The sequence below is a fragment of the Equus quagga genome, chromosome 5, assembly GCF_021613505.1.
Source record: "Equus quagga isolate Etosha38 chromosome 5, UCLA_HA_Equagga_1.0, whole genome shotgun sequence".
In the NCBI taxonomy this organism is placed as follows: domain Eukaryota; kingdom Metazoa; phylum Chordata; class Mammalia; order Perissodactyla; family Equidae; genus Equus; species Equus quagga.
Genome location: NC_060271.1, coordinates 56249017 through 56393195, shown reverse-complemented (window position 1 = coordinate 56393195; position 144179 = coordinate 56249017). Strand labels below are relative to the sequence as shown.

The window sequence follows — 144179 nt, the reverse complement described above, 5'->3', positions numbered from 1 at the left end:
CCCCCAAGAGAACTCTTCAAAAAGACCCCTCGACAGATTGCCTTAATGGACGTCGGAAACATGGGCCAGTCTGTGGACATCAGTGGGCTTCAGCTAGCCTTGGCTGGTAAGGAGGAGTCAGTGGTTTGGGCATGCTTGTGTGGTACTTAGGCCTTTTTTTCTTGAAGTACTTCACTTAAAAGGAAGGTCTTTGTCACTGCTAAAAGGTTAGTATCTTCCATGAAAAACGTAGCTTCAGTACTGGATCCTTGCCAGTATGGCATATAAATTCATTTTGAGTTTTCTCTTGAATTGATTGCTTTTCCAATATAAAAAGAATGCTGGACAAAATTTAGTTTAAGAAAATTTTCCTGGGACTGCCCTGGTAGTGTACTGGTTAAGTTCATGCACTCCACTGAGGCAGCCCGGGGTTCACAGGTTTGGATCCTGGGCGGGGACCTACATACTGCTCATCAGGCCATGCTGTGGTGGCATCCCACATACAAAATAGAAGAAGATTGGCATAGGTGTTAAGTCAGGGACAATCTTCCTCAAGCAAAAAGAGGAAGATTGGCAACAGAAGTTAGCTAAGGGCCAATTTTCCTCACCAAGAAAAACCACTTTCCTGATGTCAGTTCTATTCAAAGTGATTTACAGATTGAGTGCAATTCCTATCAAAATCCCAACAATGTGTTTTGCAGAAATAGAAAAACCCATCATAAAATTCATATGGAATCTCAAGGACCCTGAATAGCCAAAACAATGTTCTCTTGGTACCCTGGTTGAAAATCATTTGACCGTATGTGAGAGGGTGTCTTTTCTAGGCTCTATCCTATATCACTGGTCTATATGTCTGTCTTTTAGGCCAGTACCACACTTTTGATTATGGTAGCTTTGTACTAAGTTTTGAAATCAGGAAGGGTGAGACCTCCACTTTGCTCTTCTGTTTCAAGATTGTTTGGCACCTTCTGTGTTACACATATAAGCAAGTGAATAGGTGTTCTAGAAGCAAAAGCTTGTCGTGACAGAAAATACTAGAGGGACCTTGAGCTGGGTGGTCAGAGGAAGCAGTTCTGAGTCCTGAAGGATAGGATGAGGCAGCTTTTGCTCACCTGCTCTAATAAAATACAGATGCCTGGGTCTTAGCACTTGAGAGTGATTCATTAGGGAAATTCAAATAGAGAGCCAGACTTGTGAACCCTTGACCTTGTGAGTAAGGGAGCTGCAGTGTTAATTTTGACAGTGCCGCATCCTTAGACTTGTGCGCCTGTGACATTTGGCTTCTTAGAGAAGGTGACATCTTCCAGTAAACTACTGTTTTCTTTGGAGCATTCTGAACCTCACTTTTTAGCTACTGGGTATTAACCATACAACAATAGTTATTTTCTGAAACCAAGAGAAATCTTTTTAAGACTTTGAAGATTGCAGGTACACAAAAGTACTCATTAACTACTAGTGCCAGATACAATCTATTAACAGAAATGAAATGATTATTTCCTTAACCAGAGATATGAAAACTGGGTTACAGAGGTGATAGGCAATTTCAGTCACCTTACTCAGAAGCCATGTATGTTCTGAGGGTTCCAGCTTTGTATTCAATAAATTTGTATTCAATATCTGACCTCTTTTTTCAACTTGTGCTGACTTGAGTCAGCCTGTGAGGAAGTTTTAAAGTATAAGAAGCTCAGAAAGGAATATGTGACTAGAGTTAGATTGAGAAGCTTGGCAGAGTGGCTAAGCTTGCTGCTTGCTGTCCCCTAGCCAGATCGAAGGTGTCCCAATCTATTGATTTTCACAAGTGCAAAAAAAAAACCCACCAAAACTAATATTCTCTGGAGCTGGCTGCATAGATCATCTCTGCAGAGGCCTGAAATTCCGATGTTTTAACAGTGGGCTCCAGGGACTAAACATGTACTTAGGGATGATGCAGTTGCGTTTTCTTAACTTTAAAAAAACAAGCAGACAAGTTAAACATAAGTAACTATAAGGGGCAGAATTTTACACTGTTAACAAAATGACAATGTTTATTTGAGAGGTTTCGCTAAAAAGTCCTGCCAAACCCCTACACTAGCTAATTTACCACACAAGGTACCAATTTTAAAATTTTTCCTACATCTTGGTCAATAGTATGTTTTCCGACTTTTTGTATTTCAGCAACCTGAGATGAAAAAATGGCATCTTGGGATTATTTTATTTTATTTATTTTTTTGAGGAAGATTAGCCCTGAGCTAACTACTACCAGTCCTCCTCTTCTTTGCTGAGGAAGCCTGGCCCTGAGCTAACATCCGTGCCCATCTTCCTCTACTTTATATGTGTGATGCCTACCACAGCATGGCGTGCCAAGCGGTGCCATGTCTGCACCCGGGATCCGAACCGGCGAACCCCAGGCCGCCGAGAAGTGGAACGTGCGAACTTAACTGCTGCGCCACCGGGCCGGCCCCTGGGATAATTTTAATTAACATTTTTTCATGTTAAGTCAGTGAGGCTGAACATCTTGTCACATGTCTAAGGCATCTTTCATATGTTTGGCCATTTTTCCATTGGATTCATAGTCTTTTATTGACTTTGGTAGCTCTTTAATCAGGAATTTAGCCATCTAGTGTTTTTAAAATTACAAAATCTGAAATATGGTACTTTATAAAACATGCATGTGCATTTTAAGGAGTTATAATAAAGTGAATAAAGAGCAGCCACCACCCTTGTTAAGAAATGGAGTATCCAGGACTTAGAGGCTCCTTGTGTGTTTCTCCCCATTGCTGCCCCCATCACTAACCTGACTTTTGTGGTAGTCATGCATGATTTATCTTATAGCCCTCCCTCTTGTGCATGCCTAGAGTTTCACTTTGCATGTTCTTGAACTTTATATATATAGAATCATACTGTGTTTATTTTTTTGTACTTTTTCCTGTTGTTATTTGTGAACTGAATCCATGTTGATGACATGTAACTGTAGTGGTTGCTTTTCATTGCTGTGGTGGTATACTCACACAGTGGAGTACCAAGTTCTTTATCCAGGCTATTGTTGATGGACATAATGTCGCTGTGAACATTCTTCTATGTTCTCCTGACATAACACATGAAAGTGTTTCTTCTAGATGGAAACATAAGCACATGTAAAAGTTTACTAGGTCATGGCAAATTGTTTTCCAAAGTTGCTGTGGTATTTTTCATTCCCATTAGCGTGTGCAAGTTACCTGCCAACCCCCTCTGCATTTAATAATGTCAAGCTTGTTAATTTTTGCCACTCTGCAGAGTATGTAATAGAATCTTGTGTTTTAATTGATTTTTCCCTGGTTCCTAATGGGATTGAACAACTTTTCAGATGTTTATTGGCAACTTAAGCTTTTTTTAAAAATAAAATGCTTGTTGAAGTCATTAGCCTACTTTTTCCCTATTTTTTAAAATTGATTTGTAGGAGTTTTGAAAAAATATATATATTCTGAATCTGGCCCTTTTTGTATGTGGTGCAGATAGCTTCCCCCAGTTAGTAGCTTGTCTTTTCACTGTCCTTGTGGTGCCCTCCATTTTACAATGTCTCCTATTTTAACCTTTTTCAGAACGCCAGTCTGAATTGCCAACCCAAAGTAAGGCTAGCTTCCCTAGTATTCTCAGTGACCCAGACCCGGATTCTTCTAACTCTGGATTTGACAGCTCAGTTGCCTCTCAGATCACAGAAGCTTTAGTCAGTGGACCAAAGCCACCTATTGAAAGTAGGTATATATAATTTTATACTCTTGGTTTTATTTTATCAGCATCCTCTGAGACTTTTCGGTTTTCTGAAACATCTTGTTATTTTTGTTGCTGCTTAAACTTGAATTTAATGAGAAACTTGCTAGTATAGGGTCTAGAACATAGTAGAGATGCTCAGTAAGTTTCTTCTCTAATAAAATTACATACCAAGTTTTTTATTATATACCTATCATCAGCTACCTGAAGAGATATATTCTCTGATTTTACTGAAATGAGTCTATTTTTATACCTTATCAACTTTTTGTTTTATACCTCTTTATTAATCCATTCTCCATTGTAAAGTTTTACTTCTAGCTCTTAATTTACTTTAATTCAGAGAAAACACCTATGAACTTGAAATACCATGGCTGCATCTTTTGGTTTTATAGGTTTCTGTGTGGTTTTAATGGTGAAGGCATGCTCTCTGCGTGGGGATAGGCACATATCTTCCAGATATGGTGTCACCATGAGTTTAAAACTTGCACTGTGACTTTTTCTGCCATTTACAGTAGATCTTTGACATAAATGGGTGTAATATTTGAAGTCTCAGCCAGTCACAAGTTTGCCTGAAGGTCCACGGCACATATGGTTTTTATTTAATACTTGCTCAGGCACATCTGTGACTTGCATGGGCTACCAGAAAGGTCTGTAAAAAGCAGCTCAATCAGGTAGTGAGTCCAGCGCACCACCAGGCATCCCCACCTCACGGGAACTTGATCACATAAGTAGTAGTTCTTGTGAAATGTTAAACGCTTCCTTGTGTAAATGGTCTGAAGAGAGATTCAGATGCTAGTTCTGGTGATGATAAGTGATGAGAGTGTAGTTTAAGAGAAAGGGATGGTTCTTAGCCAAGAGACAGACATGCTCAATAAACTAGAGACTAATCTCAGATTTCGTGGGGGCAAGTCTCCCTGCTAGGAATAACCCTTTTAGGCCCTTTGTGGAAACCAAAGTGAGGCATGAAACTTGTTCAGCAGAAGTCCCAGCCAGCATTTATTTTAGTGGGTTTATAACTTAAAGATCAATCTTGTTTTATAAAACAGTTGAGGTATTGAGTCACTTCATTTTCCTGTTGTATGAAAATGAACATGGCGTTTGTGAATTTAGGGATTTATGAAAGTCTCCAGATTCATTTGAGAATGTCAAAAGTCAATTATACTTTTTTCCCCCTGCCATTTCAAGATTATAAGATGTAAAGGTAAAACTAGTACAAATCATAGTGGTCTCTGAATAACATAGTGGTAACTAAGAAGAGGATGAGTGAGATCAAAAAGTATTTCATTTTTCCCATCAAAAGACTGTTACCAGTATAGTAAGTTGTGTCCTTTTGCTGTAAGTGGTGATGATGCTTGAATTAAAAGTTGTCAGGTTGTGGTAATGCTTTTCTTTCCTCTCTCCAAAAATAGCTTTGGTTTCTTGTTTGTATTCTGAATAAAACCCTGACTTTGTATATCATTTCTGCTTCTCATTTTCAAGTCTGAGAGTTTTATCACATTATTCTTGTTAAAAGAGGTGTGGGTGTACTTCATTAACTGAAATAACGTGTGAGGTGGGCACAGTCAAATATTACTGCTCTCATTACAGGCCATTTTCGGCCAGAGTTTATTCGTCCGCCACCTCCACTGCACATCTGTGAGGACGAGCTGGCTTGGCTAAACCCGACAGAGCCTGACCACGCGATTCAGTGGGATAAATCAATGTGCGTTAAGAATAGCACTGGTGTAGAGATCAAGCGAATAATGGCCAAAGCCTTCAAAAGCCCCTTATCTTCTCCTCAACAAACACAGGTAGATATTTATTGTAAAGATTTTCTTATCTTCAATCCATCAAGTGTTTATTTTTGGTTTTCATAGTGATAAGTGACCAATAAAATGATCCTGTCAACATGAGCCAGCAGTAGGAAGTTTTGGGATCCAGAGCCTTTTGGATCTCCGAGGCTTCGTTCTGCTGCTCCCGCTGTGGTGGGGCATGAAGTATGATGACTACAGACGCACCACCTTTCACTGGGATCCGTTTGACTCAGGGAGAGAAGAGTAGGATGGGTCTCGCTTTGCACTCTGCTCCAGCTGTGTGCTAGCCGGGCATGTCACATATGTTGTTACACGTAAGTTGGACAGTCACTCTCCTGAGGGTTGGCAGAATCACAAACATTTTATGGCGGAGAATGAGGCCCAGGGAAGGTAAACTAGCACCCATCACCCAGCTGGTTAGTGGTCGATTTGAGATTCAAAATAGTCCCTGTTGTGCAACGATAAGACTCCCCACAGGGGAAAGGCAAGGACACCGCTCGGGGGTTTCTGGTTGGTAAATTGTGTTCAGTTTCCATACTTTCACATCAGATCTTGTCAGGAGATAGTGACAAAAATATTATTTTCAAGGTCAAGTAATAGCCGTGTTCGTAGTTCACCTTACTAGACCATCCTGAAATATAGTCCAGTGTGGTACGTACAAGTAGGTAGGGGAAAGAGCATAGAAAATTTAAAAGAAAAAGCACTTATTTGGCAGAAAAAAACTTTTTGAGGATACCCATTTGGATCACGCAGTGTGAGTGCGACTTGCCCAGTAAAATACTGCCGACTGGTGGGTGCGGCAGGTGAGAGCTTCTGTTCTCCACTGGGGCTAGGCGGGGCTCTTCCTGATGTTCCTCACTTCTCTGTGCTCTTCGGGAGAACCAGTTGGTAATTAAGATTATTTTTGGTTATAATGGATGACAGAAAAAAACCACCTACAAAGGACTTGACGGTATTGTTACAACCCAGACAATATGTATCCAACCAGACAATACTGAGCCTGGTTTAATGCCCAGGGGGAATCAAGCATATTTCTAAACTGTCTTAAAGGTGTTTGTATTTTACTATCTTGGCAATTCAAATATAAATTAAAAAATACCAAGACATGATGATTATGGGTTTGAGGGAAAAACGTATGAAGTTGGCTCAATGCAGATCATTTTATGGTTTTTAGTATAAAATACTTGTTTTTGTATGTAGGAAAGAAAAAGAATTTCTAATTTGACTCAAGAACCTCTCTTTCTTTAAAAATTTGATTGTATTTAGCTCCTTGGCGAGTTGGAAAAAGACCCCAAACTTGTTTATCATATTGGCCTCACTCCAGCCAAGCTTCCTGACCTGGTGGAAAACAACCCTCTAGTGGCTATAGAAATGTTACTGAAGTTAATGCAGTCAAGCCAGATCACTGAGTACTTTTCGGTCCTGGTCAATATGGACATGTCTTTACATTCAATGGAAGTTGTAAATCGGTAAGTTTCTATACTTGATCAAATCTGTGTGTGTTTCTTGGGGGGGGGGTAATAGATCCTGATTAAATGGCACGAGGGAAAAACTAGCAACAATTTTTATTTTCCTGATACTGTTAGCCTGAGAAAACCCTTTCAATAAATATTCTGAGCTATAGTGTTCACTGCATGTGAGTTTAGCATCCATTAGTAGGAACTTGAAGGATAGGATTTCAAATATTTAGCATTAATAGAAGCATAAATGAAACTTAATTGCTGAAATTTATTTCTCTATATATAGTTACATCTTCTTTACCTCTGCACAAATACAAACATTACATTATTGTTTTGTTAATGAGTAACGGCCATATCGTGGGAAAGTATGGGTCTTAAGAGCTGAGAGAATTCTGGGAACGTCATCCTAGAAGTCCCTGACTCTTCTCCCAACCTTTTTCTTTTTGTTTTTTTGAGTAAGATTAGCCCTGAGCTAACATCTGCTGCCAGTCCTCCTCTTTTTGCTGAGGAAGACTGGTTCTGAGCTAACATCCGTGCCCATCTTCCTCTACTTTATGTGTGGGACGTCTGCCACAGCATGGCTTTTGCCAAGTGGTGCCATGTCCACACCCGGGATCCGACCAGCGAACCCCAGGCTGCTGAAGCAGAACGTGTGCACTTAACCGCTGCGCCACCCTCCCAAACCCTTCCTGACTCTGTCTCTTGACTCTTGTCACTGTCCAGGAAACAATGCATTCCCTTTTTTTGTTTTTAAAGATTTTATTTTTCCTTCTTCCCAAAGCCCTCCGGTACATAGTTGTATATTTTAGTTGTGGGTCCTTCTGGTTGTGGCATGTGAGACCGCCTCAGCATGGCTTGACAAGCAGTGCTGTGTCCTCACCCAGGATCCGAACTGGTGAAACCCTGGGCTGCCAAAGCAGAGAGCATGAACTTAACCACTCGGCCGCGGGGCCGGCCCCCCTGCATTCCCTTCTTGATGTGCTCTGTACGGTGTTTTCCCATTTCATATTATTTTCCTTACTGACACGTTTTAGGTAAGTTATGAATTTAATAGGCTTGGGAGCCTTCTATTGTATTACACTGTTTATTATAGGGTGGCCGTATGTCCAGGTTTGCCTGAGGTAGTCCCAGTTTTAGGCTTCTTATTGTGGGCTTCCTTTCCTGTGTTCTGTTTTGGGTGCTAAATTATATGTCCTTTTGCTAACTGAGGAAATCCATTCTGAGGGCCAGGCAACTCCATTTCAGTTAGAGCACATTTTTTGAATGTTCATTTGTAAGTTGGAGATTATATTTTTTTAAGTTACTTGGAGTTGCACTAAAGAATATGTCTTTTGGGGCCGGCCCTGTGGCTGAGTGGTTAAGTTTGTGCACTCTGCTTTGGCGGCCTGTGTTGCACCGGTTTGGATCCTGGGCGTGGACCTAGTACCGCTCATCACACTGAGGTGGCGTCCCACATATAGCACAACTAGAAGGACCTGCAACTAGAATATACAACTATGTACTGGGGGGCTTTCGGGAGAAAAAAAAGAGGAAGATTGGCAATAGATATTAGCTCAGTGCCAATCTTCAAAAAGAGAAAAAAGAACATGCTTAAAAAAAAAAGGAGATGGTTCAATTATATTTAAGGGAAAAAACGTATGTCTTTTAAGTTAATCAACTGGTGAAAGCAAGCCTAGCAAGCATGTGCATAAGAGAGTGCTGTTTTGGGGTGGGAGAGGGAGGAAGCATGCCGTTTTTAAGTTTATTTCTGTCACTGGCAAAACTAGTTAGCTGCTTGTTGAAAACGTGCCACTTCACTTCTGCCCTCTGCTTTTTCAAGCCGTTCCCCTTCCGCTGGGCTCGCTCTTCTTTCAGGGCTGCGTTCTGTTCAAGTCCCTGGGCTGCCCGGGCGCTCAGTGCTCGCTTCTTCCTCTTAACGACATTCTGGTAGCGGTTATTGTCTTACCAGACATTTGGCACTCAGTCCAAGAACAACTGCATGTTTTTATCAATATTACTCTTTCTAGAGAATAATTTCAAGGACAAGTTCTGCCCCCCTCCCCTCGGCCCCCCAGCACCTGTCACAGTGCGTTACCTTTAAGTGTGAAACAGACTTGTGGATGACACACGCACATCTGCCCATGCCAGTCTTTCCTTGGAGCAGCAGCTCCTCAGTGCCTTATCGAAAAAAAGTCCTAGTCAAGTAAGTTTAGAATTACCTTTTGGAAGTTCATACCGTATAGCTAGTGTAGCATACCTTTATCTGAGCAGGGACTTCCCACTCCACCTTTTTTTTCCCTTAAAACCTTCCACAGAAGCCTTTGGAAAACCCCAGCCTCCCCCGTCAGGACTCTGCACTGACTCAGATACGCCGCCATGGCTTTTGTTACACTCCAGCCAGGTCTTCCCCACCGCGCTCCTGAACGTGCCGATTCCAAACTTTACTCAGACTGTTACTACTTACTCAGTTATGAGGGACACTTCTCTCCTTAGCTTTCAGTTTAAGTAACTTGCCTTTGTAAGACTTTTTCCCAAGTCTTTTCACTTATTACTCTTTTTGCAAACATCTCATATTAGTATTTAGTTATATATTGTAGTGTTTAGTTACTAAACTCACATCTTCCTTCAGACAAGTGTGTGGCTCCTAGGTTTGTTTATGTAAGTATATTTCAAACTAGGTAAATATTGGATCATGTATCAGAAATTTACACTAAATTGACTGAAGGAAATTTTATATTTTATGGTTATGTGTTTTTTAATGTTAGCAAATAAATTAACAGCCCTCACCTTCTGACTTTATGAAACAGACTGACTACAGCTGTTGATCTGCCTCCTGAATTCATTCACCTTTATATATCAAATTGCATCTCTACTTGTGAACAAATTAAGGATAAATATATGCAGGTAAGTAATAGAAATTTCTGTAAATTTTATAAATACCTGCCAAGAAAATGAGCACACTAAAATTTGTTTCTTGTTTTTCAGAATCGTTTGGTGCGTCTTGTGTGTGTCTTTCTCCAATCCTTGATCCGTAATAAAATTATCAATGTGCAGGACTTGTTTATAGAAGTACAGGCATTCTGTATTGAATTCAGTAGGATACGAGAAGCGGCTGGCCTTTTCCGGTTGTTGAAGACATTGGATACTGGGGAAACGCCTTCTGAGACCAAAATGTCAAAATAATACCTCAGCAGAACCATCCATTCATTGTTCAGTTGTACTGTGATCGCATTTGTAAAACTGTTAAAACCCTGAGTGGATTGCTTAGTCTAACGCATTTAAACAAAGTGACTTTATCTACTTAAAGCAAAGTTTTGCTTTCCTGGATGACTTTTTCCTTTAGATGAATTTTTGGTAAGAACTTGGAAAAATAGGTCTTCTAGGTGTCTTGCTGATGATTATCCATAGGAAGAATGGTTATCCCCAAAAAAGTTGTTGCAAAAAAAGTAGATGAGGTCTTTAGCACTTAAGAGCAAAGTGCTTGTTTTTGTTTAAAACACAAGTTAGGGGCTTCTGGTAAGTCAAGAATCCAGTTTTCCTAAGCTTCCCATGTTAAAAGTAGTATTTAACGAGTAAATGAAGACCTTCTTAAGAGTTTCTTGTATTGCCCTTGAGATGAAGTCACTTGAGTGTTTTGAATCATCAGGTGGCGAACAGAAGTTTGATCCTTGAACCCATTTATGTGCATAGCTCTTAACTTCTCATTAAGCACAGTTTGAACCAAGGACATACTTGGAACTTTATCCTGTCTTCTTATGAGGACTTAGTTGACAACAGAATAAATGCATTTCTTGGGCCTCTTAGAAACCTTTTTTGAGGCTATAATAGCTGGTATAGTTTTCTGGTTTTCCTCTCTTGAGATGTTCATTAGTTCTATTATTAAAGACAGTCATTTTTTTGTTTTAAGGAAAAACAGTGCTTTGGGAGGTCATATCACTGAGGAACTGTCATGTAAAACTGCTTGCTGAGTGTGTCTGTGCCTCCTGCTGTGGTGGGGCAAGCGACCTGCCTGAGGAGGAGAGTACGGGGCATCGTGTGGCTGTCAGCCCTCATTTCACTTTGGACAACAGTGCCTTAAATTAAAGTTCTTTTTTATGAACTCATTATCTGATGTACTTTTTTATTTGATGATGTGATGAAAACTTCCTCATTTACTGAGTATTTTTCAAAGCATATTCTTTATGGGGAAATCTTTCAACAGGAATTACCTTCCAATCCAACTCAGAGCAAAAGTTAAAGGACACCAAGCCTAGTGGTGGTGTTTTTTTTTTTTTTTTAAAGATTTTATTTTTCCTTTTTCTCCCAAAGCCCCCCAGTACATAGTTGTATATTTTTAGTTGTGGGTCCTTCTACTTGTGGCATGTGGGACGCCACCTCAGCATGGCTTGATGAGCGGCGCCATGTCCGTGCCCAGGATCCGAACAGACGAAACCCTGGGCCACTGAAGCAGAGTGCGCGACCTTAACCACTCGGCCACGGGGCCGGCCCCAAGCCTAGTGGTTTTAAGATGAGTACAAGTTCCAATCTTGCAATACTGTAATATTACAGTCTTGCAATATTTGTGAAAAAGAAGTATTCCTAGTTTTATAAGACATTTTATATCTTAGGTATTATGAAAGTAAGAGATTTATAAATATGTCTGCTTAAAGGAAATAAGGACCCAAGCCGATGTAATAGGGGAGTGCCTTGAGACATGTAAAATGGCAACAACCTTGATTTCTCCCAGTACCTGAAAGTGGGCGTCACTGTTGTGCATATTAGCACTGGGAAAAGAAACATGAACTTAGTCACATACTTTGCGGAATGGCAAAGTTTCAGCCACTGCCACTGCTGGAAGCAACGCAACCTCGGGCTCCAGGACCTACCAATTTGCTGATGCCATTAAACTGGCCAACAGCAGTGGAACTCATGGCTGAACGAAGCTGATCTAACACATATCTTCTCTGTTAGGCACAGCACAGCCGCCTTGTGCTTAGACCACACTTAAGCTCTATGCTTAAGGGCCATTTTAAACTGAAATCACCAACAAAAAGTACAAAGTTTCAGAAAATGTGACTAAGTAAACGGTGAAAAGGACAGGTGTTGACAGTTTGAGAACTGAAACCAAGGCAGAGCATCCTCTTGTTTAACCTCAACTGGGAACACGTTTCAGGCAACTCACAACCTGTACCACTTGGTGGTGTCCAGACAACCGCAGAAGTGCACATACACTGATGCTGGGGTTACAGAAACATCTGAGTAAGCAAATTAGCAAACGTGGACTCTGCTAGTAAAGAGGCTGACTGCTGCTAATTATTTCAAGATCACGGTATTGGTATTCACTTGGAAGAGGAAATACGTTCAAATTTATTTTTGTTTTTTTGGTGAGGAAGAGTGGCCCTGAGCTAACATCTGTTGCCAATCTTCCTCTTTTTGCTTGAGGAAGATTGTCACTGAGCTAACATATGTGCCAATCTTCTTCTATTTTGTATGTGGGACACTGCCACAGCATGGCTTGATGGGCAGTCGGTATGCAGGTCCACACCTGGGATCCGAACCTGTAAACCCCCAGCTGCTGAAGTGGAGTGTGTGAATGCAGCCAGTATACCACCAGGCCAGCCCCAAAATTTATTTTAAATAAATAGCTTAGAAAGAATAGTTAGAGAACATTTCATTTAAAAAAAAAGTCAAGATTTACATTTACACCAGCAAAAGGTTCTTCAGTAAACATAAAATAGAAGAAAGTTTACCTGAAATAAAAGAAACTATAATCCTGGGATTCAGTATCTGCAATCAACTTTTAAGTGTAATCACATGAGTTCAAGGTAACTGTCATGTTTTAAAAAATACATCTTGAATTCTGTGGATTTTCTAGTTGCAATTTCTAGCTTTAATATCTTCATATCACCTGTTAAAAATAAGACAGCACTGAGTAACATCTTAGGGTAGAATTCAGAGAAGTTACTTCAATATACATTTTGTAATGATTCACATTCCCATGGAGAATGACAGATCACATACCTATTTTAAATATTTTGAGTGTTATCCCTTTAAGATAACATTTCAAGGGTATGGAAAATTAAGGCATGGGAAGAACTTTTTACATACTGGATAAAACTCTTCCCAGCCTCTACCTAAAGACATTTTGCTGATTTCATTTTATATCTGATCTGCCTTTCCTCTTATGCAATCACTACTGTTCTTATGGGGAAAATCCCTAAGGTGCTTCCAAGAGCACCTGTGTCACCCTGGGATTCAATAAGTGTCCAGTCAGCCCTCAGAAGTCCTGGCGTCCCAGGTTTCTCATCAGCCCATAGTACAAAAGCCTACAACTCAGCAAAAAGAATGGACTGACTGACCTTTTACTTTTTTGAGGAAGATCAGCCCTGAGCTAACATCTGCTGCCAATCCTCCTCCTTTTGCTGAGGAAGACTGGCCCTGAGCTAACATCCGTGCCCATCTTCCTCTACTTTATACATGGGACGCCTGCCACAGCATGGCTTGCCAAGCAGTGCCATGTCTGCACCCGGGATCCAAACCAGTGAAACCCGGGCCGCCGAAGCGGAACATGCGCACTTAACCGCTGTGCCACAAGACCAGCCCCTGACCTTTTATTTTTAACATAATGCAAATACTTTTTAAAATTTACAACTTATTTTATACTTTGCTGTTAGAATGAGGGCAAATCTCTACCTGCATGGCTGATTGTGACATTGTAGAAATTTGACTTGTAACTAGCAATACATGTATTAGTATTTTTGAAAATGAATCGCTTTAAAGTGTTTTTAAAACTTCAAAACCTACATTAACTGGGAAAGGTGTAGGTGGCTTTCCTCATTGGTTGTTGCATCACAGAAGCACAACGTGGGTTAAGCCACAAAACTAGCTTTCATTCAGGTCAGCATCCTGTGCTTCATAAAAATCACAAAGCAGTTTTACACTGAGCCCGAAGAAACTGCTTTTGAGTAAAACGTATAATTACCTCAGATTCTAGTTACTAATATATACATACCAATTTAACCTCAGCCTTCATTGAGCAAATGAACGTTTTTTGTGGGGAAGATTGGCCCTGAGCTAACATCTGTTGCCAATGCTCCTTTTTTTCGCTTGAGGAAGATAGTCGCTGAGCTAAATCTGTGCCAATCTTCCTCTATTTTATGTGAGATGACAAGCAGTGTTGGGTCTGCACCCGGGATCTGGACCTGTAACCCCCGGGCTGCAGAAGTGGAGCGTGCGAACTTAACCACTCCGTCACCAGACCAGCCCCCAGATAAACTCTAATGTGAAGACACTGTTGCCAAACTAAGCTATCTCACTAAGGAATTTGGTTACACTGGGTATTTCATCTAAATGGGAACAAATGGGATCCAAATGGAAGTCTATGACTGTTTTTATGATCTAGCATCCTTGACTCAGCAAGGAGATCACAAAGTGTGCAGACAGGTTATTTACTACTCGTTTAAGCCCCAAAACTGTCCGAAGGCTCACTGACTGCTTTTCCTTAAAACATCTGAGCGCTCTTTGGGAATGCCTTTCTTGGAAAGCTGCTCAAGGTACGGGGCTTCCAAGTTGCGGTTACTGAGGTCAGACCAGTGGTTCGCTTCAGGAGATTTTGTCATCGTGTACCCCACAAGAGAGCAAACTGCTGGAGGACACTGCAATTCGGCCTTTTACTGTCATCATTCCCCAGTAACCACAGGGAGCAATCTTTCAGGAAAGGCTGCGCACACTCAAGGTCCCCGGAAGCCGGCGCGCAGGAACGGTTACCTGCCAGGGTGCTGCGCGTCTGCCCCGCTCCAGACCGTCCGCTCTTCTGGCCACAGCGCGCAGGCGGCCACGGGCCGAGGAGAGCTCCACACCCACGGACGCGCGGCCTTGCGCACGCTGCTGCGGCTGTGAGCTAAAAAATACTGTTTCTCTATTGTTTGTGAGTAAATGGCCTTTATGACAATTGTTGAAGGAAAATGATTACTGCCATAAATAATATAACTAACCCTTCCCTAAACCTCTCAGATTTAGTATCCTTTCTTCATTTACATTCCCTATAATCCCCACATTTTATCAACTTTATGTTTCAGCAAAAATTCTGGTTAACATTTGATCCTTCTTTATGCTTACTTCCATCTACAAAAAACCTAACAAAGGGAACTTTTTCCTTTTGAAGTACTGAAGAGTTGTCTCTTCTCTTGCTAACTTCTCTATCTGCTATTAAAGATGTGTGTTTCTAGAGATGAGGCTACTACAATTCTTCCAATCTCTTCTATTCATAATTTAGTGTTCAAACTTCTGAATTAAGGAAAGCTGTATTTGTTAGCTGCTGATCAAGATTAAGAAATCACACTTCCTTCATCTGTCACAGTATTCTTTTTAAAAGTCAGTTTCATTGGCTACTGGGAAGAATTGATTAAAGCATTTCTTGCTGGTATGTTTCTTCAAATACAAAGTGCAAACAATCTACTTAGTATAGAATCAAGGACATATTTTCCTGTTCACAATAAACCACAGAAGGCTGATTCCAAGCATAACGGCTATTATGGAAACCTACTTTGAAGCTGTCTGTTAAAATAAGAGCTCACAGTAAGACAAATTTTCTATTTCAGTAGCTCCTCAAATTGAGTCTGGCCACAGAGTTGACTTCAGTAAAACTATTTGCTTACCAAGTAATTTCACTACGAGTGGCTGGAATCAAAGTGAGGCAAACTGAAGAAAATAAGCTATAGATAGATAAGCTTTCTATCTTCGATACAGCTATAAGAATACATTTTTAAAAATTTTAAAACTCTATTTTTCTCAATAATCATTTTGACCCACAATATAAAGACATACACAGTAACTAGTTTAGAAGTTACAAAGACTACAGTTTCAAGTTCTAAAAAAATACCTCCTTCATCATCCTTGACTCCCACCTCCTAGAAGTGAGAGAACAGAGTGAGAGTGTTTATTTAATCACTTTATATAAAACTCAGTCTGCACGAGATCTCCATTAGCCTGCTCCTTTCACCTACAACTAAGAACACCAAGCGAGTTTTTAAAGAAGACAGATGATTAAACAAGGTCACGGTCAGTAAGTTTCCTTTAAAGTTACTCAAGAAAACTGGTTACTTATTTATTTTGTTACAATAATCAAAATTCTCCATCTATCACCGTTTTAATTGTAAAGTTGCAGTTGGAACCAATATATTCATCATTTACCAAAAAATCAGTCTGCCTACTCGATTTCCTTAACAAGGCAATGAAGAAATTCATACTCATTGCAATACAGAATCTTAGCTTTTTTATTTCTAGAAAAAATGGACAAATTTGCCTCCTCTTCAAGATGTCACAAGAAATTAGGTAATAAAAGGGAAATATGGGAATCCTAAAGTCATCTAATGCTTTTCTCATAATTCCCAATAGAAAACAATAATTAAAAAGTGTTCTCAGGTTGTGAAATCTCTCTATGCAATACAGAGGTGCAGGAAAGCTGCAGACTTCGCTCACCTCATTTATAAGTTTAATGTACTCACAAAGTCCTTCCTCTAGGGAAATTCACGTGATCAATTATTGCATTTAATTACACAACTCCACTTCAACTAGTCTAAAAGCACCCTGGAGAAGCAGAGTTCGCTTCAATCCTACAGCGCCGTGGTAGCTGTCTAGTACTCAGAGCCACCACTGCCCTTTACAGGGGAGGCCTTCCTGGTCGTCCCCTCCCCAATGGTCTGAAACAACATATTCATCCTAACGATATATTTCAGTTGATATATAAAGACTAATCAAAAAGTCTCTTTAAGAATAAAATATCTTAGCCCTTTGCATATCAAATCAGAAGCTGAAAGGTAAAAGAATGTACATTATTTTCAAATATACAAACTATGTGCTAAAGTAAAAATAAAGTGTCCTCTGAGTCAAGCCGAAGCTCTGTCCACGACTCCAGCAGTGGACATGTGCTAGCAGACAGGTCCTCCCCGCTGAGGGTCGCTCCTGCCCGTCTCTACAACAAAGCACAAAAGCCAGAGTTAGGTTAGTGGGTTGGCATATTCTAAACTTCAGTTACATAAATGTTGTTACTTGTTTGGAGATTGTAATTCAAGAAACAGACTACAGAAAATTTTAAATGAAATTTACAAGTAAAGATGGCAACCCATTCCAGAGAAACAGTCAAGAAAAATATATAACCATCTTCCTCACATACAGTATGAGAGGTTTTCTACTATTAGCCTACTCAATAGTAATCTGATCAGCATAGTGCTACAAAGAAAGATGCAGTCTGAGCTGGTGGCATTAGAGTATGTTTCCAAAAGTCAAACAAGTAGCTCTGGTGATGACGACGATGGTGTCACGGCCCATGAAAACAAGAGCTAGCACTTATTGGGCAATATATATACTGACACAATGAGAGAGACCAGTAGGATATTATTCCCATTTTACAGATGAGGAAACTGAGGCACAGAGAGGGTTAAGTATCTTGGAAGAGGGACAGGTATTTGAATCCAGACAGGCTTGTTGACTAAAATAAAGAGTCTAGGTTTTATTAGTGAAGGAGGTTACTCAATAATCAGCATGAAGAGTTTGAACCCCAGGAAAACAGTTCACAGAGCGCTCTGATGGAATGGCTCCGAGGGCTGTGGGTTTAAGTGCAGCTTGTATCTCTTTCACAAACGGTGTACGTGCAGGGAAGAGGAAAAGAAAAAAACCTTCAACTAGACTTCAAAAAGGGATAGAGCACATCGGGGCTTTTCTCTAGATTATACATTGAAGGTAACATAAACAAGAATTTCTCAGTTGTACATGAAACAAGTTCAGAGATGCTGACGGTATTTGTGTGTGGAGGGAGGCAAGGACCAGGGTTGTTAATTACTCCCTCAATCTCTAAGAAATGCAGCTGGAAATGAGAGCGAGGTCCCCCTTGATCTCTTCCTGCTGTGGATCTGTCCAGCTGCTGTCTTCAGTCATGAGACGTGCGGCTGCAAGGTCACTCTGACACAGGCTGAAGACCGCCTGCACCGCTGCCTCACAGCACGGCACGGATTTTACTGTACTGGCTTAGAGCCCGTGCAGCTTGCTCGCTGGATTTGCCTGTTAGACCAAGGAGAGGGGGCCCCAAAATCTGCCCAGTCTGATATTACCAGGAGGAGGAGTACAAAATCTCCCAATTGCCTGAGAATCTAGTCAATGTTTTCTCAACTGTAAGAGAAGCTACATTATATTCTGAAGTACTGTCTGCTAAGAATTGACTTTTCCAATTTAATATTTCTCAAATTATATTGTAACAATTTTAAGGTAGAAAGAACATGAACATATAAATTAGCCGTCAATTTACTAGTGAAAAAATACTCGGAAATGGAAATACAGGGCAAAGAGAGAAACTAGAAAGCAAGCAAAAGGCGGGTGGGGGAGGGGCCCAGCTTCTTTAGAATGTGTCTGACATTCTGGTGTTTTGTAACCTAGACTCTTCTTCCACCTTTACTTCTATCCACTACTTCAAATTCTATTATCTTAGTTCCAAGAGGGCATTTGAGGAGAGAGACGGACAAACTAATGTGGTACAGGTTAACAAGAATGCAGAAAAATCTGGAGACCGCTTTTGAAGGACGTGCAGTCAGGATAAGAGGTTTATCTGTCTTTAAACATCTCAAGGGTGGTCAAGTACCAGAGAAAGACACTTCGTTTCCTTTCTGGAGACTGAAGGCAATGGCAGCAATAACGGTGGTAGCACTTTGGGCTTAACACAATGTTATTCCTAAAAAGAAGAGCCATTTAACAGAAGGCGTTGCCTTGTGAGGTGGTTCAGTCCTAGCAGGAGCTCACCACAGATCAACCTTTCTAATTCTCTGAAATCTTCCACAACGCGATCTTTCTTCTTCTGGTCCAATTTAAAACTTAACTTGTAATATTTCAAACTATCTTTGCCTCACAGATCCTAAATATGTACACACACACACACACAAAGACAAATTGATGCAGTTTGACTATTACTGACTTGGAAAAATATACTTTCTCTTCCAGGATGGCAAAATTCAGAATTAGAAGCATCAATTCTTCCAAGTTAAAATAATCTGTAAGTTAACTATAATAAAAATTATTTACTATATATACAGATGTTACATATATATAATCAACTACAACAAAAATCCTCATGGGATCTTTTATTTGGCAAAATGATTTTAAGATTAATCTTAAAAAAATGCAGAATAATCCAGAAATTTTTTTAAAAGAATAAAGATGAAGGAATTTGCCTTGATTTGCAAATATCAAAACATACCATTCACTAAGCAATTAAAAACTGGTTAAACATTTGGGAAAGAAATAGGTTAGTTAAATCTCCCCTTAAACAATGTGGATTAAAAATTTAAATGTAAAATACAAAACCACAAATAGCAAAATATAGGTCAATGTTTTTATAATCCTGAGACGAGAAAGACTTTCCTAAATTAGCATGCTACCAAAGGCAGGATCATGAAAGAATGTGCAGTTGGACTAGATAGAAATCAAAATTTTTGATTTGCAAAATTTTTGATTTCTATCTAGTAATACATCAAAAAGTCAAAGAATGCTGAAATTGGGGAGAAAATATACAATATATACGACAAAGACCAAAGACCTCCTACAATCAATATGAAAAAATTAGTTTCTCCATAGAAAAATAAGCTAAGGATGAAATGGGCAACTAGTAAGACAAAAAATACAAATGACCAACAAATATGAAAAGAAGGTAATCTCATCAATAATGAAAAAAAATTTGATTCACTGTTTTACCTATCAATCAGAATGACAGAAAACAGGTGATAAATATATATACATAATGATGTCAGAGTGTTACTGATGATAAAAGCCCATCAACGGGGTGTGGTTTAACGAAATTATAGTAAATCCAAAATGTAATAATGGAGCTACAAAATCGTTTTTATCTACTGATACAAAAAGAGCTTCATACATTAAGAGAACAAAACAGGGTACCTAATAGCAGCACATAAATCATCTTCTCCCCATGCTTAAACACAGAAAAAAATCTGAAAAGATATTTATCAAAAAGTTAAAATGGTATTTCTAGGTGTGGGATTATGGTTTTCATACTTCCTTTATGTTTTTCTGCATTTTAAGTATTTATTCATTTTCTTTCAACTACTGATAACATCATTTTGTCTGACAAACTGCAGGCTAGTTACCTAGTAAGGCTGTGTTTTCACCCGCATCTTCTTTAAAGGTAGCATCGCACTGCGGCACGGACTCATTAGTGGAAGACGATGGCAAGTTGCTCCCATCACTTCTGTCATCATCTTCTAAAGTAATACTCAAATTTGCAGCCAAAACACTTCCAGGGGTCGATTCTGGAGTGGGCAGCTCCTGCTCATCCTCAAGCTCTCCCTTGAGAGTTAGAACAAAAGAAAACATCTTTTCTAAGTAACATGATCAAAGCTCACCTATCATCTTTTGCTCATAATTCATACAAAATATTTACTTTTATACATGGAATATGGCAAAAAGCACATCCATGTGTTCTTTATTTAGCATCATCAGAAAATGAATTACTTCTCAATGAGCAGCTTTTCAAGACCTAAATGCTTTTTTCTCTAAAATCCATTTTTCCCCTTGATACAAGCATGGCCACCTTTTAAACTATTTACTGCCGGAACGTGCTGTGTCACAAACGCACGTTCCTGCCATCTTGAGCAGAGGGTGGGCATCATCTGTCTGCCGACCACTTACAGCTGGAGCCGCGAGCTGGAAGTGCTGCCTCTAACTGCTGTGCTGTTTTCAGCGGGGCATAGGGAGCAAGGTTTCTGAACAACAAAGGGCTTCAGATTATATTTTGGTTCACTTAAAAATAATCACTTCTGGCTCCTTCCTTATAGACAGGGTGTCTGTCAGCTGTCAGTTTGCCACCAACTTCCCCCATCTGCTGCTTAAAGAAGAAAATAAGACAATGAAAGTGAGGGCTGGGACTCTACCTGCATTACTACATTAACTCTCCAAATCTGGAGCTATCCCGAAACCCTTTTTGATTAATATCAGAGTCAAAGCTGCGTTGTGATGAGAGGAGACTGCTGGTAACATGACCCACTCAGTGACGCTACTGTGGGTTTCCTGTGGCCTGTGGCTGAGACGCCACCTCGGCTTCAAGAGAAAGCACCCACAGTCACGCCCCCTCCCCTCCTCTGGGCTCCTGGGACCAAGGGCACTGCTGGCCTGCTGCTCCCACTGCCAGCTCCACCAGTGTTCGAGAACCCTCCTCCACAGTCCGCATACCATGTGGTACACTGCCGCCTTCTCATGGGTAACTGAACACCCACAGGACACCACTCCTGACACATCAAGCAACAAAGCCTGTTGAGCTGCCATAATGTCTGAACTCCTGCTCAGCCCACCCTAATCTATTTTTCCAGGTATTTATTGAACTATCTGCCAAACTTAAATAACTACTGCCAGCCTCAAACCCCACAGGTCCACAGTCATCAATCTGCAGTGCGCTAATCTGTCGGACAAATCCTTTAACACCCAGCTCAGATCCCCTTTAAAAAGCCACTCCCTTTACCTTCCCCCTTCCCCCTGGGAGTCGATTCCTCCTTCCTCTGTGCTCCCATAGCAGTTCAAACACACCTCCGTGCCATGCTGTGTGGCTATGCCCTGAGCGCTCACTAGTCCAGAGTGGAATCCACAAGAGCCCATGAGCAGAAGGCTGTGTCTTATTCATCTTTGTCTCCCTAGAGCCATGTTCAGACCTAGCACCTAGGAGAGCACTCCTTTGATAAATGCTTGCCAGATGAATGAAAATATTCAAGTTATGTGAGGCTGGCACATCAAAGTGGTTACAACCACAAACCAAGGACCACCCCTGAAGTCTGTGTGGAGGATGCTACCAGGTCTCTCACTGCGTCATTTTCTTGCAAGTGAGAGTGTGTCATAACTATGCATAAAATCCAATGCAGGAGGGGCCAATGGGTCTAAAGAAAATGGCATAGTTGTCAAAAGAGGAAAAAAAGAATTAAAGGCAAGACAAGTTCATTTCTTAGTTTGATTTAAAGTTACTGTAGGCTTCTGTTCTTCAAAAAAGAAAGCAAGCTTTCTGGGAACACATAATCTAGCTTTCTGAAATTAACATTCTAAGAAAACAATTCAACTTTATGTAAAATGAAGAATCTTGCTTTTTAATATATGAAATGTTTATGTAGATATATTTCCAAAAACAAAACTCATAAGGATTAAAGTCTCAATGCTAAGGTCAGTGAAGTTCCTTAGATATGAATTTCTAGAAATGAAAAGCAAGTTTAAAATTACTGACTAATGAAGAAAATAACTTAAAATGAGCTTCAGAGTGTATCCAAGGAAAGAAAACTCTGCCAAGAAGACACCTGTCAAGCTCCTGTACCTATTGTTCAAAATGCTGTTCCAGGAAGGGAATCAGCTGAGCTCACGAGAAGGCATGTTACGCCATGCTAAAGTGAGCCATCATCATTAAAAACTATGAATAAACAAACGTTAGAAATTCTAGAGGGAAGACAAACTTTCTAGATATCAAAGCGGAAGTTTTCAGGCAGTCAGTCCTTGAACACTGACCTTCCCCCTTTCTGTGTACCTATGGTGAGGGCATTCTGGAACTCACACTGGGAAAACCTAAGTCATAGGAAAATCCAGTGGCTATGAAGGCAGCGGTCTCTCAACCATCCTCGTGAGCTTGAAGCTGAGGGGCACCCGAAGCAGACCCGCCGCTCCGAGGGCTGTGACAGCTTTAAGTCACAGGAAATGATTTATTATCACAAAAAACCTCTTTGTAGTTTCCAACTCTATAATAAATGCTACAGAAAATTCTAAAAATATGTTTAGCAACAAGAAAAATATATTTGATATTTAAATTACTTCTTTCAAAGATCTTTACTTCAAAACTAATATTTAATCAAGAATATTTTGACATATTAATAGATTATACGAAGACTCTAAAAACAACGTAAACTTAATCTAGAAAAATCTGTTTTTGCCTCCCTACGCCCTCCACTTTTGGGTAAGATAGTATTTAAGAGCTTGGACCCTGGAATTTAGCAAAGTTCTATCTGAAAGCTGATTCCCCATTAACTAGCTGTGTGACCTCAGATGAGCTACTCAGCTTCTCCAAGCTCGAGTCTCTAATTAGCGAAATAGGAGGAGTACCAGCACTGACCTCGGGGGGCGGCTGGATGAAACGCAGTAACGCACACATGGCATTTGGCACACGGCTACCTACAATTACGCCTTCTCCTTCTGCCCCACTACCTCTGCGTTCTGAGGAAGGTCCTACGACCATCTGAGTATCCCAAACTGATGGAGCAAACTCCGCGCAGGACAGGTTTCCCAGCAGTATCTGACTTTGAAACCCAGGGATGGGGAGAACGGGTGTCAAGAAGTGTTGGCTTCAGTTTCCTCACGTGTAAAACGTGCACCTTGAGCCAGAGAAAAGTTTGAGGCTCGTTCCATTTCAAACATTTTATAATGCCTGTTTATGCAAAACTGACTAGCATCTATACACTCTGCAGCATAGTATACAAAATATACTGCTCTAAGGTGTTACAGACTCTCTGGGGAAGCAGGGAGCATATGATTCTATAGTCACAGACTCAGTTCATCAGTTTTTTGGAATGTCTTAAGAATTCATTTTTAATAAAGAGGAAACTTTCTTCAGAGAACCACAAGGATATCAGAAGGAGCATTTACTCCATTCCTCTTGCCTCTGGTCAGTAATGAAATCCAGTCACTCAGGAAGAACCGGGGCAGAGATTGAATATAAACAAAAATGCAACAAACCCAATATCCCAGGGCTTTGATGACATCAAGTTTACACATTGGACACGTGCGGTGATCCAAAAGCCATGGGTCAATGCATATTCTATGAAAAATATGCCTAAAAAAATTAAGTATGTGTTAATGTTTTAAAACAAATGTTTATATCTTATAAAGGAAACAACACATTCCACCATCTCATCTTCTCATTACAAGTTAAATGTCAAATCAACATTCTAGTCTACTGACTTAACCCTAGGTAATTATCTATTCTATTTCCCATGTTAAACAGAACCTGACACTTATAAGGAAATTCTCCCTTCACTCCATAAAAACAGCATGGTTTATTTCCGCCTCATGCTAGCTTGTGTTTTTATGTACCTCTGTAAGGTACTTGAAAGCTTTCTGGCATACATGGCATATACGGCACATGTAAATGTAGTGTGAATAAACTAACAGTAATAAACTAACACTAAACTGATACTCCAATGGAAATACAGTAAAATATCAACAAATCATCTCTGGGTTGCAGGCTTAAACAACACATTTTCTGTCTTACGTATTTTTGTTTACTCTACACTTTTCTATAACGAACACCTATCACTTTGAGAATCAAAAAAGGAAAACGGAAAAACCACATATGTATTTTCTTCTTCCACTGATGGGTCTAGCTGGCTAGCTTCTCCTCCTCTGTGGTGAACCTGTTTTCTATACGTGATGAAGATAAGGAGTTACGAACATGGGTACTGGAGCCTGACAGACTGGGCTCCAACACCAGCCGTGCAACTGCACACCGTGACTTTGACCCGGCTCTCTAACCTTGTTGCACCGACACCACAGGCTGTTCTGAGGAGGACACGTGTAAGGTCCCACACAGTGCTGGGGACAGTAAATACTTAGTCATTGTTCGTTATTACTGATGTTGTCTGAAGACCATCTCTTCAAACAGAAATCTGCTTAGTGCAGTTAAAAATAACATAATTACATAACGTAGTCTAGTCCAGCTTGTCTTTTGACCTTTCCACCCTCAAACTGAAACTGACTGATCCACAGGAATAACTGTCACAAAAACACAAAAGAAACATGTTGACTTTATTGGGAAATCTGTTAAATTAAGCACGGAGAAAATGGGGGCAAAAAATAAAATCTCAAGGGGACCAGGAAATGTGCAGAGGTAACACGTCTGCTTATGAAGGTCAAGTACAAAACCCGGCTCGGCCGTCAGGATACACCTGGTGCCAGGAAAGGAAACAGCGTCAGGCTGCTCATCTGTGCAGCATCCTAAATCAGAAAGACTTGCCCTGAACTGGCCTACAGTAAAAATTCTTTTCTATTTTAACAGTTTTCTACAGGACATGATCAGCTCATACTGCCCCCAATTCACTGAGTACCCACCACACCAACCCACATAAATGCCTGCAGATCTAAGTTAGCTATCTTTATTCAGAAAAATTTATTTTATTTGATACTCATTCCTCCACAGAATTACTGAGAACTTAATCTACTATAAACTACTGGTATATGTACAAAAGTACTTTGCAAACATAAAGCAAAACATAATTATATATTAACTTGTGACCTGCTTCTAATAGGTGGGAAGTATAATTAAAACCAATCAGACTTCAAACATAATTTCTATATACCTTTCTGCTAACAAAGCAATTCTTTTAAAAAGTTATTAAAGTATCCCATTAAAAAGGAAACATAATTTCCTCTTGCTTAAAAAAAAGAAAAAAGCCCCTGGCATACCCAGAGTAAAGGGAGGAATATTTATTTTACCCAACTCTAAAAATAACCCAAACCCAGGGTACAAATAATACTAACCACTGCCCTCCCCAATCCACTTTCTGCTGGTTGTTTCTGGCCTCTCCCAGGGTCTTTCACCAGTCATACTTCTGTTTCCTTTTTCCCAACACAGCACACTTTCTTTTTTTGGTGAGGAAGATTGGCCCTGAGCTAACATTTGTGGCAATCTTCCTCTATTTTATATGTGGGATGCTGCCACAGCAAGGCTGACAAGTGGTATGTGGGTCTGCGCCTGGGATCCAAACATGCAAACTTAACCACGACACCACTGGGCCGGCCCCCATAGCACACTGTTTGCATCACTAAATGTATAATGGAATTCCCAATGAAGCCTTGCTTAGACTAAAAGCCAATCTATAAGAAAGGTATATAATGGGTCTTAATGGTCACCTAAAGTCTCCTAAGCAAAGCAATTTTAAAGTAAACCAATACAGGAGGAGCCTTGAAGACTGGAAGCTTCTTTTCTAAAAGATGAGATGATCGCAAGATCATCACATGACAGCAAGACCTTCAAATCATGAAAGACACGTAACTCTGTTGTCAGAAACCTGAAACCTGTCCAGTAATTTTCACCATCTCAGGAGGTAAAAAGAACATACTTGCATGGCAGGATTCTGATAACATCCTTTACTTTAAAATTTTCAATACACACTGCACAATTTTCAGCATCAACATCGATTCCCTGCAAAGAGAAGAGGAAACAGTTTACTACATCCTTGGTAAATAGTATATCCTTGCTAAAACTCACAACAACCTGGTAAAACAATGATGACTACTATTGGCATAACTTGTATTAAACACAGATTATCTCTACTCAGTATTTACTTTTAACCACTATCAAAAGATTCCTTAGAGAATTTGGCTGAAAAGGAAAAAAATTCATTGTCTACCAAATCAGACATGAAGAGTGTTTAAAGACTAGGCTACTGTTCATTTTGTTTGTTTGTTTGTTTTTTTTTTGGAGGAAGATTAGCCCTCAGCTAACTACTGCCAGTCCTCCTCTTTTTGCTGAGGAAGCCTGGCTCTGAGCTAACATCCGTGCCCATCTTCCTCTAGTTTATACGTGGGACGGCTACCACAGCATGGCTGCCAAGCAGTGCCATGTCCGCACCCGGGATCCGAACCGGCGAACCCCGGGCCACCGAGAAGCGGAACGTGCGAACTTAACCGCTGCGCCACCGGGCCGGCCCCTACTGTTCATTTTTTTTAAGTGTTCATATTTAAGGCCTGTAGAAATGCAAATAAATGCTTTACTAAAATAATTACTTTTCAAATATAAAACTTATAAAAAGCATGAATATCCAATTAGCTACTTGTTTTCTGGAATCATTAAAAACAAAAGTACTTTCATTAGAATCTGCTAAAGAACAGAGTTACCACTCACAAATGAAAAAATGCAAATAGTTAAATATCTCAAAATATTCACCTCTCTAGTGATAAAAGAACTAAAAATAAAAATACTGGTTTTTATCTATCAAATTAACAAAGGTAAAAAGAAACAAAAATTGCTGAGGAGGAAGCAGGCTTGTGACAAAATTTCCACTTCTAAGAATCTATGGGTCACAGACCTTTTTGGTAGTCAGTCACCCCGCCTTCCCTGGGTCCCCCCGGATCTCTCCACCTGGCCTCATTCCATCACCCAGAGCAGGTGGGCCAGAGCAGTTTTGTGATCCAAGACAGGACAACGAGACTCCCAGGATTTGGGGATGGGGATTTGGGAACTACCAATCAGTGTGTGCGTGTGGCTGCAACTCGAGCAAGTTAATTTTATGGAACATGGCTATACTGTCCTTATGCACTTATTTTAAAACATATTTAGCCATGCGCATCACTTGCTAAGAAGAAATAAAAATTGATTTTATATGTAGATACTGTTATCAGATTGTATTAAAATTAATTTTGCAACACTTAAAATTATATGTTGCAACTAAAGTGAACATTATGACTTATTTATCAAGAGCCATACAAGAATGATGAAATAATTTTTAAAGTTCGTAATGGTTTGAAGTTTATGCATTACTGTGAATGAGTCCACAAGAGAAAAAAAAATTAGAAAACAAACACCAGTCTCTAGAACTGGACAAAACGTAGATTTAAGAAAACACAACATTTTTCTGCAGGAGTTTAAAATGTAAAATTTTCAGAAAATCCATGTATCTACCTCATGGACCATTTATGGCCGTTTTTTCTAACCATTATTGTGACAACTTTCAAAAAACAGTCTGTGGAAGCATATTTTCAAGAATGTTCCATCCAGGAAGAGAATAATATCAACTTGCTTATGTTCTCAAAGACCCAATTCAGTAAATTAAACATATGAATCTATGTCTTCTCATAGTTACGGACTGAGATTTCCTGCTACTGGAGAGAAGGCATGTCCCAGAGGAGCATGAGAGCACACGCCTGTCCAGTCATGGTCTGCCGAGCGCATGTGGAGTTTATCATGGGTGTCCCTGGAGGCCCCCAGGACCCTCAGTGGGTGGTAAACCAGATGTCTGTCTTACTTAACACTTGAGATGGCAATTTTTTTTCACTTTTTCTGTTCCACATGAAAAGAAGCCAGTACCTTGCACAAACTATTAAAATTCAACTGGTACTACAAGGTAAAAGGCATTAGGGAAGTAATGGCAGCCAACAGCACAATTCCAAGAGTATCTTAATATTAAAGATATCACATAAACCATCAATATCAGATTCCAAAGTTTTAAAGTCAAAGGTCTGTAATCTAAATAGTGTTTTGTTTTAATCGTTTAAGTGGGTCAGAGGAAGGGATATATACCATAAGTGCAGCTATTCCTTTTTTTTTTGGAAAGTGGAGTGGTGACTAGAGGGTGTAAGAGATTAAGTTTCAACAACTTAGTGAGATAAAAGGAAAATGGAAACAACTGAACCCACCCATGACTCTGTCAACACAGTTATCAACATTTCACAGCACAGAAAATGGACTATTAAGAGAATCAACACTACTGCCTTAGCAACTGTTTTCCTTCTAAGGAATCTATCCTCTAAGAATCTGAGGTTCTAGATTTAGGGTTTATCCTATTCCAAAAATGCTTTAAAACTCTGGTATGATTTTGGCTTTTTAAGTCTCAAGCTGACCATGCCAAAATGTTTCTTTTTTTAAAAAGTATTTATTTTTTGCTGAGGAAGATTCACCCTGAGCTAACATCTGTTGCCAATCTTCCTCTTTTTGCTTGAGAAAGACTGTTGCTGAGCTAACGTCTGTGCCAGTCTTCCTCTATTGTGTATGTGGGTCGCTGCCGCAGCATGGCCACCGATGAGTGGGGCAGGTCCTCACCCAGGAACCAAACCTGGGCTGCCGAAGCAGAGTGCACCAAACTTAACCAATAGTCCATGGGGCCAGCCCCAAAAAAGTAGTTTTAAAAACACCTTTTTTCAGGGTCAGCCTGGTGGCGCAGTGGTTCAGTTCATGTGCTCTGCTCTGGCGGCCCAGGGTTCGCAGGTTTGGATCCTGGTGAGGGCCTAGCACTGCGTGTCAAGTCACGCAGTAGTGGTGTCCCACATAAAACAGAGCAAGATGGGCACAGATGTTAGCTCAGGGCCAGTCTTCCTCAAGCAAAAAGAGGAGGACTGGCAACAGATGTTGGCTCAGGGCTAATCTTCCACACACACACACACTCACAACATTTTTTCTCCACAAATCCCAATATTTTCTCCCTGTAATTAAGGAAATCAGAGAGAATGGACACATAGTCTCAGATTTAACAGAGATGAATTTAAAGTATCAAGGGTCTACGGTATAGACTTTAACTTTAAAATCACCTGTACCTGACCAACAGGTAGAACTTCCTTCGATGATGGACATGACAGAGCCATCCAGTATGGGAGCAACTGGCCAATGTGGCCATCTGAGCATTTGAAATACAGCTAGGGTGACTGAGGAACTGAATTTTAAGTTTAATTCATTTAAATTCAAATAGCCATATGTGGTTAGTGGCTACCTATCCGATAGCATAGGTCTAGAAGGCTCTTTGAATATACTGTCATGTGCTGTATAATGACCTTTCGGTCAACTATGGACCACACGTGTGATGGTGGTCCCATAAGATTAATACTATATAGCCTAGGTGTGTAGTAGGCTATATACCACCTAGGTTTGTATAAGGACAGTCTATCATGTTCACACGACAAAACTGCTTAATGACACATTTCTCAGAACGTACCTCCGTCATTAAGCAGTGACCGTATAACAGAATATTTCTGCCAACTCTTCTTTAAAATGAACACATATATGAAAGTTAGAACTAGCCCAAACACCATATGTTTGATACTGTGAATTCAGCAGACTGGAAAGTATTACTTAGACATATAAACAGATAGGTATTTTAGTTTAAACAAAAAAAGAAAAGGAAAAAACACCCCACAAAAATATTACCTTTTCTCCATGTTTCACAGTATGAAGAGGAAGCTGGCCGATAACTTTCTTAGTTTCTTTTCTATGGTTCTTAGGTAGGAAAAATATTACTATTATTATTGAAAATTTTAAGTGACTATTTTTAAAAATTCACATATTATAACAAGCTTACAGAAATTTTTAAAATTTCATTTAAAAAGCAAAGTTAAATGGCTATTATGAAAAGAACTTTAAAAACATGACCATTTAAGTCTTAATGTATAGGATAGTCACATGTAACTTAAGAGCTTAAGAGTACCTATTTTCAATTCTTGATTCAACATCTGAAGAAGAAACCAATTCTTAAGTCCAAATATTGGCAGGAAAGTAGTAAGCTGAGGACGAGGGTACCACACACTCGTCTACTAACATCCCTGAAAGGAAAGAGGCTTCCTGGTTGTCGGGTGGAAGACAATCCAGACAGGATTGTGCACTGCCCACAGAGGCAGGAAGGGCTACTTTTCAAGACCATGGAGCCAAGTGTGAAATTCAAGAAGCCTGCCCTTGGAAGCCTCTGGCCCCTCACCTGCCCTTCTCTTGGCCGTCACTGAGACAGTGCCTGTCTGCACATGGACGGCCGTCAAAGTTGCTCCACAGCGGAGCCTTCAGGCCCGGGGCTCTTTGTAAACACAGAATCAGTTCCCTCTACCTCATGCCTTTTTGTCATTCCTTTATGTCTGGAAAAGGACAAAAGGGTATCTGCAGGAGCAAAACGTGCAAAATGCGATTTAAGGGTATCTAATTTCCCACAGAACAGAAAACTTAATATATTCTAATTTAAAAGTTATTTTCAAAAAAATCATAATACTATTTAAATATTATGAGTAAAAATGAAATTAAGCGTATGGTCCAAGAAAAAACTACGGTCTAATATAACTTCAAGCGATACATATATGGGAAATATTTATAAACTATCCTTTAAAAAGCAAAGTTAAAAAGAGTTATCTACAATTACCTGACTTCCAAACTGTGAGCCCGTATAGAGGAAACGCTGTATGTAGTAAAATATTAGCCAGGCTAATGAGATAATCATCATGGTGATGAAGGCAATGGCCACAAACACCACGGACTGGCCACCGATGAACTCCTGCACGTGACGGGTGCCAACCCCTATGGTCATCTTGACTGGAATTCCTTTTTGCACCAGATCCAATATTTCTCTTCCTTTTGGGTAGCTAACCATAATGACCACTATATTTCCTGTTCCTGTAGGAAAGAACAAAGAAATCAATATAAAGAACACAAAATACAATACAGAGAAATAAGATACTCATTTCATAGCAGAAATGAGTACTATGTCCTGTCTATGCACACATCTGAAAACTTTGATAAAATGGGTAATTTTCAAAGAAAATGTAAATTACCAAAACTGGTCCCCAAAGAGAAAACAGACTGATTACATTAGAAGTAGAATAAATCAGCCCAGCACTGATGGCCTAGTGGTTAAAGTTCAGCACACTCTGCTGTGGCGGCCCAAGTTCATTCAGTTCCCAGGTGCAGAACCACACCACTCATCTGTCAGTGGCCATGCTGTGGTGGAGGCTCACACAGACGAACTAGAAGGACTTACAACAGAACATACAACTATGTACTGGGGCTTTGGGGAGGAAAGAAAAAAAAGAGGAAGATTGGCAATAGATGTTAGCTCAGGGCGAATCTTTCCCAGAAGGAAAAAAACAAAGTAGTAGAATAAATCACTGAGAACTTATTCCCCCACCAAAGCAAGAGTCCCATTCAGTTTCATAGGTGAATTCTACCAACAAACCTTTAAGGAACAAGTAATACCAATGACACTTAAATTGTTCCATAGATTAAAAAAATAAGTTTTAAAATTATTTGTAAGATAATAAAACCAAACATGGTAATTAAAAACAAACCAAAGAACCATACAGACCAATTTCACTTATGAACATTAATACATAATGCCTAAAGCATGCCCATTAAACTCAGAGAGGCCATCTGAGAATTTCTACTATGATCGCTATTATTTAATGTTGGTCTGAATGCACGAGCAGACAAAAGACAAAAAAATAAGAGAAATAGAAAAGAAGGGGTAATCAATTTTACACAAATCTACCTATAAATTAATGCATAAAGTATCAATAAGATTTTAAAAACCTTAAAAATGCCACTTCTAAAGTTCAGTTAAGGGAAAAATAATCGAAAATGATCAGGAAAACTTTTTAAACAGTAAAACCTGGACTATAAAGTAATTACAACAGTGTGATAATAACATACGAAGATGACCAGAATAATGGGACAGGATAAAAAGTCCAGAAACTAGACCCCAAGACATAAGAGAACTTAGTACAGTCATGTGCCACATAACAACGTGTTGGTCAATGGCAGTCTGCATAGACAACAGCGGTCCCAAGAGATTGGTACCCTACAGCCAAGGTGTGCAGTGGGCTGTACCATCTACGTTTGTGTAAGGACACTCTATGATGTTCACAAGACCAAATCACCTAATGACTCATTTCTCAGCACATATCCCTGCTGTTAAACGACGCATGACTATAAATCATACAAATGGACTTTCAAATCAGTGGGGTAAAATGGATTACTAAAAAAATAGTGTGGGGGCAACTAGCCAGCATCTGAGGAAAAAGAAGCTGCATCCCTTTCTCACAACTTATGCCAAATTAATTCCAACCAAATAAAAAATTTAAATATTTAAAAAAGAGTAAACATAAAAGAGCCAGAAGAAACACAAAAATTAAAATTAGAGAAAAACTTTTCCAAGTATGAAAAACCATCTCAGAGGTTCTAAAAAAAAAGAGGATTGGACCAACTATATAGAAACAAAATTTTCTGCACTGACTAAAGGAGAGGAAAATCAAGGAATCCAGATCTACAGAGCAAGTGGCCAACTGGGGAAAATTACATGTAACATAACAAAGACAAAAAAAAATTTCCTATAAGAAAAAGAGCAACAGAAAAACAAAGGAAATGAAATCAGTCTGCAGAAAAGAAAATAAGTTTTTAAAAAATAGCATCTTTAGCGAGATATAATTCACATGCCATAAAATCTACCTTTTGTAAAATGAATAATTCAGTGGATTTTAGTATATTCACTAACACTGTGCACCCATCATCACTATCTAATTCTGTGCCATTTTCATCATCCCCAAAAGAAATCCTGTACGCATTAGTACTTTCCAATAGATGTACTTTCCAACAGATGGATTTTAAACATACGAAAAATCATGGTACAAATGAAAACATCATACCTATAAGATCAGCAAAAATCAAAAAGCTGGATACACTACATCGCAAGAGTGTGCACAAATCTGCACACCGCTGGGGGAGTGAATTATTACAATCTGGTATGGAGGGCAATGGTTATCAAAAAATCTTTAGGGGCTGGCCTGGTGGCGTAGTGGTTAAGTTTGTGGGCTCTGCTTCGGCGCCCTGGAGTTTGCCGGTTTGGATCCTGGGCTTGGACCAAGCACCACTCATCAAGCTGTGCTGTGGTGGGATCCCACAGAGAAGAACCAGAAGGACTTACAACTATGTACTGGGGCTTTGGGGAGGGAAAAAAATATTTTTTAAATGCACATGTCTCTTTGACCCAGCAATTCTGTGTCCAAGAACTTAATTGCACAGATATACTTACATATGTACGTGTTGGGTATCTACAAAGATACTTATTGCCAGTATTTTTTCCATTTTTGCCATCACAATCTAAATGTCCATCAATAAGAAAACAGTTATATAAATTACAGTATGTGTACAAGATTGAGGCAGCAGCTGTTAATACTGATTGTACTAAAGATAGGAGAGAAAAAAGCAACATGTAAAGCTGTGGACAAAAGATCTATATGGTCATATCAATAGAGACAACTCTGGAAGGCTACCCTGGGGACTGAGGACCCTGAACATCTCTGGGAGAGGACTTGGGCACAGTAAAAATTCTGTACCGTGTGCATGTATTACTTACTCAAAAACCAACTTTAAAACACATATAAAGAATGTTCCCTAGCTCACACTGAAACCACATTATAACATTATTTTATTGTGTAGAGGATGTTAACCTGTAGCAAATCCACTGTGGCCCTCAGTCATCAGTATTTAGTTACTGAAACACCAGAAGGGCACCCTTCTAAGGTGGCTCCTGTCTGGAAGCTGATCCTATGACCCTGGCCTAAAACTGTCACTTTAGCAAGAGCCGTAGCTGTCTCAAAACTCACATAATCACCATGTAATCCCTGGGGAAATACAATAAGGAGTAAGGCGTTTCCTGCCTTCAGGAAAAGAAACGTCTAGTAGCTCAGAAAGACAGGTACAGAAACAATTATGGTGGTGACACCACCTATAATTTTACGGCACTTTACAAAGTCTTTTTCATAAACCTCCTTTTGTGGAAATTTTCATTATCGTTTTACACGAGGGCTCAGAAATCTTAAGAGAGCTACTTGATGTCATACACCACCCGGAAAAGCCAGTGCTAGAGTCTGAAGACCCAGCTCCTTCATAGGAGCCCTGCGCTGCGCCCTTGCTGTGGGGGACACAGGCGTCAAAAGCCACACAGGCTAGGTTCAAAAGGCACTCTTCTCCGCCGTCTGGGTCTTCTCCGAGATTATTTCTTCAGCTATAAGATGGCGGTGAGAATTTTTCTATTTTAGACTGTTGCTTATTTAATAAGAAAGTGGAGTAACAAAGAGCAGCAGAAATGAAGTGATAATTTTGTCTGGGGTGGGAGGGACCTCTTTCCTTGGGAGTTCATTTGAGCTACATCTTGAACGACAGGAAGCGTTTACCAAAGGAAGGAAGTTTTCTAGGCTATGAAACCATCATAAAAACAAATTTGGGATGGTGACTGGTCCAGTTGGGTTAGTGACTAAAATATATGTAAAGGTATCTTGTCTATTTTACCCCCAATGCCTCACATAGGAGCTGGCACATAGTAAGTATTTAATGAATCCTTGTTGAATAAATGAACGAATGAGTGAGAAGTGGAAGATGAACTGAGATCAGAGAGGTTCTTGAACACCTAAAAATATCTGAAGGGGCTGGCTACTGACACATGATGATTATCAGAAGGATACCCTGAACTGAACACACTTGTAATGTCAATCTGAAATTTTCAACCTAGGAAATTAATCTTAGTTCACTGAGTTAAAAGAAATCATTTAAAAAAAATACCGTGCCTGGCATGAGGGTTAAACTGTTTACTATAGTACTATAATTATAGCAGCAAGATTGCTTCTGGAAACTACTTTAAATTAATAAAACTCAGAATGAAGACTCATTCTATTCTTGTGATTTGCTTTTCTGGGACATTTTTTGGGATGCACTGCAGGCAGGGCAGTTGAATAAAAATGCACGAGCTTGGGGTCACCACGTGTACAACCCCAAACAGTGCCAGGCACCGGTGCTGGGTCTTGCCCTGCCCTTACCTCCTGATGCCCCATCTCCCTGGGCCAGCCCCAGAGAGCCTTATAGGCACATGAGAGCAAATCACAGTTTATTTCCAAACTAAACAGCTGAATTTCTTCACGGAAGGCACAGACACTCGAAGGGTCAGCAGGGGGTAGAAGAAGCCCTTAGAATTTTTTTCTTCCTTAGGCCTTAACTTTGCTACCAGTCACGTTTGACTAAAGGTCATCTTGGCACCCCTGTCCCTCCCCGAAAGAACCTGCACGCTCACCATTAGAAAGGAAGACCCTTGAAGGTAGTTTATTTTTGTCTTACACTTAGCACAAGATCTTCCCACATAGTACGTGACGATCATAAACCTACTTGTCAAATAATAATAAATATGAAATACGGTATTTTCCAGCAAGCCCAATTATCCACAATATAAAATTATTCTGTGCCAAAAATAAAATTATGTGTACTTCTGTTTCCTTTCAAATTTGTGTTCTCTTACCACCTTGTCGAAAACAAAAACACGTAAAAACACATATTGGTCAACAGCTTCAAAACTCTGACGGGTTCCATTTGAGTCTAGAGTACCAGTACTCCTCCCAGGGAAACTAAAGTACTATTTCAACATTCTCTTGAAGTAGATCAGAACTACTGAAATACTTAAAGTACTGGATTAGATTTCTGTTCTGGAAACTAATTCAGGCAGCAAGAAACACACTTTAAAGTTCCAGTTAAAATAATCCCACGAACTGTAAGGCTTTCTTTTTTCTAATAACTTACTTTCCATACTCTCTCCACCTTTTTTCTCCCAACCTGGAGAATTCCTGGTCAAATCTTGAAGATTCAGCACAAACTCAACCGAAGGCTTTTCAGCACCACCCATCCCCTCCCTTTGCACGCACAATGCCTCTTAGATGTACACCGATCGCAATTCCCTTATAGGTCTCTCTTTCCCTCACTAAACGAGCACTTCCTGCTCTTATTTATTAGTTTTTGTAGCCCAGCATCACGCAGTGATGGCTCATGGAAGAGATTCTGTACGAAAGAAATCAATACGAAAAACTGGCTAATCTTCTGGCATTATTGTTGAAATGACCCAATAAGGAGAATATTATAGACTCATTTGCAGGGGAAATAGTACACCAAATACGAATGTCAATATCTCCAAAATTTGAAGCTATTACACAAAACAGAAACATTTTTATAGGGGGCCGGCCCCGTGGCTGAGTGGTTAAGTTTGTGTGCTCCGCTGCGGTGGCCCAGGGTTTTGCTCGTTCAGATCCTGGGGGTGGACATGGCCCCGCTCATTAGTCCATGCTGAGGCGGTGTCCCACATGCCACAACTAGAAGGACCCACAACTAAAATATACAACTATGTGCCGGGGGGATTTGGGGAGAAAAAGCAGAAAAAAGTTTTTAAAAAAAGAAATGCTTTTATAGTTTGCTAGGGCGCGTGAGGAAATAAGTGCGATTCTCTTCTTGGAATTTTAAACTATGTTTCGGATAATTTGGCTTGCTCAAAAATATTTTGTATTTGTTGAATATACTACTCAACAATTTTATTGAGAACTCTTTGCACTTTTCCTAAAAGCATTACTTTATCTCAGGCCTTCAGCCTTTTGCAATGTTATTCCTGCCACCCAGAATGTCCGATAGCCCACCCACCCCTACGGCACTCCACACGCACCCAAAGACACCCTGTCCACCAACTTAACTTGTCCTTCAAAACTCAATCTTTCTGGGAACAGTCCTAGTTAATCCCACCCTCTATGAGGCTGTGAGATGCCCTTTCTTCCTAGAGCACCAAAATACATTCTAAGTTCAAATCTAAATTTTTAGATCACTTATGAGAGAGTAGCATTAAAGACCATCAAGTATTATTCAATCATAAAAGTCTATTTACCATGCTTTGCAAATATGAGACACACCTCTCTCTCAAGGTCAGAGGCTTCTTAGGCACCTCCATAATCTCCCTCCACAACTCTGGCCGCTTCCCCAGACACAGCCCTAAGCCCTGCCAGCACTTGGTAAACAACTGTTCACAGAATGAAAGCGCCATTTTAAACGGTCACGCCAAGACTTCAGCTCAAGGATCACCCTATTCATTAATCAAGAATAACCACACCAAGGCTAATACTCCATAAAAGCTTTCGTTTCAATGGTTGGCTTGTATCAATTTTACCTCTCTTGGTAAAACTAATTTCTACATAGTCATCTTTGCAGATAATTCCGTCAAGGTCCAAACCGTATCATCTGGAAAGTTCTGTTTATCACCCTCACTAGGCCACAAACTCCTCAAAGGCAGGCAGGCGTGTCTCAGGCATTTCTACCCCTGAGGAGGCACAATATGTGGCCTAGACTGGCTGCTCCATACGTCTGCTAAAGTCAAGGGAACTGACTTTAGGCATCAGGGCAACAGTCCTTACAGCTGTTCTGATAGAATATTATCGTAAAGTCACAATTTATTTTAGAACCACAATAAAATAGTGATTTAAATCCAAAATACTTTGTATTGGATTCCAGTAGAAACAAGCAACAGGTTTAAGAAAATCTGGAGAAATTCTCCTGGAGACTTGGGAAGAAACTACATTGATTTGATTTTACAACCAGCCACCTCTGCCTACTTGGAGAAGACCAGTGTTAGAGAGGAACAGAGACCTACTGAATCCGTGGTTTTTACTGGTTCTAGTCACATTCTGACAAAATGCAAGAAACCTAAGTCTGAGCTGCCTTCAAAGGTTCTGTGTAACATTTCAAATTCAGTTATGTCAAAGGTGCTTCCTCTTCCAACTAAATTCCCTTCATTCCATTCTTAATTCTATTCCATTTTCAAAAAGTCATGATACATTTGAACCCTCGGCCCCAATGAGGCCAGGTTCTGAGAGGGTCATTCTTTTCCATTTCCACAGTCACCACTATAGTATTGGCCCTTGTATTTCTAATTGGACTAGTCCAACACTCTAGGTGGATTCTGTTTACAGCTCTTCCTCTTTTTAATCCATTAGTCACACTGCTACCTAATTAATTTCCCTTTAGTCATGGTTCAAAACATTGGACAGTTTTGTCATCCCCTCTCCCCCCGGACATTTGGCAACATCTGAAGACATTTTGTGTTGTCACAACTGGATGAGTGCTATAGGAATCTAATGGGTAGAGGCCAGGGATGCTGCTAAACGTCTTGTAATGCACAGAACAGCCCCTCCCCCAACAAAGAAAGATCTGGCCACAGATTACCTTGTTTCCTTGGGCGAGTCATTTAAATTCTTTAAGCATCAGTTTCCTTATTTGTAAAATTGGGTTAGAGTGTGTACCTTAGAGGCCTGTCAGGAGAATTACGTGAGCTGCTCGCTGTATGGAGAATACTAAGCACAGTGCCTACGCGCTGGGTACTTTCACACATTTTTAAAAAACTGCTAACTCTGTTACTTTTGTCTTTTTTCTCAAACAGAATTATTCTCACCGTAAAAAGGCTAGAATGGACACTGATAAGGGGAACAGAAACTCATGAGAAGAGGATTTAAAACAAACATCAACCAGGTGTTTTTCTGGGTCTGGATAGATGCTATGTCAATAATATAAGCAAGCAAAGTTGCTGAAGCATGAACAAGCGCTACTAGCCTGGAAGGATGTTCATGTCATCATCAAAAAACGCAGTAAACAGACTGAGAAAATTGTAGGCTGACGAGCCCTCCACTGAAAACAAAAGGTCTACCTTAAGATGTTGTAGACTCAGAAGTGATTGCAAGGACCCAGGATCAGAGAATTCTGACACACTAACCTCTTTTCTTTGACAGAACTACTAAAGTTGGGGAGCGCTGTGGACAGAATGTATCTGGAACGTGCCATGTGAAATCTGACAGGACTTTTCATGACAGCCTTGTGGAAACATGGCTTGGGTACAGAGATAATTAGGCAGACCTGTCATCACTGGAATAATTGCACCAAAGGTGGTGCCTTGCCCAATGCCACCACATGGACACCTGCTTCCATTTCCTCTCCAAACCACTTCTTTTCTGTTGCAACTGAGGGATTTCCCCCCTACTGAGGCCAACCCCTCCACAAGTATCCTGGACAGAGTCTTCTTCCCTTCTCACAGGCCTGACTCTTTCAGTTACCTCTTCTCTACCGTGGATCTCTACTAGATGCCTCCTACCCAATTTCCAATATGCCTCCCACTGTCCATCCCACCCTCCCCCACCCTACAGTTTCTGCCCATTTCTCAGCACCTCCCAAACCCTCACAGCCAACCTCAAAAGAGCTGTTTTAACAATCTTCACTTCCTCACCTCTCAACTGACTTCCGTTCCTATCACTCTGCTAAACTTGGCCAAATCCAAAGTCACTTTTCTGTCCTCATTTTACTGACAAGGTTCTGAATTTGCACTCAAGAAGCCAAAATAGAATGCAAAACAAAAGTACAAGAAAAAGGATGTCTGACCGGCAGCAGCAGAAACTTTAAAAAGAGATTTTAATCACAGTAACTTGAGAATGAGTCATGATCTTAGAAGGCATAACAGAAGTACGTTCACTTTGCCGTGTACTGGTCGTCCAGCATTTGAAATTCACTTCGGAGGATAATATCTTGCAAAGCAAGACTTTTAAACTATCATTAATGCTTGAAGAAGCAACCTGTTGCCCTGGGGAATACCTGTGCATAGGAAGGGTCGCCTGGCAAAAAGCAAGACCTTTTCTTGAATGAACACAACTTTAAAAATTTCATCTAAAGCCTCAAGGGATCTGATTGGCAACAGAGCCAGTATTATAACCTAATATTTAGCAAGAGAGAAAACATACTCGAACCTAAATCCAGATTTTCTGACTCAAAGTTTAGAATATTTAGATATGTTTTATGAAAGTGAAGAAACCAGAGTGCCACCCAGCCACCACTTTACGCTGATGAAGGGACAGCCAGACCACGCAGTAGTGTAGGCAAAGAGGTTCAATTCCTACCCGACCTGACTTTGGGAAACGCTGAATTTTGGAAAGGGACCCATGATTAGGAATCATGAGACAACTCACCGGTGAGAACCACAAGCCTCCTGTGGGTTTCATTTCTTTCGTTCTCCTCATTGCCCTCCTGCAGAGGGCACCTCCCTTCACCTGGACGACCCAAGGCGAAGACCTCATCTCATCTGCTGGCTTGCCTCCCTCCTAATAGCAGCCCGGGGGCACACCGAGCACCTCTAGTCTGCCCTGAGACTTCCTGACGGCTACAGGCCGTCAAAGTAGCGCCCCCGGCCCATCTCGCCGCCCGCCCGCCTCTGGGGATCAAGGCGGAGGAAGAGAAGGCCACGGGCCACGACCGCGGCGCAGACCCCTGCCACCTGCCCGCGCCCCCCGGCTCGGCTCACCCGCGTGGGACATGGGCGCGGTGAGGTTCCCATGGCGCTCCTCGTTGTAGAGGACCACGGCCGAGGCGTTCCTCTGCGCCGCCAACAAAACCTTGTCCTTGAAGGTGCAGCCCCCGCGCGCCACCAGGGCGACCCAGGGCGCAGTCCCCCGGCCGCCGGGCGCGGGCACGAGGAAGCTCGTGTCGGGCGCGCAGCCCTCGGGGTCGCGGTCCGCCGCGCGCGGGACGCCCACCAGGCCCTGCGCGCCCTCCTTGGGCGAGCTGTCGCCGAAGCGGCCGCTCTCCGAGACGCTCCACACGGTGCGGTTCGTTTGTGGGTCCACGTACTCGGTGCTCACCACGGCCGAGTACCACTCGAGCGCCCGGCCCCGGGCCCCGCGCGCGCACAGGGTCAGGGCCAGCAGAGCCAGCGCGCCGCGGGCCCCAACGCCGGCCCCGGGCGGCCGCCGCCACGCCATGGCTCCACGGCCGGGCAGACGAGGAGGTGGCCGGGCCGGGAGCCGGGGGACTCCTTGGCCGGAGGGCACGCGCCTGCGAGGCCGCCGAGGGACGCGGAGGAGCGGGCGCCCGCCGCCGAGCCCGGGAAGAGCCAGGCGGGGCGGCGGCGCACGCGCACCTGGCGGCGCAGGGGGGTGGGCGGAGCGCAGAGAGGGGCGGGGCGACGGAGGGAGGGACGCCCCGACCCCGCCCCTCCGCCTGCCCGGCGCGGTGGGTGCGGGCGGAGGCCGCAGCGTGCGTCAGCGAGCTTCCCGGCGGCCTCGCCTCGCCGAGCCCGGGGCGACGTGCGGGCACCGCACGCGGGGTCTTGCGCCACGCCGGGCGCCCTTGGGAAGGGGCGAGCTTGTGCAACAGGATCTCTCGCATGCCCGAGGCCAGGGGAAGTGATCCAGAGAAACGGGAAGCTCTCCGCAAGCAGGCCGAGAGGCGTGGGAACGCGGTTGTCTCAAATCACCCAGCGGATGTTTATGAAGAATTCGCTGTGCAAGGCACATGGCAGGGGCCTTGCTTTTCTGCAACGTTTAAACATACGGCTTAAAAAAACTCAAGGCTACACGCATATTTTCCGGATACGGTTTGTTATCAATTTTGTAATGGAAATTGATTTCTCATTCCTTCCCTCAAGTGTTACACCCACAAGAACCGTTTTTATTAGGCTAGTTTATGTATTATCTGTAGTTTCAAAATAAGTGCATTAAAGTACGTATTTAGATGAGCACTTGTACAGCAATAAGTAAATAGAAAGGGATTTGTTGTTTGGAAATGAATACTGGGCGATAGAGAGTCAATATAAAACTGCTGTGGATTCAAAACCTTAACACTACAGAAAAGAAGTCTAGAGCATTACCTCCTGACGGCCTCGTCTTCCTGCTTTGTACAAGAATCTATAATTGTAGGAAGTAGGTTATTGCCGCTCACACCAGGCGTTTTTGTTGAGCCTTAAATCCTCACACGTTTTTTCTTTGTTATCAGTCTTTCTTGGTCTGCGTTTTACATCTGCACCCCAAAAGGCAGCCTGGCCCACAACCGGTAAGTTTTCTTTGAAGTTGGATCTCGTCTGCCTTTTCCATCGGGAAACTAGTTTTAAAAGGCTGAAAGGGGGGCCGCTCCGTGGCCGAGTGGTTAAGTTCCCGCGCTCTGCTGCGGCGGCCCAGGGTTCGGATTCTGGGCGCCGACATGGCACCACTCGTCAGGCCACGTTGAGGTGGCGTCCCACATCCCACAACTAGAAGGACATGCAACTCAGATATACAGCCGTGTACCGGGGGGTTTGGGGAGATAAAGCAGAAAAAGAAAAAAACAAAAAAAAGATTGGCAACAGTTGTTAGCCCAGGTGCCAATCTTTAAAAAAAAAAAAGACTGAAAGGATCCCAGGCTTAAGGCCTTCCCCTTGTCCCAGGCCTAGAATAAGGGACAGAAAAGTATGGTCATAACAGGTTGGGGCACAGGTCCGAGGACCCCCACATTATGTTCCAGCAAAAGACACACTTGTAGTTGCCGGAACACGCTTTTAGGGTTTCATGGTGTGTGTTGCAAGTTCATTTCCTTCTTGCCGAAGTGACTGACCTCCTGCTCCGGGCTCTTGTCCTGGCAAACACCAACTTAAATCTTCAAGTTTTAACTCAAAAGCTGTTTCTTCTGTGAAACCTTCCCTGGTTCCTATAGGCAAACTTGGGTGCTCCTGTTTTTTGCGCTGCTTGTGTCTACTATGCTCACACAATGATGTTGTACTGGCAATACTGCCTTCCAAATAGAGTTTTTAGACTTCTTATGATGGAGTGAGTTTTGTGAGAGCAAGGATTGGGTCTTGGCTGTTTTCATGAGCCTATCTCAACCAGTACAGCGTCATGCGAGTAATTAATGTTTGTTAAATGAGCAAAATAGCTCTTTTTTACCATTCCAGAGTTAAGGACTCTTATGATTGTTTATAAGCTTGTTGCTCACATTAGTCCAAGAGGCTGATAGGAACAACCTTGCAGCTGTTGAGACCTTAGGCCCAGCCCAGTTTCTTGGTTTTTCTTTTTTCCTTACCAGCTCAGGCCTCAGCTGGTTCCCCCCGATCTAAAAGCTTCCCCCACCACACTTTGTGTGTCTGTGTTGGAGGGGGTCACTATCTTTTCTTGTAATAGTTTATTATGGAAAATTTCAAATGTTTCCAAAAGTAGAGAGACTAGTGTAATGAAGCTGTATGCACTTGTAACTCAGATTCAGCAATGATCAGCTCACGGCTCGTTTCATTTCGAGTATGCCCCCGGCCACTTCCACTTACCCCATTGGATTATTTTGAAGGAAATTTCAGACCACATCATATTTTATTTGTAAACAATAAAATATGTATGTAGCTTTAAAAGTAAAAACATAATCAGAATATTATCACAATTTTTTTTAAAGATTTTATTTTTCCTTTTTCTCCCCAAAGCCCCATGGTACATAGCTGTATATTTTTAGTTGTGGGTCCTTCTAGTTGTGGCATGTGGGACACTGCCTCAGCATGGCCCGATGAGTGGTGCCATGTTGGTGCCCAGGATCTGAACTGGCGAAACCCTGGGCCGCCAAAGTGGAGCGTGCGAACTTAACCACTTGGCCACAGGGCCAGCCCTTATCACAATTTTTAAAAAAATTGTCCACAGTTCTTTAATATCATCCAATGTCTAATCAGTGCACAAATTTTCCAATTGTCTCCTGAATATTACTTTACATTTAGTTTGTTTGGATCAAAGGACAAATGTTCACACACTGAATAAAAGAAAATAAAAGTTTCCTTTATTCATAAGTTTTTTCTCTTTTCTACTTCTTTTGAAGAAATTGAATGATTTGTCCTGTATGATTAGCATGTACCTCTGTCCCCTGTACTTCCTGTGAACTGATAGTTAGGACAAGAGGTCTCATCTGACCCAGGTTGGAATTTTGGGCAAGAATCCTTCATAGGTGGTGCGTATACCTTCGTCTGGAGGCAGATGATGCTGAGGGGTCTTTCTTTTTTGTCATGTTAGTGGCCATTGATGATCATTACCTAAATCTATTATTTCACTAAGGGTTTGCAAAATGGTGATATTCTATCATTCCTTCTTCATTTATTAGCTAGAATACTTCTATAAGAGAGAAACTGGGGGCCAGCCCGGTGGCGCAGCAGTTACGTGCACATGTTCCACTTCAGCGGACCGGGGTTCGCTGGTTCGGATCCCGGGTGCGGACGTGGCTCTGCTTGGCAAAAGCCATGCTATGGCAGGGGTCCCACATGTAAAGTATTGGAAGATGGGCACCGATGTTAGCTCAGGGCCAGTCTTCCTCAGTAAAAAGAGGACGATTGGCAGCAGATGTTAGCTCAGGGCTGATCTTCCTCAAAAAAAAAAAAAAAAAGAGAGAGAGAGAAACTACCCCTCACCAAATAGGGGTTACCCCTAGGTACAGTTTGTAAAAAAAGAGCCAGGTTAAATGTTTCATTCTTTTATTTATCAGTTTTTAGAATAATGAATCCCTAACTCCCCCCAAAATAATTCTTTTAAAATTACCATTAGCAATGCATCAGTTTAGCATACTTGTTGAGTTTCAATCCATTGCTATTATTCTTACTGAAGCTTAAATTCTCCTATCCCTGGCCGGTGGGAGCCTCTCTAGATTGGCTCCTCAATCCATTTGACAGGACCCCTTTGGTAGCTTTCTTGCTTTGAACTCAGCCGAGCATCAGCCAACTCTCTAAAGAGCCTTGTTTCCTTTTAGTAGGAAATGCTCTTTAGAGACCACAATTTGTTGCCTGGCTTTTTTTTTCCCCCTCAATAATTATATAAATAATGCAAGTCTATTGTAAAAAAAAATCAGAAGATATAAATTGAAAAGAAGATGTAAAATATTGTAATCATGCCAGAGAAATATTGTCAAACTTTCATAAAGCACATTCCAGACTTTTTTCTCTGTCCCTATAAACATTGGGGTTTGTTTTGTTTTGTTTTATTCGGTGAGGAAGATTGTCCCTGAGCTAACATCTGTGCCAGTCTTCCTTTATTTTTTGTATGTGGGATGCTGCCACAGCATGGCTTGGTACTGGGTGTGTATGTTGGTGCCCAGGATCTGAACCCACAAACCCCGGGCTGCTGAAGCAGAGCATGTCAACTTAACTACTCCGCCACCTGGCTGGCCCCTATAAATATTTTTTTAAATGGCAAAATACAATGCATATTGTTTGTTTATTTGTCTTTTAAAAATTCAGCAAACTCTTATGAACATTTTTCTATACCATGAATATACTTCTCCAAGATCATTTAAATGGCCTCATAGTATTTCATCATTTGAAAGCAGCACTATTTTTATGATTTATTCCGTTGGGCGTATAAGTTGTTTCTATTTTTCCATATTGTAAGTAAAAACATAATATGAAACATTTTACAAAATTTTCCATATTTATAACTTATAGTAATATTTCATTTTATAATAGTTAGCAATGAAAATTTGTAAAATCATTTAATTTTTCCCCCATAGGATTAATTCCTAGAAGTGAAATTGCTGGACCTAATGATAGGCACATTGAAAAATTATTTTTAATATAATATGTTCTCATAATTCAAAATTCAAAAGGTGTAATAGAGCATACTCTTTGCAACCCTTGTCCCAGCTACCCCCCACTAAGACATCCAATGTTACTAGTTAACTAGAAACATTCAACCAATGTTACTAGTTAACTAGAAACATTCAACCAATGTTTCTAGTTTCAATATAATTTTATTCTGATGCAACAAATTAATTTATATTTACTTTTCATTCCTCCTTTTTTCCATAAATGGTGGACTGTTATACACTGTTTTGCACCTTGCATTTTTCACTTAAAATTTATTTGTTGAAGATCTTTGTGTAATAGTTCATAACAAGCATCCTTGTCCTGTCTTAGGCAATATAGAATGTTCCATAATCTATTTAACCAGTCCCCAACTAATGGACATTTCGGTTATTATCAGCCTTTGCCACTGCAAACAATTTTTCAATAAATGCCTTCTGCATATGCCCCTTTACACATTTATCTATAGGATAGATTTCTTGAAGTAGAATTGTTGGGTGCAAAGGGTAGTGCATTTGTAATTTTGGAGCCAAAATGCTCCCCCACAGAGGTGTTACCAAATTCCCTTCCATCAGCAGTGTGTGAGAGTACCCTCCAATGCAGTGTGTTAGCAAAATTTTTCATCTTTGCCAATCTGACTGGCAAGTAATATCAGAATGGTTTTATTTGGGTATGCATTTTTTAAGTTTTTTGCCTTTTTTCAAATTGATCCCCTGGTACGCTTTTATTTTGCCATTGATCATTATGGGAACCAGATGAGGATTTTAAAAAATAACCAACACGGGGCCAGCCTGGTGGCATAGCAGTTAAGTTGGCACACTCCACTTCTGAAGCCTGGGATTCGCCGGTTCAGATCCTGAGCGTGGACATGTGTACTGCTTATCAAGCCATGCAGTGGCAGGCGTCCCACATATGAAATAAAGTAGAGGAAGATGGGCACAGATGTTAGCTCAGGGCTAATCTTCCTAAAAACAAACAAACAAACAAACGGGAAAACTCTGTTATTTTGTCCTTGTTGTTAGTGCAATGGAGTCCTGGTGCCCCTGTGGACAGCAGAGCAGAACCCTGCCCAGTCTTTTTACGTCATCCGCTCACCTTCCAGCCCCACATCAGACAGTGCTCTGCTGCTCTTCACAGGGTTTTCATGGCAAATTGTTTTCAGAAGTGGGTGGTCAGGTCCTTCTTCCTAGTCTGTCAGTCTGGAAGCTCCACTGAAACTTGTCCACCATAGGTAACCCTCCTGGTATTTTAAATACCACTGGCATAGCTTTCAGCATCACAGCAGGACAGTGTGACAAGAAATAAGTAGTGTGGTTCCTTAGTTGGAACAAACCCTTGCTGCGCTGGCGAGAGCACCAAATCTCAACCACTAGACCACTAGGGCTGGCCCCTTGGTAGCTGTTAAATCAGTGGTTCTCAACTTGGCTGCACCTATGACAATCCTGTGGTGTTTTTTAAAAATACCAAGGCTGAAACTATTGTGTGTGATACTGCAGTGGTGGATATGTGACATTATGCATCTGGAAAACCAGAGAATGGTACAACACAAAGAGTGAACCCTAATGTAAACTGTGGACTTCAGTTCATAATATTGTACCAATATTCATCAATTCATCAATGTTCATCAATTGTAAAAAATATAGCATACCAATGCAAGATATTAATAGTAGGGGATACCGAGGAGCGGAGGGGAGGGGAGGGAGAATATGGGGACTCTTTGTACGTTCTGTTCAATTTTTCTGTAAACATAAACCTGCTCTAAGAAATAAAGTCCATTAGTTAAAAACAAAAAACAAAACAACCCAAGGCCCACTTCCCTTAGAGATTCTGATAATTGGTCTGGAGTGGAGACAGGCCTCAATATTCTTTGAAAGGATCTTGGGTGTTGCAAATGTGCACCCAGGGTTGAGCCACTGCCTTAAAATGGTAACTGAAGCCCCAGCAGGCTTTTACTCAGGTCCTACCCCAGACCAGTTAGATCAGATTCTCTGGAGGTGGGACTGGGGCATCCTCAGTTTACAAAAAGTTCCTAGATGATTGTCATGTGCAGTCAGTCCAAGTTTAAATGCAGATGGATAAAGGTTCAACCCTGGTCTGAGCCCAGAAGATCTTTGACGTGGGCACCCAGGAATCTTCATTCTTGCAAGCACATCCAGTCAAGGCAAGCAAAGGAGGGTAGCTGGAGTTGGTTCCAGTGGTTCTCAAAGGGTGGTCCTTGGACCAGCATTGTTGGCATCACCTGGGACTTTGTTAGAAATGCAAATTCTTAGGCCCCACCCTAGACCTAGACTGGGGAGGGTGGCAAGGGAGGAGGGCCCAGCTGTCTATATCTGACAAGCCTTCCTAGTGATTATCATGCACACCCACATTTGACAACCACTGATTACTCATAAAGCAATTCCTCCTGGTACCTGGACTTTGACCTTGCCCCTTGAGAAATGATAAATTAGCATTATGCTTATATATTACTAACTTGGCAAGAGCCCCCATATTACTGGTAATATATTATTATTCTTAATGGAGCTCCAACTTTCAAAGTTGTAATTAAGAAACACTTACTTAAATGTGTAATACACCAAATTCTATTTCATTCACACCAGAGACTTTCCTTGTGCCACCAAGATAGCCTTTTTTCCCCCTCTTTTGCCTGTGTCTGGATAAAGCTTTTTCATCTCTACAGATATTTTAACTTTTAAAAAAAATGGTATTAATTAGAAAAGTTATAATTCTGTGTAGGCCTGCTCAAATAACATTGTACAAATGAACCCAATACTACCTTTCAGTGTAATTGAAGATTTCCTTCATGGTGTGCAAAAAAGCCCTAATAAAGAAAGACCTAAGAGGGTGATGTAAGACTGAAAGTGTCACTCATAATCCCCAATTAAAGAATTTGTATTCATTGAAATGGTTCTTGGTCTCATTGAATGACTTTATAATACGTGTAGAGGGAACATTCTCAGTTTATAATTTTACAATCTCAGGTATGCAAGAATTCTCCAGTTCTTTGTTTGTTCTTTTTTTTTTTTGGGTGGTGGTGGGTCTTTTTTTTTTTTAAATAAAAATAAATTATGTCATCTGCAAATAGTGACAGTTTTACTTCCTCCTTTCCAATTTGGATGCCTTTCATGTCTTTTTCTTGCCTAATTCCTCTGGCTAGGACTTCCAATACTATGTTGAATAAAAGTGGCAAGAGTTGGGGCTGGCCCGGTGGCTCAGCGGTTAAGTGTGCACGTTCTGCTTCTGGTGGCCCCGGGGGTTTGCCGGTTTGGATCCCAGGTATGGACATGGCACTGCTTGGCAAGCCATGCTGTGGTAGGCGTTCCACATGTAAAGTAGAGGAAGATGGGCATGGATGTTAGCTCAGGGCCAGCCTTCCTCAGCAAAAAAGAGGAGGATTGGCAGCAGTTAGCTCAGGGCTAATCTTCCTCAAAAAAAAAAAAGTGGTGAGAGTGGGCATCCTTGTCTTGTTTCTGATCTTAGAGGAAAAGTTTTCAGCGTTTCAGTGTAGACTATGATGTTATCTGTGGGCTTCTCATATACAGTCTTTAATATATTGAGTTATGTTCCCTCCATACCTACTTAGTTGAAAGGGTTTTTTGTTGTTGTTGTTTTTTGGGGTTTATTTTGAGGGAGATTCTCCCTGAGCTAACATCCATTGCCGATCTTCCTCTTTTTTTGCTTCCTCTTTTTTTGTTAGCCCTGAGCTAACATCTGTGCCCATCTTCCTCTACTTTCTGTGTAGAGGGATGCCTCCACAGCATGGCTGACGAGCAGAGCAGGTCCATGCCTGGGATCCACACCTACAAACCTGGGCTACCGAAGTGGAGCATGTGGAATTTTAACCACTCGGCCACAGGGTTGGCCCCTGTTGAGAGTTTTTATCCTAATTGGATGTCGAATTTTGTCAAATGCTTTTTCTACGTCTATTAAGATGATCATATGATTTTTATCCTTCATTTTGTTAATGTGGTGTATCACATTAATACACATAATGTGGTGTATTGATTGATTTGAAGATGTTGAACCTGGCTTGTATGCCTGGAATAAATCCCACCTGAGCATGGTGTAGGATCCTCCTAATGTATTGTTGAATTCAGTTTGCTAATATTTTGTTGAGGATTTTTGCATTTATGTTCATCAGAGATATTGGCCTGTAATTTTCTTTTTTTGTGGTGTCCTTGTCTGGTTTTGGTATCAGGGTAATGCTGGCCTCATAAACAGAATTTGAAAGAGTTTCCGTCTCTTCTATTTTTTTGGAAGCACTTGAGAAGGATTGGTATTAATTCTCCTTTGAATGTTTGGTAAAATTCGCCAGTGAGCCCTTTGTCCTGGACTTTGGTTTGCTGGGAGGTTTTTGCTTACTGACTCAATCTCCTTACTAGTAATTGGTCTGTTCAGATTTTTTATTTCTTCATGATTCAGTCTTGGTAGGTTGTATGTTTCTAGGAATTTATCCATTTCTTCTAAGTTATCCAATTTGTTGGCATATAATTGTTCATAATAGCCTCTTATGATCTTAAGTATTTCTGTGGTATCAGTTGTAATGTTTCCTCTTTCGTAGAAAACCCTAATGAGTCCATCAAAAAACTGTTAGAACTAATAAATGAGTTCAGTAATGTTGCAGGATACAAAATCATTAGACAAAAATCTGTTGTGTTTCTATATACTAGTAATCAACTAGCAGAAAGAGAAATTAAGAAGCTCCATATGGGTGAAGTAACAAAAAAACGCTCATCTCAAGCCCACTTCTGGGTGAGCAACCTAAGACATGCATTTCCCCGTACTCCCAAGTTGTGATATGACTTAACATTTTCACCCTTACCACGTCTCTTACTTGGCTGACCCTGAAAGTATCTGAGTTCGTGGCCCATCTTCCGGGCGTTCTGCTTGGCTTCTGGGAAGCACTGAGCCAGCTCTGTGGTAGGAGCACCTCAGGGAGAAAGATTTTGAGCAAGGTCAGAAGGATGGGTTAACGAGCAAGATCACAGAGGTGGGCCCCTACCTCCTCCTTCCTCGTTTTAGCCACACTCTCCCCAGACCCCAATTCTGCTTCTATATGTTGGACTCCAGGCAGGTGAAGCGGCTCAAGGAGCCCAAGTCCAGTTTTCCAAAGTGATTCACAATAGGGCCTGACCCTAAAAAAAAAAAATTAAATAAGTAATCAATCAGGCTGTGGGTTCAGTCCCATGATGGGTTCTCAGTCAACATAGGGGCCCCTCTAAATGCAGTAGGCTCCAATGGGATCCAGAATCCAGGCCTGGGGGCTGAGGAGGAGCTCGATTAGCTCCCCCCGTGGACACACTGACCCTCACTGTCAAGGTCTATGGTGGTGCCTGGAAGTCCATTTACACAGTACTGCCCTGTCCATCATGGGGGCAGGAGGAGGCTTCGCTGGCCTGGGAACCCCAGTGCCACCTCGCTAAGATCTCAACGGCTTCTTGGATACAGTCCTGGAGCCTTGTTTGTCCCTGGGACTGGCTCCTTCTCTTCCTCCTGGCTCCCCAAGTCATGCCGCTCACCCTTCTGCCTCTGGAATCTTCCCTTGAACCCAGAGGTTGTCTTACTTTAATGTGGATACTCATCTCCTGAAGAATTTGTCATAAGAGTTTCCCGGGACTTACCCTCAGAGATCTGGGCTCCAGAGGCCGGGCAGGGCCCGTGAATTCACATTTCTAACAAGCTCCCAGGCTCCTCGGAGGATCACCCTCTGTAACACCGGCCAGGGCCCCTTAAAGGGTGGAAGAGCCTTAGAACAGCTTCTGTTATCCACTTCCTGAGGCAAAGAAACACCCCTGCACCTGCTTCTTTTGGGGAGGCGTGTGGGCTGACGAGGGCGTAGAGATGAGCACAGACAAACCAGAGTTTCAGAATAAATATTACCGACTTGAAGTTATGAAATTAGGTTCTGCTACTAAAACATCACTTGTCTGATTTATATGTGGACTATATGCGTACTGGAATTCTGTTGAGATTGAAAAAAAATAAAGAAACTTCTAAAGAAGCTTAAAACTACTTTTCCTACACAGAGGTCCTTCATGATGGCAGGGACCACATCTTTTAGATTTGTATACCCAGATAAGCATAATAATGAATGAATGAACAATAACTTATTAAAATTTAAAAACACACATAGTCACCTTCACATATGTCAAGTATGTCTAAAAAAAGGACTTGAAAAGATATCATGTAATTGTTAATAGTGGTAGTTTTTGGTGTTGGTACGACTCTGCGTGAACAAGAATTTTCTTAGTTTTATTTCACTATGAATATAAAATATTCTTTTCTCTATTTTAGACATTTTCTTTAATGCACTTGTATGATTTTAATGGTAGTAAAATAAATACTACAAGCTTAAATAAAACCTAGGTTGCTAGGTCTACAAAATCTTCCTAGTTCTGTTTGGGGTGTGCAGGTGCATGCAGGGGGTGAGGGGTAGGGGAGAGGACCTGGAGGGAAAAGGAACAGACGTCTGCTGGGCTCTCCGGTGAGCATGGCATAAGGCACTGCCCATCACTGCCCATCTCACCTCCCAGATGAATCCTACAGTTCTGGAAAGAGCCTCCCTCAGGGTAAACTTCTATTGGACTCTTTGAACCAAAAAAATCTGGGGTGGCTTCTGAGAAGAAGTCTCTCTGGGCTCATCTTAGTCTAAATCGAGGCCGCCATAGTGGCTCCAGATGGACCAGACTCTAATATGGGTCAGGGGTGCCTAGAGGCCTCTCTTAACTTGTCAATCACTATTTGAAATAAGTATTAATGAAAGAGCCCATAAATATGGCACTGAAGCCCAGAAGGGGGTAATTAGTAATGTTGCTCATTAGGCCATAAATTGGAATATCGTCAAACATCCTTTCCAGGGGTCGAATCAAACTATAATTAGACCCAGGCCTGGGCACCCATTTACACAGTAGCCTGTTTTCCTTTTTTTTAACCTGCTAACTACCTATTTAGTCTTCTGAACACTGCCAGCATTAAGAAGTGATGCATTAAACCTGAGTCCATTCTCTAAAAGTTCTCAATGATGAATTTTCAGGACGAAAATTTCTGCAGGCGTTCCTGGAGTTTTTGCTTGTCTGTGATGCCAACTCCAGCATCCTCCCTTTGAATGTGTCAAGTTGTCTGTGATATACGAGGTCACCACTGTCCAAGAGACATACAATATGGGTCACGTAGGTAAATTTAAGTTTTTTAGTAGCCACATTAAAAAGGTAGAAAAGATACAGGTGAAATTAACTTTAATAATATATTTTACTCAGTCCAATATACTCCAAATATTTCAACGTGTAATGAATATAAGAGTAATTGAGATTGTTCCCTTTTTTTTTTTTTTACTAAATCTCTGGGATACAGTGTGTGTTTGACACTTCTAGCACATCTTAATTAGGACTAGTCACATTTCAAGTACTCAGTAGCCAAACGTGGCTAGTGGCTATTTTATTGGACAGTGTAGGCCCAGGTGAATACAAGTAGATTTCCTGAGATATCGCTGTCGTGTCTAGCAAGAACATATTTTTTCTTAATGGACTCAAAATACAACGGTGTCTTGATGTCACACATGAAGTCTTAAAAGATCTTTCCTGACATTTGCTCAATCAAGCTTCTTTCTCAAGTACCAAAAATCTCAGTTCCCAGGCTTTTTATGTGCCCAGTGTCTCCTGCTTTCAAAATATGATTCTCTAACAAATGTTCCTAAATGGATCATTAGAAACTTTGCTTTACTATCATTTGAAAATTTAGCTCCAGTATATTAAAAAATAGTCTACCAGATGAAGAAAAATTGTGAGATTAGGTGTTTGCCAAAACAGTCGTGTAAAACCTTTCTTTATCCTTGTGAAATAAGCAGGCTGTGACATTGTACAAACTCCGTAAATACACAGATTTGTAAATGATTGCTAAAAGCCCATAAGCAGGGTGTGGGGGTGTGTAAGGCTTTGCCTGCAGGTCCAGGCTGTAATTTGTAAGTTCTTAAGCGCATTCCTAGCGCTGGGTCATCCAGTGATTGCAGCTTGTGTTAGAAGAGCCTGTTATACAATGTAATAGTCCACCCTGGTGAGAAAGTCTTCCATTTCTCCAGCTCATGGATTGCACTGCTCTTTTGGAAACAAGTAATACATTTATACTCAGGTAATGAGCCACTCTTCTGAGGACATCGAAAAGAAAAGGCAAAGTTCTTCAGTCCTGCTTCTCTGATCCTATCTGGGTAAGTGGTTGTGTTTTTAGAGGGGAACCTAAGAGCAAAATAAAGAAATAAAAGAAGACTCATCTGCCAATATTCATAATGTGCCATCTCCTTCCTTAATTTTCAACTAGTCTTTGGAAATATGTGTTTATGGACAGGCAAATAAATATGGTTCCATTTTGTAAATAACAGTGTTATATTTGTCTTTCTAAGAATTTTTCTGTTTCATCTAGGTTATCTATGTTGGCATATAATTGTTCACAATATTCTCTTATAATCCTTTTTATTTCTGTAAGGTCAGCAATAACGTCCCTCTTTCATTCCTGATTTAGTAATTTGAGCTCTTTTTTCTTGGTCAGTCTAACTAAAAGTTTGTCAATTTTGTTTGTCCTTTCGAAGAGCCAGCTTTTAGTTGCATTGATTTTCTCTGCTGTTTTTTCCTATTCTCTGTTTCATGTATTTCTGTTCTAGGCATTTTTTTTTTTTGGGGGGGGGGGACGATTAGCCCTGAGCTAACATCTGCTGCCAATCTTCCCCTTTTTGTTGAAGAAGATTGGCCCTGAGCTAATATCTGTGTCCATCTGCCTCTATTTTTCATGTGTGTGTCACCTGCTGCAGCATGGCTTGACAAGTGGTGTGTAGGTCTGTGCCCAGAATCCAAACTGGCGAACCCTGGGCTGCCAAGGCGGAGTGTGTGAACTTAACTGCTATACCACCAGGCCAGCCCCTCTGTTCCATGCTTTTTTATATCTTTCCTTCTGTTTCCTTTGGGTTTGGTTTATCCATCTTTTCCTAGTTTCTTAAGGTGAAAATTTCAGTTATTAATTTGAGATCTTTTTTCTTTTTTAATAAAGGCACTTACAGCTATAAATTTCCCTTTAAGCTTTGCTTTAGCTGCATGCTGTAAGTTTTGGTATATTTTGTTTTTTGTTTTCATTCATCTAAAAGTATTTTCTAATTTTTTCTTTTTTTTTTCCTGCTTTTTCTCCCCAAATCCCCCCAGTACATAGTTGTATATTTTTAGTTGTGGGTCCTTGTAGTTGTGGCATGTGGGATGCCACCTCAGTGTGGCCTGATGAGCGGTGCCATGTTTGCGCCCAGGATCCAGACCAGCAAAACCCTGGGCTGCCAAAGCGGAGCATGTGAACTTAACCACTCCGCCATGGAGCCGGCCCCCTTTTCTTGTTTTTTATTCTTTGACCCATACATTATTTAGGAATGAGTTGTCTAATTTCTACATATGTGTGAATTTCAATTTCCTTCTGTTGCAGTTTCTAATTTAATTCCACTGTGGTTGGAGAACATCCTTTGTATGATTTCAAGTATTTTAAATTTATTGAGAATTGTTTTGTGGGCTAAGGTATTGTTTTGCGGGCTGTTTTGGAGAATGTTGCGTGTACACTTGAGAGAGCTATGTATTCTGCTGCTGTCGGGTGGAGTCTTCTGCAAATGTCTCTTAGGTCTAGTTGCTTTATAGTGTTATTCAGCTCTTCTCTTTCCTTGTCAATCTTCTGTCTAGTTTTTCTACTCATTATTTAAAGTATGGTAACGAAGTCTATAGTCATTATGGTTGAACAGCTTGTCTCCCATCAGCTTTGTCAGATTTTGCTTCATGTATTTTGAGGCTCTGTTATAAGGTGCGTATGTGTTTATAATTGTTATATATTCTTTATAATTTTTATATTTTCCTGATGGATTGATCTTTTTATCATTATAAAATGTACTTCTTTCTTTCTTGTAACAAATTTTGTCATGAAGTCTATTAAATCTGATATTAATATAGCCACTCTAGTTTTCTTTTGGTCACTATTTGCATCGTATTTTTTCCATTCTTTTAGTTTCAACTTATCTGTGTCTTTGATTCAAAAATATGTCTCTTGTAGAAGTATATAGTTGGATCATGTTTGTTTTTAAATCTCTTCTGCCAATCTTTGCCTTCTTACTGGGGTTTTTATTCTATTTACATTTAATGTAATTACTGATAAGTAGGATTTACATCTGTCAATTTGCTATTTATTTTCTATATGTCTTATGTCTTTTTTTGTTTTTCATTTCCTGTGGTTCTGTCTTCTTCTGCGTTAAATAGATATTTTCTATTGTATCACTTTAATTCACTTGTCACTTATTTTACAATTTTTTTTTAGTTATTTTCTTGCTGGCTGCCCTAGGGATGATAAACAACATCTTAACTTGTAACAATCTTGTGATTAAAACCAACTACATTTCAAAAGAATGTGAAAACATTGCTCCTACACAGTTTTGTTCCCTCTTCCCTCCTTTTTGTAGTTATTCTCATACAAATTATATCTTTATACCTTATGAGTCATTAGCACAGATTAATAGTTATTGCTTTATGTGAGTATGTTTAAAAGAAGAAAAGAATTACAAAGAAAGAACATGATTAAACTGTCTTTTTATATTTACCTCTGTAGTTACCTTTACCAGTGTTCTTTATTTCTTTGTGTGGATTAAAGTTACTGTCTAATGTCTTTTCATTTCAGTGTGAAGCACCCTCTTTCATATTTCTTATACAGCAAGTTAACTAGCAACACATTCTCTTAACTTTCTGTTTGTTTATTTATCTGGAAGTGTCTTCTCCTACTTTTTTTTTTAAAGTATAGTTATTCTGGGTATAGACAGTCTTTTAATTTCAGCATTTTAAATATGTCATCCCACTACCTCTGGCCACCAGGGTTTCTGATGAGAAATCACTGGTAATCTTGTGGAGGATCGCTTGTGTATAATGAGTCACTTCTCTCCTACTGCTTTCAAGACTCTGTCCTTCCACAGTTTCATTATGACGTGTCTAGATGTGAATCTCTTTGAATTTAGTCTACTTGGAATTGTTTGAGCTTATTGGACATGTAGAAAATATTTTTCACCAAATTTGGGAAGTTTTCAGCATTATTTCTTCAAGCATTCTTTCTTCCCCTTTGTCATCTCCTCTGGGTCTCCCCATATACATATTTTTGAATGCTTGTGGTGACTCAGAGGTTTTTGAGGTGTTTTTCATTCTGCTCGATCCTTTTTTGCTTCCTGTTTCTCAGATTCGCTAATCTAAAATAAACTATCTTCAAATTTTCTGACTATTTCTTCAGCCAGTTCGTATCTACTGTTGAGACCCTGTAGTGAATTTTTCATTTCAGTTATTGAACTTTTAAGTCCATAATTTCTATTTGGTTCTTTTTTTTTCTAAAAAAAATAATTTCTATCTCTCTATTGGAATTACCTATTTGGTGAGAGACAATTCTCATACTTTCCTTTAGTCCTGTAGATATAGTTTCCTTTAATTCTTTGAACATGTTTATAGTAGCTAAAGTCCTTGTCTAGAGAGTCTAATATTGGGGTTTCCTCAGGGACAATTTCTATTGACTCCTCTTTTACCTGTATATGGGCCATATGTTCCTGTCTCTTTGCCTGTCTCATATATATATATTTTTTTCTTTTTCTCCCCAAATCCCCCCAGTAGAAAGTTGTATATTTTCAGCTGTGGGTCCTTCTAGTTGTGACATGTGGGACACCGCCCCAATATGGCCTGCTGAGTGGTGCCATGTCCATGCCCAGGATCCGAACCAGCGAAACCCTGGGCTGCTGAAACAGAGCATGCAAACTTAACCACTCAGCCATGGGGCCGGCCCCAGCTTATCTCATATATTTTTTTTGAAAATTTGACTTAAAAATAATATAACGTGGAGAGTGACATCAGCATCATGGCAGAGTGAGTTGTTCCCTTTGTCTTTCCTCTGCAAATTACAACAAAAGAGACATTCATTGACCAGTAAAAGATTCCCTACATAGCACAACAGGATGCCTAAGATATCCATGCCGTTATATGTCTGAAGATGGGTGGACTGGACCCCTCAAAAGCAGTGGAAATAGGGGATCAGACCCTTCTCCCTCCCCCGGCAGCAGAGATCCAGGGTCTGGACCCTCATGCAGCAGCCTGTGTGACTGTGAGTAGAGGCAAAGGTGCCTGGCCCTGTGCATGCAAATGCCTGTAGAGTGGTAGTGGAGACATGGTAGCAGCAACAGTTGGTGGACTGGTTACAGTGGTGGTGGCCTGACCCATACAACTGAGCAGATGAAGAGGAAGCAGAAAAAACAGTACCTTCTCCTTCCTTCTACCCCTTCCCCCGACCTATCAGGAACCATAGCAGAACTGATGACCCAGCCCCCAGTGGTCACACTCCCAACATCAGCTCCACCAGCAGCAGGGGCTTCATACAAGTCCCCACGTCCCTGAGCCCCCACTGGCAACAGTGACACCCATGAACCCAGCACCCCTGGCAGCGGTGCAACCAGCACACCCAGACAACTCAGGAACAGCAATCCAGGTGGTGCGTGGGAGAGCAGCGTCTGACCCTGTGGAGAGCCAGTGGAGGAACATGAGACCCAGGTGACCTCAGAAGCAACAGAAGTGCTCGTGATCTAGTGACCTCAATAGCATCACCAGAGTCTTCAATGACACTTAAGCAGTAAGCCACCAGCAACCCCAGAGGCACAAGTGGCACAAGGAGGGCACTGATGATGCTTTTGGCAGAGGCAGTGGAGGGTGGAAAGTGCAGGCTCTCAAATACAATCAGAAGCATCTCAGAACCAAAGCAACAAAAGCCTTACCAAAATAAGAAAAGGTGATTACTATTGCAAATGCAACAGCAGAGCATCAATGCATCAAACACCATGAAGAACTACAGTAACACTGCAGAACAGAAGGAAAATAACAACACTCCAGAAACCAAACCTGAAGTCATGGAAGGTTACAATCTAACTAACAGAGAATTCAGAATAGCTGTCCTAAAGAAACTTAACGAGTTACAAGAAAACTCAGAAAGACAGTTCAATGAGCTTAGGAATAAAATTAGTGAACAGAAGAGATACTTCACTAAAGAGATTGAAGCTCTAAAAAAAACCCAGAAATTCTGGATATGAAGAACACAATGAGATAAAAAAAAATTGTAGAAAGCTTTAAAAAAAGAGCAGACTTATGGAGGAGAGAATTAGTGACCTCAAAGATAGAAACCTAGAAATGCTTCAGGTGGAGGAGAGAGAAGTAATATTTTTTAAAAATGAAGAAATTCTTCAAGAAATATCCAACTCAATTAGGAAAAGTAACATAAGGATTATAGGTAAACCATACGGAGAGGGAGGGGGAAAGGAGCAGAGAGCTTGTTCAAAGAAATAATAGCTGAGAACTTCCCAAACCTGGGTAAGGAACTGGACATACAAGTATGTGAAGCCAACAGACCTCCTAAGTACATCAGTGCTAAAAGACCTACTCCAAGGCACATAATATTAAAACTGTCAAAAGTAAATGACAAAGAAAAAATATTAAGGGCAGCAAGAGAGAAGAAAAGGACCTACAAAGGAACCCCTATCAGGCTTTCAGTGGATTTCTCAGCAGAAACCTTATAGGCTAGGAGAGAAGGGAATGATATATTCAAAATACAGAAACACAAAAACCTTCAGCCAAGAATACTCTATCCAGTGAAACTATCCTTCAGATACAATGGAGAAATAAAAGCTTTCCCAGATAAAGAAAAGCTGGAGTTCATTGCGACTAGACTGGCCTTACAAGAAATGATGAAGGGAGGCCTCCCACCTGACATGAAAAGGCAAAGGTTTACAAAGCTTTGAGCAAGTAGATAAATAGACAGACAAAATCAGAAAATTGCAGCTCTGTATCAGAATAGGTTAGTAGACATGTAATTATAATAAAAAGATAAAGGGAAAGAAAGCAACAAAAATAACCATAAACACTTCAATTTAGTCACAAAGTCACAGCACAAAAAAGAATAATTTGTGATAACAAAGACATAGAAGGGGAAGAGGAAAGAGATGGAACCTGCTTAGGCTAATGGAGATAAGAGGCTATCAGCAAATGGACTATCTCATCTATGAGATCTTTTATACAAACCTCAGGGTAACCACTAAACAAAAAAATCAGAGCAGAGCCGCAAATCATAAATAAAGAGAAAACTGAGAAAACCATCACAGAAACCCACCAAACTGAAATGGCAGTCAGAAATACAAGGGAAGAGAAACAATGGAGATATAGAACAACCAGAAAACAAGAGATAAAATGGCAGTATTAAGTCCTCATATGTCAATAATCAGTCTAAGTGTAAATAGATTGAATTCTCTAATTGAAAGACACAGAGTGACTAGATGGATTGAACACAAGACCAAACAATATGCTGCCTCCAGGAAATACATCTCAGCTCTAAAGACAAACATAGGCTTAGAGTGAAGGGATGGAAGATGATACTACAAGCAAATGGCAAGCAAAAGAAAGTGAATGTAGTTGTACTTACATCAGACAAAGCTGACCTCAAAATAAAAAAAGATAACAAGAGACAAAGATGGGCATTATATAATGATGAAAGGGACATTCCACCAAGAAGACATAATGCTTATTAATATATATGTATCTAACACAGGAGCACTGAAGTATATAAAGCATATAACAGACCTAAAGGGAGAAATTGATAGCAACACAATAATAGTAGGGGACCTTAACACCCCACTTATCTCAATGGATAGATCATCCAGGCAGAAAATCAACAAGGGCACAGTGACCTTAAGTGGAACACTAGACCAGATGGACTTAATAGATACATATAGAACATTCCATCCAAAAATAGTAGAATACACATTCTTCTTAAGTGCACATGGAACATTCTCCAAGATAGACCATATTTTGGGAAACAAAGCCAGCCTCAATAAATTTAATAAGATTGAAATCATATCAAGCATCTTTTCTGACCACAATGCTATGAAACTAGAAATCAACTGCAAGAAAAAAGCTAAGAAGGACACAAATATGTGGACTCTAAACAGCATGCTACTGAACAACTATTGAATCAATGAAGAAATCAAAACAGACATCAAAAAAATATGTAGAGACAAATGAAAATAAAACCACAACATACCAAAACCTGTAGAATGCAGCAACAGCAGTACTAAGAGGGAAATTTATAGCAATACAGGCCTACCTCAACAAACAAGAAAAATCTAGAATAAACAGGCTTACACTATGCCTAAAAGAACCAGAAAAAGGAGAGCAAAGCCCAAAGTCTGTAGAAGGAAGAAAATAATAAAAATCAGAGCAGAAATAAATGAAATAGAGACTAAGAAAACACTAGAAAGGATCAGCAAAACTAAGCACTTGTTCTTTGAGAAGATAAACAAAATGACAAACCCTTAGCCAGACTCACTAAGAAAAAAAGAGAGAAGACTCAGATAAGTAAAATCAGAAATGAAAGAGGAGAAATTACAACAGACACCACAGAAATACAAGGGATTATAAAAGAAGACTATGAAAAGCTATACATCAACAAACTTGATAACCTAGAAGAAATGGATAAATTCTTTGAATCGTACAACCTGCCAAAACTGAATCACGAAGAAATAGAGAATCATAATAAACCAATCATGGGGCTGGCCCTGTGGCCAAGCGGTTAAGTTTGTGCTCTCTGCTTCAGTGGCCCAGGGTTTTGTCAGTTTGGATCCTGGGTGCAGACATGGCACTGCTCATCAGGCCATGCTGAGATGGCATCCCACATAGCACAACCAGAGGCACTCACAGCTAGAATATACAACTATGTACTGGGGGGCTTTGGGGAGAAGGAGAAGGAGAAAGGGGGGTGGGGGAGAGGGGAAGAAGAAGAAGAAGAAGAAAAGAAGAAGATTGCCAATAGTTGTTAGCTCAGGTGCCAATCGTTTTTTAAAAAAGAATAAACCAATCACAAGCAAAGAGATTGAAATGGTAATCAAAAACTTCCCCCAAAACAAAAGTCCAGGACCAGATGGCTTCTCTAGTGAATTCTACCAAACATTCAAAGAAGATTTACTATCTATCCTTCTCAAATTATTCCAAAAATTGAAGAGGAAGGGATTCTCCCTAACCCATTTTATGAGGCCAACATTACCCCAATACCAAAGCCAGACAAGGGCAACACACAAAAGGGAAAATTAAAAGCCAATATTGCTGATGAACATAGATGCAAAAATTCTCAACAAAATATTAGCAAATTGAATACAACAATACATTAAAAAGATCATACCCCATGATCAAGTGGGTTTTATACCAGGGATGTAGGGATGGTTCAACATCCACAAATCAATCAATGTGATACACCACATTAACAAAATGAGGAATAAAAATCACATGATAATCTCCATAGATGCAGAGAAAGCATTTGACAAGACCCAACATCCATTTATGATAAAACCTCTCAATAAAATGGGTATGGAATGAAAGTACCTCAACATAATAATGGTCTTATATGACAAACCCACAGCCAACATCATACTCAATGATGAACAACTGAAAGCCATTCATCTGAGAACAGGAACAAGACAAGGGTGCCCACTCTCACCACTCTTATTCAATATAGTTCTGGAAGTTTTAGCCAGAGCAATTAAGCAATAAAAAGAAATAAAAGGTATCCAAGTTGGAAAGAAAGAAGTAAAACTGTCACTTTTTGCAGATGACATGATTCTATATATAGAGAACCCTGAAGAATCCACTGAAAAACTGTTAGAAATAATTAACAAATACAGCAAAGCTGTAGGGTACAAAATCAACATACAAAAATTGGTTGCAATTCTATACACTAATAATGAACTAACAGAAAGAAAAGTCAAGAATACAATCCCATGTACAATCACAACAAAAAGAATAATATACCTAGGAGTAAATTTAACTGGGGGGTGACATACCTATACACTGAAAACTATAAGACATTGTTGAAAGAAATCAAAAAAGACATAAAGAAATGAAAAGATATTCCGTGCTCATAGATTGGAAGAATAAACATAGTTAAAATGTCCATATTACCTAAAGCAATCTACAGATTAAATGCAATCCCAATCAGAATCCCAAGGACATTTGTCATGGAAATTGAACAGAGAATCCTAAAATTTATGTGGAACACCAAAAGACCCAAAATAATCAAAACAATCCTGAAAAAAAAAGGATAAAGTTTTAGGTATCACATTCCCTGAATTCAAAATATTCTACAAAGCTATCTTGATCAAAACAGCATGGTACCAGCAGAAAAACACACATGGATCAAGGGAACCAAATTGAGAGCCCAGAAATGAAATCACATATCTATGGACAGCTACTCTTTGACAAAGGAGCCAAGGACATACAATGGAGAAAGGAAAGTCTCTTCAATAAATGGTGTTGGGAAAACTGAACAGTCACATGCAAAAGAATGAAAATAGAACATTATCTTACACCATACGCAAAAATTAACTCAAAATGGATTAAAGACTTGAATGAATGTAAGACCTGAAACTATAAAACCATTAGAAGAAAATATAGGTAGTACGCTCCCTGACATCAGTTTTAGCAGTATCTTTTTGAATACCATGTCTGCTTAGGCAAGGGAAACAAAAGAAAAAATAAACAAATGAGACTACATCAGACTAAAAAGCTTCTGCAAGGCAAAGAAAACCATGAACAAAATGAAAAGACAACCCACTAACTGGGAGAAAATATTTGCAAATCATATATCCTAGAAGGGGTTAATTTCCAAAATATATAAAGAACTCACACAACTCAACAACAAAAAAATGAACAATCCGATCAAAAAATGGGCAGAGGGTATGAACAGACATTTTTCCAAAAAAGATATACAGATGGCCAACAGACACATGAAAAGATGTTCAACATCACTAATTATTAGGGAAATGCAAATAAAAACTACAATGAGATATCACCTCACACCCTTCAGAATGGCTATAATTAAGAAGACAAGCAATAACAAGTGTTGGAGAGGATGTGGAGAAAAGGGAACCCTCAGACACTGCTGGTGGGAATGCAAACTGGTACAGCCACTACGGAAAACAGTATGGAGATTTCTCAAAAGATTTAAAATAGAAATACCATGTGATCCAGCTATCCTATTTCTGGGTATTTATCCAAAGAACATGAAATCAACAATTCAAAGGGATTTATGCACCCCTGTGTTCATCACAGCATTATTCACAATAGCCAAGATGTGGAAGCAACCCAAGTGCCCAAGAAAAGATGAATGGATAAAGTAGATGTGGTATATATACAGGATGGAATACTACTCAGCCATAAAAGAGACAAAATCATGCCATTTGTGACTACATGGATGGACATTGAGGGTATTATACTAAATGAAATGTCAAACAGAGAAAGACAAACACTGTGTGATTTCACTCATATGTGGAAGATAATCAAACACATGGATGAGGAGAATAGATTAGTGGTTACCAGAGGGGAAGGGGTTGAGGGGGTGGGTAACAGGGGTAAAGGGGCACATATGTATCGTGACAGATAAAAACTAAACTATTGGTGGTGAGCAAGATGCAATCTATACAGAAACTAACATGTAATGATGTACACCTGAAATTTCCACAATATTATAAGCCAATATGACCTCAATAAAATAAAAAATCATAATAATGTGACAACTCTGGAAATCAGATTCACCCTCCCCAAGGTTTGTTGTCATTGCTGTTTGTTTTTTTAGTGGCTTTCCTGAACTGATTCTGTAAAGTCTGTATTCTTTGCTGTATGTGGCCACTGAATTCTCTGTTCAGTTAGCTTCATGGTCTGTTAATGACAGGTCTGAAATTTTTTTTTTAATTTTTTTTTTTTTGAGGAAGATTAGCCCTGAGCTAACATCTGCCACCAATCTTCCTCTTTTTGCTGACAAAGACTGGCCCTGAGCTAACATTTGTGCCCATCTTCCTCTACTTTATATGTGGGACACCTGCCACAGCATGGCTTGATACATGGTGTGTAGGTCCACACCCAGGATCCGAACCCGTGAACCCTGAGCCAGCAAACGGGAACATGAGAACTTAACTGCTGCACCACTGGGCCAGCCCCAGAAATGGGGTGGCTTTGTTTTAGTTTAGTTTTTCTTTTTTCTTTTTGAGGAAGATAAGCCCTGAGCTAACATGTGCTGCCAATCCTTCCTCTTTTTGCTGAGGAAGACTGGCCCTGAGCTAACATCCATGCCCATCTTCCTCTATTTTATATATGGGATGCCTGTCACAGCATGGCATGACAAGTGGTGCTAGGTCGGCACCTGGGATCCAAACCGGTGAACCCCAGGCCACCAAAGCAGAATGTGCAAACTTAACCACTGTGCCACTGGGCTGGCCCCCTCAAGATTTTCTTAAATGCCTTGAAACAGTAAGTCTCCCGGCCTTTGCTGAAAGGCTCTGTGTGCATGTGGGGGCACGTATTTGTTCTTCCAGAAGGCAGTGCATAATTCTGCCTTAGTTTTCACTTCTGGATTGTGCAGAGCCTCAAGGTCATCCAGAGGTGAGAGATTAGGGCCTTCTCAGTCTTTCCTGAGCCTGCACACAGTTCTGAATAGGCGTATGGCCTTTTAGATGCCCAAGAATATGCTGGAGGTTTTCAAAATCCCTATGAACATTTCAGTCCTCAGCTTTTCAAGTTTTTTGATCAGCTTCTTATTCGCCCCAGCTGTTAATATCACCTCAGGCAGATGGGAAGTTAAAAAGTTGCTGCTGATTATTATCAACAAATGCCCCTGGGAAAAGTCTGTTATCACTGAATGAGGTCAAACTAAGATAAGCGCTGTTGTGGGGGTTTCCAGGGAACTTCCAGATAGGCCAAATAATGCAGTTCTCTGGGAATGGGATATTATGGGGAGCTCCAAGCCCATTGTGCAACACCGGGTCGGTTGCTAGACTACTGGTTTTCATGGCTATCACAGTTGCAAGGCTGTTGGTTTTCAAGGCTACTGGGCAGCTGGGGAGAGGTGGATGGAAGTAGGGCATGTTAAAACATGACAAAACTCACTGTTCTCACTGAGATTCAGCCATTTTTCTTGAATTAATGCTCCTTGGATTGTGGCAAGCCTTTGGTTAACTTCCAGGGTTGTGAAGAGTTGATTTTGACCATTTTCTGGAGTGTTTTCGTTGCTTTTGTGGAGATGTATGTTTTCAGAGGTCATGAATCGGCCATTCCAGAAGTGTTCTTTCTCTGAGTATTAATTTAATGTACTCGTCTTTGTGTTAACTTACCAAGACGAAAGAGATTCTATATCAAGAAGCAATGAGAAAATTAGAAATTGCTTAAGTTCTTCTTCAAAGAAGAGAAGTCAGGTTGGGAGAAATTATTCAAAGTATGGAAGTAAGGTTGGGAGAACTCTCAATGAGTTCATATTAAGTGGTAGAAACTGTTTCATCTGCTCTCTGTATAGTTTATGGGAAATTGTACCATTGGTCTGAATGATTCCTGATAGGCCAATTTGTAGGTGGTAGTATCTGGTTGCTAATGTATCAGAACCATCCCTCCACCACAATGTCAGGTACCACAGTGGATGCTTGCTAAATGATCGGATACTGAATGAATGAAAGAAGGAAGTAGGATAGTGTTATGGGTTGAATTGTGTTACCCAAAAAGCTATGTTGAAGTCCTAATCCCCAGTACCTCAGAGTGTGACCTTATTTGGAAAGGTCATTGCAGATGTAATTAGTTAAGATGAGGTCATACTGGAGTAGGGTAGGCCCTTAATCCAGTATGACTGGTGTCCTCATAAAAAGAAGAGAGACACAGAGAGAGGAAAACAGCAGGTGAAGCCATAAACCCAGGGAGAAGATGGCCATGTGATGACAGACGCAGAGACGGGGTGTTGTATCTACAAGCCAAGAAACACGAAAGATTGCTGGCAAACAGCAGAAGCTAGAAGAGGCAAGGAAAGATCCTCCCTGACAGGCTTCAGAGGGAACAGGCCTACCGACACCTCGATTCCAGACTTTCAGTTTCCAGAGCTGTGAGAGGATAAATTTCCATTGTTTTAAGCCATCGAGTTTGTGGTACTTTGTTAAGAGTAGCCCTAGGAAACTGACATGGATAGGTAGGGAATTATTGAAAGGGCCTAGCAGGTGGCACTAAATGGGAACTAGTTAGTCAATAAGATCGTTGGTAATGATTCAATAGAGAAGGGTCAGTCAGCCCAATGGCCAGAGCACTTATTCATTTAAAATGCATACTGGAAGGGACTGAGTCCTGGGGCAGGACTACATCAAGTGTGGTCTGTGGTCCCGTGCCAGACAGTAGACTGTTTGTTAATGATCTCCCGTGAGATAGGGAACTTGTACCAGAGTGTAAATTAATCTACTGTTTCCTTTATCAAAAAAAGTCTTGATATACAAAGAAAAAACTTCAGGGGAACTGAGCAGTATGCTTAATGATGTGGATATTCCTTTAACTGTATGAGGCTCTGTGTGAGGGGATGCTAAGATAAATCTGACATAGGCTTACTTACAATTGAGTGGCAGAGATAGATGCTCACATTTCTATGGCTTGTTGCTAGGTAAATTGTAGCCGGTACCATGAGAAGCTCCAATCAATATGGAGAGAGCTTCCAAGTGGAAAAATCTGGCAATGCATCATGGAAGCAGCGAATTTGAACTAAACTTTGGATAGTGGTTAAGATTTATTTTTAGGGAGAAAATTTTTTTTCCAGCTTTGCTGAGGTGTAATTGACAAATAAAAATTGTATATATTTAAGGCATACAATCTGATGATTTGATATACTTATACATTGTGAAATGATTACCACAATCAAGTTAACACATCAGTCACCTTGCATAATTACCATTTTATTTTTGGTGTGGTGTGAACACTTAAGATTTACTCTCTTAGCAAATTTTAAGTATACAATACAGTACTATTAACTATTTTCACGATGCTGTGCATTGGATCCCCAGAATTTATTCATCTTATAACTGAAAGTTTGTATTCTTTCACCAACGTCTCCCCATCCTCACCCTGCAGCCACTAGTGACTGCTGTTGCTTGTATGAGTTCAACTTCTTTAGATTTCACATAAAAGTGACATAGAGATTTCATAGACAGTCTTTGTCTTTTGGCATCTGGCTTATTTCACTTAGTATAATGTCCTCCAGATTCATCCATGTTGTGGCAAATGGCAGGATTTCCTTCTTTTCTTATGGCTGAATTATATACGTGTGTGTGTGTATATACACATATATATAATCACACTTTCTTTTTTTATTATTTTATTGAGGTCATAGTAGTTTATATCATTGTGAAATTTCAGTTGTACATTATGCTTTGTTAGTCACCATATATAAGTGCCGCTTTACCCCTTATGCCCACCCCCCAACCCCCATCCCCTCTGGTAACCACTAATCTGTTCTCTTTGTCCATAGGTTTGTTTATCTTCAACATGTAAGTGAAATCATGCAGTGTTTGTCTTTCTCTGTCTGGCTTATCTCACTTAACATAATAACCTCAAGGTCCATCCATGTTGTTGCAAATGGGACGATTTTGTCTTTTTTTCTGGCTGAGTAGCATTCTGTTGTGTATATACACTACATTTTCTTTATCCATTCATCAGTCAATGGACACTTGGGTTGCTTCCACATCCTGGCTATTGTGTAATCACATTTTCTGTATCCATTCATCTGTTGACAGGCACTTCATGTCCTGGCTATTATGAATAGTGCTGCAGTGAACATGGGGTGCACATAGCTCCTCAAGATATTGATCTCATTTTCTCTGGATAAATACTCAGAAGTGGAATTGCTGGATCATATGATAGTTCTATTTTTAATTTTTGAGGAAACTCTGTGTTGTTTTCTATAACCAGTAAACTGTTGTGGAACTGGCTGTGCCAGTTTACATTCCCACCAACAGAGTTCCCTTTTCTCCATATCCTTGCCAACCCTTGCTGTCTCTTGTCTTTTTGATGACAGTCATTCTAAGAAGTGTGAGGTGGTATCTCATGGTGGTTTTGATTTGCTTTTCTCTGATGATTAGTGATGTTGAGCACCTTTTTTATACCTGTTGGCCATTTGTATGTCTTCCTGGAAAAATGTCTTTTCAGGTCCTCTTCTCATTGTTTAACTGGGTTATGAATGATGGTTAAGATTTTGTTGGGGTGGGTGGGGTGAAAAGGTATTTGAGGTAGGATACAGTATAAGCAAAGGTTTGGAAGTGAGAAAATGAGGGCTCTGTTTGGAGACCAGTAAGTAGTCAATTTTGAATGGAAACAGGGTACAGCAGTTAGAGTTAGGTCAGGTCAGAGAGTGTTTGACGCCATATTAGGAAGATCTTGGATTCCATACCATGGAGTTGATCCTCCATTTGGTGGATAATAGGGACCCATTGACATTTTTTGGACCAGGAAGTGATATGGTCCTATTTTCATTTAAAAGATTAACCTCATATCTCTGAGGAGTAGGCACCTAAAAAGGAAGAGACTGGAGTGAGATAGACTAATTGGGATGCTATTTAAATAATAAGAGACCAATAATGAGGGACTGAACCAGGACGGTGACAGTGGGATGTGAAAGGAATGACAACGTATAAAGAGTTACGATTGAGGCAGGATCTACAGGTCTTAAAAACTGCTCAAATATGAACAACAAGGGAAACAAAGGGTGCTTGGAAGGAGGACGGTGCCAAACCAAGGTAGAGAAGGCAGCAGGGAGGCAGGAAGAACTGGTTTGGTGGGAAGATGACGAATTGGCTTGGATTGAGTTTGAGGTGCTTGGCAAGCCATCCAAGCAGAAATGTGTACAGACCATGTGGGTCAGCAACTTGAGAGAGAGAGACATGAGGTCTAGTGATCCTAATTTGAGAGGTGACAGCAAAAAGATGATTAGAGAACCTTGGAGGAAGGTTCTCTACCCTTGGCCAGGCGAGAACCTTGGGGGAAGAAGGAGTGGTGGTTGGGAAGGGCAAGAGAATGAAGAAGAGACATTGAAAACAGCAGATAAATGTTGAGAGAGGAAGAAGACCCCAAGGATTTCATTGGCTGTAATATTGGGGCTGTACGAGTATACCACTCTAAGTAGCCTGAGGAGAAGCAAGACTGGTAATTCCAAGGATTAGTAGGATTGAGAGAAATGTTTTCTTTCTTGGGTGAAGGAGATGGGAATGTTTGTAGGCTGAGGAGAAGGAACCAGGGATAAGGGGTGATTGAGAAGGGAGGTTAAAGGAAGTGGTTGATGGGGGCCGGCTTGGTGGCACACATAGAGTTCTCACACTCTGCTTTGGTGGCCCGAGGTTCACGGGTTCAGATCCCTGGCACGGACCTACACACCACTTATGAAGCCATGCTGTGGCAGGCGTCCCACATATAAAAAAAATACATGAAGATGGGCACAGATGGTAGCTCAGGGCCAATCTTCCTCACCAAGAAGAAGAAGAAGAAGAAAGAGAAAGAAAAAAGGAAGTGGTTGATGGATCAAGTCTGCAAAAAGTTGCTGAAAGGGTGGGATTGAGGTAGAGGAGGCAACCTGAGAAGGAAGGAGGTGTATTTCTTTCTTTGACACAGGAGAAATGGATGAAAACGTAAGTGTGACTACAGAGACATTTTCATGTGTAGAGGCAGGAAGCTGAAGGCGTTCTCACTGGGTGACTCACTTTTCTCAAGAGAATAGCAAGTGAGGTCACCAGAGACTGGGATGAGACAAGTGTTGGGTTTTGAGAATAAGGGAAGGGATTGAAGCAGCTGCTGGGGAATGAGATACAGAGTCCACCAGAAAGGAGAAAACAGACTTCACTGGACGCCCAACTAAGTCTAAATTCAAGAATGTGTAGTAGAACCAGTGGGCATGATCATCCATGTGGAGCCTCTGGAGGGCGGAAGGAAGAAAGCAGATAGTGGGGTCTTCCAGAGACATAACCTAGAGAGCTAGTGATGTATTGTACATCGTACTGCAGGTGAAGAGCAGGTTCACACCTCACTCAGCATTGTAGTCCCAGTACCCACACAATTACCACACTCATAATCAGCACATGTGTATTGAACAAATAAACAAATGTGCAGCAGCATAAAAATTCTCATTAGCTAGCTACCATGTAGCAGAAGGAGAGAACAGTGTCATTACTGAGGCTGAGTCAGTACCATGCCAGCAGCCGCCCCATCTCCACATGCCAGAGAGAAGCTGTCAGAACCTTGGGTCCCTGCCCCCTGCAGAAGCTCACCACACCTGCCTATGGAATGGAAGAGATCCTCAAGAGGCGCCCACCCTCCTTTCCTTTGTCACCATGCTTACCTTGAAGTCCTGGTCTCTAATTTGGCTTCCTAAGATCTAATAGGTCTAATATCAAGGCCATAATTGTGGTTTACTACAAAGATTTTATCTTCTTTTAACATTAATAAATTGGCACGATGACTTATAAACCAGTCTTGTGTGAATTCAATTCATGGGAGGCATATTAATTCATGGATGAGTTAATAAAACAAGTTCTCAAGCTGCAAATATGGGCATCAGCATTAGGATCAGGGGCAATTTACCGTAATAATATTTCTTCCAGAATCAAATTTTTACATTGCTAAGCCTTAAGTCAAGAAATACAGAATTTAGAGCTCTCTTCAATTTGTATTAGTGCCGTTGAGTTGATTCCAACTCCTAGTGACCCTGAGTAGAGCAGAGAAGAATCCTGCCTGGTCTTTTTTCTGCCATCTTCTCATCTTCTGGTGCTATATGAGACACTGCTCCACTGCCCTTTGTAGGGTTTTCATGGCCATCTCTTCAATTAGAACTTCTAATATTTTAGCAAAGGACACAGGCTTTTCTCAAAACCAAAAACCAAAAACAGAGACCACACACGGAAGATACAAGAGAAAATTAATAATTATTTGGATATTATATGGACATTTTTTGTCAATAGATCTAAATTCTCAGAAGTTCATATTTCTGGGCAGAACACTCCTTTAGGGATAGATGACTGTGAACTTGCTGTGGCCGTAGAATGCATCTTATTCTGTGGGGCGTTATTGACCACCGCTGCTGACCTGCTCCTAGCCAATGACAGGGTGCTTCAGCAAGGGATGCTAAGGCAATTCCCAGAAGACGTGGACCTCTTCTGATGGCTGACTTTGGCTTGAGAGATCTCCTTTGGTCTTGCAGAAACTTTCTTACCTCACACAGAGGTCTAGGGTACCTCCAGCCAGTCTTTCTTCCCTCTCTCTTTCACTTGGGGTCAAATATTGCTCCCAACATTTCCCAATTCCCTAACCATTATCTCTCACAGACATAATAAAATCCTTGCACCATTCGTCTCATCCTGGAGTCGGCTTCTTGGAGGATGTGGACTGATGCAGACCCTTTGCCTTGGAGCCCAGAGACTAGGAGGGGCTGATGGCAGGTGAGAGTTTCCATAGCATTGCTCTAGCCACTGAAGAGGCTGATTGTGATACAATAAGAAATACGTATTTTGCTCTTGGTTCCTGGGAGCTGCTGGTCTCAATCTGAGTCCAAAAGCCTGAGAACTGTGGGGTAGATGGTGTAAGTAACGGTCTGAGTCCAACCGGAAGTGCCAGTGTTTAAGGGCAGGAGAAGATGGATGGTTCCAGCTCAAGCAAAGAGGAAATTCACTCTTCCTCCTCCTTTTTGTTCTATTCAGGCCTTCAGTGGGTTGGATGATGCCTACCTGCATCGGTGACAGCAATCTTCCTTACTCTGGCTACTAATTCAAATGTTCTCACAGAACACATTCAGAAATCGTGTTTAACCAGCTATGTGGACATCCCATAGCCCAAGCCAAGTTGACACATTAAATTAACCATCACATGCAGTTTTCCTCTTCTCTGTTGAATAGATGAGGAGACAAAGGGGCTGTCTCAGTGAATGAAGATTTGACTGGGGAGCGTATTCCTTGTGACCAGGCCACTGAGCAAAGTGAGGTGGGCATTTGTTGGATGTGCCTGCTCAGGGTCCATTTCCTGTTCTTCTGCCAGGAGAACCACCATTTTGTTTTGTGGAAGTAGCCTTCCACACTGGATACAGTCTTGATGGGACGTGCTTCCCCTCCCCCGCGCAAGGGTTGGCCAGTGACTCAAGTTAGTACAAAGGGGGCTCTCTCCCAGAACCTGAATTGGAGCAGCACAAAACTGGAATTGGGAGCCAGCCCTGTGGCTGAGTGGTTAAGTTCGCTTGCTCTGTTTCGGCGGCCCAGGGTTTCGCTGGTTCGGATCCTGGGTGCAGACATGGCACGGCTCATCAGACCATGCTGAGGCAGCGTCCCACATAGCACAACCAAAAGGGCCTACAACAAGAATATACAACTATGTACTGGGGGGCTTTGGGGAGAAGAAGAAGAAGAAAAAAAAGAAGACTGGCAACAGATGTTAGCTCAGGTGCCAGTCTTTAAAAAAAAAACCAAAGCTGGAAATGGTTGGAAGACATCCATTCAAAGGCTCTGAAGAGATCTTCCCCTGGCTCCCTCAGCAGACCCCTAGGAGCTCTGCCTTCATCCTTCAGGAACTTTGGCTTCCTTTCAAGTCTGTGGCCATCCCTGAAGCCTTCCAAGAAGGTCCTCCTTTGCTTAATTTAATCAGAAGTGGTTTCCATTGGTTGCATTTCAAGAGAGTCCCTTAAAGACAAAACCAGAAAAGGACAGCAAGGAAACACTGAAGTTTGTCCCCTCACAAGCAAACCACACCTTTCTCTTTAAAAGCACCTTCAAGAAATTCAGCTTCTCAGTGAACCTGTAAAGTTCCTCCTCCTCCTCATGGGTAGACAGAGCCTGCCCAGAGTTACCTACTTAGTGAGTGATGGGGTTGGTACACATGTTCAGTTGTCTGACTGAGTAATTCTGCACTGCACTCTCTCAGATCCCTCCTTGGAGGGCTCACCTTGCTCTTGGGCTATGATTTGGACCCCACCACTTACACGCTGTGGGAGCTGGGGGCCCTTCTCTGGACCTCCATTTCCGTGTCTGTAACATGGAGTTGTTGGATTGCCTGTCCCCGAAGTCTCCTTTCCTCTCTCAAATTTTCCCCCTCTCTGTGTGAAATTGTGGGTAGAAAATGGAATGTAAGAATAACTAACACTTTCTCTGTGCTGAATGTGTGCCAGGCCCTGTTCCGAGCGCTGATGGGTATTAACTCCCTTACTTCTCATAGCAATCTGCTCTGTGATGGAGGCGCCATGAGGGCGTGGGCTTTGAGTTGTTCAATGTTGTATCCACTCTGTGCTTGGCGTAAAGTAGATGATCAGTAAATGTTAGAATAGATGAATAAACAAGTTACAAAATAAGAAAAAAAGTCAATGAAGGAAGAATAGGGAGAGGAAAGAGGTCAGTTTCCTCCAAATCTAATTATACAGTCTTTTGATTTTCTTGAAGCTCATTTGGGTTCTCATTATTTCTCAGGTAGGCTCTAGATATTTTAAGGAGATTCCTGAATTAGTTCTCTTTTCTTAGTTGCTGTGAAGATATGATTTCTGAGTCTGCTTCATTTCTCTTTTTCTTCTTTCAAGCAGAACCTATAACTTGAGCCCAAAGTTTCAAGTACTTAGATGAAGAATGGCTGTCATTTATTTTACCAGCATCTAGAACAGAGAGGCTCTAAGGGTTGTGAGATGGTCCTTATAGCCCGCATAACCCAGGTCTGATGGGGAGTTTTCTTTGACTAGTCCCCTGAGGAAAAACACATACAAGCTTGGCGTAGTTTATGACATGCTGGCGTCGGCTGGAAGTGGACAGCTGCAGCATTGTGCCTTCAATCACCAGGCTCCCTAAAAGATAGCAGGGAAGAACTGCCTGGATGGAGAGATGGTCTATATTGTCTCATGGACAGTTGTTAATGGTTTGGCTAGATAGCCAGGGACCTGAAAAATGAAAGATTGGTGACAAGGAGGCCTGTGAAGGGGGACTGTGGTTGGATATCGTGGAATGGGCAAAAATTGTGAAGATATTTATATCTCATGTAAATGCTCACCAAAGAGCCGAGGAGGACCTTAATAATCAGAACAAGATGCCCTATTCTGTGGATGTCAGTTAGCCTCTTTTTCCTGTCACCCCTGCCTTTGCCCACCGCAGGTGGGGAGGTAGGTAACACATGGATTCAACAACTCATACTTCCTCCCACAAGGCGGGTCCCACTACTGTGACTACCACTGTGTGGTGGATCTTCCAAAAACAGATGTCAATGGTTAGTTCCCTAATATGGCACCATTCCCAAAGGGATCAGCCATCCACCTGGTGGGCAGGTTTATTACAGGAGCCTGTCATTTGACCATGAGGGCTCTTCATGCCCTTGAACCAACAGGCAGGTTGGCTGGGGTGATTGATCCTGATTAACAAGGGGAGAAGGGCTCCTGGCACATGAGGGTGGTAAGGAGCACGATGTTTGGAACACCTGTTAGTAAAATGTTACGGAAGGCTCCAGCAACCAGTAAAGGTAGGATGGCCGAGGAACAAGACCCTCCAGGAAAGGAGGTTTGGGTCACTCCCCTGGGTAATGAACCTCGCCTGAACTGCTAACTGAGATGAAAAGGAACACGAAATGGATAGTGACAGAAAGAAGTTATGGATTTCACCTGTGGCTTTGTGACCAAGTAGATAACAAGGACTGTAGCCATTATTATACTTTCTTCCTTGCTTGTTGTTTATATATTCATCTGTATTAACTAAAATTTTCCCTCCTCCTTTCCTCTGTCATTTTATATGAAGAGTGCTGTTGTTGATTAATGGTATAATTTGGTCTTTGGGCTACAAAACATTCAGGCAGGAATTAACATCACCCAGAGTGGGCGCAGTGGCTCATGGGACTTTAAATTTCCCCCTTTCAGGAAGAGAGTGAGAGTATTTTTATTTGTACAAAGTGTATTTGCATCTTATAAGGTGGACATGTGGTTTGTTGTTGTTGAATGGATGTTTAAATGTGTATTGAAGGGTATAGATGCTGAGTGGTTGAAGGGGTAGACTGTGCCAATTATTGACCAATTGTCTGTCACAGATGCAATATCTCTTTTCTACTTGGTTCTGTAATGTCAAGGCTGGGAGTCTGCCATCTCTCTTCGAGTGTGGGATCTGGGAGTCCCAGGCTCTCCTGCCAGCTGACTTCCTGTTAGCTTCTGCCAATAGGAGGCACTGATGGGAGATCCAAAGACAGGAGAAAGGGAGAAAGTGTGCTCCTTCAATAGGTGAAACCCCATGAGTATTCTAGAGTGTCTCTGTTCAAATTAACTGGAGAATAAGAAGTCATTTTCTCAGCTTTTCCAGATACTTGAGTCTTATATGTGAAGTCTCTAATTGACTGAAGATTTGAAAGAACAAATTACTTAGTACTAAAAAATACAAATGTCACCATGTAATCTTTATTGCTGATATCACTAATACCTATCAAATTTACCCTGGAAATTCTCACTGTTGTCTCTTGAAAAGCCTGTGGAACATTCTCCACCCCGTAGGTCATCAGGCATTCCCGATTTATTAAAATGTGTAAAGAGAGCACACATTTTTCTCAGCAGTAGCATTAGGAGCCCCTTTGATCTTTGTTGACTTCTTAGCTGGACGGATTTGGACGTCTTTGTTGGCATCAGAAAAGACAAAGAGCTGTCAGTGTTGAATAGCTGCTTGATATTTGGCCTCTTTTAGCTGAAATGATTGGAGTCTTTATGAGGATCAAGTATTAATATTTGGTGAATAATTGTGTGTCTTAAAGGTCTGTGAAAATAAATGAAAAAAATAATTTTTAGGTTGCACAATATTGTGAATGTACTAAAAGCCACTGAATTGTACACTTTAAAATGGTTAATTCTATGTTATGAGAATTTTACCTTAATAAACAAATTTTTTCTTTTTCTTTCTTCTTTTTTAGGAAGATTAGCCCTGAGCTAACATCTGCTGCGAATTCTCCTCTTTTTGCTGAGGAAGACTGGCCCTGAGTTAACATATGTGCCCATCTTCCTCTATTTTATATGTGGGACACCTGCCACAGCATGGCTTGACAAGCCGTGTGAAGGTCTGCACCCGGGATCCGAACCAGCGAACTCTGGGCCACCGAAGCAGATCCTGTAAACCCAACCACAGTGCCACTGGGCTGGCCCCAACAAATTTTTTCTTAAAGTATCTTTTTCACATTGAAAAATATATTTGGCTGTAGTTTCACCTAGATTCAAGGATATTTAAAAGATTTCTCATAGCCTACTTCAGCTTATCCTTCTGTCAAGAGCCATTTCATAGATCTCAGATCTCAGAATTTTTATTTTCAGTGAAGCTCATGATTTTTAATCACTTAAGAGATGAAACACGATGTGGAGGGCTTTTTTGCACTTATTTAACCCAACTATTTCAAAAAGATGAGAAGAATCAATTGTGAAAAATACACAGAAGTTTCAAGATAGGTTCCTTATGCATGCTCAGAAAAATTACCAATTTTAAATTTGTATGAAATCATTAAAAAGGAACTTTGGAAAAAAATTAAACTGGGGGAATTTGTTATGGCAGTTAAAGGAAATATTATGACACGAAGGCAAAGAGTTCTGAAGCTTGCTCTTTATGAATTTATTTTCCACATTTCCTGCTTCAATATATAGCAGATTGTTCTTTTTCCAAAATAAAGCTATTTAGAGGCCCTGCAGGAAAATAATGACTAACAGAATTAGCATTGCTCTTCTTCGAATGTTGTTGAAGATTTTTCTAATACAAATTATGAGGACTATCCTTCTAAGTTTGTCTGGAAATTTCAACTTTACATATACTGGTAGAATATATCCTTTGTTTATTACATTTTGTCTTTAATCTAGACATCAAGTTTCAAAACATATAGTACTTTTTGGGCTCGTTTTACCAAAAACCAAATTTCTGTAATAATGATGCCAATTTATAGCAAGAAAAGTTATTTTTATTGTATGTGTGTGTGTGTAGGGGGGGCTACGTCAGACTTTCTCTCATTTCTCCCCATTTTTACTGCTTAGGTCTCTGGCATAAAGAATAAAAACCAATTATCATTATTATTTTTAGAAAATATTCCAATGTCACCTCATTTAATTGAATGGAGCAGGGTCCAGTTCACTCGTGTGAACTGAGTTTTGTTTTTAACCGGATCCTTTCCTTTACATTTTACTGATTTTTCATGGGAGCTAACTTTTCAGGGCTATGTACTGCATTAATTTCCTATCACTGCTATAACAAATCATCACAAACTTAGTGGCTTGAAAGAACTTGAATGTATTACCCTAAGGTTTTGGTGGTCAGAAGTCTAAAATAGTTCCCAATGAGCTAAAATCAAAGTGTCAGCACAGCTATGTTCCTTTGTGGAGGCTCTAAGGGAGAATCCATTTTCTTGCCTTTTCCAGCTTCTAGAAGCTGCCTACTTTCCTTCGCTTGTGGCCCCTTCCATTCTCAAAGCCAGCAGTAGAGGGTTGAGTCGTTTTCACATGGAGTCACTCAGACTCTGACTCTCCTGCCTGCCTCTTTTACTTATAAAGACCCTTGTGATTACATTAGATTTACCCAGATAATCCAGAATAATCTCCCTATCTCAAAATCCTTGACTTGATCACAACTACGAAGTTCTTTTTGTCATGTAAGGCAACCCATTCAGAGGTTTTGGGGATTAGGATGTGGAAATCCTTGGGGGGCCATTAGTCTGCTTACCACAGGTAACAACAGGGATAAATAATAAAAACGTAATGTTGCAAAAGGATGCTGACAATATGATTCAAGTTACGCTAATTTTTCAAGCACAGAAAATAATACTATAATTGTGTGGGGTACACACGGAGTTTGGATAAGTATGAAAATAAGCATAGGATGATATATTTGCCATCTGCTGGCTAGTGGAGACCACGAGGAAAGGAAGAAAGAAGGGAGAGGAAAGGGTTGGTGAGTTACCAGTTTATTTCTTTAAGCGAGAGATCTGAAGCAAAATGTTAACATCTTTTACATCTGGATGGCTGTTACATGAAAGGATGTCTGTTATCTTCTCTTATATGTTGCAATACTTCATAATTAACAACTAAAAAAAATTAAGATAGCATCCAGCAACTTCTCAAACAATGTTGAATAACTTAAACAACTCCAATTTGATTTTATAGTCAGAAAGAAACTAGTTTTCTGTAACTTTTACAAAGCATATGGAAAGTGAATGAAGATTTGTTTTCATTTTTATGATATTTGTTATACAGTCTGTTTCTCCACACAATATTTAGGTTGCTAGTTAGAGCTAATATGTTTTAGCGTTTAGCATTCAAATTGATATGCTAATTCAAAGCGTTGATCTCTTCTGATTCAAGAAGATAACTATCTGGTTAGTTGGAGGATTTGAGTGTTAATTTGACGACGACAGGAATGGCAGCCAGAAAAGAAAAAGGACCTATCCATTGGTACTGAAGAAATTAACCCAGAACTATCAACTCTGAGACATTGCCCAATAAAGCCCTTAGATTTTTTAAAAAGATAAATCCTAAAGGCCCCCAGGCAAAAATATTTTTGAGCCATAATGCTAGGCCCAAAATAATAATTCAGCCTCCCTGGTGCAAATAAGAAACGTACCCAAGACAAAATGATTCCGGAAGACTAAAAATAAAGAATGGACAAAGGTATATCAGACTAACGGAAAAATGAAAGGAAATGAAATATAGAATGAAATGAAATATATTGTCAAGGCAGAGCTTTATTCTTACCCTTACTTATTCTTTTGTGTTGATAGAATTTTCAATTTTTCGAATGGACCAATGGACATGGAAAGTTGCTCTACATTTGTACGTGACGATACTGTCTTTCCGTGTGCTGAAAGGCTGTAGCAATTACAGCTATTACTTGAAGAATGATTGTGACACCCCAGGTACAGCACTAGGAGGGTTTATTTACACATCTCATTTAGTCTTCAGAACAACTCTATGGCATTTCTGTATTATTATTCCCAGTTTACTTTTGAGAGAATGAAGGGTCTGAGAGGTTAGGTTGTCCAAGTGTCACTGACTAAGTGCCCCAAGTAACTCGAAGGAGGTTCTGAAAGCACTTAACTCTTCCTCAAAGTTGTTCTTCAGTTATGTTAAGAGATGCAATCACCAACCGCCCTGAACTGGTCCAAACCCCTCTGCAAGAGCAACGCCTGCACAGACGGGCTGAGAAGTGTCCAAAAGTGACCTTTGCTTCATTTTAATGTTAAGATTTCTGCCCCAGGAGAAGCTTAAGCCTTATTAGCACAACACACAAATGGACGTGAAAGCGTGTTTTCAGATTACACCCGTGAGAGCTTCTACCCGCTTCTACAGGAGACAACGAAACTTCCCTTTTGAATATTCGTTCCCCATATGAAATAAAAGGCCCCTGCTTTCCTTTGCTCAAGGAGCCACGGCTTTGAAAGGGACTCCCTGTGGTCTCTGTATTTGCTGCAAACAAATCGTATGCTGTGTGACAACTACTTCTGGTGAAGGTTTTGATTTCAACTCACCAAGAAGTGAACTCACTTTGGTTTGGTAACACAAAGTCACAAGCTAGTGAGTGGTGTAGCCAGAGCTCAACCTCAAGTCTGTTTGAGTCCACTGCCCTGGACACAGCCAGTACTCCACATGGCCTTATCTTTTACCAAGTCCTGATGAGGTGTTTGAAAAATATCGACAGGTTGCTAGAATGCACATTAAATTTTATACCAAATATAAAAATATACTAGTTGGAATAAATTACATTCATAGAAAAGACTTTCAAAATGTCTCTCCTCTTTACCTTTTCTATTTTTAATAAAGAAAACCTATGGGGAGAAATGGGCTGATTTACATTAACTGAGCATTGCAACAGAGGTCATTGTATAAAGCAAAAGATCATTTCAGGATCCTAAATTAATTATACTGCTATTATATATATATAGCTTATATATATAGTTAGTTTTATCAGTTTTTCTTTGGGCACAATCAAAATGAGCCATTAATTGTTATATTTCCCTAAAATATTTTGATGTTATTATAAACTTTCTCTCCTTCTGAATTGCACAATTTCTACGTCTTATGGATCCTAACACAGAATGTATTTGTATTCTAGAGCTGAGGAGTATGAATATGCTGATATACTAGAACACAGACAACAATAAGGACAACAACAACAAAAGCTTTCACAAGGTTGCATTCATATGAACTTAATTTAAATAGATAATATCTCCCTTCAAAAACGATTAATATTAACTTTATTTTTATCTGGATTTAAATTCCCTAAAAACTCTAGCAAGAGGCCTAATGAGAATTCCTGGCCTCAGAAACTGTGATCTAATCAATGTTTGTTGTGTTAAGCTGCTAGGTTTTGGGGTAACTTGTTACACAGCAATAGGTTACTAGAACACCGAGATACAATCTAAACCAACTAAGCAGACTGTATGGAAATCATTGGTTGCTGTGGCAGGACTTTCTCAAAACTTACTGTGTAGTTCTAATTAAATCAACACATAATAAATTGTTGGAGACAGAATGTCTCATGGCTTATACTCCTTGAAATACAGCTTCATTAGAGATATCAAGCATTTACTCATCACTGTCTCCTAGGGAGGGAGCCACCAAATCTGGTTATAAGAGCAATTTGGCTGCATTCATTCTCTGGTGAGGAATAATGATGATCTCGTCTGCCTGTCTCTGAATTTAGGGGAATGACCCCTTCCAATCCATTCTATTGTTTTCATCTGTTATCATCTGCTTATCAGACAACCCTGGAATAATAATTCCGCTTCCTTGGTGGCTGGGAAGGAGTGTAGGGGGCCCTATTTATCAAGTGGAAATATTTGGGTCTGTGGATACAGTCGGAGCCTGCTCAGTCAAAGGCCATCAGGACAAACCTCACGTTAGACAAAGTCAGGTTTATGGGCTCGTGGAAATGAAGGAGACTGAGTGCCACAGAGCCCCGGGGCATTTCACCAAAGAAAGAAAGAGAGAAGGTGATTACTTGATTTGTGGGAAGGGAGTTTAGGTAAAACTTAAATGAAGCCATGTTTGAACGGCCTCAAGGCAAACAGGGCTGTGTGTAAGGGGTCAGTTTTGGGTCTAAACTGCAAAGCCCACTCAGGGTCCTGGTTCTTGGAAATTATGAAGTTAAGATAGCTATGTAATGTCTTGTCTAGGAAGTTGCTAGTTTAGGGGTAATTTGGGGGTGAGACAGATCTGCCAGGCAAAAGGGGAATGTTTCATTCTTACCGATTTGATTTCAAACAGCAAAGTTTCTGACAGCTGGTGATTTTAGAACAAGATTTGTCACTAAGAAAGCAGAAGTCACTCAGAAGGCGGTTTGTTAGGACGATTTACAGCTGTAGCATGACCTTGGATGAAACACTGTTTCCAGCTAACTTTGCAGCTGGCTTTGTCTATTATCCAGCCAGGTTCATGGCAGGGCAGAGTTTTCCTTTCTAAAATTAGTGTCTGGAGAAAGAATTGTTTAAGTCTTTATAAAAAACAATCACCAGCTACTTTGCAGAATGTAATACACTGTACATGAATACAATAAAAATAATTGCTATGTTAAAAAACAAACAAACCCAAAACAGTCATACCGTTTTATTGTTCCCAATACTTTTAGGTGAACTACACAATCCTTTCAAAACTATCTGTAAAAAAGTGGCATTCATATAAGAAAGATCCAGAGCATGGTTTTAAAAGTAATTAAAATATTTTATGATGACTTGGGAAATGTGATACATAATTGTTACCGCCTACAAACATAGGTTCTTTACCGGCCACACAGGACGGGCCAAATAAAAACTGGACGCCAGGCTTATGGCAAGGAAAGCGTTTTTATTTTGGGTGATATCAGCCAGGAGACTAGAGTGAGCCCTCAAATTTATCTCGTTTCGTCTCGTCTCCCCGAAAGAGGGGAGGTGAGGAGTTTTAAAGGTTTTGTGAGGAATGTGGCTGCTTGTAGATGGGGGGGAAGTCAGTGGCCTTGCCGGTCGGTCGGAGCTTTCCCACCAGCCTGCGTTCAGCCTTGGGACGCTGTTTGCAGGGAAGAGGAGATGATGAGGGAATTCGCAGGTGGGCAACTTTGGCTGTTTGTCTCCATGGCAGATAGTAGATTCTGGAGCCAGGGAGTAAGCAGGGAAAAGACGCCTTGGTTTTAACCCCATATATGCTGGGTTTAATGTGGGGGAACCGATGTCAGGGCTGGCATCACAGTCATGATAGAACAAATATTTTTATATTCCATGAGCTCAATGCCATGAACATTTCTTTTATGTTAGAAGGGACGTCAGTCAGCGTCCAAGTGGGAAAACAGAAACACTCCAGACATTTCAACGAAAGAGGGGTTTAGTGCAGGCACTTAGCTACAAAGGGGTTGGAAGGGCTGGAAAGGCCAAAGACCCAGGAGGAAGTAGGGGTTGGGGAGGTGGGGGTAGGGAAGACGGCAAAAGCTCCTACTGCCCAGCTGGAGGCCACGAGTCCACAACTGAATTATTGTTTTTGTAAGTATTATTGAATCAAAATCAAAATTCAAATCACCATTTGATACTGAAAATTCGTAAAGAAGCCTGGGCGGACTGTTGGGTGGTGATTCAGCGGGTGGAAGTGGCAGTCTGGGCTCGCATGGGTGCCACCCATTACCAGCAGTGACTCAGGGCAGGTTTTCCCACTTGGCAATTAGAGAGAATGAGGGGCTACCGCCCAGGGTTGCTGTGAGGACTAAGTAAGCTACAGCTTTGAAGGGCTAACACAGGGCTCTTAGTAAATTCCCTACTGATTTACGGTTCTTGCATCTGCTGGAAGCAGCTCCTGCCTGAGCCTGAGGCCACATCAGGAACTCAACTGGGCCGAGAAGGAAGGGAAGGGAAGGTACTCTATGTGGATCTGACTGGGTTCTTCTTGAAACCCCCAAAGCATAGAGAGGAGGGCATGGGGGTTGGAGTCAGACAGTCCTGGGTCTGGTATCCGCTGGGTCCCCTACCTGGTCCTGGGTCCCTGGAGCTCAGTCTGAGAGCTTGCTAAGCTGTGGGTTTTCCATGTGGAAAACTGAAGCATTTTCTTCCTGCAGGGTGGATGTAAAAACTAAATGAGATTTTTAAAAAGTATGCAAAATACCTAGCTCATAGCAGGATTCAGTTATAGTGACTGCTGTAGTTAAATCATTATTTATAAATAATTAAAATATAAATAATTAGTAATTATTCAATAATATATCACTATCAGAATGTAATAAAGAATTTGTGTGTTTGTCCTGTTGATGCAGGCTCAGCGAGCCGAGGAATCGAAAGAAAGATTTCTTGGACTCTCAAGGTCTGGTAGTAGCGCTCTTATTTTATTCAGAAAATAGCATGGGGACAGGACTATGGGCAGTGAAGAGCTGAAGGGTTGAGGGTGGGGCTAAATTTATAAGCATAGGTATGTGAGTTATTTCTTTACAAGACAAATGAAAGATCACGTAAGAAAGTCATTAAAATGATATCAGTGCAGGTGGGGTCTGGTTATCTGGCAGTCATATAACTGGATATGAGTCAGGTCAAATCAGGTCAGGACGTCCTATACTTCCTGGAGGATGATATAGATTGGCATGTAGGCCAGAATGCTTTGGGCTTCTCTCCCTGGGGCAGCCTGGAACCTCATCACTGTCATGTGCGGGAAAACATTTATCTGTGTATGTTTTCAAGCGGAGAGCTCGGTGTGCACGTGTGTCCACCATGGCTACTTCACTAAGCGCGGCTGCATGGCCCACGGCTTCTTTCTGGCCTGGATTATGCATTCTGGACTCAGGGTTCTCTCTCACCTGGATTCCGGGTTCGGAGAAAGATGAAGTTCCCGGGGATAGCCACCGGGTGGCGCAGCGACCCTTTGCCACTGCTGTAGTGAAACTCGCCAGGTTTGGAAGCTGCAAAGTTTTCTCAGCGGCTCTGGGAGGTCGGCAGTTTTATCTGGAAATGGTTGGGAGGATGAAGACCTCAGGGAGGAGCAGGGAGGTGAGGGAGTAGACCCACAGCAGGAGGAGGAGAGGAGGCAATGTGTGGGTGAAAGGGACACACGGAGCCCTGGGGAGGGGCTCTGGCCCCAAGCCCACAGAGAATCAGTCTGCTCTTGCCACAGCCGTTGTGCAGCACTTAACATGAGCCACAAATGGGCCGGTGAAATCAGCCCCCTTAGGTAGCTCAGAGTCTTGCTGAGGACAGTGACACGTGGACAAATGACTAAATACAATGTGAAAATAGTAAGCCGTATAATGCCACCGTCTCCTTATGCTGTGCCAGGCATGGTGTTATAATTATCCTATTTTACACGTGAGGAAACAGAGATGCAAAGGATTCATTAGTTTCCCAAATTCACAAAACAGAAACAGTAGATTCAAGCTATGCCAGCCTATTTTAAAGGCTATGTTGGTGCTTTGCAAATCATTACTCCCCCAGTAAAAAGATAGAACAAGAGACCCCTGCTCCTTTCAAGCTCGTGACTGCAGGTAAACCTCAGCCAGAGTTGACAACACTCCCCCGTGGGCTCCAGGCCCCGTGTCAGCCTCTGTCCCTCCTCCCTGCCAGCATCTCCTCACCTCTTCTCACCCTCCACTCACTGACCCAGCCTCTGGCTCCCCCCGACCACGGTCCTCTGGACACCTCAGCCGCCATTCCCACAGCGGCAGCCTGGCCTCTGCCATAGCCCTTGGCTCACACAGCTCACTCTGGTCACAGGGACCCGGCCTTCCAGCTGGTGGCTCTATCACCCCACTGCAGCTGTTCTGTGCTTTACTGGGTCCCCTGACGGTCCACTTCCTCTGTGCATCAGCCTCCCCCGCCTTCAATTCCTACCATCCTTCCTTCCCCAGCTTAGCTCCCACGATGCGGCATGTCAGCCACCCTTAAAAGACACCCTAAACTCATCCTTGTCTCATCCTCCATCGCACCTGCTTCCGCCTCCGGTAAGCCTAGCCTCGCTCCTGCCCGCATCTGGGCAGCAGTGCCAGAAAATCACCCGGCAGGAGAGTGTCGGGAGAGGAGGAGGAAAGGAGGAACAGAAGATTCTGAGAGGAGGTTAGGGAGTGCTCATCTGAAGGCCTCAGATTCTCCGGGAAGCACGTTTTTTTGGCTGGCAGCGAGGGGAAGAGGGTGTGGGCTCCCAGGGCTGAAGACGAGGAGAATACTGGAAACAGCTGCTTAAGAGAATGGGCGCGCTGGAGGAGAACTGGGCTGGCTTCCCTGGGCGGGATAGAGGGCCCACTTGAGGATGTGGAGCCCGGATTTAAGGTGGGACAGATCTTTGTGGTTGTAGCTTCTCTCTGCTAATATTTAGCTGCAGAGACAAACACTGAATTTATCCAGGGCTGGGGTTGCCATGTGGTCCCAACATAAAACAGTGGGCATGTTGAGGATACTGGCTGAAGAGCTGGAGCAGAATCCATAGACTTGACCAGGTCGCCTGGCTTAAATATCTGTTTGTTTACAAAACTAAGCTTCCAGAAAGCAGGGCTTTGTTCTCCACTGCAATCCCGCCAGGTGGTCAGTCCCCTCTGTTGAAATAAACTTCTAGGCCCAAGATGGAGCCCTTCCTGCCTGGGTGCCGCATCAGCAAACCGAGACATAATAACTTTTGTGTCCCTGTAAATGCTCTGCTTGACCAGAAAAGCAGCTATCCAGTCAGGGCTCTGGCAGCAGGAAAGAGGGCTGGAAGGAGAGTGGGTGGGGTTGAGGGAGACGTCTGAGTGCACGGTTTCCGAGGCCAGTCAGTTCCGGATGAGCTGCTCAGGACATGGGGCCTGAGGTGGAATGGAGGTAGGGGGACCAGTTCATCTCAGTTCACCCAGGACTCTCCTGAGTTCAGCACTGAAAGTCCCATGTCCTGGGAACCCTGCGTCCGGGGACTATGGGCCAATTGGTCACCCTCCGTGGAGGATGAGAACACCTCTGAGAAGCCGGAGAGTTGGTGTGTGGTCTTGGGAAGCTGCGGGACTGACTGATCACTCTTGTGGGCACCGTGTCATTTTTTGCCACACTCCATGTGTGACCCCTTGGGCATGTTTTCTAATTAGTGAAAGGGAGCTTTTCGTAGCCCTGAACTCTAGGAATAACAACTTATGCTAAAAATGGCAAATACTTCCAAGAGTGGGAACACTGAAGTGTGGCTCCATCAGCATTGTCATGTCAGCAAATTAAGTGCATTGTACTGAGAGCCTTAAAAAATCCTATCAACAAAAGTCACCTGGCTAATTCTTTTTTTTCTTTCTATTGGAAATTTAACTGCTGATTTATTGAAGCAGCGTCTATTTTCTTAGAAACCTAATAATGTCAAGTTGTCATATTACGCAAAAGGACTATATATAAATATCATAATTTTATTTAATCAAGCATGGAAATCATATCATGAATGAAATAGTCTTTGGTTAAATAAACACATCTAGTTTTGAAAATAGATTTGACACTCCACATGCATTACATAGCACAAACCAAGCTTCATTACAATTCAAATCTTATAATAACTGAGTTACTGTTATAGCAATCAAATAAGCATCAACAAATTATTCTAGGGAAGTTTTATTTTCTGAACAGTATTTGATGGTTAAATTATTAAAAATGAAATACAGACTTTCTGGAAAAATTGCAGAAATACCTTTCAACCAAAAGAACCAACTCTTTTGGTGAATCAGTATATACAAGACATAGTGAAACTAGTAACATCAGAATTACACTAAAAAAAAAAGAATTACACTTTCTATGTCAACGTCATGGACATGTACAATCGCTGTAAATAATAAAATGGGGGTCAGGATATAACTTATTCTCAGAAACAAAAGAAGAATTCTTTCCCAGACTACTTAGAGGAAGATTACTGGAAATATGGTTCTTTGCTATAAAGATCAGTGGAGCATCATTATGTGTAGATTCAGATACCTACACACACGCGTAGCTTACTCAACATGTCTGTGTCGGAAACTTGAAAATATCCTCCCCTTCTAAGTGTCCCACCCAAGATCTATACAGCAGATGTGTTGAATTCTTATTAATTTGTATTCAATATTAAATTGAATACATTTAGAAAACTTTTAAAGAAATCTTCTCTCTCTTCCGCAAATGCATATATTAATGGTTAACAAAAGAGAACTGTTGTTGTCTTTTCTGCTAGGTTTTGGCACATAGTTCAGTTCTTCATTTCATTAGGGACCAACAAGAGAGAGAGCGTAAATGCCTTATTTAAGCTAAGCCTTAAATTTTGTTTATATTAAATTTTTTATTCTGAGATAATTGTAGATGCTGAGATAATTGCAGATAATTGTAGATTCACATGCAACTGTAAGAAACAGTACAATGAGATCCTAGGTGACTTTTACCCAGTTTCCCCCAATGGTAACATCTTGCAAAACTATAGTACAGTATCACAACCTGGATTTTGACATCGATGTGGTCCAGATATGGAACATTTCCATCATCACAAGGATCCCTTCCGTTACCCTTTTATAATCACACGCACCTCTCTCCTTCTCTATTTTCCTCCTTGGGATCCCTGACTCTGTTCTCCATTTCTAGGATTTTGCATTTCAAAATGTTATATAAATGGTATTATGCAATATGTATCCTTTTGGCATTGGCTTTTCCACTCAGCACAATTCTCTGGAGATTCATCCAAGTTGTGGCTTGTATCAGAAATTATTTTTATTGCTGAGTAGTATTCCATGGCATGGATGTATCACAGTTTGTTTCCCCAGCCACCCATTAAAGGACATCTGACTGTTTACAGTTTTTGAATATTATGAATAAAGCTGCTATGAACATTCATGTACAAGTGTTTGTGTGAACATAACTTTTAATTTCTCTGGGATAAATGCCCAACAGTGTAATTGCTGAGTGGTATGGCAGTTGCATGTTTAGTTTTATAAGAAACTGCCAAATGGTTTTCCAGAGTGGCTGTTCCATTTTGCATTCCCACCAGCTATATATGACTGATCCAGTTGCTCTGCGTTCTTGCCAATGTTTGGTGTTGTTACTATATTTTAGCAATTTTGGTGGGTGCATAGTGGTATTTCATTGTGGTTTTAATTTGCAGTTCCCTAATGACTAATGATGTCGAGCATCTTTCCATGTGCTTATTTGCCATTTGTATATCCTCTCCAGTGAAATGTTTGTTCATGGTCTTCATTTTCTAATTGGGTTTTTAAAACAACTGTTGAGCTTTGAGAGTTCTCCATCCATTCTAGATACCAGTCCTTTGTCAGATGTGTGGTTTGCAAATATTTTTTTCCCAGTATGTAGCCTGTCTTTTCATTCTCTTCACATGATCTTTTGTAGAGCAAAAGTTTAAAATTTTGATGAAGTCTAATTTATCAAACTTTCCTTTTATGGATTGTGCTTTTGGTGTCAAGTCTAAGAACTCTTTGCTTAGCCTTGGGTCCCAGAGATTTTCTATTTTTAAAAAAATGTTTTATAGTTTTACATTTTATGTTTAGGGTTATGATCTATTTGGAGTTAATTTTTGTACAAGGTATGAAGTTTAGGTTGAGGTGCTTTTTATTTGCCTATGGCTATCCAATTCCTGCAGCACATTTATTGAAAGGTCTCTCCTGCTTCCCCTGAATTGCTTTTGTACCTTTATGAAAGATCAGTTGAGCATGTTTGCCTGGCTCTATTTCTAGCTTCTCTATGCTATTCCATTGATCTATGAGCCTATGCCTCCATCAATACCACACTGTCTTGATTACCGTAGCTGCATAATAAATCTTTCTATTGGATAGAGTGATTTCTCCTACTTGCTCTTCTTTTACAAGATTGCTTTAGCTGTTCCAAGGCCTCTGCCTCGGAACGTTTAGAATAAGCTTGAATATGTCTACAAAAACCTTGCTGGGATTTTGATAGAAATTGCATTAAACCTATAGATGAATCTGGGGAGAATTAACATCTTTACTATTTTGTGTCTTCCAATTCATGAACATGATATGTCTCTTCGTTTGTGTAGGTCTTTGATTTCTTTCATTAGAATCTTTTAATTTTAAGCCTTTAGATCCTGTATGTTTTGTTAAATTTATACCTAAGTATTTCTTTGAAGTGATTTAAATGGTATTGTGTTTTTAATTTTGGTTTCCACTTTGTTCATTATTAATATACAGAAATGTGATTAAATTTTGTGTGCTGATCCTGTATCCTGAGACCTTGCTGAACTCCCTTACTAGTTTTAGGAGCTTTTTTTTCAAAATATATTCTTTGGAATTTTCTATGCAGACAATCACGTCACTTGTAAATAGGGATACATTTCTTTCTTTCTTTCCAATCATATGTATTTTATTTCTTTTTCTTGCCTTATTGCCATGTCAATAACTTCCAGTACAGACTTTAAAATTTTAATCAATGTAAATTTCCAGACATTTGCTGAAACTTACTGGCCTGAATGGGGCCCATCATTCTCAAAAAGATGCATTTTCAATACTCTTCTAATATCCAACCTGTTTAGTTTTCATTTCCTGTAATTTAGATAAATAACTGATGATGATAACATTCATCGGTGTTTACAAATGGCACCTATACTGCAAAGCCCCTTGAAGCAGCAGAGTGACCTTTAATGAGCTAAGTGGAACCTGATTATAAAAGCAAACCAAGCACAGGAACATTGTCCGTAAGGCAGCACCAGGAGGCAGTGATGCTCACAGAATTTAGGTTTCAGTTTGACTTCTGGAGTATGCTGTTTGTTCTTCCAATTTTCCCCTCTTACCTCTAAATTGGGGGTACCAATAATTTTAAACTCTGAAAATATGAAATATCCTCAAAGTTACCTTATTCTTATGTATTAGAAATTTCTATTGTTAGAAGCTCTTTTCAGAACTGACTTTTGATAAATAAGGAATTCTATGCATCTTACTATGCTTTTAGTAACAGACACTTAAAAAAATATATTGACAACTCAGACTCCCTTCATGTCTTAATTTTTTAAACAAAAATAACACCATTAATAACGCTTTTATTTATTTTAAAAATGTATGTTTCCTATATATAGTGTTGTGTTTTTATCTTATACAACACACCTAACCCACCAAAGAGAGTTTATAGCCTTTATAAAAAGACAAAAAACTGAGTACCAGATCCTCTACAGACTCAATATAAGAGGCCTGGGCTATGTGTACACATGGGTCCTTGCAGGCCTTGGTGTGTACACAGGTACAATGTAGTTTCTTGCAAACGTGAGGAGCTCCTGCATAAAAACTGTAGAAAATTTTAAGTCTGTAGTAAGAATCCAATCGCAGAGACTTCTTTTGTTTTGGTAGGAAGCAGTGGCAAATCATCCACAGGCAGGTTAGTTATCACTTTCCTGAAGTTCCTGGTTCAACGACCACCTGTGCATTTCAGTAACTCTTTGTCTTGATCTTAAAGCTAGAAATCTTGCAGGCACCACTCTGCTCATTGTGTGCAGTGAGTTCTGGAGTCAGACGTTGACTTAGCCTCTCTGAGCCTCAGTTTTCCTGCCTGTGAGTAGCAATGATGATATGTGTCTTGGTGGTACGGCTTAAATGAGGTGATCCCGTGAAGGGCCCGGCCCAAGGCTGGGCAGGGAGTGCGACCGCAGTTACTAACTTCTTTCCTTCCTTCTCCTATCTGTTGCCTGTGCTTCCTTCCCGGGCTTGCCCTCTCCCCTCTCCTCTCTACACACCACAGAAGTAGGTGTACCTTACTTTGGGCCACTCCTCATGGCTAGGAGAAGGGAGCCCTCTGTCAGAAGCGTTAGCAGTGGGATCTGGGAGCTTGATGCTGAAGCTGTTTCTCCTCTTCAAGGTACTGCCATGGCCTGCTACACAGAACAGGGCTGTGCACAATGCTGGGGGGCCTCATGCTGTTTGTCATGGTACAGTGGGAAAAAAGCTTCAGAAGTGACCAATACACTCCAGCAAAGGTGACAATAATGCACGCGCATTCCAGTGGCATGATGAGTAATCCGCAGACAAACAATCCTCTGCCCGCCCCCTAAACACCACATGGGGGCTGTGGGATGCATATTTAGTTCCGTTGTGGTTGCAATGAGCTGAGAACCAAGACACTGCCTTTGGCACAGCAAGCAACAAAAATACTCTCACAATACAAAGCAATCACATTGTACATACAAGCATAATTTTTTATTGTCTTAAAGAATGGAACAGTAACTGTCTCAACATCTCACTTTGACAACCAACAATGATTCCCAAATAGGTGAGTCTGGACCGAATACAACGTCAACAGAGACTATGTATGTGAAGTACCTGGATGAGCTGGGGATTTGCAAACGACCACTTGAATTTCTGGTCTAGTGCAGGGTTCCCTGGTCACCCTCTTTCGTGCTGCTATAAGGATGACAGGGCTGCCCTCAACCCTTCAACAAAGAGACAGCAGTCAGTAGCTGGCTGGCAGCTTCACTTAAAAGGTTTTCATTTTACGCAAGCACCGAGGACATTCTTCTTAGTCCATCAGGCCTTTCTTGGAACTGCTTTGAAATATTCCTCCCTTGAAATGTCAGATACTCCTCCATACCATTTCTGAAGCCAGATATGTTCTATCCTCATCTTCATAAAGAACCATTCATACTGCCGAGGCCACTTCCTCATAACCGGGTGTCTGCAGAAACAAAGGAGGGGTCACTATAGAGCTGTTCTTATCAGAGGGTGCGGCCTCCCAGGGCACAGGTCAGGCTCCATGTAGCCTTTGCCAGGTCGTATTACCCTCCAGACTCCAGGCCTCATTTGGACTGAGATGTGCTCAAACCAGCCAGAGGCCAAAGCCAGGGAGCCAGGGGTGGGGTCTGGGGCAGCCTTAGGAAGGCAGGAAACTGTGGTCCCCACAGTGTGGGGAACAGCTCAAGTCTTGAGTCAGGCTCCTCAGTTCCACTGCTGATGGTCTGTGATGCCTCCTGGGCCATTTGCCCTCTCAAGCTGGGTCCCCTTACTGTCATGGGAGATGACAGTGGTGGTGCTCAGATGCCAGGGCTGCATGGGGAGCAAACGCTCAAGCACACACAGAGCACCCGCACAGAGCAAGTGCTCAGTGAGCGCCGGTTATCGTTACCGGGAAACATAAAGAAAGGCTTTATGCATCTCTGTATGAAATGTTGAAAGAAACGTGGGCCTGTGAGACAAATGTGTTCGTGGGAAGATTTCCATTCCTGCAGCAGGCTTCGAACTGTTGGGCCAAGTCGAGAGCCAGCCGGAGTGGACAGGGAAGGTCCCTCACCGTCCCCCTTCTGCTGTTTGCTGATTGGCCTTCTCCCCCAGGCATAGCCCTAAATATGTGCGTTACCCTTGATGCTGGCGGCTGTGGATCACCTTTTTAAAACTTCATAAAAATAAAAATTTTATTTATATCTAAAAATGCTATAAACAAAATTCAAAAAATCAAGTGCAAACTGGGAAAAATATTTGCAACAATGCAAATGCAATAATAGGTTAATGACCTTTTTTAAAAAAAGAATTTATTGGGGCTGGCCCAGTGGTGCGTCGGTTAAGTGCGCACGTTCCGCTTCTCAGTGGCCCAGGGTTTGCAGGTTCGGATCCCGGGTGTGGACATGGCACTGCTTGGCATGCCATGCTGTGGTAGGCGTCCCACATATAAAGTAGAGGAAGATGGGCACAGATGTTAGCTCAGGGCCAGTCTTCCTCAGCAAAAAGAGGAGGACTGGCAATAGTTAGCTAAGGGTTAATCTTACTCAAAAAAAAAAAAAGAATTTATTTAAAAATAATCATAAATACAGAGAAGCTGAAAGTACAGTATAAAGGACTATTTTTTCCTAAACCATTTGAAAGTGAGTTGCTGATCTGATGCCCCCACTCTCCAAATGCTCCTGCAAGCCAAGATAATAAAATAATTGTTGTTGTTTTAAGCAAACCAGTTTTGTACTAAAATGGGCAAAGATTTTGGCACCTGCAAGGGGGGGGGTGCAGGTGTAACAAATCCTAATCCACAGGACACCAGCTTCAGGTCCAGGGGGGAGTGGAAGCTGGAAGGACCTTGAGGAGACTGACAGCGAGGGTTTGAAAGAAGGTAAAGATCAGGTTACTGGAAGGTTATTATCAGGGTGGTAAAGGGACCCTCGTTGCAGTGAGGTGGAAAGTTTGACAACACTGTTGCCATCAGTGATGTGGAAAATGGGAAATGAATTTAATGAACCCAGTGGTCTGCCTAAGAGTTGGGCCTCTTCTCACTGCCTATCCTATGAGAGGAGCAGCTGGAACAAAAGAATGATGGCTGAGTTTGCGCACACACGTGCGCACACCCGTACACACACACTCTATGTTTACTTATCTATGTATGGAAAACTGTGAGTCCATGCTGATCCACCCCATCCCGATCCAACCCCCGACGCATTCTAGCCTCTCCCTTTGTAACCCTCCTCCATGCAGTGGGAAACCAGCCTTCCCCTTTCCTTCCTGCTTCCGGTTTTGATGATTCTTCCCTCCCTTGTAAAATCTTCCCATCTCCGTGGGGTTGTGGTGGCCCCACCAACTCATCACCTGCTTTTGTCTTACTCTTACACTAACTTTTGTTGTTGGTGCTGTCAAGTGGATTCCGACTTCTAGCGCCCCTGTGGACAGCAGAGCGGGACCCTGCCTGGTCTTCTGGCGCCATCTGCTCCCCTTCCGGATCTCTATCAGACACTCCACTGCCATTCACAGGGTTTTCATGGACAATTTTTTCAGAAGTGGATGGCCAGGTCCCTTTTCCTGGTCTGTCTCAGTCTGGAGGCTCTGCTGAAACCTGTCCACCATGGGTGACCCTGCTGGTGTTTGAAATACCAGTGGCAGGGCTTTCAGCATCATAGCAACAAGCAGCTGCCACGGTATGACAACTGACAGATGGGTGGTGTGGTTCCCTGACTGGGACTGAACCCAGGCTGCCGTGGTGAGAGCGCCGAATCGTAAACACTAGACCCCCAGGGCTGGCTCCACTAATCTAGACAAGTGTCAACCTACTTGCTTTCCTGTGAGGATACCCACCACTCCTTGCCCCAGCTCTGACCTTCCCCTCCAGGCTGCCCCCTGAATGGACACCCTCCTCATCCACGGAGACAGACGCTAACACCCCTGAAAGACCACCCCTCCATGCACACCCCCCTCACCTGTGCCAGCTCCGACCCCCACAGTGCGCCATCCTCTCACTCCTTCTGACCTCTACAGCAGTGATTTTTAAACTTTAGCATGCATGCTAAGTTCCTGGGACATGCTGTTAAGATTTAAACTGTCTTATCTTCAGAGAATTCGATTCAGTAAGCAGGTCACGGGTGCGCCCAGACAGCCATGTCTGCGCATGCATCCTAAGTGGTTCAGATGCAGGGGTGAGAGGACCCCACTGAGTCTGCCCTTTCACTCCTGGCTCTGTGCTCTGCTTAGAGTGGACACTGGAAAGTATTTGTTGTGTATTCCGTTTCAAGGCAGGGCACTGTCAAAGGTTGGAAGCATGCAAGGAGTAGTGCCTGGAGCCCCTCAATGTGGGGTGCTCTCCAAGATGGTGTCAGCCATTTGCCTGGCCTCTGCTGCCACCTCGAGCAGCCAAGACAGCTAGTAAGAGGTTGGCAGTGCTGCCACCCAGACCCTTACTGTCATCACCTCAGAGGCATCAAAATGACACAGCCCTGACCTCTGCCTTTCATTACTGTATATTTCTGGGCAAACCAACTCGAAAACACATACAAACCTTGAAAACATGGCTTGCTTGGCAAATTCTACTTCTTCTGGAGACACTGCGATCATCTGGCCAGTGAGCGTTAACCGGGCACATCGGGGATCTTCTGGGTCAACGATATTTTTTCTGCATTCAAAGAACATTTTTCATATATTAAATGACTACGGAACATCAGCCTGAAATAGGGAGGATTTTATTAAAAATTAAAAATAGCAGTCACATTGCTGGTTATATCATTCAGATTTTTACACTGTCTGTAATTACGTTAAAATCCTTTGACATGGGCAGTGTGAGAGGTGTGTCTGGGTAAGTTTGATGTCAGTCTGCATCCTCGGGGCAGTGGACAGCATCTGAAGCACCTCAGTCAAGACTGCAAATGCCAGGGCTAGCTAGCAAGACCCCAGTCAGGAGCCACTGTCCACAATCATGTTGCTGCTCTGCACACCTCCAGAGGGCACCACTCACTTCAAGACAATAGGAATGGTACGCCTGGAGTAATGCAATGCATCTGCCTGGATCCAGTGGTGACCGAGATAAAGGCTTTCAGATATCACCATCAGAATATGGAGGTTCCTTACTTAACATAAAGAATGTTAGAAATAAGAACAGTAGTGTGACGGTATTTGTGACTGCTTGCTAATAAGTGCTTCCATGGTCGCAGAATTCTTCTAAGACTTGCTTTCATTGTAAGAGTTGCCTGGCAGTGGGGGTGTGGGAAAGGGAGCTTTAAGGTCTCCCCTACCTCTAATCATGTGAGGCTACCTGTTTCTGGAAGAAGCATAAACAGGAGAATCTGATTCTTCAGATGTTCAGATGGTGGCTTCATCTAAAGTGCCAAAAGAAAACACTCCTTGGTCACAGCTGGTGCATTTTGCAAGCTCTCTCCATAAGTGTTTGGGAAGGTGGTTCAAAGACGGGGACAACACAATGATAATGCTAGTCACTTGCATTCATATAGTATCATTCGCTGCTATAATTGGATTTGTTAACTTTTATCCAAAGCGCCTTTGGACAGTACCTCATTTTGTGTGATCTTCATGACAACCCTGGGAGGTAGGTGTTATTATTAACCTCATTTTAGAGATAAGGGAAACGAGACCCAGATGGGTTAACTGACTTGCCCAGGGCCATGGAGATGGCAGGGAAGCAACCAGGCCTGTCGGACCCAGGGCCTCTGGTCTCAAGCAGGAAGGCAAGCTGCCTTTCAACCTGTCACATGTATCTGGGCACATCCCAGACTTACCCTCTCCTTCAGCTCCCAGATCCCATGGGTCCTCAAGGTTTATGGACTCTCTGTCTTATTATCTAATTGTGGACTTTTTAATATCATACCCAGAACATTTTCTCAAAACCTTGCCTTGGGGGTAAAAAAAAAAAAAAAAATGCTAGCACATGGGAAAAAAGAGCACGTGTAAAGATATTTGTTACAGCATTGTTTGTGATGGCAAAAATTGGAAGTAACCAAATGCTTAGCAGTGGGGGAACACAAGTTTTATCAATACTAAGAAATACAACCTTTAAAAAGAATGAGATATAGTTAAAGGTGTCTGTGATAAAGATATAAGTAAAAATAACCCAATTAAACAATGGAGCAAAGACTTTAACAGACACCTCACCAACGAAGATATACAGGTGGCAAACAAGCGTATGAAAAGCTGCTCCACACCAAAGGTCATGATGGAAAGGCAAATTAAAACAATGAGACTCCACGATACACCTATTAGCATGGAAAAAATCCAGAACACTGACAACACCAAATGCTGGCAAGGATGTGGAGCAACAGGAACTCTCATTCATTGTTCATGGGAATGCAAAACAGTTCAGCCACGTTGAAAAGCAGTCTAGCTGTTTCTTACAAACTAAACACACTCTTACTATACGATCCAGCAATCGTGCTCCTTGGTACTTACCCAAAGGAGTTGAAAACTATGTCCACACAAAAACGTGCACACAGATGTTTATGTCAGCTTTATTCATAATTGCCAAAACTGGAAGCAACCAAGGTGTCCTTCAGTAGGTGAATGGATAAATACACTGTCGTACATCTAGACAATGCAATATTGTTCAGTGCTAAAAAGGAATGAGCTATCAAGCTATGAAAAGACAGGGAGGAAACTTAAATGCATATTACTAAGTGAAAGAAGCCAATCTGAAAAGGCTACATAATGTAAGATTCCAAATATATGTCATTCTGGAAAAGGCAAGACTATGGAGACAATAAAAAGATCAGTGGTTGCCAGGAGTGTGTGTGCGTGTGTGGGTGCTGCTGGGAGAGAAGACTGGGCAGAGCAGAGAGAATTTTTAGCGCAGTGAAAACACTGTGCGATACTATAATGATGGATACATGTCATCAAACATTTGTCCAAACCCATTAAATGTATGACACCATGAGGGAACCCTTAGGTAAACTGTGGACTTTGGGTGATTATGATGAGTCACTGTAGGTTTATCCTTGGTAAAAAAAGGTACCATGCTGGTGAGCAATGTTCATAATGGGGGAGGCTATGCATGTGGGGGCTTAGGTGGTATATGGGAAATCTCTGTACCTTCCTCTCCATTTTATCGTAAACCTTAAACTGCTCAAAAAAATAAAGTGTTAAAAAAAAGATATCAGTAAAAATAGTTAGCTGAAAAGCAATATGTGCAGTATGATCCCATTAAAAACAACCCTAAAGGCCAGCCCCAGGGTCTAGTGGTTAAGTTTGGTGCACTCTGCTTTAGTGGCTTGGGTTCGGTTCCTGGGTGCAGACCTACGTCACTTGTCAGCCACACTGTGGCAGCACCTCACATACAAAATAGAGGAAGACTGGCACAGATGTTAGCTCAGGGTGAAACTTCCTCAGTAAAAAACACAAAAAACCCTAAAACTTCAGATATGTTTATACATGCTTAGAAAAAGTTCTGGAAGGATATAGCCCAAGGCTATAACTCTGGTTCTATCAGGAGAAAGGGATTTATGGGGATTTAGGTGTGGGGTGAGGAGTCCCTTTTTATTTTATATGCTTCTATAGTCTTGGAATAATACAATGATTTTTGTACTAATTCCATTATTCAAAGAAAAAGAAAGCATAAACTAGCCCATGGTGCCCCCAAGAAGGTGCCTCCTTGGTGGCAGAGATGAGTGAAAGGGGACCTTTCTGAAATTTTGTTTCAGGGTCTCAGAATTTGATCTTATGGAAAAGACTGTTCATATGGTCTAAAGAGTTGTCAACCCTGACACATATTGACAGGACTGTCATATGGAAAACCTCCTTTACCATCATCTGGGAATTTCCTTAGTCCTGTGCTGCATCACTTCTTTCCTGGGGCCTGTATCTTTCTCTTTCTTCCTCATTTTGGTAAGGTAGTTCTGCCAAAAACATACATGTTTCCAGAGGAGAGGTAGATGGGAAATAAAATTCCTTGAGGTTTTATGTCTGAGGATATGACTGGTTTACCCTCATTCTTGTGTGAGAGTTTGGCTGGGTATTGAATGCTATGTTTGAAATGATTTCCACAAACACTGTTGACGGCATTGCTTGATGCCAGTGTTGCCCTTGAACAGTCGAAATGCGCTGCAATTCTCTTCTTTGCTCTTTTGTATGGGAACTTCCCTTTGCCCCTCTGAAAACTTTCATAAACTAATCTTTACCTACGATTTCCTGAAATTTCATGATAATGTGCTTTGATACAGGCTTTAAAAAAAAATCCAGGGGCTGGCCCCGTGGCCGAGTGGTTAAGTTTGCGCACTCTGCTGCAGGCGGCCCAGTGTTTCGTCAGTTCAAATCCTGGGCACGGACATGGCACTGCTCATCAAACCACGTGGAGGCAGCATCCCACATGCCACAACTAGAAGGACCCACAATGAAGAATATACAACTATGTACCAGGGGGCTTTGGGGAGAAAAAAGGAAAAAAATAAAATCTTTAAAAAAAAAATCCATTGTTTTGGGTTTTGGGTTGTCTTCAACCTGGAGACTCATGTCTTTTGGTTCTGGGGAATTTTTCTTCAATTATATCTTTGATAATTTTTTCCTTTCATTTTCTCAATTCACTTTTTCTGGAATTATGTTACTTGACTGTTGGACCTTTTGGATCAGCCCTTTAATTTTCTTATTGTTTCTCTCGTATGTTTCATCTGTTTTTTTTTTTATCCTACTTTTTGGGAAATTACTTCAAATCTACCTTCTAATGCTTTGAGTTTTTTATTTCTGCTATCATATTTTTAATTTTTAAGAGCTCTTTTTCCATCCTGAGTGTTTTTATTTTAAAGCCTATCCTTCTGCAATATACTGTCTTCTGTCCTGAAAAATTACTTCCTTTTCTCTGTCTTGTTTTAGGTCTCCCTGAGTTACTTTTATCTGTTTGTTTTGCATGGGAGAGACTTTCTCGAAGGATTGGTTCTCCTTGGCTATCATAGTTAAAATGTGGCACCCCAAAGCTGACTGGGAATTCTGATGGCATAGGTATGGCTTTTGACCCGTGGACTTCACCGTAGGGTGGTCAGGCTTGGTGGTTTTGTTTAGGGACCCTTAACTATTGGTATCTGTATGTTTTTTCCTCCTGGGCTGTTCAGTATCTCTGGGGAAATTCAGACAAAGCCTGTTAAAGATGATCTCAGTCCAAAATTCACAGGAAGAAGCAAGAGCCAGTAGAAAGAGCAAATATCAGAAATAGATGCCCAAGACATATATCTAATTGATTATAAGATAAAAATATCTAAAATGAATAAGGTCTCTCAATCTTTAACGAGAGTGTAGCTCTTCGGGGGTCTGTTTTATATGGGGATCTTACCTCTAACTCTTCACCTCACTCAGCCCAAGATACTGTTTCTTTTTCCTCCTTGTACGAAGATCCAAGTCTCTAATTGTCCCAGACTGAGAAATCCCACTAGAGAAGGCCTGGTTCTGGTTTTTCGCTTCATCTTCATTCCTGACCCCTGGGGATTTCCTTTTGTGTCCTATGAGCATGCATTGAAAAGAACGTTTATCTTCCTATTGTTTTTTAGATTGATGAAGTCCATTTTAAACTTTAAACAATGAGTTTTTTTCTGTTTTTAGATTATAAACATAGTCAATTTCCATGTAGAAGATTTGGAGACTATAAAAATATACATTAGCAAAGAAAAATGAGTGTTTTTTAATAAACTTGGAATATAGCATATTTAGAATTTTTATCTTATTTTTTCCACTTAATAATACAATTGCGAATATTTTATATTGAGAAGTATACGTTTTGAAATCTGTTTATGGACAAAATTCTCAGCTGCAGCTCCACTCAAACATTTTTCTACCCTTCCTGAGCACTCAGTATATGGAAGCGGCCTGAAAGCTGGGCTCTGATGTTGAGTCGTTTTACTTTGTATTTTTGAGAGCTGTGCTAAGTGGCTGAGCAACGGGAAGAGCAAGTGTCCAGTCCCAGTGCCACTGTTACCAAGTGACCTGAGACCCGAATGCCGGAGCCTCAGTTTCCTCACCTGTAAACTGAGGGTGTTAATCTCCTGCCTGCCTTCTTCAAAGTTCACATGTATGGAAAAGCGCTCTGAACCTCATAAAGAAGTCATGAACGGTGTTATTTTATGTGTAAAGCTTCTGTTCTAACCTGCAGGCCTTCGTGAAATTACAGTACGTTAACGTGAGCAGGTTAGAGACAGAGAAGCGCTTTTCTTGAAGTAGACTGAATGTTTCTCTCCTCTTTCAGTCTCTTGCCTTGAAGGGTTTTTCTGGCACGGCATTTCATTATCTGAGGCTAGGGGAGAAAGCTTTATGATGGATTGTTTGCCAGCAGCAGAGGAGAGAAGGCTCTTGCATTTCTCTTTTGCTAGAGGCCAGTTCTAGTCAGGAATATGGCTCTGCATAATCCATATAGCTGAGCATTCTGATATATGGATACTGGTAGGTGCGGAAGGACGTGAAAGGCACGTAGTGTGGGGGTTAAGATTATGGGCTCTGAGTCAGCCTCCTGGATTTGAATCCTGGCTGTGACTCGACCTCTCTGAGCCTCAGTGTCCTCATACGTAAAAAACAGACACAAATAGGTCCTGCCTCATTGGTTGGTGCTGGTGGGGGGTGTGGGGGAGACTTCTTGCCCCTGCTGATGAGGGGGGCTCCACTAGCCTAATACTCTTGACTCTTTCCACTATGAAGGCTTAAATTAATCGCTGAATTAGGAAGAAGACACTGGACGCGTGTAGCTTAGTCCCATCTCCCAGCAGGGAGTACAGTCTATTCTAGTCTTCCCCCCAGGAATTAAAAAGAGGCCTGGCACAGCTCAGGGAGGCCTAGGGTGCACTGCTGCCCGGGACCAGTGTGCAGGCCTGTCTAATTCTGGAGTTTCCTTGTCTACACTCTCCATGTTGGCTTTATCAACGTTAAAGGTGATATTTGCCATTTCCTCTGCTTTACTCTTTTCTTTTATTTCTCAGATGGTATATCAGGCAGACTATGGCCTGATGGCCAAATGGGGCCTGCCACCTGCTTTTCTTTGGCCTGAGATGCCAGAATGGAGTTTACACTTTTAAATGGTTGAGAAAAATCAAAAGAATTATGACAAGTGAAAACTATATGAAGTTCAAATTTCAGTGTGCATAAATAAACTTTTATTGGAACACAGCCACATTCATTTATTAGCACATTGTCTATAGAGCTACAAAGGCAGAGTTGAGTAGTTGTGACAGAAACTGTATGGCCTACAGCACCTAAAAAATTGACAATCTGTCCTTTACAGAAAAAATTTGCCAGCCCCTGGTTTAGATCGTGGAACTGGAAGAAGGATGCTGTTCATTGGGCCCTCTTGAGCTCTACATGAGGATTACATGCACGAATTCACATAAAGTGATGAGAGCAGTGCCTGGCACATAGCAAGCGCTCATATAGTGATGCTGTTGCTGCTGCTGCTGAATTGTTATGGGGGCCTGGAAGGGTGGAGTGGCTGGAGAGTTCTGGGATTTTACAGTCTCAACTGGTGGTGGTATCCATCATGAAACATCAAAAAGATCGTTATGGACTGAATTGTGCACCCCTCAAATTCAAATGCTGAAGCGCTAACTGCCATTGTGACTGTATTGGGAGACAGAGTCCTTAGAGAAGTAATTAAGGTTAATTAACTAAGGTCAACGAGGTCATAAGGGTGGTGTCCTAACCCAGTAGGACTGGTGTATAAGAAGAGAGGGACAGCAGGGAAGGATGCACAGCGGAGAGGCCGTGCGAGACACAGCAAGGCGGAGGCCATCTGCAGACCAAGGAGAGAGGCCTCAAGAGAAACCAACCCTGCTGACCCTTAGTCCTGGACTTCTGGCCTCCAGAATGTTGAGAAAATAAATTTCTGTTGTTTCATCCCCCTGGTCTGCCACCTTTTGTTACAGCAGCCGAGCTATCACAAAGACAGGCAGGACTGAATGGTGATTCTGAAAAGGCGAGCGTCAAAAGCCTCCCCCGCCTCTCTGGCTAAGTTTGCTGCAGAGATCGGTGCTATGGTGGTGGAAGGGATTAAGTTAGGAGGGTAGTGGGTATTACATAATGTAGTGGGAGTTAGTTTATAAAATCTTGAAAGTGTTTTTTTTCAGGCTTAAAATGGAGACTATGTTTATGGCAGATCCTCTTCCTGTATTGGGAGCTGTAGCATCTAAGGAGCCCAGAAATTGTGGGAAAGACGCACTCTATCTGGTTTCCAGACGCATTGCATATTTTTACCATTCTAATAATATGATCTCCACCAGCATTATGGTAAGAGCTGGCCCCACTGTAAGCAGACTTTGACAGTTTCTGGGTGGGCTGTGCAAGTCATTTCAAATCTGCCTAGCTAGCTATCTATTCATTTGTTTAGTTTCATAATTTGATTTTTGCTTGAGAAAATGTATAATTTTTTTCCTTTTTGAAATCAGCTATGATTATTTAACATTTATATATCTTCCCATATTTTAAGGCATCTGACTTATTTAATCCTTGTAGCATCCCTGTGATGTGCGTCACACACCATTATCTCCTGGTGTGCAGTGAAGGCATAACTCAGCAGACCTGGGTTGCTCAAACCCTGCACATTCCAAAGAAACGCCTGTTTTCAGGAGGGCTGGCCCTTGACTGGCTCCAGGAAGATAACCTCTGAACCCTTGAAATACCCTGCTTCCTAAGAGTGTTTTTGTATGCCTGAGGCCCTGGGCCACACTGAATCAACTTGACCTCTTGGGGCCCAGGGGCTGAGTGGCTAAGATCAGTCATGTGGACACTGGAGTGCCCATGTGACTGAATCACAGTAAAAACTCTGGAAACCAAGGCTCAGGTGAGCTTCTTTGGTTGGCAATACTTTGCATGTGTTGTCACACAATGTTGCAGGGAGAATTAAGTGTGTCCTCATTCAGTTGCACTGGGAGGGGACATCCGGAAGCTTCTGCCTGGTTTCTCTTGGACTTTGCCCCATGCACCTTTTCCCTTTGATAATCTTGATTTGTATCCTGTCACTGTAATAAGCCATGAGCTCCTGAGTCCTGTGAGTCCTTCCAGCGAATCACTGAGCCTGAGGGTGGTCTTGGGCTGGCCAAGCAAATTCTGGCAGATCCTCTTTTCACAGATGGTATATATCATAAAATGGCTGCTTGGAGGCATGATTCATTAAAACTCATTCTCATCCATTATTACATTAAAATCTTGAGAAAGGTACATTTGTTAAGCAAAACATGTTTTGCTTAGACCTAAGGAACTTGTTTTCACCTGCCCAGAAGTTTTTCCTTATTACACATCCTGGTGAGTCGTAACAAGAGAAATAGTGGACATGCCCACATATTCAGGTAAATCGTTTCATGTGAGAACATTGCGTACCATTTGAAAGTGTTATAATAGGTTGTTTTTTTTTGACACTGCAAAAGTGTAGTTGCTGAATTGTGAATTTTTCTTATGGGTTCAGATGAAAGACTCATGGGGTGCAATCTACATAATAATTATAAAAACTAAGTCTATATTGAATTTTGTAAAATAATCTGAAGGGGATAGGAGAAAAGAAGTAAAGATAGTAAACAGGAACTAAATTTACATATACTGGAGGAGACTGTCATCAGTTGTACCCAATTCACTTGTTCACTATTAAAGCTAATTTCTTCACAAAACTGCTCTGACACGAAAGCAATGAAATCAGCACTCATACGTAAGTCGTTATAGAACAACACATTACATTTAAATCAGGAGCGTTTTGCTTCTCCACTGGTGGTTATTACGTAGACTAGAAAGGAGATTATACATTTAAATAGGTCAATAAAAAACTTTCCATTTACACAGTGGGCAACCCAGCTAAACTCAGTATAACTTCCTTCTCACCTGTGGTAGGTGGGATAATGGCCCCCGAAAGATGTCCCCGTGCTAATTGCTGGAACATGTGACTGTGTTACCTCACATGGCGAGGAGGAAATAAGACTGCTAATCAGCTAACTTTGTACATAGAGATTACCCTGGATTATCCAGTTGGGCCCAATGCAATCACGGGGTCTTACAAGTGGCAGAGGGAGGCAAAAGAGAGTATTGGAGTGATGTGATGTGAGAAAGAGTCAACTGGCCATAGCAAGCTTTGAATATGAAAGGGAGCATGAGCCAAGGAATGCAGAAGCTGGAAAAGGCAAGAACCTGGTTTTTCCCCTGGAGCCTCTGGAAAGGAACCCAGTCCGCCTCCACCTTGGTTTTAGCCCAGTGACTCCTGTTTGGGATGTCTGACCTCCAGAACTATAACATAATACACTTGCATTGTTTTAGACCACTGAGTCGTGGTAATTCGTTACAGTAGCAAGGGGAAACTACTGTACCATCTGAAGGAAGGTTGCCTGCAATCCCATCCTTAGTCACGTGAGTGCGAGGCACTGAGGTTATTGGCAGCTGCTGCTCCCGACATGGTCAGCAAATTCGCTGCTGACCAGGAAGGAGGATACCGTGTACCCTGGGGACCCTGACTGATGGCTTTCAATTTATGAGAGCCTACTTTGATGAGCAGGGCCTGTAAAAGACATTCTCCCTCCTCTTGGCGATGTACTTTGCATATTGTTTAGGCATCCACTTCCCCCTCACTCAGCTTCAGGGAACCTTAGTCCATCCCCAGATCTTGAGGGCTGGGACTGCTACACCAACCAGCACATTCTATCCCCTGACCACAGTGAAGGATTCAGGGATTGGCACAAGAGCAAGTTTGGTCATGAAAGCCTAAGGAGCTACTTGCTGGGCACTTCTCAAATGGCAACCTTTGGAGTCTACTGGAGAGATGCTCGCTTTTGCTGGACATAAACAGGGAGCATGTGTACCTGGAAGTCGCCGGCACCACAAGGCTCACAAGCAGGGCTGTTCTTAAGATGAAGCAGACACGGAGAAGGCAGGGAGGAAAGACGGGAAAACCACATTTTGGCTGACATTGCAGAGCCCCTAAGAAAAGCCCACCACTGGAATTCAAATATGTGAACAAGTTTCTTTAACTCTCTAAGCACATCTGAGCTTATTTTCTTTTTCTTGCAACTGAGAGGTTCCTCACTACCAGAAGAGCTTCCAGTTTCTGTCTCTGCTCAGAATGGATCACGGCATGCCCACCTCATGTTGGATGGTATTAATAGTGATCCACAAAATATTCTAATGCAGGCAGTAAAGTCATGATGGAGCTATGTAAAGTGAGGACATGGTTCCCATATGCATGTGTTTCCATTAACCCAGTATCATGCAAAGCAAAGATGACCTGTATTTAAAAAATATTCACAAATGTATACATTTCCTTGAGGTAAGACTACCTCCACCATTTACCTGGAAGCAGTTTTCCATGGGTCTCTTGTGTTCCTGAACACCTTGTGAGTAGAGGACTAGCTCCCTTTGTTCTGGACCAACTTTTCCCAAACAGCCTTGGAAGATAGAGAGAGTGTCTCCCTCTGGGGCCAAGGGCAGGTTGTTTACTATCCAGTAGGGTGAAGACACTGTCTCCCTCTGGAGGCAGGCAGGCTTGCTTCCTGGCATCGCCATGGGGGAATCAGGGCTCGAGGGAACCCTGCCACAAGATGCAGATCCTTTGGCTCCTGCTATTGCCATGAGTTACAAAGTCCTTTGTCTCTGACCCAGGAGTCTTGTGTTTTCTGCAGCAGGCTGACCGGTTAGTTAGAACTAACAAGGCTAACGTTTGCAAACAAGGAAAATCTTACATTTTTCTCACAGTTCTCAACACCATGTAAAAACATTAAATTTCTTTACTTTTGGCTAGAATTGGATCACTTTGGAATCAGTGAGGCGAAAATAATTATGCTGATCAGAAGCTCTGATTTGCATTTTTACATATCTTTGAGTAATAAAAATAGAGGAATAAATTATTTTCAAGTGTTATCTGTTTTTTAGACAAAAATGTTTCTTATGACATGAATTATAAAGCAAAATGATGAAAAGACACCTTGCCGGTGCAGTTTGGAATCCATTGGTGGCATTGCTCTCTCTGGATTAGTCCAGGGCCTTTCTGGTCCACCCCCAGCCTGGGAAGGTGGGCAGGACTGACACAAAAGGAATTCCCTGTTCACCCACTTGCACCTCCCCTGGGTCCCTCCGTGTTCCTCTCCTTCCCATTTAGCACTCTGCACAGGCCCCCTGGTCTGACACATCATCTGCTATTTCCTGACCTTTGACTCTAGCTGAACTCCATTCCTTGGCTCTTGATGGAGCAAGAAAAAAAAATCAGTATTACAGGAACAATAACTGACTGCAGCTGTTTTTGAATTTGCGCATCTGTACGTGATTAGGGTAGAGGTGGTGGGAGTGGTGGCAGCAAATTCATCTCAGGAAAAGCTGCTCTTCTGTTTAGGAAAGCACTTTAAGGAGTCCTGATTATGAAGGCACAGGCCCTCCCCAGGGCACCAGGCCAGTGTTTGGGAGGAGAGGAAGGGAGTTAAGTGTGTGCAGTACTGCAAATGGTTCCTCCTCGATCTTACTGCGTTCCGGACACAGAATGGTTTTGTTTGTTTGGGGAGGTTGCTGAGACTCAGGGAAGAAAGGCAGAGGGAGGAGACATGGAGTGTAGGGGAGATGCCCAGCAGGCTGGCAGGAGGCTGGAAATAGGGAACGAGGTGCCCTCCATCCCTGAAATGAGGAGTGGCCAGTGGCTGGGGTCGGGATGTCACATGATGTGGTTTGTGTCCTATGCTGTTCCAGGAGTTGCCAGATTTAGTAGATAAAAATACAGGATGCTCAGTTAAATGTGACTTTTAGATAAACAACAACTCTTTTTTTCAGTATAATATGTCCCAGACAATATTTGGGACATACTTACACTAAAAGAGTATTTGCTTATCTGAAATTCAGATTTAACTGGACACCCCGTGTTTTATCTGACAACTCTAGCTGTACGCCCTCCCTACGATTATCCCTGGCCCTAGTAAAAGTCTGTTACAGCCAGGGTCCCTGTGTGGCAGAGGAGAGGAGTCGCCAGATGTGGTGATAAGACATCCAGAGGTGACTGAGAAGAGGGGGAGGGAGAGGCAGGGGTGACAGTCGCCACCCGAAGCAGAATCTCTTTCTGGGAATCCTTGGAAAGGTTTGGGCGGGCTTGCTGCCTCCCGCAGATGCTGAGCGCTTAGTTATTTTATTCATGTATTGCTGGACAGGATGACCCTAGGGACTGAGAGCCTGGGCTGCACTGTTTCCATCTCTCTTTCAGGTCAGGGGACCTTCTTTTGGGTACTTCTCCCTTTCCACCTGTCCTTGGGACCTGCCACCTGTGCCCTGCTAGTGACCCAAGAGGACTCCAGTCTTAAGGGCAGGACCAGAACAGATTTGCTCAGATGGCCACCTGGAGAACCCAGAGGATGATTCACCTGCTTGAGGACCCTGGCAGAGAGTGGCGGGAGCTGTCCTGGAACCACCCTCCGCCCTCCTGGTCCCCGGCTGCATTCATTACATCTCACCACTGCTGTCTGTGTTGCTCTGCGGGGTGAATGCTGGCACACCCAGCCTGGAACTTCTTTTCAACCTTTCATCTTAATTTTTCCTATAACACAGTCTAATATGGTATGTGGCAGTTTAAGCCAGGGGAATCAGGGACCAAAATGTTAAAAGGGTCTGTTCTTGGGGAGTAGGCTTCATGCCCACAGGCATGGACCCATGAGGCAGTACTGTCCTGAGGCCTGAACCCCATTATATTGGGGTTCTAGAATGCTGCTAAATAAGGATAATGGTCAGCTATAGCACTTTGTGTGTAAAAAAGTGGATTCGATGACCTGGGCCAGTTATAATGGAAACACTAAGACAGTGATTGTGCCCTCAAATTATTTCCAATTAAATGAGAAGACTGCCTTCCAAATATTTAACCTCCCTTGAGATAAGCAATCCTCTTTGCTACTATTTCTTTTATAGCCACATTTTTATGAGCTACAGTTTTCTAAGAGCTTCACAAGGGATGCATTTTTCTAATAAACATACATGCAACCTTCCCGAACACTTTACGTCTTGTTGGTTGGTATATTTAAAGGTCTGTCCTATTTTTATGCATTTGCATTCAGAGGTAAAGAAAAATGTTAGAGAAAAGAATATATTATGTTCTTTTAGGATTTAGGAAGTTAAGCCAATATACATACATACCAAGCAAATGACATTAAAATATTTGTTCAACTTTAGTTTGATTCTTTAAAATATAGAAAAAAATTTGTTTCATGCAATCCCTGAGTGACAGGGATACAATTTCCACACACTGGACCGCCCAGTCCTGTGATGGGCGAAATCCCCATCCGTGTACAGTGGTTCTCAACCAGGAGAGGTTTCTTCCCCATAAAAGGTAATCGGAAATCTATGGAGCATTTTTCAGTTGTCACAGCAACTGGACTGGGTGCTCTACTTGCATTTACGGGGCAGGGGCCAGGACTTCTAAATGTCCTGCAATGCATGGGACTGTCTTGCACAATGAGTGGTCCCACCCAAAATGCCAACAGACCCCACTGAGCCATGCTACTAGCTTCATCTCTCTGATGCATCCACCAGGTAGTGAATGAAGGCCAGTCAGTGTAGATGAGAGTTTCTTAACCTCAGCACTATTGACACTTGAGGCTGGATAATCCTTTGTGATGGGAGCTTTCCTGTGCACTGTAGATATTTAGCAGCATCCCCGAGCTCTACCCGTGAGATTGCAGTGGCACCCCTGCCCCAAGTTGTAATAACCAAAAATGTCTCCAGGTATTGCCAAATGTCTCTGGGGCAGGCGTTCTCCCACCTTCCCTTTGAGACCCAGTGGTGCAGACATAGGTAAATTTACAGGCTTGGTGGAGGGAGAGGAGAGAGTTCCCTGTATGGTTTCATACTTGATTTAAGAAATGTGGGTGTCATCTGCAGCTGAGAGAGAGTGGAGGGGGATGAGTAGGTTTGGCCTGAAAAAAAAGGGAGTAGGCAGGACCCTGAGGGTGGGAAAGAGACCTTCCTGGGGAAATGAAGGATTTCTAGCATGGGAGGATTTTGCTCCAGAATTTAAAGTGGAAGTGTCAGCCTGGCCATGTGGTTTGTCCCTGCAGTGCTGAGCTGTCTGGGTGCAGGATCAGAAGAGGAGGAAACAGGGTTTAATAGGGTTGGGTGTAGCCAGGCAGGAGCTCCAGAGAGAGAGGAGCAGAAGAGGTGCCGGGAGTCTTGGGGTGATTATAAAGATAGACCATGGAGTCTAACCTGGGCAAAGAGAAAGAGCCAGGAGGTGCTGACGGGTGGTGAGACAATGATGGGGGCAAAGGGTTGGTGAGCTCCTGTGATCCACGCATCTCGCAGAGGGGTTGCTCAGGCAAGAAGGGGATGAGGCAGGATGCTGAGAATGGAGATTCGGATGTGGCACATATGCTACTAAATCTGGGGTGTGACCGTGGAAGTGGGTGGTGAAAATGTGGCTGGAGGAGCTCGTGTGTAGGATGGGCCATCCACACGATGCTGACGGTAAGAAGGAGAGGGTAGCAGCAGAGAGGAAAACGGGGAGACCTCTGTAGCTTCCACTTGCCAGTTTTACTACTGTCCTCCAGGGAAAGCCCAGAGCAGGCTCCCCTTCTCTGGGCTAGCCTTTCAGACAGCTGCAGGAAGCACTTGAGGCTGTGGTTTTTTTCCCCCAGTCTGGCTGCTTTTAGACGTCCTAGTTTGTCAATATCCCTGATATCTATGGTATCCAGAGAGGACCTCACTGTTCCGGCAGAAGGTACGCAAAGTGGAAGAAGTACGTCACATTCATCATCCTGTACTCCATCTTTCTAGGGAAGCATGCATGTTATGCTATGTTACATTTTTTTCATTTCATGTCATTTTAAATTTTATTTTAAATTTAATTTTACTTTATGGCATACCAGTATAATGCCTCGTACTATCCCAATTAATTTTTTCCCAGTTTTGTCCTTCCTTCTTGGCACCATTTTCCTGGTTATGGCTTTGGTTTCTCTTGACAATTTTTCTATGTCTCCCAAGCAGGATTCATTACATCAAGCTCCAAATCTGTTCACCCTCAGAACCCTTCCACTGGCTCCCAGGTTCCCAGCACTTTCCAGGAGATGGTGAATGGTCAAGGAACCAGAAACATCCTACTTAGCATTCAGATTAAACATCACCCTACTAATCAACCCCTTTTGGGCATTCAACCAATTGTTCATCCATCCGCAGTTTCACATTCTTTGTGAAATTAGGTGTAAGAGAAACAAACAGATATAAATCTACCCAGCATTACCATCCCTTGGGTCATATTATATATTATTCTACCTTGTCGATGAGGACATCACAGGCTTTCTCTCAAAAGCCTTAGGGAAATCCACCTACAGTGAGAAGACAAGTTTCCCGATTTATCACCTTAGTAAATCTACCAAAGAAAGGACGGACTTTTGAACATGCCATCCTCCCCACCCAACATTGCCTGTAGGTGCTCACTTCTTCCTATTTTAAGGGGCATACAACATGTTTTAAACAGTCTGTTTCAGAATAACTACGAAAGTTATTTGTGTTCATCTACAGACCTTCCAAGCCTCCGTTTTTTCAGACTCTGAACAAATTTGTCCATTTTCACGCTGTTGGTGCCTTTTCCACTCCTCCTCAGATCTATGTTCTTATCTGTGGAGTCTCTGAGTTTCTTGGAATGAAACTTGTGTGGTTCAGAAGCCTTGGCCACACGTATTTAAAGGAAAGAATGCGCCATTACTTTTCTCTCACGCAGTGTCAAGTCTTGTGAGCCCAGCCGACCACGCACAAAGGGACAGGGAAAGTCGGTCCGCTTTCAGGCAGCAGAAGGGCAGGGATGCTAACAACAGTCCACACTCACAGCCACGCCATCATTTAGCAGGACAGGTCAATTTAGAACCCTTTTCTCTGCGGTTTTCACAGTTCTCTATCATTTTGATACACTGCCAATATATTAAAATTTATATTTATCAATTGAATCTCACGTATTTGAGCCATTTTAATATCTATATTTTAAAAACAACTATATTAAAAATAAGTACAATCACGACTCCCCCAAAATACCAAAGAGAGCTTTGGTATATATTGGAATAAATTACAAGGTTTCTATCTACACTTGCAAATGCATTTAAACTGGTACATCCATCTGTGGTTGGTTGAATAACGCCCAAAGATGTCCACGTCCTAATCCCCAGAGCGTGTGAATGCTACCTTCTACGGCAAAAGGGACTTTGCAGATGTGATTAAATTAAGGAGCTTGAGATGGGAAGATTAGCCTGGATTATCTGGTGGGTCCAATGTAATCCCAAGTGTCCTTGTGGAGGGAGGCAGGAGGTCAGAGCAGAAGGATATAGGACAATGGAAGCGACAGGTTAGAGTGATGTAAGGAAGGGGCCATGTGCCAAGGAATACAAGTGGGCTCTAGGAGCTGAAAAAGGCAAGGAAATAAATTCTCCTCTCAGAGCCTCCAGAAGGAACCAGCCCTGCCAACACCTTGTAGTCATTTCAGACTTCTGACCTCCAGAAGAGTAACAGAATAAATTTGTGCTGTTCTAAGCCACAGAATTTGTGGCAATTTGTTACAGCAGCAATAGAAAACTAATATACCCTCCCTCACGGCCCAACTCAAAAACTCCACGTATTCCACCAATAAATCTTTAGCCCCATACCACATTGAAGACTCTGCTAGTCACTGGGGCTGGTGGAGATCGGGAGGACACAGTCCTGGCCCCAGGGAGCTTGCAGTCCAGCAGGGGAGGCAGATGTCAGACAGCTGGCTGTACAGTTAGTGCTGTATCCACCTGATATTCTGACATAGAAGCCTGCCTATGTTCTGAGAGTCAGGAAAGGCTGAAATGTGGAAACGAGTGGGAATTAGGTAAAGAGGGGGCAGGGAAGGTATTCTAGACAGAAGGGACAGCAAGAATGAAGGTCCCCAGGCAGAAAAAAACCAAAAGACCACTGGGAGCAGGACAAAGGTATGTTGGGGGTTAATGTCAGAGAGACCAGAACTGCCAAGGAGTGGACCACGGAGACCTTGTATGGCCATGGGAAGATTCTCAGATTTCATCCTAAGAACAATGGGAAAGCACTGAAGAATGCTAAGCAGGGTAGTGGAATGATGAGATGTGCATTTTGAAAAGATCTCTCTGGCTGTAGGACGGAGAGTGGGTTGGAAAGGGGCAGGCAGGAATCCAGGGAGACTGGTCAGGAGTCTTTAAAGAGCACCGGTGTGCAACAGTGGGAGCCTGGGCCAGGCGGCGGGGAGGAGCAAGCTGGAGAGAAGTCACCAGCTGAGGGAGAGGTTTGGGAGGCAGACCAGTTGAACCTTGCTGCCTGGTTGTGAGGTGTGAGGGAGAAGGAGCCGAGGGTGGCACCCAAGGGTCTGCTCCAAAAGGCCCAGGAAGAGGAGCCCTCTGGAAGAGGAGGAAGAGGCGAGCTTGAGGAATCCTTGAGATGTTCAATTAGAGATGTCAGCTGGATTTGGGGTCTGGAGCTCAGATGAGAGCTGTCAGCTGGGAAGACAAGTTTGGGAGTCCCTGGCACACAGCGGTATTCGGGAGTGGATGAGATAGAGAGGGAAGAGTATATAAAAGGAGGAGATGCACAGGCTGACGCATGAGAGTTTCTCCCCCTCCACCAGCTGTCTCCAGGCCAATGTCTCCCAGAGGTTTAACACGCTCAGCTTGTAATACAAGTATTTCCGTGTGTGTCTTACGTCCTTTTCCTCTTCTCAAAGGGAAATACTGTCATCTTTCACCTTTACCCCTGCAGTGCTTGGCATGGTTACTCACACAGCAGAGGCTCAGTCACTACCTGTTGAAGGGAATGCCTTGCTGCAATAGGCTGCCTACATGTATCTGTCCGAATGCATTTAAAACAAGCTTCCTGCTCTGCCTCTATTGCAGTGCAACTCATACGATGGAAATTGTATTCGAACCACTTGAAACAACTTAAAAATATTTCTGTGTTTTGCAGGTTTGGCAGCTTCCGCATCAGTTCTCTCTGGAAGGTGGTTGGGGATGTACAATAGTACCTCTCTCATGAGGCTCTTGGAACGGCCACACGGGTTATATATGTCAATTGCTTAGAACACTGCTCAGCACAAAAGAAGAGGTAGATAAATGATTGCTGTTAGACTTGCGAGGCATACAGTGTAGACAGGGCGCTGCCACCTTTCCCCTCCTTTTCCTGTGTCTACCTCCTCCAGTTCTGCACAAAGGAAACACCTGTTCATGACAATAGCTTCCACTTATTAGTACTGACCGTGTGCTGGGAACTTTACACACACTGAAACATTTCACTCCCACAGCACGCTGGTGAGTGCTATTATTCCATCTTAGGGTAAGGGAACTGAAGCTCAGACAAGTTAAGCAAGTGGTGCAAGGCCAGGCAGATATTAATTGGTGGGCTGAGGATTCAAATCGATGACCTGCAAATCCCAACCTCTTTCCTCTAACATAATAGTTCTCAAATTTATGTGTGCTTTACGAATTCTGAGATTGTTCCTTGGCAATGCAGGTTCCAAGCCCCCCATCTTCAGAGACTGCTGGAGCCCAGGAGTCTGCATTTGACAAGCAAACCTGGTGGCTCTCCTGGTCTCAGGCGGCTCCCCAGGAATGACTTAGTCACACTGTGGCCCACCAGAGGGTTCTGGAATCAAACCTCGGTCATGTTCCCAGGCCCAGAGATGGCAGCCAGATTGGGGCTGTGAGGCCACAGGGTCACTCTGGAGTCCTCCTGGCTTATAACCCCCCGATCTGGTGATCTTCTGGGATGGAGGCTGGTGGGGTGCTCTGGCCGCTCCTCGCCTGCAGTGCTGGCCTCTGACTTGATGCTGCCCCCAAACTACTTCCAAGACTCCATTCAAGCCCCCTCTGCCCTCGGCTGGCATTACCAGGATGCTGTCCTCGCAGGTAGGGCTTGCTGCTCAGCTCTGGCCCCCGTGCTTCTAGATCCACCACAGCTCCCTCACCTCAGCCTGAATGATATATGTCAAAAATAGGACAGCAGCTCCCTTTAGAGGCAGACATGGACCAAAGGAGCGCTCAGAGCATCCCTTGCTTTCTTCCTTATCCTGCATTACATGGATCTGGGAGTTGTCTCTCTAGTCTAATATGTAACACACACTTTATCTAGTGACACCATCCCTGCATTGCATATTCAGTTGTCCCTTCCAAAATCCCACTGTTTACCTTGCTTAGAGATGTGCAGCAAACAATGAATTAAAAAGGGAAGCTGCCTGGCCCTCCAGCGCTTCATTCACTGGGGGGGAAAGAACGTAGCTACAGGGAGCGCAGAGGCCAGAGGGGTCAGAGCTGTCTGCAGAGACCATGCTGTGGAGAGTGGATAGTTATAGAGACCAAATACGAGACTATCCATTTTTCTCTTCCTGTTCTCAGCCCCTCCTTTCCCTAATCTATAAAATGGAAGCCGGGAGTGGATGGCCAGGACCCTTCCAGCCTGTAGGTACTTCTAAGGACACTGGAGTCTTGTCACATTTTAAGGTAAAGCTTTGCTGCTTCGTGAATCACATTTGCCTGCGGTCCAGTTAGCCGCAGCTACGCCTGCTCGGTAGAGACCTCAAAGAGAAAAGGGCAGAAAGAAGTGGCGAGTGAACCAGGATCACCAAGTGGGGAGCATGCAAACACCCCACTGTCCTGACAGACCAGGGGGACCAGCGGGCTTCTCAGAGGGAGAGGCCTGGGACTGCGCAGTCCCAGGGGGCTGAGACCTGGGCAGACAGAAGACGAAATGCATCCTAGGGAACAAACTGGTAATTACTGGGACTAGAAAATCTGAACACAGCCTTAACATGGGAACAAAAGGGTGGAGAAAGGAAGGAAATTTCAGGTTAGTGTCTTATTTTTGAAGGACAGGTCAGGTCGAGTTGGATGAGATGGAAATGATGGATTGGTGGATGGATAGACAGTTGAGAACTGAAGATGCTGAGAAGGTGGAAATCACAGCCACAATGGGGAATCCTACTCATCTCCCCTCTTGTGGAGAGGCAAGGTTTTAACAGTCAGGGGCCCTTAGACATATGCTCGTGTGTCAGGTCTTGCTGTCTCGGGCCACACGACTGGTGACAAATAAGCAGAGAAAAGCCTTTGCCTTTAAGTCTTAACTATGCAGGCCTGGCATATAGTGAGTACTCAATAAATATCATTTGAAGGAAAAAAATTCTTATTTTCATCACAATATTTAGTATGTCCCTTTGTACACAGTATGCTTACGTAAATTCATGTTTAATTGAATTTTTTTATCACTATCTCCTCACTTGTCTTACATTATTAGAATAACAGCTTTCCTTCCCAAATTCCTTTGTAATCCAATTAATTAAAATATTTTTTTCTTGGTCAGACATTTTCTTACCATTTCTACACCCTAGATAATTTAGGTACACTTCTGTGTTATCTTAGGAAAGTTACTTCAGTTATGTGCTTTTCTGATGGGGGAGGCCCAACTTATAAAAGCAAAAGGACATCGACCAAGAATATATACGATTGAAATGTCAAAATTGCATCTTTAGTTTTTCTGTTTCTTCCAGTGACAAAAGAAGAGAAAATTAGATAAAAATGAATTAGGAAACCATTTGCAAATTACATATCTGATAAGGATCCTATCCAGAATATATAAAGAACTCTGGAGCTGGCCCTGACAGCCCAGTGGTTAAAGTTCAGCGTGCTCTGCTTCAGCGGCCCAGGCCCGGTTCCCTGGCACAGAACCACATTACTCATCTGTCAGTAGCCATGCTGCGGCAGCAGCTCACAGAGAAGAACCAGAAGAACTTACAACTCTACACAACTATGTCCTGGGGCTTTAGGAGGGGAAAAAGGAAAAAACTGGAGGAATATTGGCAACAGATGTTACCTTAAGGCAAATCTTCCCCTCAAAAAATAAAAAATAAAAAGAACTCTGGCAACTCAACAATAAAAAGAGAAATAATGCAATTAAAAATGGGTAAAGGTATAGAATAGACAGTTCTCCAAAGAAGATATACAGATATCCAGCAAGCACAAGAAAAAATGCTCAACATCTTTAGTTCTTAGGCAAACGCATATCAAAACCACAATGAGATACCACTTCACCCCCATTCAGATGGTTATAACAAAAAAGGCAGGCAATAGCAAGTGTTGGTGAGGACGTGGAGGAATTGGAATCCTCATATATTGCTGATGGGAATATAAATGGCATGGCCACTGAAGAAAACAGTTAGTTCCTCAAAAAGATAATACATAGTTACCATATGACCCAACAATTCCACTCCTAAGCGTATACCAAAGAGACCTGAAAACATATGTCCATACAAAAACTTGTACGTGAATACTCACAGCAGCATTACTCATAATAGCCAAAACATGGAAGCAAATGTCCATCAACTGATGAATGGATAATAACAAAGGACAAATGAAATGTGGCATACTCATGCAACAGAATAGTATTTGGCCATAAAAAGGAATGATGTAATGATACTTGCTACAACATGATGAAACTTGAAAGCATTGTGCTAAGTGAAAGAAACCAGTCACAAAGCCACACATTGTATAATCCCATTTACATGAATGTCCAGAATAGGCAAATCCATAGATGCAGAAGATAGATTAGTGATTGCCGGAGGCTAAGGGCCTTGTAATAAAACCCTTATATCTGTCTTAACAACCCTAAAAGCTTTCTGGAGGGTGCATATTTATGGGCGTTATATCCTCACCACTAATTCATGTCATTTCAGCCCAACATGGAATCATGACTAACAGATGAGTAAAACATTTGTGAACTGGATGGGGACAGGTAGTTGGAAGATGCAAGAAAGGGGTAATATAAGGACAGAGGAACTGGAATCATCAGTGGATTCATGAAATGGATCCCCTGGGAACCACAGGAACAAAACTTTATGGAGCTGAAACAAAATTAGGGAGAGAGAAGGGGCTGCAGGTTGCTATGAGAGCTGGACAGAGAAATGAGTGGAAGATGGAGAGAATACTCGAACACCTGCTCATCAAGCTTCCTCTCTGCAGAGTCCTCTGACTCTTCCCAGACAGCTCTTTTAAAAGTTATTCAGGTTAATGCTAGCTTCAGGATTACAGGAATATGTGGGCAAAAGAGAAGAGGTAACACGAGTCTGAACAAAGAGCAATTTATTTAGAAGATTTATATGTTGCCTTCAAAATTCAGTGAAGACAAACTGAATTCTGCTTCTTTATCTGATTAGGGCGGCACTCTGTACTTTGAAACGCACGTCATGTTTCCGGTGGACAGACCACAAACGGAGATATGTCATGGCCATTAGCAAGCAAGCTGCTGCAAGCATGTGCTCGTTCTGTGTGTTCACTAGATCAAGCTCATCCAGAGAAGGATTGAACAGAGTGCCTTCTATGCACAGTTCTAGCGGAACAAATCTCGGAGCCTGCGTGTAGAATTAGGCTGGGCTGAGGTTTTCATCTAGCATTCAACAGCATCTTTGCCTCTTACAAGAACAGTTAAAAAGTTGGAGGTGGGGAGATGAGTGGCTAAGGGGCATTTATATTTCTGGAATCTTTTTTTATTTTCTGCACCAAAGAAATGATTAAACTTAGTACATCCTAATTTACTTGTTTGTGCTCACTAAGCGTTTATCCTGTACTCATGGCATGAAGGCAAATCAACCCTCCCACCAACACCCTCCCCTTCATTATCTTGTTTCACCAAAGGAGTTTCTCTCCTGCCAATGTGCCTATAACATGCAGGGGCTGCTCACAGGGTAGGGCAGGAGTCTAGGTCCAAGCACATTTTCCTACACTCTCTATGTGACCAATACCTTTTTGATGTGTATTCTTCAGGGTTGAATTGCCTCTGCAATATGTACCCCTCCAAGCAAGTCATTCTGAGAGGTCATCATGAAAGGCTTCCATTCTATGTTTTATAGATCCACTGGGCTTTGATCCATCTAGGGTCTGGCACTTCCCCTTCAGAAACTAGATTCTTTTGCCAACTAGAACCTTAGCATCTCTTCTGATGCCAAACCACACTGAAGCCTGATCAATTAAAGAGCTCAGACAAGAGCTGCTGTTCACCGTTTCGGCCAGGACGCTGTCAGCCACGGTGAGTGAAAGGGGCTGTGACTAGTGGCAACGTTGATGACAATCTTTCATTAAAGGCCTTTTGAGGAAGAGGGAAAAAGTGCTTCTGGATCCTCTTTTCTTGATAATCATCTAGATCTACCTTGAAACTCAGCATTTGTCCAAAGTATCAATTGAAATTCTTTCATTTCAGGAAAACCCTCTGATGAGGCTTTTTTGGTTCCATTTATTTCCAGATCTTCAAAATGAAAGTTGATCCAACACCATCAAGCAGAGCAAGCCCTGCCTGCTCCGGTGTGCTTGCTCTCACCTTGGCTCACTTAGACGACGTAAAACCTAAAACCTGTGGCGTTCAAGCCTGCATGCTCCATAAAGAAAGATGTTTCAGTGGGAGAGAAATTTCCTGGGTGAGCTTTCTTTCTCAATCCATATTTACTGAATTTCCATACAACTGGGTCTCCGGTCTGAGCATGAATTCACTGAGTTGCAGGAGCATCTGTACATGCTGATGTGTGTTGAGGGGAGAGGAAAAGGAAGAGAGGAGGGGGTTGCTGGTTGCTGGCAAATCTTGTAAACTGGAATCTTATTCTCAATTTGTCATCTTAACCTGAGCTAGAAATAGATCCCCATCCCTAATTCATCTAATTAATTCAATGAAGAAATCCCAGCACCAAGGCATAAACAGAATAATTGAATGAAACAGACTTTAAATAAATGAACAATAATTAGGCAAGACACGTTTGTAGGTTCTGGTTTGGATGGATGCAAGTCCGATGAGGTGGAAAAGCCACTTCCCGTTCTGCGTTTCTCAGACTATAATCTGGACCTCATTTTACAGATGACACAAGCCATCCTGGGGCTAAATTACAGTTCTCAGCAGACCTTTCCTGGAACCCCAGGAAAGGTATAAAGACCCACCCAATGTCCTCAATGTCCTAAAGCGTGTCAGAATCAGTCTGGATCTCCTTCAAACTATGAATGCTTGCGCCCTAAGAGGTTCTGGTCCTTGTGCTGGGAGAAGACAAGACTGTCCAGGTCATTACCATACATCCCTCTCATCCTGTTTCCGCTCAATCCAAAGTCAAGCCACTCTAAATTTGTGGGAGTCCATACTTTGTAACATTCTCACGGCAATCTAGATGTGGTAGATGTGCTACTCTGCCTTTTATCATCCTTGGAGTATCCTGCCTCCAGTAAACTATGGAGCCGGAAGGATCTCAGACACCTTCCCCGTCCCTGCCCAGTCCACCAGCAGCAAAGGCGAGGTGCTGAGCGGATAAGACACTTCGTTCTACTCCTTGGCTGCTCTGTCCCGTGGAAACCACCAACCCAATCCTTTTTCAGTCCAGAAAGTCACCTCCTACTTATTACCTGGTCAGATTCATTTTCCAAACGATCTCCTCCAGGAAGAAGGGAAGAGTAACGGCACTCAATTCAATATTCCCGGGGGTAGGAGTCAGGACAACTGTGTCCAGTTAAACCCAGTAACTTTATTGTGACATTTTAGGGACAGTTCAGGGACTAGAGGATCAGGGAGATGAAAAGTTTGGGGAAAAATCCATAACTAGATGGGATGGAGTGTCCCAGGTTGAATTTTATAGATTCCATTAAAAACTATTTAAGGTCCCTATAAACTTATAAAATATGAAGAAATATTTGTTCCTTTCATTATTCTCAAGATACTGGACTCTCCCAGCTTCAGTTAAGCAAATGACATCCGCTGTGTATTTCTTCATGATTAACCTTCCTGAGATTTTTGGAGACTCAACGTCCTCCACCCATGTCAGTTTAGCTCTAACTCTCTCTAACATACAGACCAGTTAACACATCCAAGTATCATTTTTGGGAGACATACATGTGGGGGTTACTGAGTGAAAAGCATTTCTTATATATACAATGGAATACTATTCAGCCACGAGAAAGAAGGAAATCTTGCCATTTGCAACAACATGGATAGGCCTTGAGGGCATGGTGCCAAGGGAGATAAGTCAGATAGGGAAAGACAAATATTGTATATCTCATTTTTATGTGGAATCTGAAAAAGCCGAACTTGTAGAAACAGAGAGGAGAATGGTGGTTACCAGAGCCTGGGTGTGGGGAAGTGGGAAGATGTTGTTAAAGGTACAAACTTGCAATTAGAAGATGAATAAGTTCTGGAGATCTAATGCACAGCATAGTGATTATAGCCCACATTCCTGTGTTATATACTTCAAAGTTGCTAAGAGACTGGATCTTACACGTTCTCAAAACAAGAAAGACACGATGATGAAGTGACGTGATGGAGGTGTTGGCTAACGCTGTGATGGCGATCACATTGCAATATATAAACGCATCGAATCAACACATTGTACCCCTTAAACTTACACAGTTATAGTTATAGGTCAGTAACATTGCAATAAAAAAGCATCTCTGAGCTACATGCCAAGCACATGTATCAGCTTTGATTACAACAAGCTTTCAGGTTAAAGCCCTCAACGTAGCAAAACTAGGATATAAATCAAATGTTAAGTCAATGAGCAAAGGATCAGGCACCATCATCTGATTTTGAGAGGGAGGCAGGTGCCCTGCTGTGCAGGGCCTTCCCACCCATATTAAGGATTTGGTTGTTTTTCCTAATGAAAGGGTTTAAGCAGGGGGACCCCAGGATCCGATTCGGGTTCAAGACTACTTCAGCTGCTGGACTGAGGCTGGAGTCAAGGTGGTAGAGAGTGGACAACAGGGACCAGTGGATGCAACTGTAGTATGTGTTCTCAGGATAGGCAACAGGCAACAGTTGAATGTATGAAGTATATACATGTACACACACGCACACATAAATCTACCTGTCCATCTGTCTGCAATCTAACTATCTGCTTCTTAATCACAGACACATTATACATGCCATTATCTTGTACACTAAATGAAGCTACAAAAGTACAGAGGGCCGGTTCAGCCCCTGCTGTAGCATTAGACTGGCACTCCTTTCACCCTTAGGCCTGAATTGTGTTTGGCCTGTTTGTTGGATGGCTTCCTTCTCTTGGGCTGTGTCCTGTTGGAGGAGGGAGAGCTCCCCAGCCTGTCCCAGGGCAGACTTCGCAGGAACCAGGGCTAAGCTGATGAATGCAGAGGAAGGCTTGCAGCTGAAATGCCCAGTGGGCAACGCAGGAAGCGGCTGAGAAGGCACCCCCTTTCCTCCTCAGAGCGTCAGCAGCCACGTTGCTTCCTCCCTGTCTGACCTTGGTTTATGGTTCTGTTTCTGGGGGCTCCTCAGCCCTGACATGGTCCTCCAGGCCCACAGGAGCCCTGGGATGCATCACGTGGAGAGGCCTGGTCTGGCTTTGTCTTCCCACTTAGAATGAAACGGAAAATCTACTCCCTCCTGAGTCGCGCAGACCAGCAGAGGAATGTGAGCACACGCAATGCATGAAATGTGATGGTAAAAATGCTGTTGCTCGTTTTCAATTCACAAGGACACCTGCTTCATAGAAAGGAGGCAATTTTCATTTTTCTGAGGAGGAGCTGCTCCCAAAGGTGAAAGGAGCTGGTGGCCTTGCTTTACCATCATCATCTTGAGAAATGGGCATTTTTCTGAATCCCCCTGCTCTGTGGGAAATGCTTTGAAGTGCTTGACCATGAACCCTGGTCTCTGGCCATCTCTCCAGGCCTGGGATCAGGCAGGAGCAGCCGCCTGTTGTGGCCTTGTGAGGCCATCCCTTGAACTTCATGCAGGTGCTCGTCGGGGCCTTCTTAGCCACAGACATCCCTACGTGATGGCTCGTCATGCTCGGAGCCCCAGAGCTCCTGCTTGGCTTGTTTCTTCTGGACTCTGGTGTTAGACTGTCTTTGACTTATGAAGTCTCTGTGCTCAACGTTGCCAAGATTCTGGAGGCAAAAGCTAAAATGTAAGGCTGAACCTGGAATGTGAGCCTCACACAGATGAATCACACGTGGGCTCGAGCAGCTCCCGAAAGCAGTGGACGCTAAGCCCCATTGTCTCGTAACCTTTGCTTTGAGGCGTAATGCTTACTAATGCTAATTTAATTTTGTGGGTATTTATTTAAGTTATATTTTAATACCTCAGAAGCCTACGCAGTGCGAGGAGGCAGCAGTTCTGAGAAGCAGTTTCACATGAGCTTCTAGACATGAGGGTACCAACGGGTGGCGCTCACCCCTCCTCCTCCAGGCCAGAGGTCCAAGTCTGCTGACATACCCTGGGGTGGCCAAGCGGGGCCTGGGTGGTCACCTCTGGCCATGAGTGGCCTTGTCCGGTTACCCCAGCGTGCTGCACAGATGTCTGCACTTGCTGTGTGTGGCCTGCCATGAAGACAGTCCGCCTACATGGCTCCAGGCTGCGCAGGGAAGTATGCTCAGTTCTCACAGATCTGGATCCCCCAGGGAGGACCTCTCTGAGCTGGACTTCTCACGGCTCCCAGCTTTCAGCTCCTGCTGGCATCTGCCTGGGCCCTTCCAGTAGACAATTCCTTCCACAGCCGAGTGCTGAGGCAGATTGGTTCGCTGCTCTATGTTCTGTCTCCAAGAGCAGATGTGCTCCGGGTTCTGGGGTCAACAGGCTCCAGCATGACTGCTTTTAGGATGCCTGAATTAGGAACGCCTCAGACGTTTCTAAAGGTATCCTGGGAATATAATTCTAATAACAGCAAGCTTGACTAGCCAGAACAGAGAGCATAGTCCATGGAAAAGGAAACATTCCTTTTCCTGGCTTCTTGCCATACCTGATAGGGAGCCGGATCAGCTGAACTGTCTCCAGCCCCACGGAGTGTCTCCCTGTCAGCGTCCCGAGGGTGAGCGCCAGGGTCTTATCCAGGCTGCATTTTACAAAGGATTGTTGCTCTGATTATTACCAGCCCCTCCCCCAAAGAGCCAATAAATGGAATATATTTTTCATGCTTTGTGTAAAGAATAATAGAATTTTGGAGCTGGAATGAATCTTATCTGAGTTCCTAAAGTGTCAGTACATTTTACAGGTCAAGCAACCGAGGCCCTGGGGGTAAGGGACTCGCCAGAGGCCGCCTGCTGTGTCTGCCGCCCCTCACGAGTGCCCCCCACAGGCAGCCCCCACACAAGCTCCATGCCACATCTCTCTGGAAGGATCTGATTTCAAGCTTACATTTTGAATGCAGACAAAGGTGATGTTTCAGCGTTCCCTTCGTGCTTAAGCGTCTTTTCTTTTAGAGAGCTTTGGAGAAAGCGTACTAAAGGATTCTGGGTCTTTATCACACACTTCTCTCCAAGGGGGATAGAAATTAATTTGTAAATAGTAAATAGACTATGCTGCACGTGCCTTGGAGACAAACTAGTGGCTCTTCCTTCACCAACCTCCCCCTACTCCCACCATAACAAGAGCCACCATTTACGCACCCAGGACTGACTGCACAAGACACCCTGCAATTATTTGCAACCCTCTCAATAACCCTATCAGGTAGAAATTATTATTCCTATCTTGCAGATGAGGAAACTGAGGCTCCCAAAGGCTAAGTAACTTGCCCCAGTTCACACAGCTTGGTGAGTGCTGGAATCCTAGTTATCTGATTCCAAGGGTATACTCTTTCCACTTCAGGCTGGTGAAGACATCATTTTGCATCTCAGGGCGCTGTTAAAGTCATGCGACCCAGAGACGAGCCCCCCACCGCATCCCCCAGCCGCTCTGCTTTAAGCAGAGGACCTCTGTGGTGAGGCCAAACCCTCATCTACCTGCAGAACTCTCCTTCCGATTCCGGCAGCAGGAGGGAGGCCATGGGGTTCTTCATCAGGTCGGCCACCACGGGGTCCTTGGGCGTCACATAGAAGAAAGGAGTCCCAGTGCTGTTGTTCAAGGGGCCGTCGCTGATGGGCAGGCAGTTCCCAAATGGCAGTCCTGGGATCTGACAGACACCAAAAAAGGGTTTTTCAATGTACAGTTGTGGGCTGACCTGAGCTGGGAGCTTAGCTTGTGTCTCTGGCCAAGAAATACAGCCCCGGGGATGTGAGGAAGCACGGCACCACCAGGGTTTTCACAGGCAGGACACTGAGGCACCGAGGTTCCCAATGTGCCCAATTCACCCAGTGATGGCTCCAGAATTTCTAGAGAGGAGCTTAGCAGTGGCATTCTGTTCGGAAGGGATGGTTAGGAGATTATTCTTGAAGCTGCACTTACCTAGCAAACACACTCACCTTATTAAATGTGAAGTTGTTTGGGGGAGCGGCAATGAAATTCACGGAGGGGCGCTAAAACCGCTCCCACGAGCTGGCCCTGGGAGCCCACTGCTTCCACCGCCTCCCCGAAGGTTTTGGCAGATTTGGGGATAGACTTTAAGTCTTAACTTTAACATCTTACCTGACCTTTGGACTCCAGGAACATTCTATTACTGTTTCTTTTAGGGCCACACCACTTTTACTTATTAGTCACATTTTTTCTTGTAATCAACAATATTTCATTATAGAATGCAGGAACTTATGGGAAATTGGTTTTCTCACCCTTTTAGCTTAAAGGAAACCACAGAAAAATGCTACGCCAATTTTTGTTCACGATCATCTAGTCGATGGGTGAAATTCTCAGACACATCCACACATATTTCTTTGGTTTTCCCAAACCCTGCTGGGTCCAGCATCTCAATCTTCATGAGCTTTACCCTTTATAGAGTGTTCCTCGTCGTTACTTAGCTCACAACTCAGAGGCTGTCTTTGTCTTTGAAGTGTTGCATGACAACGGTGTGTAGAATTGTGATAAGGGATGGCTTTAATCTTTTAAGAAAACACGATGTTAAGCAGTCCTCGAAAATGGTAATACAAGCCCATTCACAAGATTCTGTTTTCCAGCTTGTCCTAAGCTGCCTAGACTCATGCTTTGCACCCGGGGCAGGCATGTGGCAAATGCTCTCTGAATTTATTGAGTTTAGATTAAATGTCAATATTGGAAAAGGGCACTACTAACGAAGCTAAGAAAAGGGATGTCGAAAGTCAAAATATCTTTAGTACATTGGCATTAGACTTTTAACTGCTTGCAACAATCCGTGTTTTAAACCAAGATGATCTTCATATTTAAGCTTCATATCTTCTTAAGGTGTGTCTTAGGAGCATAATATATAACTGAAAACTATGTGGATGCTGTGAAAGAGGTTAAGATCATTGCCATAATTGGAATAAAGTTGTGATTTTGATCTCTTTTTTAAGCAACCAAGGACCTTCAAAACTACCTATTCCTAGTCAGCCACTTAATTTCATAGATGAGGAAAGCAAAGTGGAGAACCCAGTGACTGGGCCACAGTCTCAGAGCACGTGAGACCCAGAGCTGGGGCAGGAACCTGCCCCCTGGCCAAGGACCTATACATTCCATAAAATATTAATTTTTTTATATGAAATAAGTAGGAGTTCACATTATTGCCCTGTAATAAAATCCTTACATTGATCTTAACAGCCCCAAAAGCTTTCTGGAGGGTGTACTTATGGATGTGACATTCTCATCATTTATCTATGTCACTCTGGCTTAAGGTGGAATCGCGTCTAACAGACGAGTAAAACATGTGTGAACTGAACCATAAAGATTGCCACTGATAACAGCTCATTCCAGATTTTTGCACAATAAGCCTCCTTCCCAGAAAAGTTCTTGAGTTCCATTTTTTAAAATGTAAACTTCCACCAAAGCCCGGGGTAGCGTCTTTCTCCCAGTCCCGCTTGGGTTCGGTGTCAGCAGGTGACGGGAAAGTTCAGGTTACTGGCGGGTGCTGCGGGCTGGGAGGGGCTGTGCGCGCCTACTCAGTGATTCCAAAGGCTGCTCTGGCTGTTTCTGTCCAGGTCTCTGGTAAAGAGCTGGTTATTTGTACGTCTCTGACTGAGCATCTCAAGACTACGCTTCAGTCCCCATCCACCTGGCAGGAAGCCTGGTTGTCAGCCACTCTCCTCCCCCGCTCCGCGCCCCCGCCCACCACCACCACCACCACCACTTTCCCAGGCTAACCCAAGCATGGTGTGGTTCCATTATTTACACAGTGTCCACGGTCCAAACCAGCCCACTGGCACGTCTGTTAGACCTGAATTCGAGTACGTGAGCGGTCGCTAGCAACTCCCTGGCCCCTGGGCGCGCCGCCTGAGCGCCAGACCACTGCGAGGCATGCACCTGCCCCGCGCTGCGGCCGGGCGTCTTACCTTCTCGTGGGCGGACACGGTGGCCAGACAGCCCCAGGCGCTGGCGTGGGCCAGGAAGCGGGCGGTGCCCGGGCGCAGCCTCGGGCCGCTCTCGCGCGGGTAGGAGAACATCCCGGGCGGCGCGGGCGGCGGTCTGGCGCGGGCGGCGCCCGCCGGGGGCGGCAGGTGCGCGTCCTCCTTGTGCGCCGAGGCCGGGAAGCTCTGCTGCCAGATGCTGCCCGAGTCCTCCAGCAGCGCGGGCAGTGCCTCCTCGGTGGAGGCGCTGTCCAGCTCCTCGTCCACCTCATTGGTGACGGCCCAGGACACCGAGCTCACGATCACGTAGCCCGCGGCCGGGGACAGCAGGGCGCTGCAGCACAGCAGCCAGGAGAGGCGGGTCCCGGGCCGCGCCGGCCGCTCTCCGCGGCGCACGGACATCTTGCAGGCGGCGCGTCCTGCCGCGGGGACCGCCAGCAGCGCGCCAGCGGCCTGCGAGGGCGGCAGCGCCCCCCTGCGGCGGATGCGGGCGCTGGCACGAGCTTCCGACCCCCGCAGGATGCCCGGTGGGGGAGGTCCCCCGCCCACCTGGGGATGCCCGCGCCGCCGCGTGCCACGCCGAGAAGTCGAGGCTCCCGGAAGACCAGATTCCACTCCAACGCGGCACAGACTGCAGTCGCCGTGTGCAGAGTCCTCATCGCGTGCCAGGTCCGGGCGTGGGCTCGTTTCCTGCTGGATTGGCACAGGCTCTGCCGTCAGATGGTGGGCGTTCAAATCCTGGCTCAATACACTCCTCCACTCACCGAGCTGTGTGACCCTGCTGAGTCACTTAACCTTTCTGTGCCCCAGTTCCCTCATTAGAGAACGAAGAAAATAGTGTCATAGGGGTGAGGGAGGGGAGGATTAAATGAATTAATATTTGGAAAGGCTTAGAACAGTGCGTGGCAGGGAGAAAGCATTACATTTTGTTAAAAAGACAAAGGTAGGGATTTTTATCATCATCTTATAGAAGAGGAACTGAGTGAACAGTGAAGGTAAGATTAGCATCAAGTCCCTCTCATGCCAAAGCTCTGTAAGGACAATGATGGTCATATGCTTTGTTATGACAGGAGGGCACTGCCTCCAGTTCTTCTAAAAGCAAAATCAAGGTGTCTACACATAACCTAAAATAAAGGTCAGCGCCCAGAGAGAACGGGGCTGGGATGGAGTGGGCAGAGAATTCTGTGTCCCACGATTTAAAACATTCTCTTATTGATGGAAATTCGGGTTGTTTTCAGTAATAAAGTTTTATAGATATCAAAATAATTTAGAATTTTTCACACTTTTTAAACCTCTGCTTATGGTACCCATAACAGGCTCCCTAGGAGGCATTTTCTGCTATAGATTTTCTACCTAGCGTCTAACAACCCTCCTTCAAATTTGTTATGGATGAAAATAACTTGCACCAGCACTAGGATTTTTAAAGACATTTTGATAAATGTTACATTCTGCAGTAACTAGAGGATCCACTGTTTACCATTCAAGCCATTTTTCTTAAATTCTACTTAATCTCCTCAGTGCCCTCCAAGCTGGCTCCCGGTCCCACCCTGGTCACCTTTCAGGGTGCCCTCTTTCTGGCTTTGTCTACTGGAGCTCCCTGCAGCCTTCTGTGCAGCTGACCCCTCTCTCCTCCTTGGGGTCTCTTCTTACCTCTCTGGCTGCTCTTTCTCAGTCTCCTTCACAGATCCCCTACTCTGTCCACTGCTGCACATTGACATTCTAAGAGGACTTCTGTCTCTAGCCTTTTCTTCTCTGTACTCTGAGTGATCTCATCTACTCTGGTGGCTTCCGCCATCCTTTTATGCTGCTGACTTGACAACGAAAATTTCCTGCTTAGTGCTCTTGCTCACTTTCTCTCTCCCCATCCCTGGAATGATATGTCTTGCAGCCATGGAGATGCACATAACAAGTCATTAAAACATGGGCTCTGGATTCAAGTGAATCCAAACCCTGCTCTATCACCTACTAGCTGGGTCTGCAAAATGAAGACAGTGCGGTCTACCTCACCAGGTGGTTGTGATTACCACATGGGGTATCAGGTGTGAAGTACTTTCTGATGGGGGATGAATATCATCCACCCTTTATATTTGCACAGGAGAGATGGAATGTACAGTCTAATCCCTGGAAAGGGAAAATATGGAGGAATATTGCAGGCTTTTGACTATCCTCTTACTCCAGGCTCCTCATCTGGTGGATGAGTTTGGGAAGAGGAACTCAACATGCTGTCTCAGCCTCAGCAGGGTTATTCTTTTCTCTTTTGAATGGTCTGTCCACTCTTCTCTTCTGCCATGTCTGAGCTGGGCTGCCCCTGGAGCAGGTGTGTGGCTGCCCTGTTCTCTCTATGACTGAGGGAGTAAGTTTGCTGGCAGAACCTAATTGGAGTCCTAGTTGGTCAAAATTGTCCCGACTATCTTTTTCTCTATTAAGCTTTCTGATTCCTGTGTTTTATTTCCCAATTAGATCCAAAGTCAAAAGGGATTTAAGAAGGTGAACAAAAGTCACTCTCAAACTCCATCACGTAACACATGCCAGGACAGGGTAAATGCTCAGAAAATGGTAGTCACTGGGATCTGCCTTCTGGCCATTTGCCCCTGAATATCTAACAGGTGTTTCACACTCAGCTTTCGGGAGACAATTCTCTGTGGATTTCTTGTGTTCCAACAGGGTCCAGGCCTGCTTAATACTCTTGACAAGCTAGAGGTGGTGTATCCTTCTGGAGAGAGTTAGAGGCCTATTTCCCCAGAGACATCCCAGGTGGTAAAGATAAAGCCCTTCCTTCCTCTCCCCAGAGACACTTGCTTACTCTTCAGGGTGATAAACCTAAAGACTGCTTCCCCACCTTTCCAGAAGATTTGCTTCCATTGCGGGGTGTCACCAGCAGCCCTGACAAAAGCTGAGTCTCATAATTTCAGAGTGCCTCTCCACCGACAGGTGCACATACGGGTGGCATCTGACCTTCATTGTATCATCCTGTGAAGACCGGGATGTGGGGAAGCGATGTAAGATATTGCTCTGGCTGTTGTCTTTTTCTTTGAGTAATAAATGGGCCATTTCTCTGACCCAGGAATCTTGAATTCTTCTGTAAGTACAGACAGACAGACACATGCACACACAGATGCACTCGTGGCAGGCTAATGTTTAGTTTGCACATAAGGGAAACTCTCAGCCCCTTCAGTTTTGGACTTGACATCAACATGTTCTCCTTCCAAAGTCACTGCTCCCCCTGGGTTTACACCTCAGTGTACGGCCTCAGTGTCTGTTGTGGACACCGTCACTCAAAGCAGAAACCTAGGTGTCACCTTGTGTTTGAAACAGACATAATCTCGCCTAATCTTTCACCATGACCTGAGTATTTTATCTCTTTAATATTTTAAATCTCTTAACATCTGTTCACTTCTTTCCTTGCTTTCTCTCACTAACTTGGCTCAATCCCTCATAATGTCTCATTGGATTTCTCATCATTCCCTTGCTATAAATCCTTCAATGGCTTCTCATTGCCAACAGGATAAAGTCCAAGATCCTTAACCCAACATACAGGTCCTTTGTAACCTGGCCCCTGCTTTTCTCTCTCTTTCCGTCTCTTGCCACTGGCCCTCCCTCGCAGACTCTGCCGCAGTGATGCTGGCCTCTTCGTGGTCCACAGACGGTGAGCATCCACGGCCGCCGGACGGGCTCTGCAATGAACATTTTGCTGTATTTGTATTGTCACTCTCTATCTATGTATCTATCTCTCTATCTGTTCATCAATCTCCATGATAATCATTTTAACACATTTTAACTGAGAGAGTTGACATATGCAGAAAATGCATAAAACATATATGTACAATTTAAAGAATCGCTAAACAGAAAACCCATGTTAACATGGTACAGCTCACTGGAAGTGCTCTATATGCCTCTCATCACCGTCCCCGCCTCCTCCCCCAGAGATAATTACTATCCTGACATTTGTGAGAGACATTTCTTTGCTTTTCTTTATAGTTTTACCTCCTATGTATGCATCCCTAACTATTATAGATTAGTTTTATCTATTTGAACTTTATATCAGTGAAATGACACTTTACATATTTTTTGTGTCTTTCTACTTTCAGTCAAAATTACGTTTGTGAGAATCATCCTCGCTTTGTTGTTTGTGAATACTGTGTATCTACGGCTGTATGTATTCCATTGTGTGGCTGAGTGACTAATTTTTCCACTGTTCTATTGTCAGTGGGTGTTTTAATAGGTTTTATTATTCAGATATGGTGAGGCCAACAGATCAGGAGATGACTGCCATTGAAAAGGTAATTTATTCTCTTTGTACGTAGATCCCAAGAGAGGGAGCACATGTCATGTCACCGGAGGCCTCATGAGGGAGCACAGGGTCAGCTGGGATGCAGACGGAGAGGGGGCGCTACGGGCAAGCGCATTTATCACGGTTTCTGCGGGAAGGAATAGGAGAGGAGGGCTGAGCAGGCTCAGGGTTGGCTAGTTTGAATAATATCAGGGCTTTGGGACACAGGGCTGTCCCTGGCTGTCTGGTACCTGGGCCTGGGGTGATTAGGGCAGGTGGATAGTGGCCTGGAGTGTGAGAACCATAAAGGAGGCAGTGGGAGTGGTGTGGGCTCTGGGTTGTTAGGTTTGTATTTCAGAAGTGCATCCGCAGGAGGACTCCTGGGAGCACTCCTCCTGAGGACGGGCAGTGACGAGGAGGCCACGGTGGGAAGACTCGAGCATGCTACCAGGTTGTCCAGAAGGAGGTGTGTGCGGCATGCGCACGCAGGGCAGATGTTACAGCATCACGTTACAGAAGCTAGAAACATTAACATACAGTGGACGCCTGGGTTTCGAGGTTCTTGCTGGTACAAACAACCCTGCTATGAACATTGTTGTATTCTGGTGTGTTGCATCTTTTATGCCCTATCTCACTTCCTCTCAGCCCGTCTGTTTTCTCCAATTGTTGCTGTGGTAACTGACTACACGTGGGTGTGGACTGATGGCAGGTCACCTCAGCTGTCCTACGTAGCCCTCACTTTCTGCCACAAGACCTCTTGGCCAATTGCTGTGTGGACATCTTTTGGGTTCCACTCAAGCCATCTGAAAACTAGGAGTGCAGAACATTCATACCCACTGGGACAGCTTTGACCAGTGGGGACAGGAGCCAGAGGATAAATGCTCCTCACTTCCAAGTCACAAGCAGACAATTCTGAAGATGACTCTACACAGTTCCTCAGTGAGTGTCCAACAGGATTGAGCCTCGGGTGTTCACACTGGTAACCGACTCATGATGCACCCTTAGAATGGCTTTCCTTCCTCCATGTTCCAATCATTCTAGGCCCCCACTCCTGTTCTTTAGGACTATATCCCAGAGTAAACCACCTGTGTGCAAGTCCTTGTCTCAGGCTCCACTCTCTGGAGGCACCTAAGCTAAGGCACTGGCACACACACCCAAGAGTTCCTCTAGAGTCCTGTATACCTTGTAGTGGAGTTGCTGGTTCTAGAATATGAGAATGCTTAATTTTATTACATAAGGTCAAACTGGTAACCAAAATGATTGTACCAATTTATATTGCTGCTATCAGCATATGAGAGTTCCGATTGCTCCACATTCTCGTCAACACACAGATTGTTGTTGGGTTTTCTGTTTTTTATTTTCCCCCCCTAATGTGGTGGATGAGTAATGATATCTCATTTTTATTTTAATGACTAATGTGATTGATCGTCTTTTCATACATTTATTGGCCAGTGGGATATTCCCTTTTGTGAAATGCCTAATAATGTCTTTTGCCGACTTATATTGAGTTGTCTGTGTTTTTTTGTGTTGATTTGTAAGAATTAATTTTATTATCTATATTCCAGTCTTTTGGTGTTCTCATGTGTCACAAGTTGTCTTCGGCTTGTTGTGATGGTTAATTTTATGTGTCAGTTTGACTGGGCTAAGGGGTACCCTGATAGCCGGTAAAACATTATTTCTGGTTGTGTCTGTGAGGGTGTTTCTGGAAGAGATTAGCATTTGAATCAGACTGAGTAAAGAAGATCACCCTCATCAATGCAGGTGGGCATCATCCAACCCTTGAGGGCCTGAATAGAGCAAAAAGGCAGAGGAGGGACGAATTTTCTCTCTGCCTGAGCTGGGATGTCCATCTTCTCCTGCCTTCTGACATCAGCACTCCTGGTCTCAGACCTTCGGGCTGGACTGAAGCTTACACCATTGCTACCCCTGGTTCTCAGGCCTTCAAGTTTGGTCTAAACTACACCACTGGCTTTCCTGGACCTGTAACTTGCGGATGGCAGATTGCGGGACTTCTCAGCCTCCGTAATCACGTGAGCTAATCCCTTGTAATAGATCTCTTTCTGTATTTCTATGTGTATCCTATTGGTTCTGTTTCTCTGGAGAACCCCGACTGATTCACTTGTCTGTTTTACTCTCTTAATAGGGTCTTAAGTTTAATATAATCCAATTTATCAGACTTTTCATTTAAGTTAGTTTTTTGGGGGTCTTGTTAAGATTTTCTAAAAGATTATCTTATAGTTTTACCTTTCATATTTAGGTCTTCAACATACATTGAATTAATTTTGTTGTACCGTATGAGGTAGAGATCCAATTTCACTTCTTCCCCATGAAGATACTCAATTGTGGCAGCACCGTTTATTGAAAAGTTCATCTTTTCCCCACGGCTCTGCAGTGTCACTTCTTTCATATGTCAAATGTCATATATGTTTGGTTCTGTTTCTGTTCGTTTCTGTTCTCTCTATCATGTTCCATTAGTCTACCTATCTCATCACTAACACTATATCATCTTAGTTACAAAGGCTTTATAGCAAGTCTTTATATCCGCTAGGCCATGCCCTGCCCACGTGAATTCTACTTCTTGAGTCTTTGCATTTCAACACTTTAAAAAAGAACCTGTTGCATGGAATATAAATGTAAAATATAAATATGAAATGTTGCCTCATTTATTTAGATATTCTTCAGTGTTTCTCAATATGTATACTTTTCTCATAGAATTCTTTAATGTATTTTGTTAATTTCCAAGCACCTCAGATTTTTTGATATCATTATAAATGGCACCTTCTAAAATTCCATGTTATAAAAGATTGTTGCTGATATATAAAAATATAAATGACTTTTCAATAGGCAACTTTACCAAAGAATAATTTGCACACCATAAAATCCACCAGTTTTAAGTTCATTGTTTGATATGCTTTGACAAAATGTGCAGTTGTGTAATCACCTCCGTAGTCAAACTATAGAATATTTTTATCATCCCAAAAAGTTCTCGCAGGTCCCTTTGCAGCCTATCCCATTCACCACCCCTTGGCCTCAATCGGCTTCATTTCACTATAGTTTTGCCTTTTTCAGATTAGTTCCCTGTGTCTGGCTTCTTTTACTTAGCATACTATTGAAATCGATCCATGTTGTTCCGTGTATCAGTAGTGTTTCCCCTTTTTATTGGTGAATAATATTCCCTTGTGTGGATATACCACATTTGTCTATTTATTCATCAGTTGATGGATATTTGGATTGTCTCCCCTTTTTTGTGGCTATTATGAATAAAGCAGCTAATAATATTCACATACAAGTCTTTGTGGGGACGCGTTTTCATTTATCTTGGGTAAATACTAAAGAGTAGGATTGCTGGGTTGTAGGATAACTATATGTTTCTCATTGTAATGAATCGTCAAGCTTTTTTTCCAAAGTGGATATACCATTTTATTTGCCCACTGACACTATACGACGGTTCCTGTTGCTCCAAATCCTTGTCAACACTTGGTATTTTGTGGCTTTTAAATTTTAGCCATTCTAGTGGGTGTGTAGTGATATTTCACTGTAGTTTTAATTTACATTTCCCTAATGTCTATTAAGTTGAACAGCTTTTCACATACTGACTTTTTGTATATCTTCTTTGGTGAAGTGTCAGTTTAAATATTTGCTCATTTAAAAATCTGGCTGTATGTCTTATCATTGAGTTGTGAGAGTTATTTTATATATTCTCCATACCAGTCCTTTATCAGGTATATATTTTGCAAATATTTTCTCCCAGTCTGTGGCTTTTATTTTCATTTTCTTAACAGTGTCCTTTGAAGAGCAAACATTAAAAATTTTGATGATATTTAAATTATCAATTTCTTTCTTTTGTGGTTTGTGCTTTCTGTATCTTTTCTAAGAAATCTTTGCCTGATCTAAGCTCATGAAAAAGATTTTTGATGTTTTATTCTAGAAGTTTCAAGGTTTTATCTCTTACGTTTAGGTCTATAATCCATTTAAAGATAATTTTTGTATATATTTGAGGTTCATTTTGACTATACAGATATCAAATCAATTCATCACTCTTTGTTGAAAACACTGTGCCTTCTCCTGACATACATGTTGTTGTTTTTTTAAAATGCTTTATTTTTCTTACTCCAACAAGATATTGTTATTATTTTATCCAATCCACGTTTATTTAGATTTAGCTATATATTTTCCAGTTTCCTTACTCTTCATCCTTCCTTGCATCTCAGACATTCCATTTAGGATCACTTTCTTTCTTCCTGAAGTACATTCTTTAGAATTTCCTTTAATGAGCATCTACTAGTGGCAGACTCTCTTTTGTTTGCCTGAAATGTATTTCTCTTTCATTCATAGAAAATATGTCTGCTGAGTGTAGAATTTTAGGCTAGTAGGTATGTTTTCAACATGTTAGGGCTATCGTCCCACTTTGGTTTCCACTGTCAAGATCGAGAAGGCAGATTTCAGTCTCACTGTCACTCCTTTGAAGATAACCTCTCTTTATTTCTCTTGTGGCTTTTAAACTCTTCTCTATGCCTTTGGTATGTGTCTAGGTGTGAGTTTCTTCCTTCCTTCTTTCTTTCCTTTTATTATTCCTGGAATTTGTTGGGTGTCTTTCATCAGTTCTGGAAAATTCTCAACAACTACCTCCTTAAATATTGCCTCTTTCCCATTCTTAAGACTCTCTCTCTGATTAATGTCTCTAACCTGTCTTTCATATGTGTAGTCTCTTTGTGCTATATTTTAGATAATTTATTGTTATGTACTGAATGTTTGTGTGCTCCCCAAATTCACATGTTTGAGCTCTAACCTGAGTAGGGCTGTATTTAGGAATAGGCCTCTAATTAGCCCTGACATCGGTTTCTCCACATTAAACCCAGCATATATGGGGTTAAAACCAAAGCACTCATTCCCTGCTTACTCCCTGGCTCCCTGGTTCCAGAATCCACTATCCGCCATGGAGACAGACAGTCAAGGTTTTCCACCTACAAATTCCCTTATTATCCTCCTCCCTGTAAGCAGCCTCCCAAGGCAGAACACAGGCTGGTGGGAAAGCTCCAACCAGCAAGGCCACAGACTCCCCCCAACCCCTCACAAGCAGAAACATTCCTTGCAACCTTGAAAAACCCCTTGCCCCTGATCTTTCAGGGAGACGAGAAGAGACAAGACGAATTTGAGGGCTCACTCGCATCTCCTGGCTGATGTCATCTGAAATAAAAACACTTTCCTTCCCATAAGCCTGGTGTTCCAGTTTTTATTTGGCCCCTCTTGTGTGGCAGGTAGGGAACCTATATTTGTAGCCAGTAACACAATGAAATAATTAAAGTTAAATGACATCAAAAGGATGGGCCCTTAATCTGATAGGATCAGTGCCCTTATAAGAAGAGACACCGGGAACTCCCCCTCTCTGAGCACACACGCTGAGGACAAGCCATGTGATGACTGCGAGAAGGCAGCCATCGGCAAGCCAGCGAGAGAGTTCTCACCAGGAACCAAATTGGCTGGGACCTTGATTTAGGACTTCCCAGCCTCTAAAACTGTGAGAAAATACATTTCCGCTCGCTAAGCCACACAATCTGTGGTATTTTGTTATGGCTGCCCAAGACGATGAGCACAGTGGATATAATAAAATTGGCTTATTCTTCATCCTATTGATGGATATTATTGCTGTTTCCAGTTTTTGTCTATTTTGAATAAAGCTGCTGTAAATACCCTGGACAAGTATTTTTTGAGAATGTAAGATTTCTTTCTTTTGGGTAAGTACCTAGGAATAGAATCACTGGGTCATAGAGTAGGGTGTATGTTTAAGTTTATATAAAACTATTATAGACTGAATGCTTGTGTCTCCCCCAAATTCACATGTTGAGGCTCTAACCCCCAATGAGATGGTATTTGGAGATGGGGCTTTAAGGAAGTAATTATGGTTAGACTAGGTCATGAGGGTGGGGCCCTCATGATGGGACTAATAGCCTTTTAAAAAGAGAAAGAGAGTCCCCCGCCCTCCCCCACCGAGGAGAGGCTCTGTAAGGACACAGCGAGAGGGCAGACATCGGCAAAGCAAGAAGAGAGCCTTCACCAGGAACAGAATTGGCCGGCACCTTGATCTTGGACCTCCAGCCTCCAGAACTGTGAGAAATAAAAGTCTGTTGTTTAAGCTCCCCAGTTTATGGTATTTTGTTATGGCACCCCAAGCAGTCTGAGACACTGTCACATTGTTTTCCAAAATTGTTTTTATCATTTTACACTCCTACTAGCGATAGATGAGTAACACATGAGGTCTCTAAATGATGCATGAGGTCATATCACTTATGCAGTAGGAGCTATTTTGAGTAGGATTTCAGTCGTTTGGTTTAGTAACATTTTCCATAGATTTCAGATTTGTTTACCGTACGCAATCCTGAATCATCAGCTATGTGCTGCTGTAGAAAAAGACTCGCCTGCTAGCAAATACCATCAAGTTTGGTTGCAAGAGATTGGTCATTGGTATATTTACAGAAAGACCTAATTAGTACTGAGAGAAAATGGGTTGCAGAACTGCTGCTTGCCCGTTACTTCTCGCTCACAAATACTTGGTCTGGGACAACGAGAGGCACAAAGAAAGGTAAGAAAGAACAATTTTAAGTCTGGGGTTGGAAATGTACAAGAGGACCCTGGGATGTCTTCCCGAGTCAGGAAAAAAAAACCAAAACAAAGCTAGAATAGACTAATGGGTCACGTCAAAGAACACAGGAGACTTGAAAGGTCTTCCACTGGGAAGACATGGAACAATTTAAGCATCAAAAGGAATAATGATCGCAGTTTCTTAGAAAACTGAAAATACATTTACTGTACTCCCCAGCAACGGCACTCCTGGGCAATTATCCCAGAGAAATACAAATAAAGGTCCCCCCACAAGCACCTGTACACCATTGTTCACAGCAGCTCTGTTTATAATAGCCCCAAACTGGAAACAACCCAAATGTCCCTCAATATTTGAACAGTTTAAGAAACTGTGGTACGTCCATACCATGGAGTACTACTCAGCAATAAAATGAAACAGACTATTGACATATGCAACAGCTTGGGTGGCTCTTAAGATCATTAGGCTAAGTGAAAAAAAGCCAGTTTCAAAAGGTCACGTGTATGATTTCATGTATATAATGTTCTCAAATGCCAAAATTATAGAGCTAGAAAATAGATGAGCGGTTGCGAAGGGTTGCTGATGGTGTGTGTGGGGTGTGTGACTACAAAGGGGCAGCATGAGGGAGATCTCTGTGGTGATGGACTAGTGCCGTATCTTGACTGTGGTGGTAGTTACACAGATCTACACGTGATAAAATGTTAGAACCATCCACACGCGTTGCATCAATGTCCAATTCCTACTTTTGATAGTGTACTATAACTATGTGAGATATTAGGGGAAATTGGGTAAAGGGTCTCTGCGTTAATAATGATTAAGCAAAAACTAAAAACAAATCCTCATTAGTCATCAATGGGAGTTGTTAGGGCATCCAATTTATTCTAAAAATTTATTTCTTTTAAAGCAAAATAATTCAAGCATTTATCTTGCCTTTCCTTTATGAATTATATTTCAAGGTAACCAAACTGTTGATGAGGGAAAGATTTGCTTTCTGGATGAATTCCACCCACGATGTCCAGTAGGAATTATAAAATTGGAATAATCATCATTTTGCAACCCCTAATGAAACAATCAATATAGACAACAATAATCAATATGTAAAATTACTAAGTGAAAACTGATGCAGGTGCCAGCCGCGTGGCTGAGTGGTTAAGTTCACGCGCTCTGCTTCTGTGGCCCAGGGTTTTGCCGGTTTAGATCCTGGGTGTGGACCTAGCACCACTCATCAAGCCGTGCTGAGGCTGCGTCCCACACAGCACAGCTAGAAGGATCTATGACTAGAATATACAACTATGTACTGGGGGGCTTTGGGAAGAAGAAGAAAAAGAAACAAGAAGATTGGCAACAGATGTTAGCTCAGGGCCAATCTTCAAAAAAAGAAAAAAGAAAGAAATACCGATGCAGATTCTTATAATGGATGTATCAGCCCGGCAATACCTGAGCCCAGGGATCAATCTTAATTCTTACTTTCACCAAAAGTGGGACAAAGGACTTAGTCCATTTCAGGCTGCTATAACAAAATACTGTAGACTAAGGGGTTTAAACAGCAGACAGTATTCTCACGGTTCTGAAAGTGGGGAAGTCCAAGATGAAGGTGCCGGCAGATTTGATGTCAGGCGAGGACTCTCTCTCGGCTTACAGACAGCCTCGTCACATGACCTCCCCTTTTCCTTGTTTTCTGAGGGCCTAGTCCTATCGTGAGAGCCCCACCCTCACGACTGCATCTAATCCTAACCGCCTCCCGAAGGCTGCACCTCCGCAGGCCTTCACACCAGGGCCTCAGGCTTCAACGTATGAAGCTGGGGGGACACAAACATTCAGCCCATTGCAGTGACGTTGGGTATGTCCCGATGTGTTGTAGTAGAATGTGGTAGGAAATGCACAGCCCTATCTGTGAAGTGTTTTACAAAAAAAAAAAAAAAAAAAATCCAGCCTGAATCTCCCCAAGCCTCTAGATTTAACTTCTAGTTTACAGAAATACAGAATACAATGGAACGAGTTATATGATTAAGAATATGGAACACTCCAGAGTATAAGTAACTCCGTTTCTTCAACAAATAAGTGGCATGAAAAAAATAGGGGTGTAAGGTGATAGATATGAAAAGACTTAGAAAACATAACACAAAGTGCAATGTATGGACCAACTGTTCAAAGTCACTATTGAAGTAAGTGGAGAAATCTGAACACGGGCGAAGTATTAGATGATATGAGAGAACATTGTTACTTTTATTAGCTGTCATAAAGGAGTTTTGGTTAGGTTAAAAATTCTGCCACAGAGACATACTGAAGTATTTACTGTTAGAATATTTGCAAATCATGTATCTGACAAGGGTCTGGAAATGAAAGAACATTTACCACTCAATAACTAAGAAATAAATAACCCGATTAAAAACGTGCACAGGATTTGAATAAACATTTCTCCAGAGAAGATATGCGAATGGCCAACAAGCACAGGAAAAGGTGCTTGACATTATTAGTCATTTGAGAAAGGTAGATCAAAACCACAGAGGTACCACTTCACACCCACCAGGATGGCTGCAATCAAAAAGGCAGGTGAGAAATACTGGTGAAAACGTGGAACCTTCACACTGTCAAAATTGACTTTAGTGGAGCCATTTTAAAATGGAGTCGGAGGTGCCTTTCCAGAGAAACTGCCTTGCTGTCTTGAACCTTGAACTGGGCCAAACCTTTGGACTGGGCCAAACCAGCAATTGTTTTATAAACCATTTTTTGAGAAGTCAGCAGGAGACCGGACATCCTGATCACAAAGACTGAGGATCATGGACCTTCTGAAGGTACACATCAATAGTCAATCAACGTTGGGCCAACACTAGCTCTCTGCCTCCAACTCCAATTAAAATTCTCTGTAATACAACCTCCCTTCTTTGCCTTTAAAAGCCCCTGACTTTTACTCCCTAGTGGGACACCATTTGGGCTTCTACCTAAATCTGTGCTCCCTGAATTGCAATTCTTCGATTGCCTCTTAAACTGGTTTCTGTTCTTGCAGGTTAACAACACATTCTGACGGGAAGATGAGATGGTTTTATCTTTGGAAAACAGTTTGCCAGTTCTTGAAAAGTTTAAACATACAGTTACCATGTGGAGCAGCAATTTCACTCCTGGGTGTATGTACCCAAGAGAAATGAAAACACATGACCACACAAAAACTCGTACACAAGTGTTTATAGAGGCATTATTCAAGTGGAAGTGACATTATTCACGTTTTCCATTAAGTGAAAACAACCTGAATGTCCATCAAAGATGAATGGATAAATAAAATGAAGTAGATCCATACAATAGACTATCGTTTGTCAGTGAAAGGAGCGGCTTCTGGAGGCAGAGAGAAGGGGAGGAGTGAATGACTGCTAGTGTATATGGGACTTCTTGGGGTGATGAAAATCTTCTAAAATTAGATCAGGGTGATGGTTGTGCAATTGTCTAAATATGCTAAAAATCATTGAATTGTACATTTTAAATTAGAGAATTTTATGGTGTGTATATCTGTTATATCTTGAAAAATCTTTTTTTTTTTTTATCTGCTCTGGGGCAGGCTTTCGGTTATAATTTCTCAGGACAGCTTTCCCCTACTCTGATAAACTCAGAACCGTTGTCATCTCCTGCGGGTGGAGGGGAGGGCAGGGCGGGGGCAGGTTTACTCCTGATCCCTCTCACCTGGAGCGTGTAGCCCTTTGGATGTTCTGATTCGTGAGGTCTGCCCTTAGACACCCGACGGGGCGGGGTCTGGTGTTCACTACTGCCCTCTTCACCCTCAGAAGTCATCAAACCTGAAGCGCAGAGTTCGCTGGATTGGAAAAAGGCACCTTGGTGCTTAGCTTATCTCATTATATACCACTTTCTTTTAGGTTTTGACCTGGAGGGTTTTTTTTTATCTTTCAGCTCGTTGATGCTTTTAAGACGTTTTATATTTTTTCCAACACGTATAGCTGTTTTCTCCTGATGAGTTGGTTCAACTAAACCAGCTCCACCTAAACTACCTTAATCATTTTAAATTCATGGTCATTACCTTCAAGGGGGCATAAGGGCTGCCTGGTAATACTGCTCCACTTCTCTGATCCATTCTCCCACCCGTCTGGAAGACTCTCACATCTTTCTTTTTTCCTACTTTCTTCAGATCTCTTTTCCCATTACACCTTGTGAGGGAGACCCTGGTGTGAAACCCTGTAAGTAACATCCTCATCCCATTGCTCTCCGGCTCCCTTGTTGTGTTATCGTGTTATTACACTTCGTAATAGTAACTACAAAGCCGAAGATACTATGCTTTTATTTTTTGATAAGTTCAGTGTCTGTCTTCTACCAGAAATATAAGCTCCTTAAGAGCAAGGATTTGCCATTTTGTTAGTTGATTATCCCCAACACTTAAAGAGTACCTGGTAAAAAATAATTACACGACAAATACTTCAGAACACATCGCTGTACATTTTAGATCAAATATGTGTTTTTGGCAAATCTGTCTGCTGCCAGAATGTTAGTGGGCTTCCAACTTATCATCATAAGTGAAAATTTACGTTCCAAGATCTCTGTGGGTGTAACTATTATTACCGTGAAGACAAATTTGATGTGCTTCTCTTTCTGTAAGCACCACATTGACAAGCAGTGACGTGCCCTGGGGAGACTTCTGTCTGAACAGGTCTCATTATTATTCCTATTTCAAATCACTGTTTCAGAAAATGCTATTGCCTCTATGCATACTTGAGGACCAAATGTTTATGTTGTGTTCAGCTTAGGTCTCGTGGAGGGCAGTGGCCTAATAATGTCACAATTGAGGATGTCATGGGGGTGACTGTGGAATCTGTCCTGACGATCAGGGCCTCACTGACGCCTGGATGACCTTGAGCAGGTATTTCCACTGGAAGACTGTCCCCCTAACAGAGCATTTGGGATCATGATTTAGACCTGATATTGAGTTGAACTTGGCAAGGGAGATTGAAATCAATGACTCCAGTTGTTTGACACCTCTCTGCGTCCACATCCTTTACTAGCGTCTTCTCTACTTTGCTTTGTCCAATGAGACAGGAACGTGCTGATGCAAGCAGAGGTGTGAAAACGTGCTTGGGTGTTTCCACTTCTGCTGTCTTGGACCCCACTTCTGCCATGAGAACATGCACAGCTTGCATGCTGGAGGGATGTGGAAGATGCACAGAGAAGAGCTGAGTGATCCCGGTGGAGGCCATCCTAGACCAGCCAGCCCCCAGCGAGCTTGTCAGGGGCAGCAGATGGCTGAGCGAGCCCAGCTGAGGCTCGCCAAGTCCAGCCCAGATCAGCGGAACCATCCAAGCAGCCTGTGGACTGGTGAGGAATAATATATGAATTGCAGCTGTTTTAAGCCATGAAGGATTAGTTTGTTATGCTGCAATTGTGGATTGATAGATGATGTAAGCAGAAAACAATCTTTGCCACCTGCTCTGTGGATTATTTCTGGCTCCTGGATAAAAATCCCAAGTTTGGGGGAGGGCTAGAGTGAGTTCTTGTTCGTGTCCATGTTCACGTTAATGTTCACCACCAGTTACTTTCAAGTGTAAGAACCATCTCTGTTAAGTAATTAGGATGTCCAGTCTGGTGTAACAATCAAAACGTCAAAACTTTATCAAAGATAGAAGGTTCTCCCCTCTGCTGGCTGAGAATGGTGGTGGGGAGGAGGATGCGGTTGGAGTCTCTGTCTCCTTGCCCGGCCTCATCAGGCAGTTGGAGCCAAGCAGGAGGGACAAACAAAGACGCCTGTGGCAGGTGCAGTTCCCTTCCTACACTAGCGCTCAGTGGCCCCGGCGGCTTTTCAAACCCGGCTCGCCTCCTCTGGCCTCCTTCCGTGTGCTTCTTAGCCCTCTTCCACCAGAACCTCCAACACAATCCCCATAATGTGTGTGATGCCTTCTATTCTTTAAAATGCACTTCATACATGACATATGCAGAAAAGCAATCAAATCATGTTGTAAACTTTGTGACACATTTTCACAAGGTGAACACACTGTATGGCCACCCCCAGACCAAGAACCCTGAACACTACGAGGGTCCCAGAAGCCCCTTCCTCTCCTCTCTGTTACACCCACCCTCATCCCCTGTCCTAACTTCTAACCTACAGATAAACAATTGAATCGTTTTCTTTGACCATCCTGGTTGTCCTTTGCCAGGACAGAATGCCCTCTGCTAGCTCTCAAAGAATCAGCTTACCCCAAAATATGCAAACAAAATGTCACTGTTCCCAGACTGAGAAATCTTGTTGCTGTCTTTGTTCCTTGACTCAGGCCCCCATCTGTCTACTTACATGTGAGCCAACAAATCACTCGCAAAGTCACCTAACCGTGAGCAAAGGAACAGCTCTGATTTATTCTTTGACAAATAGCTACTCCCAGACAGCTTACAAAATGAAATAACATACTAAATGTAGAGGTACAGGGCTCTAAAATAGGACTACTTTTTTAACCAGAAAAATGAATAATTCTTAATGAATCTCGTGACACACAGTTCTTATGTTTCTTTAAAATTTCCAAGCATTTAGGAAAATTTAATTTATTTCTTATGTAATAGGAGCTCAATAAAGTATTCTCTAACATTTCTACTTAGACCAGAAATCATGCTAAGCATGAATTGTTAAATTCCTTTTAAATATTATAACCAGTT

General features: G+C 42.3%; 3 protein-coding genes, 1 long non-coding RNA gene and 1 other non-coding gene across 5 annotated transcripts in view; 2 read left to right on the top strand and 3 right to left on the bottom strand.

Moving 5' to 3' along the window:
- CNOT11 (CCR4-NOT transcription complex subunit 11) overlaps positions 1–11040 on the top strand; it is a 14568-nt gene extending 3528 nt beyond the window's left edge. Inside the window, exons 2-7 of the mRNA XM_046663515.1 lie at positions 1–106; positions 3537–3689; positions 5293–5495; positions 6765–6967; positions 9745–9841; positions 9923–11040. The exon at positions 1–106 is cut by the window's left edge and continues 59 nt beyond it. Coding sequence (XP_046519471.1) covers positions 1–106; positions 3537–3689; positions 5293–5495; positions 6765–6967; positions 9745–9841; positions 9923–10120 — 960 coding nt within the window. The 3' untranslated portion in view covers positions 10121–11040. The remainder of the gene's footprint in view (positions 107–3536; positions 3690–5292; positions 5496–6764; positions 6968–9744; positions 9842–9922) is intronic.
- A 3453-nt stretch (positions 11041–14493) lies between these two features.
- LOC124240496 (small nucleolar RNA SNORD89) lies at positions 14494–14607 on the bottom strand. The gene has a single exon (XR_006888890.1). It is a non-coding gene; the product is annotated as a small nucleolar RNA SNORD89 (small nucleolar RNA).
- A 1390-nt stretch (positions 14608–15997) lies between these two features.
- RNF149 (ring finger protein 149) lies at positions 15998–41191 on the bottom strand. Its single transcript, XM_046663516.1, has 7 exons — positions 40588–41191; positions 30823–31073; positions 29850–29918; positions 26053–26135; positions 23672–23768; positions 20065–20263; positions 15998–16889 (listed from the first exon to the last, which is right to left on the bottom strand). The coding sequence occupies exons 1-7, from the start codon at positions 41042–41044 to the stop codon at positions 16846–16848; spliced, it is 1200 nt and encodes a 399-aa protein (XP_046519472.1). The 5' UTR covers positions 41045–41191; the 3' UTR covers positions 15998–16845.
- Positions 41192–53634: 12443 nt separating this feature from the next.
- On the top strand, positions 53635–76453 carry LOC124239823 (uncharacterized). The gene is made up of 3 exons (XR_006888705.1): positions 53635–53833; positions 71849–71962; positions 76422–76453. It is a non-coding gene; the product is annotated as an uncharacterized LOC124239823 (long non-coding RNA).
- A 12396-nt stretch (positions 76454–88849) lies between these two features.
- CREG2 (cellular repressor of E1A stimulated genes 2) lies at positions 88850–127207 on the bottom strand. Its single transcript, XM_046662247.1, has 4 exons — positions 126661–127207; positions 124231–124400; positions 95124–95237; positions 88850–92054 (listed from the first exon to the last, which is right to left on the bottom strand). Exons 1-4 carry the CDS (start codon positions 127075–127077, stop codon positions 91907–91909), a joined length of 849 nt encoding a protein of 282 aa, XP_046518203.1. The 5' UTR covers positions 127078–127207; the 3' UTR covers positions 88850–91906.
- Positions 127208–144179: the final 16972 nt, after the last annotated feature.

Excerpts from the sequence above, each read along its gene's own strand:
- RNF149 (XM_046663516.1), bottom strand. The coding sequence starts at position 41,044 with ATGGCGTGGCGGCGGCCGCCCGGGGCCGGCGTTGGGGCCCGCGGCGCG. Across the intron at positions 26,136-29,849 it reads CTGTGAAACATGGAGAAAAG|GGAATCGATGTTGATGCTGA; the intron begins GTAATATTTTTG and ends TTCTCTTTGCAG. Across the intron at positions 23,769-26,052 it reads ATCAGAATCCTGCCATGCAA|GCATATTTTTCATAGAATAT; the intron begins GTATGTTCTTTT and ends TAATTTTTTTAG.
- CREG2 (XM_046662247.1), bottom strand. The coding sequence starts at position 127,077 with ATGTCCGTGCGCCGCGGAGAGCGGCCGGCGCGGCCCGGGACCCGCCTC. Across the intron at positions 95,238-124,230 it reads TCGGAAGGAGAGTTCTGCAG|AAAAAATATCGTTGACCCAG; the intron begins GTAGATGAGGGT and ends CTTTGAATGCAG. Across the intron at positions 92,055-95,123 it reads AAGCAAGCCATGTTTTCAAG|ACACCCGGTTATGAGGAAGT; the intron begins GTTTGTATGTGT and ends TTGTTTCTGCAG.